Source organism: Oncorhynchus keta, chromosome 37 (genome assembly GCF_023373465.1).
Source record: "Oncorhynchus keta strain PuntledgeMale-10-30-2019 chromosome 37, Oket_V2, whole genome shotgun sequence".
Classification (NCBI taxonomy): Eukaryota; Metazoa; Chordata; class Actinopteri; order Salmoniformes; family Salmonidae; genus Oncorhynchus; species Oncorhynchus keta.
Window position 1 is genome coordinate 799,779 of NC_068457.1, and position 144,179 is coordinate 943,957.

The 144,179-nt window shown below is 42.5% G+C and overlaps 3 protein-coding genes across 4 annotated transcripts; all 3 read left to right on the top strand.

The window, feature by feature from the left end:
- Positions 1–53,524: 53,524 nt before the first annotated feature.
- Positions 53,525–97,485, top strand: LOC118370038 (ubiquinol-cytochrome-c reductase complex assembly factor 1). Its single transcript, XM_035754794.2, has 9 exons — positions 53,525–53,732; positions 57,334–57,441; positions 62,098–62,208; positions 71,486–71,558; positions 72,027–72,084; positions 76,850–76,958; positions 85,770–85,847; positions 86,134–86,247; positions 96,770–97,485. Exons 1-9 carry the CDS (start codon positions 53,658–53,660, stop codon positions 96,902–96,904), a joined length of 861 nt encoding a protein of 286 aa, XP_035610687.1. The 5' UTR covers positions 53,525–53,657; the 3' UTR covers positions 96,905–97,485.
- A 9,300-nt stretch (positions 97,486–106,785) lies between these two features.
- fam83c (family with sequence similarity 83 member C) lies at positions 106,786–114,368 on the top strand. The gene is made up of 4 exons (XM_035754795.2): positions 106,786–107,840; positions 109,035–109,202; positions 109,531–109,655; positions 112,850–114,368. The coding sequence occupies exons 1-4, from the start codon at positions 107,331–107,333 to the stop codon at positions 113,832–113,834; spliced, it is 1,788 nt and encodes a 595-aa protein (XP_035610688.1). The 5' UTR covers positions 106,786–107,330; the 3' UTR covers positions 113,835–114,368.
- Positions 114,369–125,047: 10,679 nt separating this feature from the next.
- On the top strand, positions 125,048–135,111 carry LOC118370041 (eukaryotic translation initiation factor 6-like). Of its 2 annotated transcripts, none has more exons than XM_035754797.2 (7): positions 125,048–125,174; positions 125,596–125,728; positions 126,720–126,805; positions 127,058–127,233; positions 131,498–131,674; positions 131,947–132,128; positions 134,230–135,111. In XM_035754797.2, exons 2-7 carry the CDS (start codon positions 125,622–125,624, stop codon positions 134,237–134,239), a joined length of 738 nt encoding a protein of 245 aa, XP_035610690.1. In that variant the 5' UTR covers positions 125,048–125,174; positions 125,596–125,621; the 3' UTR covers positions 134,240–135,111. The 2 variants fall into 2 exon arrangements, with proteins under 2 accessions (XP_035610690.1, XP_035610689.1); XM_035754796.1 differs by having other exon boundaries at positions 125,163–125,228.
- The last annotated feature ends 9,068 nt before the right edge of the window (positions 135,112–144,179 follow it).

Consider the following 144,179-nt stretch of genomic DNA (forward strand, 5'->3'; position numbering starts at 1 on the left):
GAGGTTAATCAGAACAATAGTTTTCAGCTGTGCTAACAATTTCAAAAGGGTTTTCTAATGACCAATTAGCCTTTTAATGGTGTGTGTCTCAATGTGTCAGAGTAAATGTATAATTATTTCATTAATTACTGGAATTGATTTGGCCAAGTGCACTCACTGCTTAGCAGCGGTCTGCTCAGTTTGGCAGCTGTGTGAGTGTGAGAGGCAGATGCCATGTGCTACGCGGTTTACCTTATATTTTTTCTGCAGTTGTCTTGAAGACTACTCCGCGACACACATGATGCAGTGCTGTCGTTCAGCAGCAGATGATGCGCTGTCTACCACCGACTTGTCATTCCCACTCGCCATCACTCACCGCTGTCATCAAATGGATTCATGCTAGCCACAAGTTCTGACTGAGCTCAATTGTCATGAAATGCATATAGAGTGATGAGTTTCTCTTTCATAGAAACTTCAAACGAGGTGCGCCCACAATGTGTTTTGTGCGGGGAAGTGCTTAGTAATGAAACCGCACGTCCTGACCAAACATCCACAGCATGATGGTAAACCCTGGGAGTTCTTTCAGAACAGGGCAGCATACTTTCAGGAAAGTGCTTCGACAGTGGAAAAGTAAGTCATCTAGCAAGGAATTTACATTTTATAAACAGGTGATGATGATAGTTAGTACTCCCTTATTTCTACTTAACTCTCATAGTAGTAGATGTGAGTTTGTCTTTCAAACATTCTCCTGTCCTTGTACACAGCTAATAGCTATCATTCGCCAATGCAAGCTTGCTACTGATAGTGCAACCCTACTAACAGTACAAATTAAGATGAAAAATTCAGGCCTACTGCACATCTTACTGGAGAAATTGTTGAAAACTGGTCTAGGTTGGAACTGTTGCTGTTAAAATACAATATTAATTTTGATTCCAAACTGGAATAAACTGATTGAAGCAAGAAACCTTTTGAGGCAAACGGACACACAGTTCTGGGATGTTGATCTACAGCAGGAAGCGGTCTCCTGCCTGACTGAGAAAGCAGCAGATGTTCTGGTCCAGTTTGGCACCACATACCTATGCGAGTCAGGGTTCTCAACTCTGACATACTAAAAAACAAGTACAGAAACAGTTTCAAGGCTGTGCATCATATCAAATTGTATTTGTCACATACACATGGTTAGCAGATGTTAATGCAAGTGTAGCAAAAAGCATGTGCTTCTAATTCCGACAATGCAGTAATATACAACGAGTAATCTTACCTAACAACTACCTTAAACACACACAAGTGTAAAGGAATGAATAATATGTACATAAAAAAATATATGCATTAGTGATGGTATAGAATGGCATAGGCAAGACGCAGTAGATGATATAGAGTACAGTATATACATATGAGATGAGTAATGTAAGGTATCTAAACATTATATGAAGTGGCATTGTTTAAAGTGGCTAGTGATACATTTAATACATACATTTTTCCATTGTTGAAGTGGCTGGAGTCAGTATGTTGGCAGCAGCCACTCAATGTTAGTGATGGCTGTAACAGTCTGATGGCCTAGAGATACAAGTTGTTTTTCAGTCTCTCGATCCCAGCTTTGATGCACTTGTACTGACCTCGCCTTCTGGATGATAGTGGGGTGAACAGGCAGTGGCTCGGGTTGTTGTTGTCCTTGATGATCTTTTGTGCCTTCCTGTGACAACGGGTGGTGTAGGTGTCCTGGAGGGCAGGTAGTTTGCGCCGGTGATGCGTTGTGCAGACCTCACTACCCTCTGGAAAGCCATATGGTTAAGGGAGGAGCAGTTGCCGTACCAGGCGGCGATACAACCCAACAGGATGCTCTCGATTGTGCATCTGTAAAAGTTTGTGAGTCTTTTTGCTGACAAGCCAAGTTTCTTCAGCCTCATGAGGTTGAAGAGGCGCTGCTGCACCTTCTTCCCCACGATGTCTGTGTGGGTGGACCATTTCAGTTTGTCCGTGATGTGTACGACGAGGAACTTAAAACTTACTACCCTCTCCACTACTGTCCCGTCGATGTGGATAGGGGGGTGCTCCCTCTGCTGTTTCCTGAAGTCTACGATCATCTCCTTTGTTTTGTTGACATTGAGTGCGAGGTTATTTTCCTGACACCACACTCCGAGGGCCCTCACCTCCTCCCTGTAGGATGTCTTGTCATTGTTGGTAATCAAGCCTACCATTGTAGTGTTGTCTGCAAACTTGGTGATTGAGTTGGAGCTGTGCATGGCCACGTAGTCGTGGATGAACAGGGAGTACAGGAGAGGGCTGAGAACGCACCCACTGGGTGTTGAGGATCAGCGGGGTGGAGATGTTGTTACCTACCCTCACCACCTGGGGCGGCCCATCGGGAAGTCCCGCCCTCGAGCTTGATGATGATTTTGGAGGGTACTATGGTGTTAAATGCTGAACTGTAGTCGATGAACAGCATTCTTACATAGGTATTCCTCTTGTCCAGATGGGTTAGGGCAGTGTGATTGCGTCATCTGTGGACCTATTGGGGCGGTAAGCAAATTGGAGTGGGTCTAGGGTGTCAGATAGGATGAGGGTTGACACGCTTAAATGTTTTAGGTGTTTCGGCTGCAGTGAAGTAGGGCCCGCCTGCTTGGGGGGAAATATACACAACTGTGATTATGATCGAAGAGAATTCTCTTGGTAGATAATGTGGTCGGCATTTGATTGTAAGGAATTCTAAGTCAGGTGAACAGAAGGACTTGAGTTCCTGTATGTTGTTATGATCACACCATGTCTCGTTAATCATAAGGCATACACTCCCTCTCTCTGTTTGTGCATTTCTTCTTACCAGAAAGATGCTTGTTTCTTTTGGCGCGATTCTTGAAGAAACCAGCTGGCTGAACCGACTCCGATAGCATGTCTCGAGTGAGCCATGTTTCCGTGAAACAAAGAACGTTACAGTCGCTGATGTGTCTCTGGAATGCAACCCTTGCTCGGACTTCATCTACCTCGTTGTCAAGAGACTGGACATTGGCGAGTGGTATGCTTGGGAGCTGTGCCCGTCTACGGTGGGGTTTAAGAACCCCCGTTCTAGGCAGAATTGCAAAGAAAAAGCCGTATCTCAGACTGGCCAATAAAATAAAAGATTAAGATGACAAAAGAACACAGACACAGGACAAAGGAACTCTGCCTTGAATGGCCAGCATCCCGGAGTCGCTTCTTCACTGTTGACATTAAGACTGGTGTTTTGCGGGTACTATTTAATGAAGCTACCAGTTGAGGACTTGTCTGTTTCTCAAACTTGACAGTCTAATATACTTGTTCTCTTGCTCAGTTGTGCACCGGGGCCTCTCACTCCTCTTTCCATTCTGGGTAGTGCCAGTTTGTTCTGTTCTGTGAAGGGAGTATTACACAGCGTTGTACGAGATCAGCTTCTTGTCAATTTCTAACATGGAATTGCCTTCCTTTCTCAGAACAAGAATAGATTGACGAGTTGAGTGTTTGCTATAGTCAAAATGATCCATACATTATGCTTTTTTAAATTCAAAAACGAGTTGTATGAGCTCAGGTCAGTGAGGCCTATAGACCAAAAATGGCAAATAGAAGTTCAAAAGTTCTTGTGAACATTACAAGTTAAGTGGATAAGAAAATCTAACACAACATTCGGTAACAATAGATGTATTATAATGGATTTATACTCAGCTAAGTGGGGCAGTCATTTTGGACCACGAACACAGAATTAATTCACATGAAACTAAGTGATCTTGAACAAAGGCAAAAACAAGTGCAGGTGTCTGGGGGAAATACATTTCATAGGGTGGGAATTTATTTCACAATAAATGGAATGTCCTTATAATAATGGCCTTTAATACAGAATTTGTCCTTTCAGCCAGACCCTTCCTTAGCATCATAAATAAGCTTCTCTGGATAATTATCATTTCTGAAGCGGGAGGGAAAGGGTGTTTATTACATTTTTTTATCCACAGCCAATCAGCCGGCAGCCACTGACAAGCAATGCTTCACTTATATGTTATTTTCCAATAGGAATTTCCCAGGCTGTTGAGAAAAATGTGAGTGAAGCCTGGAGCAGAGGCTACCCCTCCCAAAACCAAAGTCTTGTCCTCTTGGTCTAATGGCTATCCGCGACAAGTCTCAGGCAGGGTATAATTTCAAATGACTTCCACTATAATAGTGCTATGATAACAGTGCCACGATCATGGAGATAGTTTCATGAAGATACCTTTTGCTTGGAGGGTATCATTACGAATATCCATAGCCATGGAAGTCAAAGCGGCCTCTTGTCCACCACTTTAGAATAGAGTCTGATTTTACCCAAACAAAATAGCCAGTTTTCAATCAGAGCCCAAGCAGCACATTTTATAATAGTCAGAGGAGAACACTGACAGGTCTTAAGAGTCAAAAGCTATGGGTTTAACCTGACTATTGAAAAGATATTTGGGAGTTCCACCAAAGTGGGGATCCAACATTGAACCTTTGGGGGTGGGGGGCACCCTAAAGAATCATCCAAAAATTGAAGAATTTAAGTACGCTTTCTGCTTGGCTAGCGAACCCATTAGCCCAGGAATTAAAACTGGAGATGTATTTTCCTCCTTTTAGCTGATCACTTAATACAGTTCCAGCTGGAGTGTGGCCATTGCCTAATCAGGTTAACGTAATTATGAGCGTTGATCAGTTCTTATAAACAAACATTGTGTTCGAATCATTCACTTTAAAGTCCTTCCTGGGCTTAAAGAGTTGAGCGAGGGGCTGCGACAGGCTCTCGTCCAGAACCGGGGTGTAACACTGTACTGTTTTAAACCCACGGATCCTTTTCATTTGAACATTTTTCTGTTTATGCATTTCTTCCATCGAATGATTATGAAGAACTGGCCGTTCTCGGTGAGTTCCATTTTCCTACAACGTACGGCTGCAGCACGATGTCCCATGCAGTTGTTAAACACTAAAATAAACACTTGTGTCATTGGGTTTGCCAATTTTATTGCTCAGGATGCATGCAGCACAGTCATCTAATTTTATTCACTGGTGCAGATGTTGGTGTACAATCTTTCTTTCTCAGATTTAAAAAGGGCTGTTTTCTTAAGTGTAAGTAAAGATGACACATACTGCAAAACATTGTGCAGCAGGCAGATATGTGATTCAGACAGGGCTTGACTTGAATGAAACATGCAGGTTCTAATCTCATTCCCTTGTCAAACACAATTTAGAGTAAGACAGACAATGAAGTAAACAATCCAACATTATTGCTCTGGATCTAGTAATTAATTCAAGACTGTGCTCCCCTGTATGACAAACAACCTGTCAAGATAGGCTTTGACACAGATGTATGCTTGGTCAGGATGAACTAAAATAATGTATCCTCTGTTTCTCAAGAAGCACTATTCCTTATCACTTCACATAACTTTCTCATCTTTGCATATCTTCCCCTCTTCTAAAAAAAACCTCACCTGTTTAGAGGCATTTTAGAATACTATTCATCAATGATGGGACAATGGGCGTAAGTAAGAAACTAAGTTGTATTAATGGTCCAGAGTTACCCTCCAACTTTGACTTTCTGAATGTTGCTAAACTGTTAGAGTTGTTGTGAAAGGCACCTTCATTGGATTATACTTAGCCATTGGTTAAAGCCTTTGTGATTACCTATGTACTCTTGGCTTCTGGTTATATTCAATTTTCACAGAACCGCTTGTTGCAATTTTCGATGAGACCCTGGTTCAGATATTGGTAGGTGGACTGGAGGCAGGGCATGAAAGGGCTAATGAATTCAGTTGTTTATGCCATCTATTTCGGGAAGGTACCTGTGTAATTGCGCACCCAGCTCACTCAGGTGATTCGCTATATCACATTTGACATTGTCCGTAAGCGTGAGTTCATTTGCATACAAAAGGTCATGCAGTGATGGAAAGATCTGTGCGTTGTTCTTGTTAATGCAAACAGAGAAGAGCTCCAACTTAATCATAACCTCAATATTGTCCCACACATTGAATATAGTTAGAGAGTCCCTGTAATCCTAGATTCAGATCATTCAGGCGAGAAAATACATAGGCCAGTCGTGTGAGAAACTCATCATGCAAGTGGTCAGACTAGTGAAAATTATGGTCAGTAAAGAGAACTTTAAGCTAGTCTCTCAATTTAAAAAAACGTCAGTACTTTTTCCCTTGATAACCAGCGCACTTCTGTATGTTGTAAAAGCGTTACATGGTCACTGCGCAAATCATTGCATAATGCAGAAAATACACGAGTTCAGGGGCCTTGCTTTAACAAAGTTGACCATAACTCATGTACTGGTTCCCAGTGGCTTGCAGAATAGGATGCCTTCCTTAATTGACCCCCCATAAAGGTAACGAACATACAGTTGAAGTCAGAAGTTTACATAAACTTGTTTTAATGTAGCCAACCTAAGTGTTTCAACCACTCAATACATTTGTTAACAAACTATAGTTTTGGCAAGTCGGTTAGGACATTAATTTGTACATGACACAAGTCATTTTTCCAAAAATTGTTTACAGACGTGTAAAAGTGTACATACACTAAGTTCACAGTGCCTTTAAGAACATGTGTACCAACTTTGGTTACACTAAAAATATCTGTGTCTGATATACATGCATTTATGTGCCAGACCACGCCCACATGAGCTTTATTGGTCAGTTTGACATACTAGTCTTGAAAATATTGCGTTGAAAGACCTTGGTCCATAGATGCCATAAATGAAGTTTCAAAAACAAGTTTAAAATGTTTTTCAAAGCTAAAAAAAAAAATGGTGGAAAATCCATCACGGCAGGCCTCACGGCATGCAAATTTGTTCCTTGTGAGAAGAGGGATCTATGCACAGAATTTCAGAACTCTAGGTCAGGGATGGGCAACTGGCGGCCTACGAGCAGCAAAGGCCTCGGATCAATTTCCCTCGGAAAATAACTATTTTCTGTGATTTATTGTCAGACTATGTCATAATAGTATTCTAATTCCTAATTCTATTGTCAGGCCACTGTCTGTCTCTCACACCTTGTGTCCTCTGCCCAGTATTCATTGATACAACTCTCAGATGATAAACATATGGCCTGTGCTATTCAGAATCCTTTGGACGTCCTTACCCCATTGAAGTTGACATTTAAAATGGTTAGGTAAAGGGATTTGATTATGTGTAAGGATAAGGGTTAAGATTAAGGTTTAGGGTAGGGATGTTAGGGACGTCCCAAGGATTCCAGATAGCACTGACCCTAAACATATAGGAGCTATGGATGCAAGGACTCTGAGTACACATCACGGACAAACTGAAATCGTCCACCCAAACAGACAGCGTGGTGAAGAAGGCGCAACAGCGCCTCTTCAACCTCAGGAGGCTGAAGAATTTTGGCTTTTCACCTAAAACGCTCACAAACATTTACTGATGCACAATTGAGAGCATCCTATCGGGCTGCACCGCCCACAACCGCAATGCTTTCCAGAGGGTGCTGCCGGCTGCACAAGACATAACCGGGGACAAACTACCTGCCAAATAGGACACCCACACCACCCGATGTCACAGGAAGGCCAAAAAGATTATTAAGGATAACAACCACCCGAGCCACTACCTGTTCACCCCGCTACCATGCAGAAGGCGAGGTCAGTACAGGTCTATCTCAAGGACATCAGATTGTTAAACATCCTCTAACACAGAGAGGCTGATGCCTACATACAGACTCAAAATCATTGGCCACTTTAATAAATGGATCACTAGTCAATTTAATAATGCCACTTTAGTGTTTACATATCTTACATTAGTCATCTCATACATCTATGTACTGTATTTTATACCAACTATGCCAAGAGTGTGCAAAGCTGTAGTTTGATGGTTTTGATGTCTTCACTATTATTCTACAATGTATAAAATAGTAAAATTAAAGAAAAACCCTTGAATGAGTTGTTCTAAAACTTTTGACCGGTAGTGTATGTCAAATCAAATTAATTTGTCACATACACATGGTTAGCAGATTTTAATGTGAGTGTAGCGAAATGCTTGTGCTTCTAGTTCCGACAATGAAGTAATAACCAACGAGTAATCTAACCTAACAATTCCACAACTACTTCCTTATACACACAAGTGTAAAGGGATAAAGAATATGTACATACAGATATGAATGAGTGATGGTACAAAACTGCATAGGCAAGATGCAGTAGATGGTATCGAGTACAGTATATACATATGAGATGTGTAATGTAGGGTATGTAAACATAAAAGTGGCATAGTTTAAAGTGGCTAGTGATACATGTATTAAATAATGATTGTAAGATGCAGTAGATGATAGAGTACAGTATATACATAAACATATGAGATGAGTAATGTAGGGTATGTGAACATTATATTAAGTGGCATTGTTTAAAGTGCCTAGTGATACATTTTTTCCATCAATTTCCATTATTAAAGTGAGCTGGTGTTGAGTCAGTATGTTGGCAGCAGCCACTAAATGTTAGTGGTGGCTGTTTAACAGTCTGATGGCCTTGAGATATAAGCTGTTTTTCAGTCTCTCGGTCCCCGCTTTGATGCACCTGTACTGACCTCGCCTTCTGGATGATAGCGGGGTGAACAGGCAGTGGCTCGGGTGGTTGTTGTCCTTGATGATCTTTATGGCCTTCCTGTGACATCGGGTGGTGTAGGTGTCCTGGAGGGCAGGTAGTTTGCCCCCCAGTGATGCGTTGTGCAGACCTCACTACCCTCTGGAGAGCCTTACGGTTGTGGGCGGAGCAGGTGCCGTACCAGGCGGTGATACAGACCGACAGGATGCTCTCGATTGTGCATCTGTAGAAGTTTGTGCTTTTGGTGACAAGCTGAATTTCTTCAGCCTCCTGAGGTTGAAGAGGCGCTGCTGCGCCTTCTTCACAACACTGTCTGTGTGGGTGGACCAATTCAGTTTGTCTGTGATGTGTACGCCGAGGAACTTAAAACTTACTACCCTCTCCACTACTGTCCTGTCGATGTGGATAGGGGGTTGCTCCCTCTGCTGTTTCCTGAAGTCCACAATAATCTCCTTTGTTTTGTTGACGTTGAGTGTGAGGTTATTTTCCTGACACCACACTCCGAGGGCCCTCACCTCCTCCCTGTAGGCCGTCTCGTTGTTGTTGGTAATCAAGCCTACCACTGTAGTGTCGTCTGCAAACTTGGTGATTGAGTATCTACTTCCGGCGCCGACAGAGATGGCCACCTCACTTCGCGTTCCTAGGAAACTATGCAGTATTTTGTTTTTTTTACGTGTTATGTCTTAAATTTGTACCCCAGGTAATCTTAGGTTTCATTACATATATTCAGTAGTTCCTCCCGAATGTAAGGGCAATGTCAACTCACCATCATTACGACCAGGAATATGACTTTCCCGAAGCGGATCCTGTGTTTTGCCTTCCACCCAGGAGAATGGATCGGATCCCAGCCGGCGAACCTAAACAACGTCTTATTCCATCCCTTTAGGTATGTGCATATCAGGTAGTTGTGGAATTGTTAGATTACATGTTAGATATATTACTGCACTGTCAGAACTACAAGCACAAGCATTTCGCTACACTTGCACATCTGCTAACCATGTGTATGTGATCTATAACATTTGATTTGGTTTGACTGGCCATCCATTATATACAATTAAAGTTTTAAACACGTTTTGAGGCTATACAGCGTTTGTTTTCAGTTAAACAGGCCTATGTTTGGTTAGCGTCCCTTGAACAGTTTTCACATTCGAGATGAACTCCTTTACTCTCCAGCCACACCAGCTCAGGCTCAGGGTGCCAGCCTTGAGATTCACATTTTGAGTATTTGGCACACAGTTGTGGAAGGGGGAGACGATCCATCAGAGAGGTTGAGGGTGGAGAGACCATCTGCTGGTAGGGAGACAAACAAAAATGCATGTATTGTAGAGGACATCACTTTACATGGGGTTTAAGTGAGGAATGGGGTCAGCTGGAAACACTCATCATTCAACTTATAGAATGTTGTTTTTCATTATACTTATTATTAGTGTGCCTTTTCAATTTATTGTAAACCAGAATGGATGGACTGCAATTGTTGTTCAACAAAAATATGTTATTGATCCCTTCTCCATCAAAAATCATAATAGGCTGCATTTTAGCATGCAAACAACCTAGCAAACTCAAGGTGAAGTTATTACATACATTTGTTTTTTTATTCTTCCATCACCTGCCGAATAAAAACCTCATATGGCCCTACTTTTGAAAAAATGTAATCAGGACAGATATGCTGAAGTGGACCCGGCCGAGTACCATTAGCCAGAACCCAAAGTAATATGATTCTGCCGGACTCGGGAAGAGCTCTGCCCAAAGAGACAATGGTAGCACAGGTCTTCAGAGCAAAAGTAGTTTTGTCAGTGCTACCACACAGGGATACATTTCCTATTCCAACAGGGGTGGATGAGCCCTGCCCCAAGGACCCCAAGATGTTGCGGTTTGGAGCCTCTCCCATTCTAGAGGAGTGGAGAGCCAGGCTCAGTGAAAAGTTACCCAACCGACCTGCAGTCTCCTCCACCAATGAGAGGGATGTCGGACTGGCTAAGGAAGTTACCCACAGTATCCGACTCAGAATCCGACTCCGACCATTCAGAGAATGCACACGACGGCTCACTCCAGCAGTTATTGAAGATATACGTCAGCATCTGCAACAGCTGTTGAAGGAGCCCATAGGCCTCCCCATTATGTTTGCCAGGTAGAGGAATGGATCCATCAGAATATGTTTGGATTATCGTACTCTAAACAGAGAACTATCCTTGATCAGTACACCATTCCTCACAATTACGATGCCCTGGACAGCCTGACTGGGAGCAAGTGATTCTCTGTGCTAGATCTGCGTAGTGGATACTACCATATTGACATTAGCCCTGATGATAAGGAGAAGACAGCATTCATCTGCCCTCTGGGGTTTTACCAGTTCGAATGAATGCCTCAGGGGATCACCAGACCACCAGCATCATTACAGAACTTGGAGAGGGCAGTAGGCGACATGAATCTTCTGGAGGTTCTTGTCTACCTGGACAACCAGATTATGTTTGGACGGACCCTAGAAAAGCACAAAGAACTTTTGTTGAATGTTCTGGGCTAGCTGGAGGTGTGAGGATTGAAGCTGTCATTTGACAAATGACAGTTCTGTCAGCATCAGATCAAAAATGTGGGCCACATTGTGTCAGAGCAAGGCATTCCTACCGATCCCGTCAAAGTGGAAACAGTGGCCACATGAGAGAGCCCACAGCTCTTGAAGTCGTTGATTGTTCCTGGGATTCTGTGGCTGTAACTGCCACTTTATTCACAACTACTTAGCCATTGTGAAACCCCTGATAAACCTAGCAAAAGGCTACCCCACAAGCCATCAAGGGAAGGAGGAGAATATGGCCCCCAAAATCAAGTACTACAAAATTAGGGAGCCATTTGGAGAGCAGTGAAACCCCCACTGTGACAAGGCATTCAAATATATCATCCATGCTCTTACCCACACCCCAGTGTTGGGTTTTGTGAACAGCTCAAAGCTATAAGGGAAACGGAAAGGGGATACCTAGTCAGTTGCACAACAGAATGCACTGAACCGATATCTGTTTTCTGCATTTAACCCAACCCCTCTGAATCAGGTGACCCTCAACCAATGAGGTTCAACCAAAAAGAAAGACTCTTGGAGTCAGCTCGTCAAGTCCTTGGTGCATGCCTACAATTTCACATGAAATGTTGCAAAAAGATTCACTCCATACCTGCTGATGTTCCAGAGAGAGGGAAAGCTGCCCATCAACCTCTGCTTCGGTGTGACTCCCAACAAGAGAGAAACCCAACCCCTCCAACAGTCCATCGCCAAACTGAAGCAAAGGATTAAGAAGGCATACCAGCTGACTTCCAACAAAACCGACGAGCTACAACTTCTGATAAGGACAAATAATTACTTCTCTCTCACCTCCGCGTTCTGTTTTACGTATACATGATTACTGTATAAATCTATTTCCAACGCTGCTTTGGATCTAGCCTGCATCCAGCTGAACCGAGCTGATCATGTGGTGCAATACATCCATAGGAGGTGATGTGTGTTTCTATATCAACAAAAACTAGTGCAGTGATGTAACTAGTCTGTCTAAATCGCCTCTCCAGATCTATTTATCTATTTTCATCAACTGCAAAAAAAAAATATTCACGTCATATTGGCAGACCTGCAGGCAATAAACTATTTAGCTAGCTTTGAGCCTAGTGTTTGATTGCAATGCAATCTCCTCTACTGTAATGAACAATGTCCTGACGAGACAGCAACTTTTCTATGCCAGAAAGAAATTGTGCGTCAGTTCATTGTTATGATGTATCCAAATAAATGTAACTAGAAAACAGCTTATACATATGCAAATGCCGCTACTTTTCTGTTATTCTGTCTGTACTGTTTGACGTGACTGTGCTAGCCATAGTTGGCCAGCCAGCAAGCAAGGGCTAAGAACATTACTAGCCTGCATAGCAATTGAACAAAAAGAATGAAGGACTGGTGTGCGTTTCTAGTAATCTAACCAATAGAATCAACAACTGGGTTTGGTGGGAGGATGGAAAAGTATGGATTTCTACTGGTAAATGTATACTTTAGTATTGATGTCTTTGGCAACCGTGTTAGAAGCGGGATAAATGCTGATGCTCTGTACATTATCTTGGAACTAATGAACTCTGAGGGGCTGGCGCTCGTCGTGCCTGTACTTTCACTCTTCCCTCGGTGTTGTTTTCCAAACAAGTGATGCAATTTGCCGCGACAGCGTCAGCCTCTCTGCACACCAGGATTCCACCATTATCCCACAAAATGATAAACTATCTTGTCCACACCAATGTGTCCCAAAGAGTGCATCTGTGTCACCAAGTAGGGTAAGGGTGCATTTGGTGCTAAACATCTCAGGTTGTATTTCCACACACATTGATTGAGTTTGCACCCTGCAGCCATCCATTCCCACACTTCATATTTTGGTGTACTGCTTTGCACGTCTCTAATGTGTTGCAATGTATCCAAAGTGTATTTACTAATCAGTTTAGGTGACAGCGGTGTTCTCTTGGCAGCCGCCTTGGCAGCTCTGTCAACCTTTACTCTCGTCTGTGTAAAGATTTTTCCATGTGCATTTTCAAAATTGCAACATGTCAAGGTAACTGCAGAGCTTTCAGTCAAAGCCGTCACCTCTGGTTCATTCTTCACAGGTGCTCCCAGTGATGTCCTGAATATTCAGTTTTTCCATATTTTTCCAAAATCATGGGTTACACTGAAAGCATACCTTGAGTCTGTGTAGATATTAGCCTGCCTTCCTCACACCCCCCTCCACAATGCTTGCACAGTCTGGGAATAAGATAAAAAATCAGTGTTTTCCAACCGATTACTTTTAGTAAATCCATCAAGAGAGCTGATCCTAAACAGTCTTGTTCAAGTAATGGGGTATCTGGAGGAAGCATCGGAGTAGCTGGATAACATGGTGTGTCACATTGTATGATGATGTTCGGAGCCTCTAACACAGTCGACCACTTGTTCCAATGAGCAGCTGTGACCTGTGCAGCTCGATTCATTGTCAAAAGAGAATGAACAGCATGTGGACACTTGATGGTAAGATCTTGGTCAACAGCAAGCGATACCACCATCGACACGCATGCCGAACGCCACATCATCCCGTTTCTTTCGAATAGTAGCCTACAGGTTTCTCTTCTGCTGAACAAATAATGTTGTTGGTTTCACTCGGAACCTGCACAACTCTGTTAACAGACGGTTTATTGTGTTGATTGATGTCTCTCTAGATGTAACAGCCTGTAGATGATGTTGCCGTAGTTTTGTTTCTCCCAATCAGTAGTTGTGGAAACAAAAGTTTTTCGCCAATCATTGTGTATGGATTGCACCATCTGATGTGTGATTGCCCATTTTTGGAGGAATTGAGTGCATCTTCATCTTCCATGTCAGGTAACCCTCTGTGTCTAACCACCTCTGCTTTGAACCTTTCTTCAAATTCAGCAAATGGTTGTTTCGATTTTTGATTTTTTTTTTTTTTAAGTTTGTAATATCCAATAAATGTCGTTCCACTTCATGATTGTGTCCCACTTGTTGATTCTTCACAAAAAATACAGTTTTCTATCTTTATGTTTGAAGCCTGAAATGTGGCAAAAGGTCGCAAAGTTCAAGGGGGCCGAATACTTTCGCAAGGCACTGTAACTACATTGAAAGACCTGCACCGTAGCGTTGTTTGTAGCTGCTTCTATGCGTGCAGAACAAAATCTCTACTTCCTGTTTGCGTAGTCTAAGTACCAGAAACATCCACTAGGGGGCAAATAACACCATTGAACACAATGAAAATCCAATTTAACCATTGTAATAAAATAATCTGTTACCTTTTGTCTCTAGAATGCTTCAGAAAGAAGAACAACAATCTCTGAGATTGGTCTCAGAAACACCTTAGCAGCTCCTTGCTTGACAATTTTAGTTCTACTTTCCTAACCTTTTTGTCAGTACTGGGAAAGGTTTTTACCACAAGCCCGACTGGCCAGTCATTTCTGTGTGCCTGACTGTCTTTCAATAAGACAACATCTCCCACTTTTACATTTGGCTTTTCTGCGGTCCATTTTCTACGTCTCTGCAGCGTTGTCAGGTACTCCTGTCTACACCTTTTCCAAAAGGTGTCAGCGAGACATTGAACTTGCTTCCACTTTTTCCATTTCTCTTCTTTTTGTGGGAAGAGGGGCATCCCATTCACTCTGATCAGAAGAGAGTTCTCTGATTAAGGTTTTACCTTGTTAATGGAGCCACGAACCCAAGGGGGTCATAAAGACTATTCACTGTGGACAGGATGCCTCTCCGCGTAAAAGGCTTCTCATTGTGGGACACCTGGAATGAGAAGCTGTCTGTTTCCAGGTTCCAAGAAAGTCCCAGACTCCGTTGAAGGGGAGAGGATCCACTCCTAGGTCCAGATCTTTTAAGTCTTTCGCAATCTTGTGTAGTTTCATGTTGGACTCCGCCAACATTGCTTGTTTTTCTTAGAATGTTGATAACTTCTTCTGTATTAGCTACTGATGTCAGCCCATCATCAACGTAGAAGTTCCTCACTACATATTGCTTGGGTTCTGACCCGTGTTCCTTCTCACCCTGTAGCGCTGCTCGTCTCATGCAGTAGATGGCTACGGCTGGTGAAGGGCTGTTCCCAAACACATGGACTTTCATCCTGTACTCAGTTATGTTTCTATCTGGGTTGTTCTCTTCATACCAGAGAAACCTTAAGTAATCTCTGTGATCCCCACGTACACCAAAACAGTAAAACATTTGTTGCACGCATTAGGAAACGCATTAGGACACCCAAGAGTGTGTTGTTTAAGTCTGGACCACTGAGCAGAATATTGTTAAGTGACACGCCTTGACACTTAGCACTGGAGTCAAATACTACTCGTATTTGTTCAGGCTTTTGTGGATGATTAACACCAAATATGGACAGATACCAACGTTCTTTGTCTCCCTCTAGTGGCTGTGAAGGTCCGGCTTGGTCGTTATCCAGCATCTTTTGCATGAAGTCAATAAAATGACGCTTCATGTCAGGCTTTTTGTCTAAAGTCCTGCGAAGTGATGCGAGACGGTTCATGGCCTGCTCCCTGTTATTAGGAAGGTGACGTCTAGTGGGGCGAAAGGGTAATGGAGCCACCCAGTTGTTTCCATCATCCTGGAAAACCTGCTTGTCCATAATGTCCAAGAAGGCTTTGTCCTCCACTGATGGTGCTGGTTTATCATAGTCTTGTGTTTTGTCGAACACGGAACATCCCAGGCTGTCTGTGTTCACAGTTGTGCTTGGATCTCTCGAGTGCACTGTAGAGGGAGAGATGCGTTTCTGAGCTACGCTGTTGTAGTTCTCTTTCACCTGGATGATGTCAGGGCAAGGGCTCAGATAGGATCCAGCGATCATACACTGTTTGCCCGGGGCAGGGCTACCGACGTTAAGGCTAATCTGAAGATGGTGCTGGCTAAAGCTAAAACTGGCGAGTGTAGAGAGTATAGAGATATTGTTATCCACGTCGGCACCAACGATGTTAGGATGAAACAGTCAGAGATCACCAAGCGCAACATAGCTTCTGCGTGCATATCAGCTAGAAAGATGTGTCGGCATCGAGTAATTGTCTCTGGCCCCTCCCAGTTAGGGGAGTGATGAGCTCTACAGCAGAGTCTCACAACTCAATCGCTGGTTGAAAACTGTTTTCTGCCCCTCCCAAAATATAGAATTTGTAGATAATTGGCCCTCTTTCTGGGACTCACCCACAAACAGGACCAAGCCTGCCCTGCTGAGGAGTGACGGACTCCATCCTAGCTGGAGAGGTGCTCTCATCTTATCTGCCAACATAGACAGGGCTCTAACTCCTCTAGCTCCACAATGAAATAGGGTGCAGGCCAGGCAGCAGGCTATTAGCCAGCCTGCCAGCTTAGTGGAGTCTGCCACTAGCAGACCGTGTCTGTGCCTCGACCTAGGTTGGGCAAAACTAAACATGGCGGTGTTCGCCTTAGCAATCTCACTAGGATAAAGACCACCTCCATTCCTGTCATTACTGAAAGAGATCATGATACCTCACATCTCAAAATAGGGCTACTTAATGTTAGATCCCTTACTTCAAAGGCAATTATAGTCAATGAACTAATCACTGATCATAATCTTGATGTGATTGGCCTGACTGAAACATGGCTTAAGCCTGATGAATTTACTGTGTTAAATGAGGCCTCACCTCCTGGCTACACTAGTGACCATATCCCCGTGCATCCCGCAAAGGCGGAGGTGTTGCTAACATTTACGATAGCAAATTTCAATTTACAAAAAAAATGACGTTTTCGTCTTTTGAGCTTCTAGTCATGAAATCTATGCAGCCTACTCAATCACTTTTTATAGCTACTGTTTACAGGCCTCCTGGGCCATATACAGCGTTTCTCACTGAGTTCCCTGAATTCCTATCAGACCTTGTAGTAATTGCAGATAATATTCTAATCTTTGGTGACTTTAATATTCACATGGAAAAGTCCACAGACCCACTCCAAAAGGCTTTTGGAGCCATCATCGACTCAGTGGGTTTTGTCCAACATGTCTCTGGACCCACTCACTGTCACAGTCATACGCTGGACCTAGTTTTGTCCCATGGAATAAATGTTGTGGATCTTAATGTTTTTCCTCATAATCCTGGACTATCGGACCACCATTTTATTACGTTTGCAATTGCAACAAATAATCTGCTCAGACCCCAACCAAGGAACATCAAAAGTCGTGCTATAAATTCACAGACAACACAAAGATTCCTTGATGCCCTTCCAGACTCCCTCTGCCTACCCAAGGACGCCAGAGGACAAAAATCCGTTAACCACCTAACTGAGGATCTCAATTTAACCTTGCGCAATACCCTAGATGCAGTTGCACCCCTAAAAACTAAAAAAATGTCTCATAAGAAACTAGATCCCTGGTACACAGAAAATACCCGAGCTCTGAAGCAAGCTTCCAGAAAATTGGAACGGAAATGGCGCCACACCAAACTGGAAGTCTTCCGACTAGCTTGGAAGGACGGTACCGTGCAGTACCGAAGAGCCCTTACTGCTGCTCGATCGTCCTATTTTTCTAACTTAATTGAGGAAAATAAGAACAATCCGAAATTCCTTTTTGATACTGTGGCAAAGCTAACTAAAAAGCAGCATTCCCCAAGAGAGGATGACTTTCACTTTAGCAGTGATAAATTCATTAACTTCTTTGAGGAAAAGATTATGATTATTAGAAAGCAAATAACGGACTCCTCTTTAAACCTGCGTATTCCTCCAAACCTCAGTTGTCCTGAGTCTGCACAACTCTGCCAGGACATAGGATCAAGAGAGACGCTCAAGTGTTTTAGTACTATATCTCTTGACACAATGATGAAAATAATCATGGCCTCTAAACCTTCAAGCTGTATACTGGACCCTATTCCAACTAAACTACTGAAAGAGCTGCTTCCTGTGCTTGGCCCTCCTATGTTGAACATAATAAACGGCTCTCTATCCACTGGATGTGTACCAAACTCACTAAAAGTGGCAGTAATAAAGCCTCTCTTGAAAAAGCCAAACCTTGACCCAGAAAATATAAAAACTATCGGCCTATATCGAATCTTCCATTCCTCTCAAAGATTTTAGAGAAGGCTGTTGCGCAGCAACTCACTGCCTTCCTGAAGACAAACAATGTATACGAAATGCTTCAGTCTGGTTTTAGACCCCATCATAGCACTGAGACGGCACTTGTGAAGGTGGTAAATGACATTTTAATGGCATCGGACCGAGGCTCTGCATCTGTCCTCGTGCTCCTAGACCTTAGTGCTGCTTTTGATACCATCGATCACCACATTCTTTTGGAGAGATTGGAAACCCAAATTGGTCTACACGGACATGTTCTGGCCTGGTTTAGGTCTTATCTGTCGGAAAGATATCAGTTTGTCTCTGTGAATGGTTTGTCCTCTGACAAATCAACTGTAAATTTCGGTGTTCCTCAAGGTTCTGTTTTAGGACCACTATTGTTTTCACTATATATTTTACCTCTTGGGGATGTTATTCGAAAACATAATGTAAACTTTCACTGCTATGCGGATGACACACAGCTGTACATTTCAATGAAACATGGTGAAGCCCCAAAATTGCCCTCGCTAGAAGCATGTGTTTCAGACATAAGGAAGTGGATGGCTGCAAACTTTCTACTATTAAACTCGGACAAAACAGAGATGCTTGTTCTAGGTCCCAAGAAACAAAGAGATCTTCTGTTGAATCTGACAATTAATCTTAATGGTTGTACAGTCGTCTCAAATAAAACTGTGAAGGACCTCGGCGTTACTCTGGACCCTGATCTCTCTTTTGAAGAACATATCAAGACCATTTCGAGGACAGCTTTTTCCATCTACGTAACATTGCAACAATCAGTAACTTTCTGTCCAAAAATGATGCAGAAAAATTAATCCATGCTTTTGTCACTTCTAGGTTAGACTACTGCAATGCTCTATTTTCCGGCTACCCGGATAAAGCACTAAATAAACTTCAGTTAGTGCTAAATACGGCTGCTAGAATCCTGACTAGAACCAAAAAATTTGATCATATTACTCCAGTGCTAGCCTCTCTACACTGGCTTCCTGTCAAAGCAAGGGCTGATTTCAAGGTTTTACTGCTAACCTACAAAGCATTACATGGGCTTGCTCCTACCTATCTCTCTGATTTGGTCCTGCCGTACATACCTACACGTACGCTACGGTCACAAGACGCAAGCCTCCTAATTGTCCCTAGAATTTCTAAGCAAACAGCTGGAGGCAGGGCTTTCTCCTATAGAGCTCCATTTTTATGGAACGGTCTGCCTACCCATGTCAGAGACGCAAACTCGGTCTCAACCTTTAAGTCTTTACTGAAGACTCATCTCTTCAGTGGGTCATATGATTGAGTGTAGTCTGGCCCAGGAGTGGGAAGGTGAACGGAAAGGCTCTGGAGCAACGAACCGCCCTTGCTGTCTCTGCCTGGCCGGTTCCCCTCTTTCCACTGGGATTCTCTGCCTCTAACCCTGTTACGGGGCTGAGTCACTGGCTTGCTGGGGCTCTCTCGTGCCGTCCCTGGGGGGTGCGTCACCTGGGTGGGTAGATTCACTGTTGTGGTCGGCCCGTCTGGGTTGGCACCCCCCTTGGGTTGTCCCGTGGCGGAGATCTTTGTGGGCTATACTCGGCCTTGTCTCAGGATGGTAAGTTGGTGGTTGAAGATATCCCTCTAGTGGTGTGGGGGTTGTGCTTTGGCAAAGTGGGTGGGGTTATATCCTTCCTGTTTGGCCCTGTCCGGGGTGTCCTCGGATGGGGCCACAGTGTCTCCTGACCCCTCCTGTCTCAGCCTCCAGTATTTATGCTGCAGTAGTTTATGTGTCGGGGGCTAGGGTCAGTTTGTCATATCTGGAGTACTTCTCCTGTCCTATTCGGTGTCCTGTGTGAATCTAAGTGTGCGTTCTCTAATTCTCTCCTTCTCTCTTTCTTTCTCTCTCTCGGAGGACCTGAGCCCTAGGACCATGCCCCAGGACTACCTGACATGATGACTCCTTGCTGTCCCCAGTCCACCTGGCCATGCTGCTGCTCCAGTTTCAACTGGCCTGGGCCCTAGGACCATGTCCCAGGACTACCTGACATGATGACTCCTTGCTGTCCCCAGTCCACCTGGCCATGCTGCTGCTCCAGTTTCAACTGTTCTGCCTTACTATTATTCAACCATGCTGGTCATTTATGAACATTTGAACATCTTGGCCACGTTCTGTTATAATCTCCACCCGGCACAGCCAGAAGAGGACTGGCCACCCCACATATGCTCTCTCTAATTCTCTCTTTCTTTCTCTCTCTCGGAGGACCTGAGCCCTAGGACCGTGCCCCAGGACTACCTGACATGATGGCTCCTTGCTGTCCCCAGTCCACCTGACTGTGCTGCTGCTCCAGTTTCAACTGTTCTGCCTTATTACTATTCGACCATGCTGGTCATTTATGAACATTTGAACATCTTGGTCATGTTCTGTTATAATCTCTACCCGGCACAGCCAGAAGAGGCCTAGCCACCCCACATAGCCCGGTTCCTCTCTAGGTTTCTTCCTAGGTTTTGGCCTTTCTAGGGAGTTTTTCCTAGCCACCGTGCTTTTACACCTGCATTGTTTGCTGTTTGGGGTTTTAGGCTGGGTTTCTGTACAGCACTTTGAGATATCAGCTGATGTACGAAGGGCTATATAAATAAATTTGATTTGATTTGATTTGATTTGCGACCATTTTGAAGTATGTTTGTCCTGAATACGTTAACATTGGCTGGTCGGTGAGCCGTTCCCAGACAGACCTCACCCACGATGACCCACCCGAGGTCGAGTCGCTGTGCATAAGGAGTGTCGTGGAGCCCATTGATTTGCTCTCATACCTTGTGTACCCTTAAGATGTCTCGTCCTAAGAGCAGGAAGATGGGAGAGTCTGGGTCCACAGCTGGAATTTTGTCCATAACTGGTTGCAGATGGGGATGATGATACGCAATGTCGGGGAGGGAATCTCCATCCTATCGTCTGGCATCGTATCAAATCAAATTTTATTTGTCACATACACATGGTTAGCAGATGTTAATGCGAGTGTAGTGAAATGCTTGTGCTTCTAGTTCCGACAATGCAGTAATAACCAACAAGTAATCTAGCTAACAATTCCAAAACTACTACCTAATAGACACAAGTGTAAGGGGATAAAGAATATGTACATAAAGATATATGAATGAGTGATGGTACAGAGCGGCATACGCAAGATACAGTAGATGGTATTGAGTGCAGTATATACATATGAGATGAGTATGTAAACAATGTGGCATAGTTAAAGTGGCAAGTGAAACATGTATCACATAAGGATTCTGTTATAATCTCCACCCGGCACAGCCAGAAGAGGACTGGCCACCCCACATATGCTCTCTCTAATTCTCTCTTTCTTTCTCTCTCTCGGAGGACCTGAGCCCTAGGACCGTGCCCCAGGACTACCTGACATGATGGCTCCTTGCTGTCCCCAGTCCACCTGACTGTGCTGCTGCTCCAGTTTCAACTGTTCTGCCTTATTACTATTCGACCATGCTGGTCATTTATGAACATTTGAACATCTTGGTCATGTTCTGTTATAATCTCTACCCGGCACAGCCAGAAGAGGCCTAGCCACCCCACATAGCCCGGTTCCTCTCTAGGTTTCTTCCTAGGTTTTGGCCTTTCTAGGAGTTTTTCCTAGCCACCGTGCTTTTACACCTGCATTGTTTGCTGTTTGGGGTTTTAGGCTGGGTTTCTGTACAGCACTTTGAGATATCAGCTGATGTACGAAGGGCTATATAAATAAATTTGATTTGATTTGATTTGATTTGCGACCATTTTGAAGTATGTTTGTCCTGAATACGTTAACATTGGCTGGTCGGTGAGCCGTTCCCAGACAGACCTCACCCACGATGACCCACCCGAGGTCGAGTCGCTGTGCATAAGGAGTGTCGTGGAGCCCATTGATTTGCTCTCATACCTTGTGTACCCTTAAGATGTCTCGTCCTAAGAGCAGGAAGATGGGAGAGTCTGGGTCCACAGCTGGAATTTTGTCCATAACTGGTTGCAGATGGGGATGATGATACGCAATGTCGGGGGAGGGAATCTCCATCCTATCGTCTGGCATCGTATCAAATCAAATTTTATTTGTCACATACACATGGTTAGCAGATGTTAATGCGAGTGTAGTGAAATGCTTGTGCTTCTAGTTCCGACAATGCAGTAATAACCAACAAGTAATCTAGCTAACAATTCCAAAACTACTACCTAATAGACACAAGTGTAAGGGGATAAAGAATATGTACATAAAGATATATGAATGAGTGATGGTACAGAGCGGCATACGCAAGATACAGTAGATGGTATTGAGTGCAGTATATACATATGAGATGAGTATGTAAACAATGTGGCATAGTTAAAGTGGCAAGTGAAACATGTATCACATAAGGACGCAGTAGATGATATAGAGTACAATATATACGTATACATATGAGATGAATAATGTAGGGTAAGTAACATTATATTAAGTAGCATTGTTTAAATTGGCTAGTGACATATTTTACATCAATTCCCATTATTAAAGTGGCTGGAGTTGTGTCAGTGTGTTGGCAGCAGCCACTCAATGTTAGTGGTGGCTGTTTAACAGTCTGATGGCCTTGAGATAGAAGCTGTTTTTCAGTCTCTCGGTCCCAGCTTTGATGCACCTGTACTGACCTCGCCTTCTGGATGATAGCGGGGTGAACAGGCAGTGGCTCGGTGATAGCGGGGTGAACAGGCAGTGGCTCGGGTGGTTGCGGTCCTTGATGATCTTTATGGCCTTCCTGTGACATCGGGTGGTGTAGGTGTCCTGGAGGGCAGGTAGTTTGCCCCCGGTGATGCGTTGTGCAGACCTCACTACCCTCTGGAGAGCCTTAAGGTTGTGGGCGGAGCAGTTGCCGTACCAGGCGGTGATACAGCCCGACAGGATGCTCTCGATTGTGCATCTGTAGAAGTTTGTGAGTGCTTTTGGTGACAAGCCGAATTTCTTCAGCCTCCTGAGATTGAAGAGGCGCTGCTGCGCCTTCTTCACGATGCTGTCTGTGTGGGTGGACCAATTCAGTTTGTCTGTGATGTGTACGCAGAGGAACTTAAAACATACTGCCAGTCGTGGGTGAACAGTCGTGGGTGAACAGGGAGTACAGGAGAGGGCTCAGAACGCACCCTTGTGGGGCCCCAGTGTTGAGGATCAGCGGGGTGGAGATGTTGCCTACCCTCACCACCTGGGGCGTCCCGTCAGGAAGTCCAGTACCCCGTTGCACAGGGCAGGGTCGAGACCCAGGGGTGATGACGAGCTTGGAGGGCACTATGGTGTTAAATGCCGAGCTGTAGTCGATGAACAGCATTCTCACATAGGTATTCCTCTTGTCCAGATGGGTTAGGGCAGTGTGGTTGAGATTGCATCGTCTGTGGACCTATTTGGGCGGTAAGCAAATTGGAGTGGGTCTAGGGTGTCAGGTAGGGTGGAGGTGATATGGTCCTTGACTAGACTCTCAAAGCACTTCATGATGACGGAGGTGAGTACCACGGGCGGAAGTCGTTTAGCTCAGTTACCTTAGCTTTCTTGGGAACAGGAACTGTGGTGGCCCTCTTGAAGCATGTGGGAACAACAGACTGGGATAGGGATTGATTGAATATGTCCGTAAACACACCAGCCAGCTGGTCTGCGCATGCTCTGAGGGCGCGGCTGGGGATGCCGTCTGGGCCTGCAGCCTTGCGAGGGTTGACACGTTTAAATGTTTTCCTCACGTCGGCTGCAGTGAAGGAGAGTCCGCATGTTTTAGTTGCGGGCAGTGTCAGTGGCACTGTATTGTCCTCAAAGCGGGCAAAAAGTTATTTAGTCTGCCTGGGAGCAAGGCATCCTGGTTCGTGACTGGGCTGGTTTTCTTTTGTAATCCGTGATTGACTGTAGACCCTGCCACATACCTCTTGTGTCTGAGCCGTTGAATTGAGATTCTACTTTGTCTCTATACTGACGCTTAGCTTGTTTGATTGCCTTGCGGAGGAATAGTTACACTTTTTGTATTCGGTCATGTTTCCGGTCACCTTGCCCTGATGGAAAGCAGTGGTTTGCGCTTTCAGTTTCACGCGAATGCTGCCATCAATCCACGGTTTCTGGTTTGGGAATGTTTTAAATCGTTGCTATGGGAACGACATCTTCAACGCACGTTCTAATGAACTCGCACTCCGAATCAGCGTATTCGTCAATGTTGTCGTCTGACGCAATACGGAACATATCCCAGTCCACGTGATGGAAGCAGTCTTGAAGTGTGGAATCAGATTGGTCGGACCAGCGTTGAACAGACCTCAGCGCGGGAGCTTGTTGTTTTAGTGTCGGTCTGTAAGGCAGGGATCAACAAAATGGAGTCGTGGTCAGCTTTTCCGAAAGGAGGGCGGGGCAGGGCCTTATATGCATCGCGGAAGTTGGAATAGCAATGATCCAAGGTTTTTCCAGCCCTGGTTGCGCAATCGATATGCTGATATAATTTAGGGAGTCTTGTTTTCAGATTAGCCTTGTTAAAATCCCCAGCTACAATGAATGCAGCCTCCGGATATATGGATTCCAGTTTGCAAAGAGTCAAATAAAGTTCGTTCAGAGCCATCGATGTGTCTACTTGGGGGAATATATACGGCTGTGATTATAATCGAAGAGAATTCCCTTGGTAGATAATGCGGTCTACATTTGATTGTGAGGAATTCTAAATCAGGTGAACAGAAGGACTTGAGTTCCTGTATGTTGTTTTGGCCACACCACGTCACGTTAACCATAAAGCATACGCCCCGCCCCTCTTCTTACCAGAAAGATGTTTGTTTCTGTCGGCGTGATGCGTGGAGAAACCAGCTGGCTGCACCGTCTCCGATAGAGTCTCTCCAGTGAGCCATGTTTCCGTGAAGCAAAGAACGTTACAGTCGCTGATGTGTCTCTGGAATGCTACCCTTGCTCGGATTTCATCAACCTTGTTGTAAAAAGACTGGACATTGGCGAGGAGAATGCTAGGGATTGGTGCACGATGTGCCCGTCTCCGGAGTCTGACCAGAAGACCGCTTCGTTTTCCCCTTTTTCGAAGTCGTTTTTGGGGTCGCGGCTGGGATCCATTCCGTTGTCCTGGATGAAAGGCAGAACACAGGATCCGCTTCGCGAAAGTCATATTCTTGGTCGTACTGATGGTGAGTTGATGCTGCTCTTATGTTCAGTAGTTCTTCTCGACTGTATGTAATGAATCCTAAGATTACCTGGGGTATCAATGTAAGAAATAACACGTAAAAATAAAAAAACTGCATAGTTTCCTAGGAACGCGAAGCGAGGCGGCCATCTCTGTCGGCGCCGGATGTTGTTAGCATATCACACTCTATCAGAGTAGGGAGAGTGAGCTGCATGTGTCCATCTATAGACTCCACCATGAAGTTGACGGCTCTCCTGCCTGAAGTCTCTGTTACCCCAGAACAGGTCTTCATGGTGTATGGAGCAGAGTTGTCATTGATGTTGAAGAGATTGAAAAACTCTGTCTTGGCCAGAGATTTGTTACTCTGTTCATCAAGCACTACATACATTTTGACAGCTTTCTCTCTTTTCCCAGCCGGATAAGCTTTGACTAGGCATATTTTTGAACATGATCTTGGATTGACTGCCTCACCACAGATCTCTGTAAACTTTGAGGTGACAGATAGAAGAGCATCGTCACCTTGCTCCCCGCCATGCACTGTCTCTGCTGTAGCGGTGTCTGTATTTGAAGGGGCTGGGCCTGGATGCAGAGCAGCAAGATGTCTGTCACTGTCGCACTCAGAGCACTTGATTGAAACCTTACAGTCTTTAGCTCTGTGCTGAGTTGACCCACAACATCAGAAACAAATGCCATCTAAACCCACAACACTTTTTAAGAGGATGAGGCTTGTTATGTATTGGGCAGTGATGGTCAGGGTTTTCAACCTTTGTCTTACTGGGTTTGGTTTGGTGATCTGAGGCCTCAGATGACACATCTGTTTTGTATACAGTCACAGGTGTCTTGCTGCTGTACCTGGCAGGTTTCTCACTTTTCATAGACACCTGGTTAGTTGAGGTGTAGAGGGTGAAGCTGGGGTCATTTCTAATTTTCGCCTGGTTCCTGATGAATCTCGAGAAGAACGAGAATGGTGGGAATGCTACCCGATAGTCCTCCTTATATTTGGATCCCTGTGCTATCCATTTTTCTTGTAAACTGAATGGAAGTTTCTCTACAATAGGGTTTACCCCGAGATGTGTACAGATAAGCGAGGCCTGGAAGGTACCCTTCTACTTTAGCACACTCCAGTTCGAGAAGAATGTCACCTAGTTCTCTTAGTTTGTGATTGTCTTTATTAGCCAGTTTTGGAAAATCATAAATTTTCTTCAACAGTGCATTCTCGATCACTTCGGGTGTGCCATAGCACTCTTCTAGTCGTTGCCAGACCATGTTAAGTCCTGCTGTTACGTTGAAAATATGGACAGATCTAATTCTGTTTGCTTGCTCAGACGACTCTGCCCCTAGCCACTTGGTAATTAGATCTAACTCTTCCCTGGCTGATAAATTCAAGTCTCTGGTCGCATTGAGAAAGGATGCTTTCCATGACCAATCATTTTCAGGGCGATCATCAAACTTCAGGAGTCCGGAACTCACCTTCTCACGGCGTAGGAGGTACTTGATGAGGTCTGGTGCCACTTGTGACTCAGGGAAGTTGTGTGTGTGACTGGAAGTGGGCTTGCTTTCCATTTCCACCATGCTGCTGTTCATTTCTTTTGAACGGAGAGTCTCTGCTCATGTTCTGTTGTTTGCTACTTTCTTGATTATGGCATGTAGCTGGGTCAACACTAACCTCTTGTTTCTCCACTTCAAATGGAAGTTCAGCAAAGTAGGGCCTAGCATGTTGTTGCACATACATGTACGTTGGACTGGACTTAAGGGCTGTGTCCCTGTGTCTAGTTCTTTGCGAAGCTCTCTGCGTTCTGATTCTATAGCTTCTTCAAAGGCTGCAGCTTCAGCCAGCGCAGCAGCTGCTCTCTCAACTTGGAGAACATATAAAGTTGCCTCGAGGTCAGCTTTTGCTTCATCACAGAAGCTTCCTTCTCAGCCTAGGGGACTTGTGCACGCGCTGTGTCTGCCTTGGCGTGTGCTTTGACGGCTGCAGAACTCGCCGTTGAGGATCTGCTTGACTGTTTTGATGACCTTGATCTTGTAGATTGAGACTTGGTCCCAATGTGCTGAAGAGGCTCTTTCATCTCTCTCTGTTGAACAACTGGCTCTGGTTGTTGCATCGTAGACTGCTGGTCTTCCCTAGGATAAGAGGCTTTGTTGGCTGATGAACATAGAAACATAACAGTGCAGTTATTCTTGTGCTTGAGCCCACTGTGATGATGTTTTTCACTATTCTGCCCTTGAGTTGCGTTCCCATGCAAAACTAGACAGATAGCTAACAACTAAGTCTTCAATAAAACTCCCAAGGCGTGACTTTTCTTGAATGAATATATTGAAAACGTTTATGTTGTGAAACTGCAAAATACAGAAAATAATATACTTTAGTATTAAATTCACACCGACATACTGTAGCTGTACATTATACATTTGAAGTTTCATAAATACAAAGCACGTGCTAAGGTACCATGCATCTGGCATGAAGCCAAAACATATAGCTAGTTGTTACTCATATGGTAATTGGCTTCTTACTCTAATTACTCTAATAATGTACAACCATTTATGTAGAATAACAAAGCATATTACACTAGAAACAGTAACAAAACTACAGTATTGTATATTTTACAATTTGTTTGCATGACGCACGAGCAAAGTAATACAGCTAATGACATACATGAAATGCATTGCAATTTGTGAGTAAATGCAACCAACCAACATTGATATGTACAACTCTATCAATGACAAGATTATCATCATTAGCTAAATGCTTGAATCGAACTTACAAACAAATATTTTCCAAGGCTGAAGCGTGACAAGAAATAACTACATTGAAAGACCTGCACCGGAGCGTTGTTTGTAGCTGCTTCTATGCGTGCACATCAAAATCTCTACTTCCTGTTTGCGTAGTCTTTCTAAGTACCAGAAACATCCACTAGGGGGGAAATAACACCATTGAACACAATGAAAATCCAATTTAACCATTATTTTATTACAATCTGTTACCTTCTAACAGGATGACAGCACAGCCTGTGTTCATTCTGGTTTGCCTAATACATCGTTCTGTCAATCTGTTGACTAAAAGCCAGGCAGTGCTGACCAGATATTTGAAACCCGATCATCATTGCGTAACTCAGCCTGAGGGTAGATTGAGGGAACACAGGGGGTGGCCAAGTCTGCCTTTGCCTGTAATTGTTGAATTTCGTCTTTTAAGGTTGTCTGTTCACCAAGAGCCCTCAAACTCTATTTCTCTCCCATGTCCCATCAAGATTATCAAAATGGAATTTCTCATCCCGTTTTCTTACTTCAGCTAATACAGTTCAAGACTATTGTGTCTTTGTCAATGAGGTAGACATTCTCTGTATTTTCCCCCAAACTTTGTATGTCAGACAAATTATATACCATCTTCGTCAACAATGATATCATATTTATTTATTATCTCTTGCCTACACTTCTCTACTTTTAAGTTCTTCATATCACTAGACAGTGAATTCAAAATATTTTTTATGTTCACATCCGGAGCAGCCGTTCCGCCTCTTCTCCAGTGTGGTTCGCACTTAAAAATGACATCACATTAACTTCAAAATGTGTATCTTATATATATTAATTATTTTTATATATTTATTTAACCCCAAAATATACTGTCACAGTTGTTGTCTGGAGATCGAGAAGATGCGGCATCGTAAGTGTTCGTCATTTTAATGGGAAAACTGAACACTACAAAACAACAACGTGACAACCATGAAGCTCATGAACAATAGTGCTGACAAACACTACACAGACAATCACCAACAACCCACAATGACAAAACAGGCTACCTAAATATGGTTCCCAATCAGAGACAATGACTAACACCTGCCTCTGGCCTGATATGGTTCTCAATCAAACACAGAAACAGACAAACTAGACATACAACATAGAATGCCCACTCAGATCACACCCTGACCTAACAAAACATATAAACATGCAAAGCAAACTATGGTCAGGGCGTGACATATACATACAATATCGTTCAACAGTTTGGGGTTACTTAGAAATGTCCAGTTGAGGACTTGTGAGGTGTCTTTCTCAAACTAGACACTAACGTCCTCTTGCTCAGTTGTGCAATGTCCTCTTTCTATTCTGGTCAAAGATAGTTTGTGCTGTTCAGTGAAGGGAGTAGTAGACAGCGTTGTACGAGATCTTCAGTTTCTTGGCAATTTCTCACATGGAATAGCCTTCATTTCTCAGAACAAGAATAGACTGATGAATTTCAGAAGAAAGTGCTTTGTTTCTGGCCATTTTGAGCCTGTAATCAAACCCACAAATGCTGATTCTCCAGATACCCAACTAGTCTAAAGAAGGACAGTTTTATTGCTTCTTTAATCAGGACAACAGCAAAAGATTCAAACCTTGTACATAAGAGACACATATCACTCATTGCATGCACTTATTATATAACCTGATTTGGTTATTTTAAATGATATCGGTCTAGACTCACCCAGCAATATGTTAGCAGTCAATCAGAAGATTATGAGTTGACTCCCAAAGTGGATTGCACCCAGCCCTCTCTCTTTGCCCTGGACCAACACACAGTTGATTTGTTTTTTCTTGTTGTTGGTCACGACCAATTAATCCGGGTCATGGCACCAAGTTTTAGCAGTTGATGTTATTCTTCAATAACACAGAACCCAAAGCAAATCAGGGGAGAAAATGTGGTTTATTCAAAGATAACCAATCCTAGTTGTTATGCTGTGAAGTCGATGGTAGCTGATCATTCTTCTCTGTCCTCAATGATTCTCCACCTAACAAAGTGACAGGACTTAATTTATAACCCCCACCTGTGGGTGACCAATTAGAGTGGAAAATAAAATTCGGCCAATGGCCACATGTCAAGTATCCCATTTCAGGCTCAATGTATAGACAATTTGAACCAATTAGAAATTGCCACGTATAGCTAAGAGTCCCGGACTGAAATTCCTCCCATGTCTCTGATCCATTCATCATTAATTCCCTATTACAGAAAAACAACTATTTTCAGTGATCGTTAATTCCCTCTTGACCTTCAGTCCTTCACTCCTCCTTCCAATATTCTTACAGAGGGATGAGAAGGGACTCCGCTCTGCGTCGTCCCAAGTACGTCTTCCATTATTTTCAAGATAATGTACAGAGCATGGTCGTTATCCTTACATGTGTTAAAGTAATGATGGACTGTCATTTCTCTTTGCTTATTTGAGCTGTTATTGCCATAATATGGACTTGGTATTTTACCGAATAGGGCTATCTTTTTTCTACCACCCCTACCTTGTCACAACACAACTGATTGGCTCAAACGCATTAAGAAGGAAATACATTCCACAAATGAACTTTTAACAAGGCACACCTTTTAACTGAAATGCATTGCAGGTGATTACCTCATGAAGCTGGTTGAATAAAGCCAGAGTGTGCAAAGCTGTCAGCAAGGCAAAGGGTGGCTACCAAAAGGTGTCGCCACAAGATTGGCGCCGATGGAGATGGCAGCATCGTGACTAGCTCAAAGGAGACTTTGCAGTTTTTTGCGATATTACTTGTTAGATATTACTGCACTGTCGGAGATAGAAGCACAAGCATTTCGCTACACCCACAATAACATCTGCTAATCACGTGTATGTGACCAATAAAAGTTTATTTGATTTGATTATCCTACAATGTAGAAAATAGTACAATTTAAGAAAAACCTTTGAATGAGTAGGTGTGCCCAAACTTTTGACTGGTACTGTATGTGGTACAGAGATGGGGTTGTCATTCAAAAATCATGTTAAACACTATAATTGCACACAGGGTGAGTCCATGCAATTTATTATTATGTGACTTGTTAATTTAAACCAGCCTTTCAAACCACTTCATGGCTACAGACGTGAGTAGTCATTTATGCAGGTTACCTTAGTGTTCTTGGGCACAGTACTGTGCTTTACTGTTTGAAATATGTTGGTATTGCAGACTCAGACAGGGAGAGGTTGAAAATGTCAGTGAAGACACTTGCCAGTTGGTCACATACTGGTTATCCGTCTGGCCATGCGGCCTTGTGAATGTTTTCCATGTTTAATTAAACCACCTGTGGACAATTTCCAGTGAAATTGGAGGGAGCGCAATTCAAATAAATAATCGTGAAAATTATGGATATTAACCATCTAGGTACATACAAGTCTCGGTTAAAATGTCCGATTTACATAGGCTTTACAGCGAAAGCATGCCATGCGATTGTTTGAGGACAGCGCCCCACATCAAAATATTTTTTCACCAGCACAGGCTTCATAAAATCAAATAGCGATGAAATAATCACTTACTTTTTGAAGGTCTTCCTCTGACTTGCAATCCAAAGGGTCCCAGGTACAACATGAAGCGTTGTTTTTGTTAGATAAAATCCTTCTTTATATCCCAAAAGGTCTGTTTAGTTGGCCCTGTCGATTTGAGTAATCCACTCGTTCAACATGCAAACAAAGGAATCCAAAAATCTAGCGCTAAACTTTGTTAAAACAAGTCAAACTACATTTCTATTTAATCCTCAGGTACCCTAAAATGTAATTAAACTATAATATTTCATACAGAAAGAAGTATGTTTCACAGAAAAGCTAAATAAGCAGGTATGCGTCCTCTTCGTAGCGCGTGCACAGACTGATTTCCAACTCTGACTCCCAGTCCAAAAACTCTACATTCTTCCTCGTTTGGGATGAAACAAGCCAGAAACCTTGAACAAAGACTGTTGACATCTAGTGGAAGCCATAGTAATTGCAATCTGGGAGCTTGAATCACATATGACCCATAGCTTCCCTTGCAAGAGCATGAAATCTCAAACAATAAAACATTCTGGTTGGTCTTTTTCGATTTTCTCCTACCATGTCAATTGTGTTATAGTCTCATACATTATTTTAACATTTCTACAAACCTCAAAATGTTTTCTATCCAATGGTACCAATTATATGCATTTCCTGGCTTCTGGGCCTGAGTAACAGGCAGCTTACTTTGGGAGCGTCAGTCAGGTGGAAATTCTGAAAAAAGGACCCTGCCCTATGAAGTTTTTAAAGGTCTTACTCACATCGACTGCGGAGAGCCTGATCACACAGTCGTCCGGAACAGCTGATGCTCTCATGCATGTTTCATTACTTTAATATTTATTTACACTGCAGATTGGATCAGCCTCACCACAGAGGCCTACCTAGACAAAATATCCCACAGACCTCTCATGAACTTTCACTGCCAATTCCCTGGGTAGTGTTAGGTTCCTATTTATCAGAGGAAATAACTCACGGACACTAGAGAAGCTTAACCAAGTTTAATTCTTCCCAAAGGGTCGTTATAGCTGTAATTCAGACAACCAGACATTTCTCACCATCACAGGTATAAATATCCCACTTAAGACACTCCTCCTTCTCTCCAATCCTAACATCTTATGGTTTAAAACAAGGTAGTAAACCCTTATTACTCCCTTCAGGGGATCTGACCTGTCCTCAACCCCTCCTTCGTCTAATCCAAAATGTTCATCTGCTTCCCCTATAGCAATCCTTTGATCTCCTCCCATCCACCCAGCACATTCCACAGCCACTCTGTCTTACAGATCTCACTCCTCTATATGTGTCTGATCTATCATTTCTTTAATATCTCAATTTTCAACATTTCGAATCCAACAGTCCCTCTTGAACAATAGCATCCTAATGTTCAATTTATATAAACACGGAAATGACTAATTAATGGACAAACGATCATAAAACATGAATTTAAAAACGAACAAATGGAACTAACAATGATAACAAACATTCACCGTGAGGATAACAAACATTCACCGTGAGGTTTACAAACTCAGAGACTTATGGCATCTGTTCTATAATCACATCATACGCAATTTTATTTCCATCTCTCATCACACAATAAAATGTAATTCCAGCTGAATCTGCTGTCTTGTTCCATATCAGCTGGAGCACTTTTTTGTTTCTCCACTCTCTCCTTATGGTTCCTAAGAGAGTTATAGCTTAAGACTTGGAAAGCAACAAAAAGACACACAAAACATAACAGTATGAACAATGTGATAAGCTATGCATAATTATATATCTGCAAATGTATTACTGGAGAATATGGTTGACTTCATAGCTTTGTCCCATAACACACATCACCAAAGTTATTCACACTTGTCTTCCTATTCCCACATTGTCACGCCCTGGCCATAGAGAGGCTTTTATTCTCTATTTTGGTGAGGCCAGGGTGTGACTAGGGTGGGCATTCTATGTTCATGTTCTATGTTTTGGATTTCTGTGTTGTTTGGCCGGGTGTGGTTCTCAGAGGCAGCTGTCTATCGCTGTCTCTGATTGAGAACCATACTTAGGTAGCCTTTTCCCACCTGTGTGGTGTAGATAGTTGCTTTTGTTTTTTTTGTGTCTGCACCAGACAGAACTGTTTCGGTTGTTTCTTTGTTGTTTTGGTTATTCAGTGTTCAGTTAAATAAACAAGATGAACACTTACCACGCTGCACCTTGGTCCTCACCGTCTTCAACCAATGGCAGTTACACACATAATCTGCCATGATTCACCACCCCAACAGGGCACAAAACTAACCTCCCATTCACACATACACTTTTAAGGCCACTACAACTAGGCTATAACCCCGTTATAGGTTATGCAGGGCACCAACCCCGCCGGGATTTACCCCCTAGGACTTACCTTTTGCAGATTCTAAACTGCTCAGGTTTACTTTTGGGGCCTCACCCTTTTTTATAGTAATCACAGGCATTAACCCACTGGGATTTACTATTGACTTTATAGTACTAGCAGGAACCAACCTACCGTAATTTCCAAACTATAAGCCGTTACTTTATTCCCACACTTTGAACCTCGCGGTTTATATAATGACGTGGCTAATTTATGGATTTTTCCCGCTTTCGCAAGATTCATGCCGCCGCCAAAAAACTGAGCACCGTCACATAATGTGACGTAAATCGAGCGCGCTCAAACTTCCCATCATTCTGATTACGGTAGTAATTTTGTCACCCTCATCATGGCAAAGACACGGACAAATGCATATGATGCAGCTTTCAAGTTGAAGGCGATCGATATGGCTGTTGGAAAAGGAAATATAGCTGCTGCATGGGAGCTTGGCCTTTAATGAGTCGATTATAAGACTTTGTAAACTGCAGCGTGAGGAACTGACTCAGTGCAAAAAGACAACAAACCTTTTAGAGGGAAGAAAAGCAGATGGCCCAAAGTATTTGCAGCCACTCGACATCAGTAAATCGTGCATTAAAGGTGGTGCTCCGTGTTCAGTGGGAGGCTTGGATGACAAGTGGGGAGAAATCCTTCACTAAAACGGGCCGCATGCGAAGAGCAACTTATGGTCAAGTCTGCCAGTGGGTCCTGACAGCGTGGAGCATTGTCAAAAAATCCACTATCATCAACGGGTTTCGAAAGGCTGGACTGCTGCGTGTTGAAGGGGCACTCAGCGGGGTATTTGCCTCCGGATGAAAGTGACGAGAGCGACAATGGAAACGATCCAACATCGGATGAAGCAATTCTGAGGCTGTTCAACTCAGACACCGACGAAGATGACTTCAGTGGTTTCAGTGCACAGGAGGAGGAAGATAGTGACCAATGACTTTCTTGGTAGGCTACTGTTTAAATTTTTGTTACAAGCCGCGTTTCGTTAAAACCTATTTATTTTTGTTACAAGCCGTGTTTCGTTTAAAGGCTGTGTAAAGTTCATTTGTTTCAATGTACCGGTAGGCACCTGCGGCTTATAGACATGTACGGCTTATTTATGTACAAAATACATATTTTTTAATAATTCAGTGGGTGTGGTTTATATTCAGGTGCGCTTAATAGTCCAGCAATTACGGTACTAGGGATTTACCACCTAAGACATTCCCTACAGGTACCGGCCTGTATGAGTTTACCTTCCAGGCCTTACCATTTACCATAAAGCTATGACTGGTCGTTACACAATGGGCCTACAGAATTAAACTTAGGCTCTCCAGGTCCGTATCCCATAATTCGTTCAGCCAACGATTCTCACCTCGCCAAGAAGTCAAAATTAGTGGAAACAGATATAGGAACAAGACTACCATGTTTGTTGCCAGTTCTGCTCCACTGATTGGTTTGACTACAAATTGTGGTGAATCCTGCCGACAACACCATCTTTAGGTTCTTATTTATCCGAGTAGGTAACACATGGACACTAGAGAAGCTTAATTCTTCCCAAAGGGTCGTTCAGCTGAAATTCAGACAACCACACATTTCTCACCATCACAGGTATACAGTAGAACAAGTATTTGATACACTGCCGATTTTGCAGGTTTTCCTACTTACAAAGCATGTATAGATCTATAATTTTTATCATAGGTACACTTCAACTGTGAGAGACGGAAACTAAAACAAAAATCCAGAAAATCACATTGTATGATTTTTAAGTAATTATTTAGCATTTTAATGCATGACAAGTATTTGATACATCAGAAAAGCAGAACTTAATATTTGGTACAGAAACCTTTGTTTGCAATTAAAGAGATCATATGTTTCCTCTTGACCAGGTTTGCACACACTGCAGCAGGGATTTTGGCCCACTCCTCCATACAGACCTTCTCCAGATCCTTCAGGTTTCGGGGCTGTCGCTGGGCAATACGGACTTTCAGCTCCCTCCAAAGATGTTCGATTGGGTTCAGGTCTGGAGACTGGCTAGGCCACTCCAGGACCTTGAGATGCTTCTCACGGAGCCACCCCCCCCCAGCCTGGCTGTGTGTTTCGGGTCATTATTATGCTGGCAGACCCAGCCACGACCCATCTTCAATGCTCTTACTGAGGGAAGGAGGTTGTTGGCCAAGATCTCGCGATACATGGCCCCATCCATCCTCCCCTCAATACGGTGCAGTCGTCCTGTCCCCTTTGCAGAAAAGCATCCCCAAAGAATGATGTTTCCACCTCCATGCTTCACGGTTGGGATGGTGTTCTTGGGATTGTACTCATCCTTCTACTTCCTCCAAACACGGCGAGTGGAGTTTAGACCAAAAAGCTCTATTTTTGTCTCATCAGACCACATGACCTTCTCCCATTCCTCCTCTGGATCATCCAGATGGTCATTGGCAAACTTCAGACAGGCCTGGACATGCGCTGGCTTGAGCAGGGGGACCTTGCGTGTGCTGCAGGATTTTAATCCATCACGGCATAGTGTGTAACTAATGGTTGTCTTTGAGACTGTGGTCCCAGCTCTCTTCAGGTCATTGACCAGGTCCTGCCGTGTGGTTCTGGGCTGATCCCTCACCTTCCTCATGATCATTGATGCCCCATGAGGTGAGATCTTGCATGAAGCCCCAGACTGAGGGTGGTTGACCATCATCTTGAACTTCTTCCATTTTTTAATAATTGTGCCAACAGTTCTTGCCTTCTCACCAAGCTGCTTGCCTATTGTCCTGTAGCCCATCCCAGCCTTGTGCAGGTCTATAATTTTAGCCAGCGCACAGCTCTCTGGTCTTGGCCATTGTGGAGAGGTTGGAGTCTGTTTGATTGAGTGTGTGGACAGGTGTCTTTTATACAGGTAACGAGTTCCAACAGGTGCAGTTAATACAGGTAATGAGTGGAGAACAGGAGGGCTTCTTAAAGAAAAACTAACAGGTCTGTGATAGCCGGAATTCTTACTGGTTGGTAGGTGATCAAATACTTATGTCATGCAATAAAATGCTAATTAATTACTTAAAAATCATACAATGTGATTTTCTGGATTTTTGTTTTAGATTCCGTCTCTCATAGTTGAAGTGTACCTATGATAAAAAAATTACAGACCTCTACATGCTTTGTAAGTAGGAAAACCTGCAAAATCGGCAGTGTATTAAATACTTGTTCTCCCCACTGTATATATCCCACTTTAGACTCTCCTCCTCTCCAACCCGTATTACTCCCTTCAGGGGATCTGACCTGACCTCCTGACCTCAAACCTTCCTATAGCAATCCTTTGATCTCCTCCCGTCCAACCAGCACATTCCATAGCCACTCTGTCTTTCTACAGATTTCAGTCCTTTATATACTATGCGTCTGATCTATCATGTCTTTAATATCACAGTGTTTATAATGTAGAATCCAACAGTAGTAATCTGCCTTTCTTCAACATTGTGTCATCATTCCAATGCCTGATGCAGGATAACTGCATATTCCCTTAATGCATCTTCATAATATAGGATCACTGTGTTCCTTCTCCAGCTGTGTTACAGATGAAGAATCTTAATTTGAGCCAGTTTGCTACATTGAGAAAATACTCCTGCAGCAACAGGGAATGTGAATTATTATGTGGATTATAATTAATGGACATTTTTGTAGAGGTTGATCCATTTTTCGAAGTGGAAATTACAAACTTCAGAAGCCTTTTTAACCTCAAAGACACCATATGTTTAACATTTCCTGTATTGGAGGAAAGTTCTCCTGCAAATGAAGATCGTACATCTGTAGCTATCGCTGACAGTGAGCAAGACTTGAACAATGCTAGCCTTGTTGCCAGCTCATGCCCTCAAAGCCTAATTTGATAACTAACATCTCTAGATGATCCCCCCCCTTGTGACTAATGGAGGACCAACAAAGTTGTCTGGCAAGAGCCTTGTGGTTCAGGAATATTTTTTTGTAGTTCTGTCTCCCAGAAGTGATGGTGCAATTAACCACACAACCAAACACATTCCCCATAATTCTCACTTCCCTAGAACTGGTAAGTAGGGATGAACACTATTTTGGACAATGTGCTGTGAGGGCTCATAGTATGGTCATTCTGTAATGCCTGGTTTCTTAAAAGCATAAACAAGTGGCAGTCCAAGCAGACAAATATTTCAGCTGTAATAATGGTGACATGCTCCTTACTGTCTCTGACCACGAAAGAGCCGGGACATTAAGGGAAACTACAGTGTGGAGGAAAATTCTCACCTACCATAAACAGGTCTTGGAGAGTGACGCAGACAACTAAAACATTACCTCATCCAGTCCCTACTGTGAAAACATCACTTCAAGCCCTGAAGTGTTTTTGTTCCTTCTACGTGGGTGTAGTGTGGGGTTTATGTATTATTTTTCTCAATCTTTCATGCAGAAGGTACATTACATATTTTGTGATTTTTGGAATGGGTCAGGCAGGAAGCCTTCCAATGCTCGGATGCCTTTGAACAATTTGCAGACGCAATGATGCATGGCATTGCTTACTTTATGGCTTGGGAGCTGTGAAATCAAGTACTTAACCAACATTCATCTTCTCTTCTGACCCAGCCAGATGCTTGTCAGTTTGGGATATGTTATATTTGTCATTTGCATATACATTTTGGCCAAGGCCAACCAGCTTTAACTCTGTTCTGCATCATGCAGATTCTTTGCTAATAGTGTTTCTTGGCTGTTACTTATTTGCACATTTCCAAAAGATTCTTAACACACGTCAAGCATTACACACTTGTTCAGGTTTCACAGTTCTAGTATAGAAGCTGAAAATGTCAAATGTCTGGCAACCATGTACTATGTGTTTCACTTGCACAGGCTCTACAGACATAACGTAACTCCATCTCTAACTTCTTAGGGCTGAGATCGCGCTAGCGGGATCGATATGACAACAGCCAATGAAAGTGCAGGGTGCCAAATTCAAAACAAATTCAAAACAACAGAAATCCCATAATTAACATTCCTCAAACAGAAGTATTTCACACCATTTTAAAGACACACTTGTTAATCCCACAACAGTTTCCGATTTCAAATAGGCTTAACGGCGAAAGCACCACAAACGATTATGTTAGGTCAGAGCCAAGTCACAGAAAACCACAGCCATTTTCCCAGCCAAAGAGAGGAGTCACAAAAATCAGAAATAGAGATAATGAATCACTAACCTTTGATGATCTATATCAGATGACACTCATAGGACTTCATGTTACACAATGCATGTATGTTTTGTTTGATAAAGTTCATATTTATATCAAAAAATCTCAGTATACATTGGGCGCGTTATGTTCAGTAGTTCCAAAAACATCCAGTGATTTTGCAGAGAGCCACATCAATTTACAGAAATACTCATTATAAATGTTGATGAAAATACAAGTGTTATGCATGGAACTTTAGATACACTTCTCCTTATTGGAACCGCTGTGTCACATTTCAAAAAAGCTTTACGGAAAAAGCAAACCATGCTATAATCTGAGTACGGTGCTCAGAGACCAAACAAGCCAAAAAGATATCCGCCATATTGTGCAGTCAACATTAGTCAGAAATAGCATTATAAATATTCCCTTACCTTTGATGATCTTCATCAGAATGCACTCCCAGGAATCCCAGTTCCACAATAAATGTTTTTTTTTTTCGCTAATGTCCATCATTTATGTCCAAATAGCTACTTTTGTTAGCGCGTTTTGTAAACAAATCCAAAGTCACGGAGCGCGTTCACTAGGAGCAGACAAAATGTCAAAAAGTTCTGTGACAGTCCGTAGAAACATGTCAAACGATGTATAGAATCAATCTTTAGGATATTTTAACATAAATCTTCAATAATGTTCCAACCGGAGAATTCCTTTGTCTGTAGAATTGCGATGGAACAGAGCTCGCTCTCACGTTAACGAGTGTCACGAGCTCAAAGCATTCTGCCAGACCTCTGACTCATTCCTCTCTCATTCACCCCCACTTTACAGTAGAAGCATCAAACTAGGTTCTAAAGACTGTTGACATCTAGTGGAAGCATTGTGAAGTGCGACATGACCAATATCCCACTGTATCTTCAATAGGGAATGAGTTGAAAATCGACCAACCTCAGATTTCCCAAATCCTGGTTGGATTTTTTTCTCAGGTTTTTGCCTGCCATATGAGTTCTGTTATATTCACAGACATCATTCAAACAGTTTTAGAAACGTTGTTTTCTATCCAAATATAGTAATAGTATGCATATATTACCAACTGGGACTGAGTTGCAGGCAGTTTACTCTGGGCACCTCTGGGCACCTTATTCAGCCAAGCTACTCAATACTGCCCCCAGCCATAAGAAGTTCATTCTAGAATTTTTATGGGTTTTATCTTGCAACGGGAAATTTGTGAATAAGGGATGTTCTGGAGCAGTTCTGGTGCCGTTTGGGCAATTTCAAGTATTGATTGGGGATTATTTTTGAATGAATTGTAACTGTTTTTCTGGGTGATTTGTGATGTTTACCATGACTGTGTTTTTGTATTCTAATGTGTGTATACAGTGCCGTGAAAAAGTATTTTCCTCTTTTCTAATTTTCTATACTTTTGCATATTTTTTATACTGAATCTTATCAGATATCTCTCAGATATTTAATCAAAACCTAATATTATATAAAGGGAACCTGAGTCAACAAATAACACGAAAATGACATTTATTTCATTAAAACCCCTCTGGGATAAGGTATAGTTTCCGGAATTTCTGCCTGACTGACATGCCCAAAGTAAACTGACTGTTACTCAGGTCCAGAAGCCAGGATATGCATATAATTGGTAGCATTGGATAGAAAACAAAGTTTTCTAAACTGTTAAAATAATGTCTGAAACTATAACAGAATCGATATGGCAGGTGAAAATCCGAAGAAAATCCAACTAGAATTGTTTTTAGCTCCCTGGCTCTTATAATGGGAAGCTATTGTTTCTATGTAAATCCATCTCCCAGATTGCAATTCCTATGGCTTCCACTAGATGGCAACAGTCTTTAAGGTTTCAGGCTTGTTTTTTGAAAAATGAACAATTGTTTAGAGTTTTGGTGAGAAGAGCAACAGAACCATATCAATCTTTCGGCGCATGAGGGAGAGGCCGCGCGCTTACTAATTAATTGATTGTGTGATCATTGTCTTGCTGATGGATGGCCTGACATTCTCCTGTAGAATTCTCTGATACAGAGCATACTTTATGGTTCCTTCTATTAAGGCAAGTCATCCAGGTCCTGAGGCGAAAAAGCAACCCCAAACCATCACACTACCACCACCACCACGATTGACTGTTGGTATGAGGTTCTGCAGTGTTTGGTTTTTGCCATAAGGGGACCAATCATCCAAAAAGTGATACTTTTGAATCTTATTTCCATTGAACATTCTTCCAAGAGTCTTGATGATCAACCAAGGTGCTTCCAGGTGTGTTTTGGAAAACTTTAGTCAACTTTTTGGATGACATGGGTCCCATTATGCCTGATGTGATAACATTCAGTCGAAAACCATTGCAAAAATAGAGAACAACAAAAAGGGGGCAAATACTCTTTCATAGCACTCCTAAAGTATTCAGACCCCTTGACTTTTTCCACATTTTGTTGCATTAGTCTTAATAATGACAAAGCAAAAACAGGATTTCATAAATGTTCGCAAAAACATTTAAAAAAAAATATATACAGTTGAAGTTGGAACTTTACATACACCTTAGTCAAATACATTTAAACTCAACATTCCTGACATTTAATCCGAGTAAAAAATCCCTGTCTAAGGTCAGTTAGGATCACCACTTTAATTTAAGAATGTGAATTGTCAGAATAATTATAATAACATATCCACATAATTTTCCTCCCTCATGATGCCATCTATTTTGTGAAGTGCACAAGTCCCTCCTGCAGCAAGTACCCCGACAACATGATGCTGCCACCCCCGTGCTTCACGGTTGGGATGGTGTTCTTCAGCTTGCAAGGCTCCCCATTTTTCCTCCAAACATAACAATTGTCATTATGGCCAAAAAGTTATATTTTTGTTTCATCCGACCAGAGAACATGTCTCTACAAAGTACAATCTTTGTCCCCATGTGCAGTTGCAAACCGTAGTCTGGCTTTTTTATGGCGATTTTGGAGCAGTGGCTTCTTCCTTGCTGAGCGGCCTTTCAGGTTATGACGATATAGGACTCGTTTTACTGTGGATGTAGATACTTTCGTACCTTTTTCCTCCAGCATCTTCACAAGGTCCTTTGCTGTTGTTCTGGGATTGATTTGCACTTTTCGCACCAAAGTACGTTCATCTCTAGGAGACAGAACGTATCTCCTTCTTGAGCGGTATGACGGTTGCGTGGTCCCGTGGTGTTTATACTTGCGTACCATTGTTTGTACAGATGAGCGTGATACCTTCAGGCATTTGGAAATTGCTCCCAAGGATGAACCAGACTTGTGGAGAGGTCTACAATTTTTTTCTGAGATCTTGGTTGATTTATTTTGATTTTCTCATGATGTCAAGCAAAGAGGCACTGAGTTTGATGGAATGCCTTCAAAATATATCCACAGGTATGCCTCCAATTGACTCAAATTATGTCAATTAGCCTATCAGAAGCTTCTAAAGCCATGACATAATTTTCTGGAATTTTCCAAGATTTTTAAAGGTGAACCACTGAAATTGTGATACAGTGAATTATAACTGAAATAATCTGTCTGTCAACAAATGTTGGAAAAATGTCATGCATAAAGTACATGTCCTAACAGACTTGCCAAAACTATAGTTTGTCAACAAGAAATTTGTGGAGTGGTTCCTTTTTTTTTTTTTACTTGAGTTTATTTTGTAAATATTTTCTTAAATCTATTTATTGAACTGCATTGTTGGTTAAGGGCTTGAATGTCAGCATTTCGGCGCATGTGACAAAATACAAATACAAAGTATATTTACTCTGTTCCATCTCACTGCACAATCCACTGTCTCATCAGTATAGCCAGGGAATTTCTAAACTTGAAATTCGATCTCCAGCTGTCCCATAGTAATGAACGTGTTGGGAGACAGAACGAGACACATGCAGGTAGCATTTCTCAGCCAGTTGAAATTATGAATCAGCTGGCATCATTTTTGTGGATATATACAAAGAAATGTCCACAGAAAACAGTTCAAATGACTCGAAATGTGGCTAGTTTGCGGTCTTTCCAGCTTCAGTTTGAAATGATTGTGTTAGCTGTGTTGTTGGCTAGCTCTTCTGAACAACAGTGTCCTGACGAGAAAGCCAGGTGAAATCACGGAGCATTAGCTTATTGTTATGAATGTATCCAAATAAATGTCACTAGAAAACAGCATAAACATTTGCAAATGCAGCTACTTTGCTGTTATTCTGGATGCACTGTTTGACGTGACTGTAAGTTAGTCATAGTTGGATAGCTAGCAAGCCAGTATGGCAATGGAACATGTAGAATGAACGACTGGGTCGTGTCCATAGCTGCAGAACAAAAAGACTGACTAGCTGGGTCATGTCTCTGGCAACCGAACATCCCGCCAGCTTGGGTAGCAACTCAAGATTTCTGTCAAGACTATATCTTGTGGAAGGATGAAAAAGTTTGGTTGAGGGCCCCCCCACCTAAAATATTTTTGTGGCCTGTCACTTGACGTCGGAGACAAAAAAAGTTAAGTTAATTACCTGCGATTCTACACATTTTGTAATGGGGTGAAGAGAAAATAGAGACATTTTATAATGCATTTTATGCAATTCTACAAATTTTACCATGGGGCAGAGAGAACAAAATGTGTCATTTTACAACTAATTTCCTGTAATTCTACCCATTTTGCCATGGGTGAAGATACATGTTTTGCAGTTTTAAACTAAGAGAGGAAATTCACTTTTTTTGCCAGTTTAATGACGACGCCCATAATATATTTGGGCTAGGGCTGTTAATGGTTATGCTTATCGGTCAATAGGTTAATTTGCATAATTTAGTGAAATTAATTTGGCACATGTCTTTTCATTAGTTGTCATTAGAGCCTGACTGATTTATTGTTTGACTGATATTATCACCGATATTAGCCTTTTATGGATGTATTTGCATCGGTGTTTAATAGATATATAGAATTACTTTTTTGCATTTCATTATTTGTCCTGAAGAAACTTATTCTCGGGCCTACACCCGTGCCAATAAATACTCCAAACACTGGATTCTCGGGCATTATCACTTAAGAGTGCCTTGAATTACAAATATTCTGCACACCCTAAAACATACACACATATGCGCCCCTGCATCCTTCATTACGCTTGTTCAAGTATACGTGCCCATCTCCAAAGAGCGCCACTCATCTGGATACCAAAGACATGCTCCTCCAAACGTATTCAATTATTCAGTCCTATAATGCTGTATCAACGGTAGGACTAGGCTATATTTTGCTTAATGAGACCATTCCTCAAACATACAATTTACAGGCTCCTAGTTTTTTTTATTTTAGGAGCAGTGCCAGAATTTATTAAAATACTGATGGAGAGAATTGTTTCTCACTTTTAAAATTAAAATGTAGGCTGTAGGAATCAAGAGCCTGATGAACGCTTTTCACACTCTAGTGGACAAAAGTGGTGATGACAGCTAAATATCTTTCAAATTTCAAATTATGTCTTCTTCTCCTCGGCACAAATGGTGAATAGTTCATATTTTCCTTGTGGTGTGGTGAACTCAATATGATTCACTTCGTTTATTTTACTAGACATTATTATGAAAGGTTCTGCACAGAGCACAGAACAACTGCCCCAGAGTATCCTGTTGCAGGCTTGAATAAAGGTACTAGCAAGGACGTAGGAGCCGGGGAGACTGAGGCCTCTTTATTTTGAAAAGGCCTCTGCGGCTGGAATATGAGTCACTTCCCCCGCCTTCACTGACTGCTTCCTTCTCACTCTCGGTTGTTACAAGCAGTGGGACAGTGTGTGAGTGAGAGAAAAAGCACTGTGCAGCACAAGCATCATTTCTCACCGCACAAGGTGATGTCAGTTGGCTAGCTAGCTTGAAGCTACTAACTGAACACAGTCACTAATGTCATCAACAACATGAGTGAGGCTAGCTAGCCACAATAAGGATTAGACACAATAGTGGAATTTGTGGTTCAAAATAAAAGTTGGAATTTCCTATTTTTGTTGGCAACAACATAGTATGTTTAAGTAAAAATGTATGAATGTGAATAAAGGTTGATATGTTAGAACGAACGTGAGCAACTATAAACTTTCTCCTGGCTAGTAGCTAGTTAGCTTTACATTTACAGTTTAGTCATTTTTAACTGTGTCAGGTTTTATCTAACTAGCTAATGCTGGGTAGTTCTGGATGGGTGAAAAACTGATAGTGAATGTTTTGAAGCCAATAATACTTGCTAGCTACAGAATTACTTGCACAATCACTGTCTTAGTCGTCATCATATAGCAAGTTAGCAACGGCTGTGCCACCAGAGAGAAAAAAAAAGCACCTAAGAGTTTTATTTCAAAGGATTGCAAAGGAGATTCTTGGCCACTGACCCCACACCACCCCTGGTAAACTAGCTGAGATTAACTAGCTGAGATTAACGCGTTTAGGAATGGGCTCCCGAATGGTGCAGCTGTCTAAAGCACTGCATCCTAGTGCTAGAGGCATCACTACAGACCCTGGTTTGATTCCAATCTGTATCACAACCGGCCGTGATTGAGAGTCCCATAGGCCGGCGCACAATTGGCCCAGCGTCGTCTGGGTTAGGGTTTGGCCGGTGTAGGCCATCAAATCAAATCAATCAAATCAAATTGTATTTGTCACATACACATGGTTAGCAGATGTTAATGTGAGTGTAGCAAAATGCTTGTGCTTCTAGTTCCGACAATGCAGTGATAACCAACAAGTAATCTAACTAACAATTCCAAAACCACTGTCTTATACACAGTGTAAGGGGATAAAGAATATGTACATAAGGATATATGAATGGGTGATGGTACAGAGCAGCATACAGTAGATGGTATCGAGTACAGTATATACATATGAGATGAGTATGTAGACAAAGTAAACAAAGTGGCATAGTTAAAGTGGCTAGTGATACATGTATTACATAAGGATGCAGTCGATGATGTAGAGTACAGTATATACGTATGCATATGAGATGAATAATGTAGGGTAAGTAGCATTATATAAGGTAGCATTGTTTAAAGTGGCTAGTGATATATTTACATAATTTCCCATCAATTCCCATTATTAAAGTGGCTGGAGTTGGGTCAGTGTCAATGACAGTGTATTGGCAGCAGCCACTCAATGTTAGTGGTGGCTGTTTAACAGTCTGATGGCCTTGAGATAGAAGCTGTTTTTCAGTCTCTCGGTCCCAGCTTTGATGCACCTGTACTGACCTCGCCTTCTGGATGATAGCGGGGTGAACAGGCAGTGGTTCGGGTGGTTGATGTCCTTGATGATCTTTATGGCCTTCCTGTAACATCGGGTGGTGTAGGTGTCCTGGAGGACAGGTAGTTTGCCCCCGGTGATGCGTTGTGCAGACCTCACTACCCTCTGGAGAGCCTTACGGTTGAGGGCGGAGCAGTTGCCGTACCAGGCGGTGATATAGCCTGCCAGGATGCTCTCGATTGTGCATCTGTAGAAGTTTGTGAGTGCTTTTGGTGACAAGCCGAATTTCTTCAGCCTCCTGAGGTTGAAGAGGCGCTACTGCGCCTTCTTCACGACGCTGTCAGTGTGAGTGGACCAATTCAGTTTGTCTGTGATGTGTATGCCGAGGAACTTAAAACTTGCTACCCTCTCCACTACTGTTCCATCGATGTGGATAGGGGGGTGTTCCCTCTGCTGTTTCCTGAAGTCCACAATCATCTCCTTAGTTTTGTTGACGTTGAGTGTGAGGTTATTTTCCTGACACCACACTCCGAGGGCCCTCACCTCCTCCCTGTAGGTAATCAAGCCTACCACTGTTGTGTCATCCGCAAACTTGATGATTGAGTTGGAGGCGTGCGTGGCCACGCAGTCGTGGGTGAACAGGGAGTACAGGAGAGGGCTCAGAACGCACCCTTGTGGGGCCCCCGTGTTGAGGATCAGCGGGGAGGAGATGTTGTTGCCTACCCTCACCACCTGGGGGCGGCCCGTCAGGAAGTCCAGTACCCAGTTGCACAGGGCGGGGTCGAGACCCAGGGTCTCGAGCTTGATGATGAGCTTGGAGGGTACTATGGTGTTGAATGCCGAGCTGTAGTCGATGAACAGCATTCTCACATAGGTATTCCTCTTGTCCAGGTGGGTTAGGGCAGTGTGCTGTGTGGTTGAGATTGCATCGTCTGTGGACCTATTTGGGCGGTAAGCAAATTGGAGTGGGTCTAGGGTGTCAGGTAGGGTGGAGGTGATATGGTTCTTGACTAGTCTCTCAAAGCACTTCATGATGACGGAAGTGAGTGCTACGGGGCGGTAGTCGTTTAGCTCAGTTACCTTAGCTTTCTTGGGAACAGGAACAATGGTGGCCCTCTTGAAGCATGTGGGAACAGCAGACTGGTATAGGGATTGATTGAATATGTCCGTAAACACACCGGCCAGCTGGTCTGCGCATGCTCTGAGGGCGCAGCTGGGGATGCCGTCTGGGCCTGCAGCCTTGCGAGGGTTAACACGTTTAAATGTCTTACCCACCTCGGCTGCAGTGAAGGAGAGACCGCATGTTTTCGTTGCAGGCCGTGTCAGTGGCACTGTATTGTCCTCAAAGCGGGCAAAAAGTTATTTAGTCTGCCTGGGAGCAAGACATCCTGGTCCGTGACTGGGCTGGGTTTCTTCTTGTAGTCCGTGATTGACTGTAGACCCTGCCACATGCCTCTTGTGTCTGAGCCATTGAATTGAGATTCCACTTTGTCTCTGTACTGACGCTTAGCTTGTTTAATAGCCTTGCGGAGGGAATAGCTGCATTGTTTATATTCGGACATATTACCAGACACCTTGCCCTGATTAAAAGCAGTGGTTCGCGCTTTCAGTTTCACGCGAATGCTGCCATCAATCCACGGTTTCTGGTTAGGGAATGTTTTCATTGTTGCTATGGGAACGACATCTTCGACGCACGTTCTAATGAACTCGCACACCGAATCAGCGTATTCGTCAATATTTTTATCTGACGCAATACGAAACATGTCCCAGTCCACGTGATGGAAGCAGTCTTGGAGTGTGGAGTCAGCTTGGTCTGACCAGCGTTGGACCTCAGCGTGGGAGCCTCTTGTTTTAGTTTCTGCCTGTAGGCAGGGATCAGCAAAATGGAGTCGTGGTCAGCTTTTCCGAAAGGGGGGCGGGGCAGGGCCTTATATGCGTCGCGGAAGTTAGAATAACAATGATCATCATTGTAAATAAGAATGTTCTTAACTGATTTGCCTAGTTAAATAAAGGTTCAATTATGGTTTTGCCTACACCTAGCAACCTGTTTAAATTATATGAGCAACAAAATGTTATTTGGAATGGCAAGCCAATCAAAATTATTGGATTATTCACTCATTAATGGCTTTGGATCAAAATAAATAAACACCAACATTATTTATGATAGTCTTTAATAAATACACGTTTTGACTGTTTTGACCAGGTTCATCTGCTCATGTTGTGTGTGTTCAATTATTTGTGACGTGGCATTTAATGCATAATGAAGATAGACTCCACCATATTTGACGCTTATATACTCTAAACTTTTACACAATATCTGTTCATCAAGATCTTTATGCTTTGTTAATAAAATAAAGACAAAAAATACTTTAAAAATGCAGATGTTTATTTCAACTACTGTACAGTACATTTCAGCTACATTTTAGTTGCACTTCCCCCGAGCTCCACGACCACGGGTAAAACCTTGCTGAGATGTTTTCAAATACTTATTTTTCACAAGGGCTATTAGCAGGAGAATAGACATGATGTGGTTCTAAAAACATTGAATGTCTCGCAAACTTTGATCCATGCCAGGGCCTGCAGCATGCTAATCATTTGGTCAAAACTACAGAACAGTACAAAATAAGAGAACACACATGGTTAATGTTCTTGGAAAAAATATGTATAATTAAACACTACCGTTCAAAAGTTTGTAGTCACTTAGAAATATCCTTGTTTTCCATGAAAACATACATGCAAAATAAATAGGAATTATAGTCAAGTCAAGGCAATCAAATTAAATCGTTTACCTTTGATGAGCTTCGGATGTTTTCATTCACGAGACTCCCAGTTAGATAGCAAATGTTCCTTTTTTCCCAAAATATAATTTTTGTAGCCGACATAACTCTGTTAGTTCTTCACGTTTGGCTGAGAATTCGACCGGAAATTGCGGTCACGACAATGCCGAAAAATATTCCAAATTAGCTTCATAATATTGACAGAAACATGGCAAACGCTGTTTATAATCAATCCTCAAGGTGTTTTTCAAATATCTATTCGATAATATATCCACTGGGACAGCTGTATTTTCAGTATGTCCGGGAGGAAATAGCTACCTCTGTCTATTACGCAAGAATTACTCTGAGAGCCCTCAGCCGGACACTTAAGCAATGTAGTTGCTTACGCTCATTCTTCAACATAAAGGCGTGAAACTACGTCAAAATGCTGTAGACACCTTGGGGACTACGTAGAAAAAGGAATACCTCCGTTTCTTGTCCACGTTTTGTTTATAAATCCACCGGAAATTGCGGTCACGACAACGCTGAAAAAAACGCAAAATTAGATCCATAATATCAACAGAAACATTTACATTACATTTAAGTCATTTAGCAGACGCTCTTATCCAGAGCGACTTACAAATTGGTGCATTCACCTTATGACATCCAGTGGAACAGCCACTTTACAATAGTGCATCTAAATCTTTTAAGGGGGGGGGGGTGAGAAGGATTACTTTATCCTATCCTAGGTATTCCTTAAAGAGGTGGGGTTTCAGGTGTCTCCGGAAGGTGGTGATTGACTCCGCTGTCCTGGCGTCGTGAGGGAGTTTGTTCCACCATTGGGGAGCCAGAGCAGCGAACAGTTTTGACTGGGCTGAGCGGGAACTGTACTTCCTCAGTGGTAGGGAGGCGAGCAGGCCAGAGGTGGATGAACGCAGTGCCCTTGTTTGGGTGTAGGGCCTGATCAGAGCCTGGAGGTACTGAGGTGCCGTTCCCCTCACAGCTCCGTAGGCAAGCACCATGGTCTTGTAGCGGATGCGAGCTTCAACTGGAAGCCAGTGGAGAGAGCGGAGGAGCGGGGTGACGTGAGAGAACTTGGGAAGGTTGAACACCAGACGGGCTGCGGCGTTCTGGATGAGTTGTAGGGGTTTAATGGCACAGGCAGGGAGCCCAGCCAACAGCGAGTTGCAGTAATCCAGACGGGAGATGACAAGTGCCTGGATTAGGACCTGCGCCGCTTCCTGTGTGAGGCGGATGTTGTAGAGCAGGAACCTACAGGAACGGGCCACCGCCTTGATGTTAGTTGAGAACGACAGGGTGTTGTCCAGGATCACGCCAAGGTTCTTAGCGCTCTGGGAGGAGGACACAATGGAGTTGTCAACCGTGATGGCGAGATCATGGAACGGGCAGTCCTTCCCCGGGAGGAAGAGCAGCTCCGTCTTGCCGAGGTTCAGCTTGAGGTGGTGATCCGTCATCCACACTGATATGTCTGCCAGACATGCAGAGATGCGATTCGCCACCTGGTCATCAGAAGGGGGAAAGGAGAAGATTAATTGCGTGTCGTCTGCATAGCAATGATAGGAGAGACCATGTGAGGTTATGACAGAGCCAATTGACTTGGTGTATAGCGAGAATAGGAGAGTGCCTAGAACAGAGCCCTGGGGGACACCAGTGGTGAGAGCGCGTGGTGAGGAGACAGATTCTCGCCACGCCACCTGGTAGGAGCGACCTGTCAGGTAGGACGCAATCCAAGCGTGGGCCGCGCCGGAGATGCCCAACTCGGAGAGGGTGGAGAGGAGGATCTGATGGTTCACAGTATCGAAGGCAGCCGATAGGTCTAGAAGGATGAGAGCAGAGGAGAGAGAGTTAGCTTTAGCGGTGCGGAGCACCTCCGTGATACAGAGAAGAGCAGTCTCAGTTGAATGACTAGTCTTGAAACCTGACTGATTTGGATCAAGAAGGTCATTCTGAGAGAAATAGCGGGAGAGCTGGCCAAGGACGGCACGTTCAAGAGTTTTGGAGAGAAAAGAAAGAAGGGATACTGGTCTGTAGTTGTTGACATCGGAGGGATCGAGTGTAGGTTTTTTCAGAAGGGGTGCAACTCTCGCTCTCTTGAAGACGGAAGGGACGTAGCCAGCGGTCAGGGATGAGTTGATGAGCGAGGTGAGGTAAGGGAGAAGGTCTCCGGAAATGGTCTGGAGAAGAGAGGAGGGGATAGGGTCGAGCGGGCAGGTTGTTAGGTGGCAGGCCGTCACAAGACGCGAGATTTCATCTGGAGAGAGAGGGGAGAAAGAGGTCAGAGCACAGGGTAGGGCAGTGTGAGCAGAACCAGCGGTGTCGCTTGACTTAGCAAACGAGGATCGGATGTCGTCAACCTTCTTTTCAAAATGGTTGACGAAGTCATCTGCAGAGAGGGAGGAGGGGGGGGAGGGGGAGGAGGATTCAGGAGGGAGGAGAAGGTGGCAAAGAGCTTCCTAGGGTTAGAGGCAGATGCTTGGAATTTAGAGTGGTAGAAAGTGGCTTTAGCAGCAGAGACGGAGGAGGAAAATGTAGAGAGGAGGGAGTGAAAGGATGCCAGGTCCGCAGGGAGGCGAGTTTTCCTCCATTTCCGCTCGGCTGCCCGGAGCCCTGTTCTGTGAGCTCGCAATGAGTCGTCGAGCCACGGAGCGGGAGTGGAGGACCGAGCCGGCCTGGAGGATAGGGGACATAGAGAGTCAAAGGATGCAGAAAGGGAGGAGAGGAGGGTTGAGGAGGCAGAATCAGGAGATAGGTTGGAGAAGGTTTGAGCAGAGGGAAGAGATGATAGGATGGAAGAGGAGAGAGTAGCGGGGGAGAGAGAGCGAAGGTTGGGACGGCGCGATACCATCCGAGTAATGATGAAGGGAACTCCGAAGAACTTGAGAAGTATTTTATTGTATCAAAATTCCATCATTGCTGAAAAGTAAAAACAAATGTGCAGTGCCAAGGACAAACAAGTGGCTTCAAAATTGTTCAGAGGCAACATCCTGAGAAAGTATGGCCTGGGCAAAGCCGCAAACAGAGAATTTGGGTTTTCAGCAAAAGCAATTAGGGCAAATCAATACAGGCCAACAAGTCTTCAATACTCCAGGAAAAAGCAGTGTAACATAATTTTAGCATAGCCACAGAAGAGAATATCACTAGATGATATGAACGTGATGACAGCAATAGAGCAACAAAAGGGGAAAAGGATACACTAATGAGGAACGAGAAAAAAAGCAGAAGCGCATCTTGAATGGCACAATTCAGAACCTTTTATCAGAGGTTTAGGATTCAGAGATTGAAATGTCCACTATGAATTCTGCAAAACACAGACTTTTTTCTTTTGTCAAGCCAGCAGTCCACGATAGGGACACATGCTTACCTAATACGTAGGTTATTATTATTATTATATATTACATGCTTTTGCAAATCCCACGCCAACCTTCAGATCATAGAGGACAAACTAAAATACCACAAACCTTATTGAGTCTTTGTGCTGTGAGAAAAACCAGAAGAGAGAGAGAGAAGAAAGACAGAGGGAAACATGGTGAAGTTCACTGTACAGTAAAATAAAATGTGTGTGTGTGTGTGGCACACTGCATGTTCTACTGGAGGACTTCTCCAAAGGATTGAAAGAGAAGTTGGGTCAACACATGTACACCATTCGACACAAATACTCCAAACTGAGAGAATTAAAAGAGAATCTGAGGAAAGAGATCATCATGCATATTGCTTTGCAGAGAACTACCTGTGTAAATTAACCAGAGATATCCTGGCAGTTCACTTTGGTGATTCTCATAAGCAGGTGACCCTCCACACCTGGGTTGGATATACCACAAAGGATACAGTTTCACGTTGCTCACTGAGCTCTTCTATGCAGAAAAAACACTGGCCTACTTCCTTGAGCTCTGCCCATCAGCTACTTTTGGAATCTTACTTTGTGTTATGTTAATTACATGTTTTAAAATGGTTGTTGTTCAAAATATTTGCAATAAAATATTTTTGTTCATATTTTTTTACCATAGATGTAATTTCCACCACACCTGGTCATTTCCACCACACCAATATTTTTTAGGTAAATTCGTATATAATTTACATTGATTGATTTGTTTTAGATAAGGAAATTATATGGTTGTTATTATAATCTCACAAAAAGTTGTGTGGAAATATCTTATTTTTCATGATAAATGTTTTCAGTCGTCACGAAGGCAAGTTTATACATTCAGGCGTCGTGTTGAGTTATTAATATTAGGAAAACCTTAAAAATCACTTAAAATAATATCCAATACAAGTTCATGTACACGTATAAGAAATGTGTTATAAATTAATTGTACGATGATGTTTAATGCCTTGACAGAAATGACATTTGTCTATGGCTGTCTGAGAAAAAAAATAATATATATATATATATACATGCCTGAATAGTATGATCGCAGCCATGATCAGCTTCATTACAAATCAAAGACAATTATAATACTTGTATAATTGTGTTTCAATAAGTTTAATTTATGAAAGCCTGCCGAAGTGCCCGAAGTTGCAGTTACCCAGGTAGACCGTGAATGGCCTCACACGCCAGTACAGTAGGTGGCAGTGTATATACCTAAAAGTTGGATGCGATCAACCAACCAAATCAAAAAGAAGAAGGAGTGCCAGTGTTACAAAACGTGAAGATTTAATTGAAAAATATTCTGTTACCCGCTTCTTGGTTTCAATACGTAGGTTAAATATTGTAACTTTTGTCGGAGTCATGTATCGGCGACTATTGCAGTCCGCTGTGAGGAACATAATAAATACGTCAGCATCCAGAGTCACCTTCGGCAAGGTAATGTAAAGGCTTGCTCACATGAAGGCTATAGCTAGCCAGCTAGCTTAGCTAACAGTCAAGTCGCAACATTTTCTGTATTGGTTGCCAAATAAAATAACTTCAGTGCCATCTCTCACTTGTTGGATTGGAACATGAATCATAGATCGTAGCCTTACTCTATTGAATGTTCCAAAAACAAGAAAAACATGAGCTAACGTTAGCCAATGTCAGCTAGCATTACCTCCAACCCAGGAGAACTAGGGTGTCACTAACTGATTTCAATATTCTTCCAAAATTGCACTCTCCTTGCCTTTGTGTAAAACATCGAGAGATGTACTCGATTACACACTATGACGTGGTAGGCTGCTTCATCTTTTAGCTGCAGTTGAGAATAGTCCGCAGTGACTAACTCTCTCTTATACACTTCACTAAACCAGATGCCATGTCAGGGTTCTAAGATCACAACGACAGCAATACAACATGTTATTGGTATGCAGGTAGCTTAGCTCTCGAGAATCAAATGTGTTGGAGTCAGAAAGGCAATCAGTTAGCCAGGGACGTCACTAGAGATTTCATGGATAGGGGGCTAAGCCTCTTTTAGGAGGGTGTGGGCATACTCCCCCAGCATTTGTTTTAAAGCCCCCAAAACGTTTTCATCAATCAAATCAAATGCATTTATATAGCCCTTCGTACATCAGCTGATATCTCAAAGTGCTGTACAGAAACCCAGCCTAAAACCCCAAACAGCAAGCAATGTATTTTTAGAGTAACAACAGGTGTAAAATCAATCAAAATAAGGTTATTTTTGGTTAACGTTGGCTAAAAGTATACCTGTCTCATAGTTTGTGTTAGACACTGATATATAATTACTTTATTTGGATTGAATTTAAAGTCTACTCTGTCCCATCCATCCAACACCAACAAAAGGTCCAAAAATGCCTGTACTATCTAGCCAAAATACTTTTGGGATGTTATTTTGAGAGAGAGAGAGAGCGAGAGAGAGGGAGAAATGTGAAGACATGCAGGTCATATTATACCATTAGAAAAAATCTTTATTTAAATTTGTTGCTCAAAATTAACCCAGTAATTCAGACACATGGAACATCTTAAACAGTATCATCCACAATGGGGCAAAACTAAATTAAAATAATGAGCTAAATATGATTTTAAAAACTGAAAAATAATTAGGAATAAAATCTGATAAAGTAAGATCCCAAAGAAATATTTACAACCTATATTACAGAACTTCTCCTGCTCCCCTCTGATGCTTATTTTGTGGATGGATGCATCAAAGTGTTCCTCCTATTTTTAATGGTGGCGGTCAACAACACTATTGTGGCTTAGTGGCCAAAAGCACTTCACCCTCAATGGACATGGCTGCAAGACTTGCAAGCCTTTTCTGGCCCATTGTCTTACGCAACCAGGAGTGCATCCGGCGCAGTGCACTAAAGGACCTTTCACAGGAGCGGCTGCTCACAGGAATTGTGAGGGCAACCTGAATGATTTCCTTCAGAGAAGGAAACATATCATCATACAGGAGGTTATGCACAGCAAGCATGTCTTTGGGAGGACATCCAGCCTTTCTTTTCCGGGCAAGGACGTTTCTGGCCACCAACATCTCTTCTGTTTTAACAGAAGTGCTTGGCAAACTCAGTTAAGCATGATGTACCAAGGGTGTTTTTTGAGCTGGGCAGCATGCCTGTATGCCTTTTGAGTAGACCTGCATGTACAGTCGAAAATTACTGGTCAAGCTCACAAAATATCCTGTCCAAGCAGGGGAGCAACAACTCTGTTTTCATTGTTTGGGAACATGAAAATTCTGTGCCTAAACCCAAGGAGGTCTCCACCACACAATCTCCCATTTTCCTTTGTTTGCGCTTTCTTGCTGCATCTGCCTCTCTAATGTTGTGAATTTCACAGAGTGCTTTGGTTCTATCATGAAGTTCTTTGGCGAATGTATCTGTGCGTTTGCCTATCAGTGTGTCACATACAAGCTTGTTTGCTGAAACAAGCTTCTGCCAGGTCTACCGTCTCTTTCTGGAGGAACTTGTGTCGTCCCTCAGTTACAGAAAGAAGGGACTGAAACATCAATAGCAAATACACGGTGGAGAAATTATGAAGCTTTGCTCTCAGACCAACAGCCATGGGGGATCCAATAGTAGATAGACAATGAAAAATGTCATGCCCAGCAAGTGTTTGAGAGCCGTACAAGTTCAGCTGATGCTATTCCAAGTTTGAACTGAGCTTCTTTGAACATGTGGTGGTTAACTAGGGATGTACTGAAAAATGAATACACATTCTCCCAAGAAACTGAAACTCAGCAGCCTCCGAAATCGCCCTGCAAGTATGACACAACACCAAATGATGCTCATGAGCATAGCAATGTACATAAATTGCCTCTGGAGGCAGCACTTTGAAATGTGCTTGCACACCTCCTTTGGACCCACTCATGACAGCTGCACCATCATAGATCTGTGCAACGCACTTTAGGCCTGCTACCCCTCATTTGTTGTAGCTGTCGCAACTCATTTGCTATCGATTGGGCATCAACTGACTTGATTTCTGCTAGTGCTAGTAAACGCTCCTTAACTGTCCCCTCTGTTACATACCTAACACACAGAGCCAACTGTTCAGTCTGCCCATCCCTGGCCTCATCTGCCATAATGGCATACATTCTAGATTTTGACATCTGAGACCATGGTGTCATAATCTCTTGAGCACAGGATTCGATCATGTCATTCTGAGATTCTGGAGAGAGACGTTGCATTTGATGGAGTATTGTACCTTTGCAGGAAAGGGTCAAACTCCTTCATAAGCTCCATACATTCAAGAAATTTCCCTCTTTGTGCTTTCACTAGATTCGTCATTGGCACGGAAAGAGAGTCCCTGTCTTCCTAACATTGAGGTGATTGCCACACTTCTCCTCAGATACTCCCTTCTCTCTGCAATATCACTAGAATGGGCAGATATTAAAATCTGAGTAATGTTCTCATGACTGCTAGTTGCCTGGTAGCTTTGCCATGCCACAACACTGTCTCTGTGCCATTTCATGTTTACCGAATATAAACAAAGCTTTTAAAAAAATCATTTGTAGCCATTACTGACAAAATAATCAAATGTAATGTTTTTGCCAAAAACTCTACATGGAAAGCAGAAAGCTGTGTTTTTGTGGACAGAGTACTCTACCCAATTTGTATTCCTCAAACCAGCAGTGCTGAAATGCCCTTTTCTCTGTACCAAAACATTAGTGTGGGTAGCTTTTCAGCTTCACTTGTCTGGGCCCAGTGTCTTTGGCACCTCTCTGACCTAACAGTCACTAGCGCATGCAGCAGCCTCCCCTGAAGCACCCCTAAAATAGGCCTAGTGATGTCTCTGCAGGTAGCTATGATAGTTCAGCAAAACTTAAAAGCTTTATGAGAACATTTAGCCTACCATGGACACATGCACATATTTTTTTCTCTTTATAAAATGTATATAATCAGACTTTACTAAGTGCTACTACTAATTGTCTAATTGCGTGGTACATCCACTCCCAAATATGTTGGTAAGTTGTCCTAACTGCATCTGACAGTACTTTTATTGGATTTTACCTAATGCCATATTTTTGTCATTCTTTTAGGCATTAGAGCAAGAGGCCTGTCTTGGAAGAGCTTTAATTGCTTGCCGGTTGTTAGCCTCAACCTCTCCGTCCCAGACACAATGCCGGACCCTTCACAGCACTTCACAGGTATGTGCTAACCACCATGACTCGCATCAAGGCTGGAACAACAGCAAATGTGCCTTCGCTGATGGTATTTTCAGTCTAGCCAAAGCCTAATTTAGCCCAATATTGAACTAAAGGAGCCTAATATTAATGTAAGGTCCTTGGACTAAGGAGTAACATGTTCTGTTTAAAAGACTAATTGGCTCCGGGAGGCAAAACGGCCAAATACTCCATAAAAACGTGAATCGATTCTGAATTGCGTTACTGTTCTAGAAACATAAATCCCTCCACTTGCACTGGGCGGCAGTTAAATAAAGGTAAAATTAAAATAAAATATCACAATCAATTATTTTGCAAAGTCCACACTACCTGTACACTGTTTTAACCAGGGATTGGAACTGGTTCAGGGAACCGAACTAATAAATACATTTTTTGAAAGAACAGAAACGGAACTAAGAACAAAAGTGATCCATACTAAAACAATGTTATTTTAAAAGCATGGGATCCGTTAATGTTATTTTTACGTTCCATGCGTTTTTTTTTTTTTAACTAGGCAAGTCAGTTAACTTCTTGCGTCGAGAAATCCCGTATCCGGGAGCGTAATCATAGTCTCAAGTTCATTAGCATAACGCAACGTTAACTATTCATGAAAATCGCAAATGAAATAAATATATTGGCTCACAAGCTTAGCCTTTTGTTAACAACACTGTCATCTCAGATTTTCAAAATATGCTTTTCAACCATAGCTACACAAGCATTTGTGTAAGAGTATTGATAGCTAGCATAGCATTAAGCCTAGCGTTCAGCAGGCAACATTTTCACAAAAACAAGAAAAGCATTCAAATAAAATCATTTACCTTTGAAGAACTTCGGATGTTTTCAATGAGGAGACTCTCAATTAGATAGCAAATGTTCAGTTTTTCCAAAAAGATGATTTGTGTAGGAGAAATCGCTCCGTTTTGTTTATCACGTTTGCCTAAGAAAAAAAAAGAAAATTCAGTCATGACAACGCCAAACTTTTTTCCAAATTAACTCCATAATATCTACAGAAACATGGCGAACGTTGTTTAGAATCAATCCTCAAGGTGTTTTTCACATCTATTCGATGATAAGTCATTCGTGGCAGTTGGGTTTCTCCTCTGAAGCAAATGGAAACGCTGCTGGAGATTACGCAATAATTGCAACGGAGGACACCAAGCGAGCACCTGGTAAATGTAGTCTCTTATGGTCAATCTTCCAATGATATGCCTACAAATACGTCACAATGCTGCAGACACCTTGGGGAAACGACAGAAAGTTTCCTGTTTGAAATTTCATCTTGGTTTCGCCTGTAACATCAGTTCTGTGGCACTCACAGATAATATCTTTGCCGTTTTGGAAACATCAGTGTTTTCTTTCCAAAGCTGTCAATTATATGCATGGTCGAGCATCTTTTCGTGACAAAATATCTTGTTTAAAACGGGAATGTTTTTTTATCCAAAAATTAAGAGCGCCCCCTATATCGAAGTTAAGAACAAATTCTTATTATCAATGACGGCCTAACTGCCTGTTCAGGGGCAGGACGACAGATTTGTACCTTGTCATCTCTAACCACTAGGCTACTCTGCCGCCCCATCAATAAAGCGCCTATGCAAAGCCCTCTCTGCCACTCAGACTTCTTCTAGTGTCTGGCTGTAAGCTGAAATCTTTGCCATAGTGTGTATGTGTTTAGTCTTCCTGCCCCTCCTCACTCTGAAGCATAGGCTACTGTACTGACATTACAAGTTTGATTCAGAAGATATATAAAAAAATATTAGCTAGAGAAGAATGTATGAACTTTTTCAATGCTAAACTCAGCAAAAAATGAAACGTCCCTTTTTCAGGAACCTGTCTTTCAAAGATAATTAGTAAAAATCTAAATATCTTAATTGTAAAGGGTTTAACTTCTTATGGTATAGAGGACGCTTGCGTCCCACTTGGCCAAAAACCAGGGAAAATGCAGCGCGGCAACTTGAATTACATCACACATGTAAGATACTCAATTAAAGTTACACTCGTTGTGAATCGAGCCAATAATGTCAGATTTTAAAAAGGCTTTTCGACGAAAGCATAAGAAGCTATTACAGTGCCTTGCGAAAGTATTCGGCCCCCTTGAACTTTGCGACCTTTTGCCACATTTCAGGCTTCAAACATAAAGATATAAAACTGTATTTTTTTGTGAAGAATCAACAACAAGTGGGACACAATCATGAAGTGGAACGACATTATTTAACTTTTTTAACAAATCAAAAACTGAAAAATTGGGCGTGCAAAATTATTCAGCCCCTTTACTTTCAGTGCAGCAAACTCTCCAGAAGTTCAGTGAGGATCTCTGAATGATCCAATGTTGACCTAAATGACTAATGATGATGATAAATACTGATATACAATCCCCACAGATGATAAATACAATCCACCTGTGGGGCGGCAGCGTAGCCTAGTGGTTAGAGCGTTGGACTAGTAACCGGAAGGTTAGGTTCAAATCCCCGAGCTGACAAGGTACAAATCTGTCGTTCTGCCCCTGAACTGGCAGTTAACCCACTGTTCCCAGGCCGTCATTGAAAATAAGAATGTGTTCTTAACTGACTTGCCTGGTCATAAATAAAGGTAAAAAAAGAAAATTAAAATAAAAATCTTTTGACAAGCTTCTTTTCTTGGCACTCCAATATGTCCCATAAACATCACAATTGGTCCTTTTGTTCGATTAATTCTGTCCATATATATCCAAAATGTCAATTTATTTGGCATGTTTGATCCAGTAAAAACAGCTTCCAAAATGCGCAACAAAATATTTCAAAAGTTGCCTATAAACTTTGCCAAAATATTTCAAACTACTCTTGTAAATACAACTTTAGATATTTTTTAAACGTTAATAATTGATCAAATTGAAGACCGGTGTTCAATACGGGAAGACAACAAACTTTTCAAGTCTTGCTCAACTCTCAACAGTGTTACGCAGTTCCTAGTTGGCCCTACTTCTTCATTGCACAAATTAATAATTTCAAAGACTGGTGACATCCAGTGGAAGCGGTAGGAACTGAAAACAAGTTCTTAAGAAATATTGTTTTCCAATGAGAAATCAGTGAACAGACAGAGACCTAAAAGAAAAAGAATTCTGAACGGTTAGTCCTCAGAGTTTTTACCTGCTTTTTGCCTGCTACATACTCCCAGACATGATTCAAACCGTTTTAGAAACTTCAGTGTATTCTATCCAAATCTACTAATAATATGTATATCTTATATTCTTGGCATGAGTAGCAGGAAGTTGAAATTGGGCACGCTATTTATCCAAAAGTGAAAATGCTGCCCCCTATACCTTAAGAAGTTAAACACTTTCCCATGCTTGTTCAATGAACCATAAACAATGAATGAACATGCGCCTGTGGAACGGTTGTGAAGACACTAACAGCTTGCAGACGGTAGGCAATTAAGGTCACAGTTATGAAAACTTAGGACACTAAAGAGTCCTTTCTACTGAAAAACACCAAAAGAAAGATGCCCAGGGTCCCAGCTCATCTGCCTGAATGTACCTTAGGTATGCTGCAAGGAGGCGTGAGGACTGCCGATGTGGCCAGGGTAATAAATTGCAATGTCTATACTGTGAGATGCTTAAGATGGCACTACAAGGAGACAGGACGACAGCTGATCGTCCTCGCAGTGGCATACCATGTATAACAACACCTGCACGGGATCGGTACATCCTAACATCACGCCTGCGGGACAAATGCAGGATTCCAACAACTGCCCGAGTTACACCAGGAAAGCACAATCCCTCCATCGGTGCTCAGACTGTCCGCAGTAGGCTGACACAGGCTGGCTTGTAGGCCTGTTGTAAAGGCAGGTCCTCACCAGACATCACTGGCAACAACTTTGCCAATGGGCACAAACCCACCGTTGCTGGACAAGACAGGACTGGCAAACGAGTCGCGGTTTTGTCTCACCAGGGGTGATGGTCGGATTTGAGTTTATCGTCGAAGGAATGCGCGTTACACCGGGGCCTGTACTCTGGAGCGGGATCGATTTTGGAGGTGGAGGGTCCGTCATGGTCTGGGGTGGTGTCACATCATCGGACTGATCTTGTTGTCATTGCAGGCAATCTCAATGCTGTGCGTTACAGGGAAGACATCCTCCTCCCTCATGTGGTACCCTTCCTGCAGGCTCATCCTGACATGACCCTCCAGCATGACAATGCCACCAGCCATACTGCTCATTCTGTGTGTGATTTCCTGCACGACAGGAATGTAAGTGTTCTGCCATGACCAGCAACGAGCCTGGATCTCAATCCCATGACAGTGAGGACTTTCTTTTTTTGCTGAGTTCATTAGCAGGTTGGAAAAAGTAGCCTAGCACTGGTTAGCTGTTAATGCTTAGCCTACATGCTAAAATAACAAGCCATTATTGTTGCATGTTTTGAATTTTTAAATGTGTTTCTGAGAAATATTTAATCAGATGCGTTTTGAATTTACAGGTTGCGGGTCTCTTACTGTATCACATCAAGACGGGCATTTGCTGGATCAGTTCTTTTCAAATTGTGGACAGTTGTGGTTTTGAAAACCGCTGATCCGCACATCACTAGTCAGTGTCTGTAGTTGGCTTACTGGGCTACCTTTTCAAGCTGATATCATGTGTCAAGGCTCTTCCCTCTTGTCCCTCCATTCCCAGCTCTTTAATGTGAAAGAAACCCCACAGACGGCCATGGAAGAGGAGGTGGGGGCCTTCACCAAGCTCATCGAGGCCATGGGCTTCACAGGGCCTCTCAAATACAACAAATGGGTAAGTGCCTCTAGTGTTCACCAAACCATTCAAATGTCCATCCACTGCAGTTCTTCATACAGCATTACTGTAGGTCTCTCATAAGTAACCTCTGATTTATCACCTCACACTTTAATCTATATGTAGGATGTCATGTTCAATAATGTATTGAGGTTCAGTTGTGAATCACAGATTAGAGGTCGACCGATTATGTTTTTTATTTTATGCCGATACCGATTTATTGGATGACCAAAAAGGCAGATACCGATTTAATCGGGCTACATACATACATACATACATACATACATACATACATACATACATACATACATACATACATACATACATATAATATGTGTGTGTGTAATAATGACAATTACAACAATACTGAATGAACACTTGTTTTAACTTAATATAATACATCAATAAAATCAATTTAGACTCAAGTAAATAATGTTCAATTTGGTTTAAATAATGCAAAAACAAAGTGTTGGAGAAGAAAGTAAAAGTGCAATATGTGCTATGTAAGAAAGCTAACATTTCAGTTCCTGGCTCAGAACATGAGAACATATGAAAGCTGGTGGTTCCTTTTATCACGAGTCTTCAATATTCCCAGGTAAGTAGTTTTAGGTTGTAGTTATTATAGGACTATTTCCCTGTATACCATTTGTATTTAATTAACCTTTGACCATTGGATGTTCTTATAGGCACTTCACTATTGCCAGTGTAACAATATAGCTTCTGTCCCTCTAGTTAGAGTGCGCTAACTAGCTAGCCATTTCACTTCGGTTTCACCAGCCTCATCTCGGGAGTTGATAGGCTTGAAGTCATAAACAGCGCAATGCTTGACGCACAACGAAGCGCTGCTGGTGCTTGAATGAATGTTTACGCGCCTGCTTCTGCCTACCACCGCTCAGTCAGATACTTGTATGCTCAGTCAGTTTATATGCAACGCAGGACACGCTAGATAATATCTAGTAATATCATCAACCATGTGTAGTTAACTAGTGATTATGATTTATTTTTTATAAGAAGTTTAATGCTAGCTAGGAACTTACTTTGGCTTACTGCATTCGCGTAACAGGCAGTCAGTCTCCTTATGGAGTGCAACGAGAGAGAGGCAGGTCGTTATTGCGTTGGACTAGTTAACTGTAAGGTTGCAAGATTGAATCCCCCGAGCTGACAAGGTGAAAATCTGTTGTTCTGCCCCTGAACAAGGCACTAGGCCGTCATTGAAAATAAGAATGTGTTCTTAACTGACTTGCCTAGTTAAATAAAGGTATAAAAAAATATTTAAATCGGCGCCCAAAAATACAGATTTCCGATTGTTATGAAATCTTGAAATCGGCCCTAATTAATCGGTCATTCTGATTAATCGGCCGAACCTCTAGGACAGATGCATCCAAAAGTATGTGTCCTGAAATGGGAGTTGTTGCAACTCTCTTGTTTTAGACCTATCGTTAATTTAGTTCTGATTTAAAAACAGTGATGTTTCACAAATGCCTTGTGTCACATTGAATGCACACATTCCCATCTCTAAAGACAGGACTGGCACTTAAAAAATGTCCATCCTGGTTACAGGTGGATATGAGGCTTATGAACCCCAGCAGGGGAGCATTAACCCGGTGGTGAACCAGGAATCTTCCCTGTGGATGAGCCAAGTACCTCCATGGGTTAGGGGTGACAATGTATTCTAAAAGCACCCTCTCATGGGTTGGGCCCAGACCTGGGTTCAAATAGCCTACCATTTGAAATCATTATAAATACTTTAGCGAGGGGATCACGTGACCCTTGAACGAGATGGCCGCATGAACTAAGAGCTCCGCACAAGTAGTTTCCAATTCCTAATCTTACCTCCACTCCAAGTTCAAACTCATTTAACTTTAGTAAGAAAAAGTAATGGCGGCTACAAAAGGCGACACTACAGGTGACATTTTTACCCTGACTCGAGTATTAGCGACGGAAAAAGCCTCCAAGAAGAAGCTAGCTTCAGAAAAAACTAGCGCCATTAGCCAGGAGCAAGAGAACCCGCTCCCCCACGAGGCACAACAAATGCCAACCTCGCACTCTGTCGAAGACATCCTTTCTGAGTTGAGATCCCAACGTACAGAACTAAACACTAAATTAGATGCCATTAACTCTCAGCTCAGTGTGATAGGGGGCAAGGTGACAATCCTGGAAAACACTTTGCCTGACATCAACAACAAGAACCAGGGGCGGGGCCCCTGGATGAGGCAGAGGGGCGAATCCTATCCATGGAAAACTTATTGACAGAAGCCATGGAAACAATAGCATATGCTAAAAAGAAAATCGAGCATCTGGAAGAGAACATAGGACCTGGAAAACAGGGGGCGAAGGAATAATTGTGTTCTATTCAATCTGGGCAAAAAAGAAGAGGGAAACATGCCACTGATCCGCTACCTGCAAGACAAACTTCCCGAGTGGCTCCACATGTCCAGCGACAGGCCCATAGAACTCGAGAGAGCTCACCGAGCACTGAGGCCCCCACCAGCAGCCAGACAACCACTGCGCCCAATCACCATACGTTTCCTGAGATTCACCGACAAGGAACGAGTCCTACAGGCGGCGAAAAACAACACCATCACAGTGGGAAACGCCAAACTCGCTTTACACCAGGACCTTGTCAGCTGGAATACGCCGAAAGCGGCGAGAATTTGACGAAGTGAAGAAATACTCCATTGACCGAGGCATCTCCAGGGGATTCAAATACCCAAACGAGCTCAGGATTCTTCACCAAGGAGCCTTGCGACACTTCAAAACTCCCGAAGAGGCAAAACGTTTTTTGAAAGACAATCCTGGCCAATGAGAAACAGACCAATGACTAAACGCGATTAATGCCATTACTAAAGGAGGTAAGACGACATATAGCCGATATCCAGAGACCCACCCCCTAAATGTCATTATAGCCATCCAATTTATATTTATTTTCCTTTAACTGAGAGGGATGGGCTGTATAGCCTAACCTAGGCCTACTAATGTTTCAGCCTACTTTTATTTCCCTGTTTTTTTTTTGTTGTTGCTATTATTACTTGGGGTTCCCTATGTCCCTTGGGGGAGGTATAAGTAGGCTGGGCTATTGATTTTATTTTTCTCCCCTCTTTTACTGTGGTCTGGACGAGGGCAACTGTGTTATTTACTCAATGCGGGGTGGAGAGGATGAGGCATTTCTTTGGTGGGGAGAGGGAGACTTTGTGCGTTGCTAACTGTTCCCGGTGTTTGTTTTATTCGGAACACAGAATTGAGACTGAGCGGGGGGGTAATAGATCCAATGGGATGTGTCGAGTTGTTTGGGAACTCGGCTGGGGTGTTCAGAGATTATTATTTTATGTACACCATTTATTTTCCTTTTATGTGAACGCAGCTGTAATTACTATCCACTTTTACCCAGCGATGACTTGCACTAAAGTTTGATTACTGCTCAATGACGATGACTAGTACCTTAAATCTATTGACATGGAACTGCCATGGTCTAGGGCATGCAATAAAACGAAAAAAGATAATATGTGCTCTAAAGAAGGAAAAAGCAGACATCGCGCTATTACAAGAGACACACCTCTGATGCTGAACATGCCAAACTCCGCAGAGCTTGGGTGGGACAGGTGTATTTCTCATCTTTCAAATCAAACAGTAGAGGCACAGCCATACTTATCCATAAAAATGTTCCATTCATAATTGACAAAAACATATCTGATCCGGAGGGGAGATTTATTTTGATAACTGGGTCACTATATGGTCAACAAATTACTATATTAAACATTTTCTCCCCTAACACAGATACTCATGTCTTCATGTCAAAAATTATAACCCTGTTCAATGAGCATTGTCTCCTTTGGTGTGGTGGCCGGAGATTTTAATTGTACCCTTAACCCAACCCTAGACAAATCATCTCAAGTCCCCACCACAAATCCTAGATCTGCAAAGATGTTGAACTCTCTTACTAAAGAGATTGGACTGATAGATATCTGGAGAGAGACTAATAGCTCATCTATGGACTATACATACTACTCTAATGTCCATAACACCTACCCGTATAGATTACATTTTTATCCCAAAGAGTTTCATAAATTCAGCCACTTGTACAATCGGACCCATAGCACTTTCAGACCACGCCTTTGTCCACCTCCGCTTTGACCTCTGCAAAAACATTCCGAGGTCAAAGAGCTGGAAATTCAACACCTCCATGCTATCAAATGACGTGTTCCATACATTGGTAACTACATGGATAGACAACTACACACAAGACAATAAAGATTCTCCTGTTTCTCCGGCCACAATGTGGGACGCTGCTAAAGCCACACTAAGAGGTCATCTAATTGCATATGCTTCCTCTAAGAAAAAAGCAATGGAAGTACACAGGCTAGACCTTGAGAGGGACCTGGAATGCTGTGAAAAAATACATAAACAATCCCTAGACAGCACCTCCTGGAGTCATCTTAAAGCAGCCAAAGCCAAACTGAATTTGGACTACACTACACTTTTTTTCTTTACTAAACAGAAATACCATGAGTATAGCAATAGGCCCATTAGATTGCTTGCTTACCAATTAAAAAAGGAGCAGTCAGAGCGTACAATCATGGCTATCCGAACAGCAGAGGACGAGGTCACATATGACCCAAAAAATATCAATTGAACTTTTCATGATTTTTACTGCAAACTATATACCTCTGAGAGAAAACACACGGAGGCAGAACTTGCTACCTATCAGAGACCGACCAAGAAGATCTCAACTCCCCCTTCACTCCTGAGGAGATCCTGGAGGCAATTACCTCAATGCCACCTAATAAGTCCCCAGGCCCAGATGGATTCCCCAGAGTTCTACAAAGCTTTTTGGCCCCAGCTCAGCCCCATCTTCATGCCAATGCTGGAGGATTTTTTCAAGTTCTCCCAGACTCAATGCACACAGCTCGCATTACAGTGTTGCTAAAAAAGGACAAGGACCCCCTATCCTGCTTGTCCTTCCGGCCCATAAGCTTGTTGGATTTCGACTATAAAATAATTACCAAATTGCTCGCCAAAAGACTAAACACTCTTCTTCCCAAAATAATAAATGCGGACCAAACTGGATTTATTAGAGACAGATACTCTTCTGATAACATTCGCCGTCTTTTTGATATTATTGATCAAGTAAACGCACAGAAGTCCCCTGTCCTGCTGGCTTCACTGGATGCTGAGAAGGCTTTTGACAGGATGGAGTGGAGCTTTCTGTTTTCAGTCTTAGAAAAGTTCAATATGGGCCCAAATTGTATTAAATGGATCAAATCACTATACTCTCATCCAAATGCCATGGTGACTACTAATGGACTGAACTCTGACAGATTCCCTCTGGAACGGGGCACAAGACAAGGGTGCCTGCTGTCCCCGCTGCTCTACTTGTTGGGGGCGGAGCCTCTGGCAGAGCTGATAAGGAGCAATCCAAGTATTATGGGTGTTTCTGCAGGCGGCCTGCAGCACAAGATTTCGCTTTACGCGGATGATGTCTTGCTCTACATACCCAACCCTGAGAAATCCCTCCCTCTCATTTTAGACACAATTGCTCAGTATGGCAAGTTCAGGTTATAAGATCAATTTGAACAAATCCACTGTCTGCCCTCTCAATATTACACTCACCGGCTCTATGAAGACACTTTGTCCTTTCCAATGGAAAACACAGGGGTTTCAATACCTCGGGATCTTCATAACACCAGATCTGAATAGCCTTTTTAAGGAAAACTATCTTCCACTCCTGGATCGAATCAAGAACGATCTCCAAACCTGGATCTCCCTCCCAATTAGCTTAGTAGGGAGAATCAATGTAATCTGTATGAACGTCCTCCCTCGACTGAACTACTTATTTCAGATGCTCCCATGCTATCTCCCAGTTTCCTTCTTCAAAACAACTAACCAAAGCATCACCAAATTTATATGGGGCAATAAAAAACCTAGGATCAAGTTTTCCACTCTATCGAAACCTGAATCTAAGGGTGGTCTTGCCCTTCCCTCCCTTCAATTGTACTACTGGTCTGCCCAAATCCGCAACATGCTAACATGGATCACAAACAGACAAGAGTCAACGTGGATTCAGATAGAAGCCCAATCCTGTGGTTCATTGCCCTTAAGCTCAATTATATTCATTAATAACTTTAGTGAAGTGGGCAACAGCCAAAACCTTTGTGATTTACAGCAACCTACTAGCGTGGAGGGACTGTAAGAAATACCTGGGCATTTCCTCCCAAATATGTTCTCACTCGCCTATAGTAGGCAACCCAGACTTGCCAAAAGCCCTGAGGGATGCCATCTTTAATCTTTGGCATACTCTAGGAACCAGGACCTTTTCAGACCTATTTCATCAGAAAACCACCACTGAAATCCTTTCAAGAGCTCTGCAGTGAATTTGATGTGCCAAGATCCAATTTAAAAAATATATATATCTTCAAATTAGACATGTAATTTCCTCATTTACCTCCAAGAGGAGGTTTAGAACTCAGTTGAATGAAGTTGAAACCCTTCTTGTCACAGCACAATCCATTAAAGGCAAAATATCTTACATCTATAGACTCCTTTCTGAGAAAGGAAGCTCCTCCTTTACTCTGAAAATAATCTGGGAAAAGGACCTTGGTGTGACTATCAGTGATGAGTTATGGGCGGAGGTTTGCGACAGGGTATACTGCTCCTCTACCAGTGTAAAAATGAAAATCTAATTACACATTTTTGTACAAATTTTATTATACTCCTTTTAGACTCCATAGAATGAAAACATATGTCTCCTAAATGTAAAAGATGTACCTCTGAAAGTGGAACCTATATGCATGTATTTTGGAGCTGTAGAGAGATTGCCAGATTCTGGCATACTGTACATACTGCTGCACAGAAAATACTATAGGTACAGTTTGATATGACCCCGTGTATCTATCTTCTTAATGCCCAGCAGGACTTTGTTCTTGATCCTGATAGAGAAAATTTGCTTACGACTATTACATACTTTGCGAAGATATATATTCTTCTATTGTGGGCCTCTAATACCCCTCCTACATTTAAAATGTGGATTGACCAGATTGTTGACTTTCTTCCTCTTGAAAAGCTCACTTATGACCTCCACAAGAGACAGCCCAAGTTTGATAGACTCTGGTCTCCACTATTCAACTATATTTCAAACTGGACAGAGTGAACGGGGTGAATAGGGAAATGCGCAGATACATGTTGTGTACTGTAAAAGGTACTGTAAAACCTAAAAACAAATTATTGGCCCGTCGTCTCAGCGAATGCTTGAAATAGCTGATAAGAACCTTGATAGTGCTGCTGCAAGTGTTATATGTTTTTTGTGTTTTTATTTTAATTTAGTTTTTGTATGTATGTATGTATGTATGTACACCAAGGAAAATGAATAGATTAAGAAAAATAAATGCTTTTGTTTGACTATCATTCATTTTAATTGTATTTTAATTTTTTCAAATGTATTATTTTATGACCTTTTTTTTAAGCCTGTCACATCTGTGAATGTGGAATGTGTTTCGTTGGTTGATTGAAAAACAAGAGAACTTAATAAAACGTTAAATTGAGAAAAGAAAATACTTTAGCTATGCTTGATTGAGCTTCCCTGTTGCTGCAATGGAACCGATAGAAAACGGGTAACCCCGCCCATCTGGGACTAAAGCAAAAACTCAAAGTATGTGAAAGGTTTCAAATTAAGCTAGGTCTGGTTCCTAATGTTGGTAACTCTGGGCTGGGCCTAGACAGAAAAGTGTATCTGACAAGGTATAGCCTTAGCAATATGGTAATAGCCCCACCTCTGAAGTTTTGTCATAATACACCTATCCAATCCACTCAGATTTCTGAAAGTGCTTAGGGAGTATCGGAGGATGGTGTTTTAAAGTGATAATCAACAGTTGAAACAAGAACAAAAGGGCACTCCCCTACCCTGTTCGGGGTGAAACTGGGCTGGAGAAATTTAAATTCATACAACTATGGATACAGACTGAACTGCCATGATATGAACCCTTTTTATATTTTGAACCATGGGCTGGAACACAAGTTTATTTTTTTTCAATTGTTTCGTTCTGAACAGAAACTTATTTTTTTTGTGTTCCACTGTTCCGACCAGCAAAATAAAGTTCTGAACCCTAGGAGGAGCTTCTTCTATGGAGGAACTTTGACTGTCCTTTGAGCTAGCTAGCTAATGAGCTTATTTGTTCAGAGCGGCACCAGAATTAAAAACCGCATCTTACCTTTTTTGTAGTTAATAAATCCAACGTGAAATGTGATAACTAGGCCTATAGTATCGTTAACTAGTGTTGAAAAAGTTCAACCATTCCTCTCTCGCTAATAACAAATCTCTCCCCATCTTCTGAATTATGGTTGTAACGTCAGTATAGTAGCCTAGGCTTAGGAGGGGTTAGGGACAGGTAGCCTACACTCTGGCAAAGATTTTCAGCTTGCAGGCAGACACTGAAATACATTTCTCATTGACAGTTATGCCTTTGCATAGACACATGGTTGCGTTTTTTTGTGTGGGTCTAGATCATTTAAAAAAAATACCTTGAACGTAAAAGCTTTTGAAATAATGGTTCAAAACCATGTTTTGAGGCTATATAGTGTTTGTTTACAAACATTGGAGTAAAACAAGCTTATACGTTGGGTTCTGAAGGGCTATGACAGTTGAACTAAGCTCATGAGGCATTTCTAACTTTTCTAACAAGAATCAATGGGTATATATCATTAATTTATGGATGTAGCAACTGCAGATTGACCCTTTTTAAGTCGGCTGTCATTTACCTCTTTTTGTTCTGCGCTGCTGCTCAATTTGCACATGTCACATGCACATGTCACCACTGCTATAGGGTCTTAGAACAGCAGAAGGTAGCTTAATTTAGATCAGCTTGAAAAGCCTTCCTCTGAACCGTGTCTTACAGTTTAAATTGGTTTGGTGTCAAAAGCCTTTGGGAATGCAAAGGCATACCAACTCCAAACCATAGCCACTGCTGTGCTGTGAGTGGGTAGCAGCAGAGTTCCTATATGAATGTTGACTCGCGTGCACAGCAGCTGAGGCTGCGCTCAAAGAGGGCCTCCCAATGCCACCGCCAAGCTTACCCAGAATCCCCGGACGGAGAGCGATTTACCCATGATTCACAATCCACTCTTCTTATTCCACCACCCACCCACCCTGGGCCTAAGCCCTCTGCTTTTATTATGTGTGAATTTTGGTTTACATTTTGGAGAAGTTAAAAGGAAAGTGTTACTGTGTGGGATACTCTTTAGGTCTTTTGTTATCTTATTAACTTATTGCTACGGTCTGTTTTTGCAGAAAATCAAGATTGCTGCCTTGCGCATGTACACATGCTGTGTGGAGAGAATCAACTATGATGAATTTTTTGAAAGTAAGTATTTACATGTATAGATTCAGATTCCTTCTATGTAGTTAATTCCTTCTATAGAGTTCATCACCTGAGGTAACCTATTATTCCACCCAGATGCCAACAGGTCTTTGTTGATAATTAATTGAACATAGGCAATTGATTTAATAAGTCATTGACAGGTTAGTCTATGACTGAGATGTAGTTGTGCTAGTCTGAGTACATTTCCATAGCTTTGAGAACAATGGCCGTGTGGACCTTACCAGTCCAATGGATGGAGGGAAGGTCTGCTTGGGCTTATCGACCCAAACTCCCAGAGTAACTTCACATCAACAAGACTGCCCAAGTGCCTAAATGGACCCTTTCATCTGCATCCTGAAAGATTTAATGTGACACTTTACAGGGTGGTTAGGCTGTTTTCTTTAGCGGGTGGGGGGATGGAATGTAAGCCGGTCTTGGCTGACACGCCCCCTCTGATCTCTCCGTCCACAGAATGCTCCCTCCCCGACACGCTCAACTCCTGGTTCCTGGTGGCACAGCTCCATGTCTGGCGAGTACCTCTGTTACACCCCCTCTACAGGCCCTCCTCAGGCCAGGTTTACTTAGCATTTGCAACCCTCTGTTAATTTTGAAACCCTGTGCCTTATTTTCTACTTTGACCTCAATTCTGTGTTAGTTTGGCTGTTTTGTCTCCCATCCGCTATTCCTTTGAAGTCAAATCTAGACTTTGAATTGGTATTAAGATTTTGTATTTTCTGGTAAAAGGATCTGACAGAGACATTCTAGGCATGAGCGCCAATGATGGCTAAATAAAATTGTATTTGTCACATACACATAATTAGCAGATGTTATTGCAGGTGTAGCGAAATGCTTGTGTTCCTAGCTCCAACAGTGGAGTAGTATCTAACAATACACACATCTAAAAGTAAAAGAATGGAATTAAGAACTATATAAATATTAGGATGAAAAATGTCGCAGTGGCTTTGACTAAAATACAGTAGAATACATTAGTGATACATATGAAATGAGTAAAGCAGTATGTAAACATTATTAAAGTGACTAGTGTTCCATTATTTAAGTGGCCAGTGATTCTATGTATATAGAGCAGTAGCCTCTAAGGTGCAGGTTGAGTGACTGGGTGGTAGCTGGCTAATGATGACTATTTAACAGTCTGGTGGCCTTGAGATAGAAGCGGTCTCTCGGTCCCAGCTTTGAAGCACCTGTACTGACCTCGCCTTCTGGATGGTAGCAGAGTGAACAGGCCGTGGCCTAGGTGGTTGATCTTTTTGCCTTCCTGTGACCATGGGTGCTGTAGGTGTCCTGCAGGGCAGGCAGTGTACCCCCTGTGATGCGTTGGGCAGACTGCACCACCTCTGGAGAGCCCTGTGGTTGCGGGTGGTGCAGTTGCCGTACCAGGCGGTGATACAGCACAACAGGGTGCTCTCAATTGTGCATCTGTAGAAGTTTGAGAGTGTTTTTGGTGAAAAGCCCCCCAAAAATTCAGCCTTCTGAGGTTGAAGAGGCGCTGTTACGCCTTCACCACACTGTCAGTGTGGACGATTTCGGATTGTCAGTGATGTGTACACTGAAGAACTTGAAGCTTTCTACCTACTCCACTGCTGTCCCGTCAATGTGGATAGGGGTGTGCTCCCTCTGCTGTTTCCTGAAGTCCACGATCAGCGCCTTGGTTTTATTGACGTTGAGGGAGAGGTTATTTTTCCGGTACCACTCCGCCAGGGCCCTGAACACCTCCCTGTCTATGTATAGAGTGCAGTGGTAAGGGCTTAATTATTTAGGTATGTTTCTATTTGGATAAGAATTGTTTAGAGGTAAATCTTGCCATCTTGATTTTCCAAGAGAAAAATCTAACCTCACTGCCCTTTTTGCATCTGTACTCTCAAGCCCCAGGTAGTTCAGGTTTCATGCCTTGAGTTAACACATGCCTTGGTATTTGATCCAGACCTGGGAAAGAAATGTATGCATGCATGAGCTCATCAGTGTTGGGTGATAAATTGCGCTGCCACGAACCTCTTTATCAAACATGCCCACCACTCCTCTGACTTCCTGTCAAAGCTACTTTCCTGCCACTAATTCTGTTGACTTTGGCATGCGGGATGACATAAGCTCCAAAAGCCAGGCCTGGACTCCATCAAAACTGCTGTGCGTATGAGGCTAAACAATCTTCACGCTATGAAAAGGGTGTCATGCCGTGGGAATAATGCACACGAATGCGGATTCATACGCACACTGGTTTAGGTTATTTGCATTTGGATCTAAGAACCAGTGAGTGAAAATGTAGAACAACCACAGATTCAGTTTTATTGACTTAATCAGCTACCCATTTCAGAAATTGCACAGTACTATTCAGAATAAAGCCCATTAAGAAAGGGTTGAAAAAACATGTGAACCCAACACAGCAGAATCAACATGAACCACTTAAAAGTAGCATTGTTACAATGACAAATTATAACTTGATACAAGCATCTGTGACTTGAACATAAATAAATCATGCATTGATGTCAGAGGATTTCCTAGGTATGGCCATGTACACTACATGACCAAATGTATGTGGACACCTGCTCATTCAAAAATCATGGGCATTAATATGGAGTTTGTTCCTCCTCTGCTGCTATAACAGCCTCCACTCTTCTTGGAAGGCTTTCCACTAGCTGCGGGGACTTGCTTCCATTCAGCCACAAGCATCAGTGTGGTTGGGCGACTAGGCCTGACTCGCAGTCTGCGTTCCATTTCATCCAAAAGATGTTTGATTGAGGCCAGGGCTCTGTGCAGGCCAGTCAAGTTCTTCCATGCCGATCTTGACAAACCATTTCTGTATGGACCTCACTTTGTGCACGGAGGCATTGTCATGCTGAAACAGGAAAGGGCCTTCCCCAAACTGTTGCCACAAAGTTGGAAGCACAGAATCTTCTAGAATGTTATTATATGCTGTAGTGTTAAGATTTCCCTTCACTGGAATGAAGGGGCCTGGCCCGAACCATGAAAAACAGCCCCTGACCATTATTTCTCCTCCACCAAACTTTACAGTTGACACTATGCATTGGGGGGCAGGTAGCTTTCTCCTGGCATCTGCCAAACTCGTTTGTCTGTCCGACTGCCAGTTCGGGAAGTATGATTCACCACTATAGTAAACACATTCCAGTGTCCAGTGGTGGCAAGCTTTACACCACCAGCCAACGCTTGGCGTTGCGTATGGTGATCTTAGGCATGTGAGCGGCTGCTCGGCCATGGAAACCCAGCACATGAAGCTCCCGACTAATAGTTCTTATGCTGACTTTGCTTCTAGAGGCTGTTTGGTAGTGAGTGTTTTAACTGAGGACAGATGAGTTGTATGCGCTATGCACTTCGGCACGTGTCGGTCCCGTTCTGTGAGCTTGTGTGGCGGCGTACCACTTCACGGCTGAGTTGACCGGGGCATCTCTAGAAGGGGAGAAATTAATAGGGGAGCCTATTCATTTGAGGAAGTGAGGTGGCATCCTATGATGGTGCAATGTTGAAAATCACTGAGCTCTTCTGTAAGGCCATTCTACTGCCAATGTTTGTCTATGGCGATTGCATGGATGTGTGCTCGATCTTTATACCCCTGTCAGCGATGGATGTGGCTGAAATATCCAAATCCACTAATTTGAAGGGGGTTCCACATACTTTTGTGTATTTACAGTGCACTCGGAAAGTATAAAGACCACTTGACTTTTTTTGTTACGTTACAGCCTTTTTCTAAAATGGATGAAATATTTTTTTTCCTCATCAATCTTCACATAATACCCCGTAGTGACAATGCAATAACAGGTTTTTAGACATTTTTGCAAATGTTTAAAACATTTAACTGAAATATCTCATACATGTGTATTCAGTCCCTTTACTCATTACCTTGTTGAAGCACCTTTGGCAGTGATTACAGCCTTGGGTATGATGCTTCAAGCTTGGTACTCCTGTATTTGGGGACTTTCTCCCGTTCTTCTTTGCAGATCCACACAAGCTCTGTCAGGTTGGATGGGGAACGTTGATGCACAGCGATTTTCAGGTCTCTCCAGAGATGTTCGATCTGGTTCAAGTCCGGGCTCTGGCTGGGCCACTCAAGGACATTCAGAGACTTGTCCCGAAGCCACTCCTGCGTCGTCTTGGCTGTGTGCTTAGGGTTGTTGTCCTGTTGGAAGGTGAACCTTCACCCCAATCTGAGCTCCTGAGAGCTCTGGAACAGGTTTTCATCAAGGATCTCTCTACTTTGCTCCGTTTATGTTTCCCTCAATCTTGACTAGTCTCCCAGTCCCTGCTGCTGAAAAAAATCTCCACAGCATGTTGATGCCACCACCATGCTTCACCATAGGGATGGCGCCAGGTTTCCTCCAGACGTGACACTTGGCAATCAGGCCAAAGAGTTCAATCTTGGTTTCATCAAACCAGAGAATCTTGTTTCTCATGGTCTGAGTCCTTCAGGTGCCTTTTGACAGGCTGTCATGTGCCTTCCATCTGGCCACTCTACCATAAAGGCCTGATTGGTGGAGTGCTGCAGACATGGCTGTCCTTCTAGAAGGGTCTCCCATCTCCACAGAGGAACTCTGGAGCTCTGTCAGAGTGACCATCAGGTTCTTGGTCACCTCCCTGACCCTTCTCTCCCGATTGCTTAGTTTGACTGGGCGGCCAGCTCTAGGAAGAGGCTTTGTGGTTCCAAACTTCTTCCATTTAAGAATGATGGAGGTCACTGTGTTTTTGGGGACCTTCAATTCTGCAGAAATGTTTTGGTACCCTTCCCCAGATGTGTGCCTCAACACAATCCTGTCTCTGATCTCTACGGACAATTCCTTAGATCTCGAGGGTTGGTTTTTGGTCTGACATGCACTGTCAACTGTGGGACCTTTATATAGACAGGTGTGCATTTTCAAATCATGTCCAATCAATTTAATATACCACAGGTGGACTCTGATCAAGTTGTCAAAACATCTCAAGGATGGTTAATGGGAAACTGGATGCACCTGAGCGCAATTTCGAGTCTCATAGCAAAGTGTCTGAATACTTATGTAAATAAGGTATTAATGTATTTGTATTTATTTTTTGGCTAGTGTTTCCAAAAAACTGTCTTCGCTTTGTCATTATGTGGTATTGTTTGTAGATTGAGGGGAAATAAAATTGATTTAATCAATTTTAGAATGTGGCTGTAATGTAACAAAATGTGGGGAAGGGGTCTGAATACTTTCCAAATGTACTGTATAGTGTATCTCAAGTTCGGTATTGGCCCTTTAGGGTAAGAGGCTGTCCATCCCTGTCAGATAAGGTGTTGACTCTGTTCTCCCCTGTAGGATTTGTCTGGTGAGGATTAGGCAAGAAGGCCGTGAGGGGAAGTACATGTGCCGCTACATCGTCCACTCAATGTGGGAGGACGTGGAGCAGAGGAGCAAGATCATGGGGGTAAGTCCTTCAAACTTCATGTCTTATCCAGTCTAAAACCTGGGACAACATCTATCAAGCATCTGAAAGTAGTAGTGCTGGTCTAGGATTAGGTTCCCTCTGTCCATGTAATCTTTTTTTTAATGACTTAAAAGGCTAAACTGATCCTATGATCAGACGGCTAATAATGGCTCAACTTAACCTTCTGATAGGATGGATGGAGTTTCTACCATTTTGCTTTCTCAATACCCATCCAGTAATGTCAGGTCAAGGTGACATTATGTTTTTCGTAGCAGAGAAAAAAATTGTATTCAGACCCCTTGACTTTTTCCACATTTTGTTACTTTACAGCCTTATTCTAAAATTCATTTTTTTTTTCTCATCAATTTAATCAATCTAGACACTACCCCATAATGACAAAGTAAAAACAGGTTTTTAGACATTTTTGCAGAGTTAATACAAGTAGAAACCTGAGATCACATTTACATAAGTATTCAGATCCTTTACTCAGTACTTAGTTGAAGCACCTTTGGCAGCGATTATAGCCTCGATTCCTCTTGGGTATGATGCTACAAGCTTGGCACACCTGTATTTGGGGGAGTTTCTCCCATTCTTCTCTGCAGTTCCTCTAGCGCTGTCGCGTTGGATAGGGAGCGTAGCTACACAGCTATTTTCAGGTCTCAAGGTGTATGATCGAGTTCAAGTCCTGGCTTTGATTCGGCCACTGAAGGACATTGAGACTTGTCCCGAAGCCACTCCTGCATTGTCTTGGCTGTGGGCTTAGGGCGTTGTCCTGTTGGAAGGTGAACCTTCACCCCAGTCTGAGCTCCTGAGTGCTCTGGTGCAGGTTTTCATCAAGGATCTCTCTGTACTTGCTCCATTCAGCTTTCCCTCAATCCTGACTAGTCTCCCTGTCGCTGAAAAACATCCCACAGCATGATGCGGCCACTACCATGCTTCAACGTAGTTATGGTGCCAGGTTTCCTCTGGATGTGATGCTTGGCATTCAGGCAAAATAGTTCAATCTTGGTTTCATCAGACCAGAGACTCTTGTTTCTCATAGTCAGTGTCCTTTAGGTGCCTTTTGGCAAAATCCAAGTGGGCTGTCATGTGCCTTTTACTGAGGAGCGACTTCCGTCTGGCCACTCTACCATGAAGGCCTGATTTGGTGGAGTGCTGCAGAGATGGTAGTCCTTCTGGAGATTCTCCCATCTCCACAGAGGAATTCTGGAGCTCTGTCAGAGTGACCATCGGGTTCTTGGTCACCTCCCTGATCAAGGCCCTTCTCCCCCGATTGCTCAGTTTGGCAGGCGGCCAGGCGGGCAGCTCTGGGACGAGTCTTGGTGGTTCCTAGCTTCTTCATTTAAGAATGATGGAGGCCACTGTGTTTTGGGGGACTTTCAATGCTGCAGAAATGTTTTGGTACCCTTCCCCAGATCTGTGCCTTGACACAATCCTGTCTCGGAGCTCTACGGGATAATTCCTTCATCCTCAAGGCTTGGTTTTTGCACTGTGGGACCTTACACAGACAGGTGTGTGCCTTTTCTAAATCATGTCGAATCAATTGAATTTCACCACAGGTTCACTCCAAGGTGTAGAAACATCTCAAGGATGATCAAGGATGTACCTGAGCTCAATTTCGAGTCTCATAGCAAAGGGTCTGAATACTTATGTAAATAAGGTATTTCTGTTTTTTTTTTTTTTTACTGTTTTTGCTTTTTCGTCCAATTGGTGAGATATTGTGTAGATTGATTAAATATTTTTCCTTCTCAATCTTAGAACAAGGCTGTAACACAACAAAATGTGGAAAAAGTAAGTGTCTGAATACTTTCCAAATGCACTGTATGCCTAGGTGCATCAACTGTTCTGGCTCTATACCTTTTCTTCCTCTATCTGCTGGTACAGCCACTTTCTTTCACTCAAAATGTCAAGCTTCTGCCTATAACCCTAGGAAAAATCAGACCCACTGCTGAGTGGCTTAGCAGTCTAAGGCACTGCATTGCAGTGCTTGAGGCGTCACTACAGACCTGGGTTCAATCCCTGCCGTGACCAGGAGACCCATGAAGCTGCACACAATTTGCCCAGTGTTGCCTGGGTTAGGGGAGGATTTGGTTGGATGAAATGTCCTTGTCCCATCGCACTCTAGCGACTCATTGTGACGGGCCGGGCACCTGCAAGCTGACTCCGGTCGCCAGTTGGACGGTGTTTCCTCCGACACATTGGTGCGGCTGGCTACTGGGTTAAGTGAGCAGTGTATCAAGAAGCAGTGCAGCTTGGCAGGATCGTGTTTCTGAGGACACATGGCTCTCACCATTCGCCTTTCCGAGTCCGAAGGGGAGTTGCAGCGATTAGACAAGACTAACTACCAATTGGATATCACGAAATTTGGGAGAAAAATGGTAAAAGTACTGCAAAAAAAACGACATACCCTTTTTTTCTTTCCAAAATACTAAAGTGTGCTGACTTTTACCAACTCTCTCTCAGCGTGATCTTCAACCTAACCGGTCAGGCTACAAGACCGGTCACTCAACCGAGACTGCTGTCATCTGTGTCACGGAGGCTCTCCGCATTGCCAAAGCTAACTCTCTGTTCTCATCCTCCTAGATGTATCCGCTGCCAATTAGATCCTTTTCTCCACCCTTTCGGGGCTGGGCGTCTCAAGCTTTGTACACTCTTGGATTGCATCCTACCTTGCAGGCTGCTCCTACCAGATGTCGTGGAGAGGATCTGTGTCTGAAGCATGTACCCTCACTACTGGTGTCCCTCCAGGCTCAGTTCTTGGCCCTATTCTCTCTTCACACCAAGGCACTTGGCTCTGTCATGTCCTCACATAGTCTGTCCTATCATTGCTTTGCGGATGACACTCATGACACTCAACGGATGACCCCCCCCCCACACACACACGCATCTCTCCTTGCCTGCAGATATCTCGGCCCGCCACCTCAAGCTCAACCTCGACAAGATTGAGCTGCTCTTCCTCCCGGATAACCTCTCTTCCTCTCCATGACCTCTCTATCATGGTGACTACTCCAGTGTCCACTTCCCAGAGTGCAAAGAACATTGGCGTGACCCTGGACAACATCCTGCCATTCTCTACAAACATCAAAGCAGTGACTTGCTCCTGAAGGTTCATGCTCTACAACAGCTCCTTTCGCACATAGGAAGCGATGCAGGTCCTAATCCAGGCATTTGTCATCTCCTGTCCGGACTACTACAACTTGCTGTTGGCTGGGCTCCCCGCTTGTGTCATCAAACCCCTGCAACTTACCCAAAACGCCACAGCCCGACTGGTGTTCAACCTTTCCAAGTTCTCCCATGTCACCACGCTCCTCCTCATACTCAACTGGCTTCCAGTTGAACCTTGCATCCACTACAATACCATGGTACTTGCCTAAGGAGCAGCGAGAGGAACTTCCCCTCCCTACCTTCAGGCTATGTTCAAACCCTACACTCCAACCCGAGTACTCTTTTCTGTAATTTCTGGTTTCTCTTTCCCCATACAGGAGGGTAGCTCCTACTCAGCCCAGTCAAAGCCCCAATGGTGGAACCAGCCCCCTGAAGCTAGGGCGGCAGAGTCCGTGCAAATCTTCTGAAAACATCTAAACCCCCGCCACCCTGCATCCCACTGCTGGCTTGCTTCTCAAGCTTAGCAGGGTTGGTCCGGGTCAGTCCCTGGATGGGAGACCAGATGCTGCTGGAAGTGGTGTCGGTCTAAAAACATATCCCAATGCCCCTGGGCAGTGATTGGGGACATTGCCCTGTGTTGGGTGCTGTCTTTCGGGTTTGGGACGGTAAACGGGTATCCTGACTCTCTGGTCACTAAAGATCTCATGGCACTTATCGTAAGAGTAGGGGTGTTTATCCCGGTGTCCTGGCTAAATTCCCAATCTGGCCTTCATACCATCTTGGCCACCTAATCATCCCCAGTTTACAATTGGTGTTTTCATCCCCCCTCCTCTCCCCTGTAACTATTCCCCAGGATGTTGCTGTAAATGTGTTCAGTCAACTTACCTGGTAAAATAAGGCTCAAATCAAATAATTTGAGGAAAAATTGACTTACTATTTTAAGATGAATGCACTGTAAATTGCCCTGGGTAAGATTGTCTGCTAAATTACTAAAATTGAATGTGGTGGCCCAATGCCATATTTAAGCACTTTGTTTCCTTTATTTTTGCAGTTACCTGTATATGTCCAAGTCATGCTATTGGGTCCTGATGTTGCAGCCCCCGGTAGTGTCGCTATTATTAACATTACCAAAGCAGTGGCTTGAATAGTGTTTGAAGAGCTTTTTAATGTTTTCGCTGTCATGATAAACTGTGAAAACAGTCGGTGCCTTACTCTGCCCCCCCACCCCAAACTTTAAACGTGACTGTCATTCCTCATCTCTGAACCCTTTGTGTCTCAAGACCCAGAAAAACACAGAAGAATTCTTATTTCATACCTGATTTACATTTATCTATCTGTGAACTTGTTTAAAATACAATACATTATCTTATGGGATAGATTACTTCTGTATAGCCTACTTTCATAGTGTTATTGCATAACCCCTGAACCAGTTCTCTTGAACCAGACCAGCTTTGGCTGTCAGTCATGTCAACATGTACAGAGTTGGATGTTGGCCAACAGTTTCACCAGCTATATGCACAGTAGGAAAGTCAAATGTCCTGTCCCCCACAGTCTATTCATTGCAAGGAATGATTTGCCTGGTTATCAAGTCAAGATTCCCCCTTGGAGCTTTAAGTAATACTTTTCTATAACTTTCATGTTGAAGTCTTCAAATAGAGAAAGATGTCTGACAAATGAATACCTTCCTTGTAAAACAAATGTCAATGTCTCGATTTTCAAAGACCATGCCCTCGTATATGTTTTACTGCGCTCGCACTAACGTCTGAGGCCGCCGCTATATTCGCCCATTTTCATGATTTCCTTCCGAGCAGACTGTAAATCAAGAAGGAAAGGTTTCAGCATTGGATTTTATAAGAATATCCTCACATTTTCAGGTGTCGAGGGAAAATGTATTCGGCCATTATCAGTATTATTTAGCCCAACTGAGGCGGGCGAGCTGCTGCCAGCTATTTAGAGTAATCCTCTGTGAGTGGGCTAACTTTTACAGGGCCCTGAATAATCACCACGACATACTGTAACCGCCCCTATTAAATAGTTGGAATCAGCTGATGGAGCCATCCCGAAACATGAAGCATCTTTGTGTGTCCTGTGTATAGGAGTACAATATTGTACATTGTAGTTCCATACCACGCCAGGAACACCTGAAGTCAAAGGTCGCTGCTCTCCATGCTCCGGTCACCCAAACATGCCTCGTTAAAGCCGGTTTTCCATGGAGAATTTGGGCATCCGTTGGCGTGACCTCATTCTCGACAGTGGCGGGGGAATGAGAACCCAAGCTGTAAAGATTGATAATGACTACAGTAGCGGGGCCCTCGCTGTAAGCTCAGTCGTATACCTTCTCCCGAAGTTTAACCACTCCTGTGCCCTGGCAGCTCAAGCCCCACTTGGCACTGCTTCAACCTGGCCTCATTTTCCTGCTCCTCCACCCAACTGGCCTGAGGGCACCACCGGGGCAAGCCCATGTAACTTCAGAGGAGAGGGTTACTAAAATGAAGGGATCCCTTGTTCCCCACAGCATTAACGTGGCACTGAGCAGATGGCTCTGCGAGTGCATATTCTGTCTTTACCTGGACAATGGAGCTACAGACCAGTACAAGGCTGACATACACAGGCTGTTTCATTAAATAGTACCCGCAAACCACCAGTCTCAACGTCAACAGTGAAGAGGTGACTCCAGGATGCTGGCCGAGGAGAGTTCCTCTGTCCAGTGTCCTTTTGCCCATCTTAATCTTTTATTTTTATTGGCCAATCTAAGAGATGGCTTTTTCTTTGCAACTCTACCTAGAAGGCCAGCATCCCGGAGTCGTCTCTTCACTGTTGACATTGAGACTGGTGTTTTGCGGGTACTATTTAATGAAGCTGCCAGTTGAGGACTTGTGAGGTGTCTGGTTCTCAAACTAGACATTCTAATGTATTGTCCTCTTTCTCAGTTGTGTGCCGTGGCCTCCCACTCTTTCTATTCTGGCTAGTGCCAGTTTGCACTGTTCTGTGAAAGGAGTAGTACACAGCGCTGTACGAGATCTTCAGTTTCTTGGCAATTTCTCGCATGGAATAGCCTTCATTTCTCAGAACAAGAATAGACTGACAAATTTCAGAAGAAAGTTCTTTGTTTCTGCCCATTTTGAGCCGGTAATCGAACCCACAAATGCTGATGCTCCCGATACTCAAGTAGCCTAAAGAAGGCCAGTTTTATTGCTTCTTTCATCAGCACAACATTTTTCAGCTGTGCTAACATAATTGCAAAAGAGTTTTCTACTGATCAATTGGCCTTTTAAAATTATAAACTTGGATTAGCAAACACAACGTGCCATTGAAACACGAGTGATGGTTGCTGATAATGGGCCTGATAATGGGCCTATGTAACTATTTCATAAATCAGCTGTTTCCAGCTATAATAGTCATTTACAACATTAACAAAGTCTACACTGTATTTCTGATCAATTTGATGTTATTTTAACAGATAAAAAATTTCATTTTCTTTCAAAAACATGGACATTTCTAAGTGACCCCAAACTTTTGAACTGGTGTGTGCCTTTTGGTAGGCCGTCATTGTAAATAAGAATTTGTTCTTAACTGACGAGTTAAATAAAAAAAATCTGCAAATATAGTAGCTTAAGTTTCAGATGAGGCATAAGGAAGGTCATTGGCAAAAAAAAGAAACGTCCCTTTTTCAGGACCCTGTCTTTCAACGATAATTCGTAAAATTCCAAATAACTTCACAGATCTTCATTCTAAAGGGTTTAAACACTGTTTCCCATGCTTGCTCAATGAACCATAAACAATTAATGAACATGCACCTGTGGAACAGTCGTTAAGACACTAACAGCTTACAGACGGTAGGCAATTAAGGTCAGTTATGAAAACTTAGGACACTAAAGAGGCCTTTCCACTGACTCCAAAAGAAGATGCCCAGGGTCCCTGCTCATTTGTGTGAACGTGCCTTAGGCATGCTGCAAGTAGGCATGAGGACTGCAGATGTGGCCAGGGCGATAAATTACAATGTCCGTCCTGTGAGACGCCTAAGACAGCGCTACAGGGAGACAGGAAGGACAGCTGATGGTCCTCACAGTGGCAGACCACGTCTAACAACACTGGCACAGGATTGGTACATCTGAACATCACACCTGCGGGACAGGTACAGGATGGCAACAACAGCCTGCGTTATACCAGGAACACACAATCCCTCTATCAGTGATCAGACTGTCTGCGAGAGGCTGGACTGAGGGCTTGTAAGGCCTGTTGTAAAGGCAGGTCCTCACCAGACATTACCGGCAACAATGTCGCCTATGGGCACAAACCCACTGTTGCTCGTCCTTCACTGACGAGCTGCTGTTTTGTCTCATTAGGGGGGTGGTCGGATTCAAGTTTATCGTCGAAGGAATGAGCGTTGAACCGAGGCCTGTACTCTGGAGCGGGATCGATTTGGAGGTGGAGGGTCTGTCATGGTCTGGGGCTGTGTCACAGCATCATCGGACTGAGCTTGTTATCATTCCAGGCTATCTCAATGCTGTGCGTTACAGGGAAGACTTCCCTCATGTGCTACCCTTCCTGCAGGATCATCCTGACATGACCCTCTAGCATGACAATGCCACCACGCACAAAACAAACAGTATGGCTGATTTCCTGAAAGACAGGAATGTCAATGTACTGCCATGGCCAGCAATGAGCCCGGATCTCAATCCCATTGAGCACGTCTTGGATTGGAGGGTGAGGGCTAGGGCCATTCCCCCCAGAAATGTCCGGGAACTTGCAGGTGCCTTGGTGGAAGAGTGGGGTAACATCTCACAGCAAGAGCTGGCAAATATGGTGCAGTCCACGAAGAGGAGATGCACTGCAGTACTTAATGCAGCTGGTGGCCACAGCAGATACTGACTGTTACTTTTCGTTTTGACCCCCCCCTTTGTTCAGGGACACATTATTCCATTTCTATTAGTCACATGTCTGGAACTTGTTCAGTTTATGTATCAGTTGTATCAATGTTCATACAAATATTTATGTATAAGTTTAGGCCTTGTTGTAATTGTTCTAAGTGGGAGTTCTACTCCGGTCTTATCACGCCTGCTTCAAATTGACCTATTTTCAATGCGTGTCTCATCACACCTGAAATGTGAAGTTGGGCGTGTTGAACCAGTAAAACTAGGTCCTCGTCTATTGAGTTCTCAAAACGCTTCCAGGTTACCGTTTTTCAAGCTGCTGAGTTTGTATGGAAGAATCCTTGAGGCGACCTCTGATTTCATTCTTGTCATAGCCTATTGAATTCTGTGTTTTACTCCCCTAGTCTATTACAATGCATTCATTATCTAAACTCCCTGAGTGTTATTAGTGTCCTTAGTGTACCTAATACAGTACTGTATGTAAGCATGTGTGCTGTACCTGTGTATTTATGTAAGGATAGTTTACTCCACCTGCTGGACACACTCAGTGAGTGGCCACAAAGATCCCCTACTCTCAACCTAGTCCAGCACTATAAACTGGCTCCAACAGCTCAAGGAAAAGGTTATTTATATTTCAGGAGGGGAAAGTGTGTGTGCGTGCGTGCATGCGCTTGATGTGGAAAATGTGACCAAATTTGAGGAACTCAAGCAAAGCAGTAGTATTGGGACTGTTTACCCAAAATAGTGTTATTAACAACTTAGGTCCTTGCTTTCCAGCTGGCTAACCCACATCCCTCCATCCTCCTTCCCTTCTCTCTTTCGACCCGTCTAGATTGATGCCATTCACCGGAAGGAAAGCATGAGGGCTATGACAGAGACTTTCTATGCTGCTATTTTTGGATATGATGAGGTAAGACCCAGCTTTGACCATTAGGGTTATCTCTGCCTCAGCTGTGGCAGATAGTATAAAACACACACTGGAAATGATGACTGGGAATGGAAGGGCCCCAGAGACCAAGCCTGCTTGGGAACAGGTCCACAGCTAGCATTTCGTGGTGCTGTTCTAGGCCTGACTGGCGGAACGGTCCTGCAGGAGCCACTGTGTTAGGTCTGGTCCAGTCCTCAGTGCTATTTGACAACGCAGTGATGGAAGGTGACAACCATGATTCACCTCCTCTGTGTTGTTGCATTTGAAGGGAATCCTTTCGGACGATGGGGTGCTGGCGGCCGCCCTGTGGAGGAACATGTTCAACCGCCAGTGCGAGGACCCCAGGCAGCTGGAGCTCATGGTGGAGTACGTCCGTAAACAGGTGAGAAAGGAAGACGACCCTCTATATCACCACAGATGGGATACTTGGACCCTAGTCCTCAGTGGTTCCCCAAATAAAGAGAACCAATGTTTCTGGCCTCAGTTTTCTGCCTGCACCCAAAAAGAATCTGCCCTGGCTTCAGGTTTGGAAAGACGTGGGGACCACCAGATGTTTCACAATGTTGTTGTAGCCCTGAACTAGCTCACCTAATTCACCTATTCAAGGGTTTGATGATTAGTTGACAAGTTAAATCAGGTGTGCTCGTTCTGAAATAGTTCAAAAACATGGAATGGCTGGGATTCCTGAGGAAATATTTGAAAAGGGCACTCTGGGGAGCCTAGTGTATATTAATTTTAGTTATTTAAACTGAATGTTTAAATAACGAAAAATTATGAAAACTAGGCTCTCCAGAGTGGAGTTTTTAGACAATTATTCACAAAAAAATATTAACATTTCGTCATGTTAAAACTGACACCGGCATGTTCCACACTATATGCCAGGTTCGGCAATTTACCTGTCTAACATCAGCTCGCTTGTGCTGAGGTGGGAGGGATGTAAGTATAGGTGTGTCCTTAACATGTGCCAATATGCACAACTAAGGATATTTAAGACTGACCAAAAGCAGGTTTATGGGGAACGAGATTGGTTATAGCATTGATTTTGACAGCAGAGAGGCACACAGTACTGTAGCCTTATGTATGCTTACATCACCAATGTTTTATTAAAATAAAAACTTTCTAAATGTAATCCGTGAGTGACAGTTGCCATGGAAAAATATTGCGATACTGATATCTTCCCAGCCCTAGTTACTATACAGAAATATAAAAGCAACATGTTGTCTTGGTCCTTAGTGTTGGTCCCATGTTTCATCAACTGAAATAAGACTCAAATGCTCATTTCTGTCAGATTTTGTGCAGAAATTTGTTTACATCCCTGTTTGTGAGCATTTTTCCTTTGCCAAGACAATCCATCCACCTGACAGGTGTGACATAGAGGAAGCTGATGAAACAGTGTGATCATTACACAGGTGCACCTTGTGTTGGGGACAATAAAAGGCCACTCTAAAATAAGCAGTTTTGTCACACAACATCATTCCACAGATGTCTCTAGTTTTGAGGGAGCATGCAATTGGAATGCTGACTGCAGGAATGTCCACCAGAGCTGTTGTCAGATCATTTTATGTTCATTTCTCTACCACAAGTCACCTCCAACCTCATTTTAGAGAATTTGGAAGTACGTCCAACTGGCCTCAACTGCAGATCATGTGTAACCACGCCAGCCCAGGACCTCCACACCGGCTTCTTCACCTGAGGGATGGTCTGAGATGAGCCACTTGGACAGCTGATAACTGTGGGTTTACACAACCAAATAATTACTGCTCAAACTGTCAGAAACCATCTCAGGGAACCTCATCTGCATGCTCGTCGTCCTCACCAGGGTCTTGACCCGACTGCAGCTTGGCGTCGTAACCAACTTCAGTGGGGAAATTCTCACCTTGGATGGCCACTGGCATGCTGGAGAAGTGTGCTCTTCATGGATGAATCCTGGTTTCAACTGTACCGGCAGACGCAGACAGCCATGGCGTCGTGTGGGCGAGCAGTTTGGCGTGCCCCATGGTGGTGGGGTTATGGTATGGGCAGGCATAAGCGACAGACAACGAACACAATTGCAATTTAATCAATGGCAAATTGAATGCACAGATACAGTGTTGAGATCCTGAGGCTCATTGTTGTGCCATTCATCCACCACCATCACCTCCTGTTTCAGCATGATAATGCACGGCCCAAGGATCTGTACACAATTCCTGGAAGCTGAAAATGTCCAAGTTCTTTCATGATTGATTCTGCATTGATTATGTTTGGGGTGCTCTGAATCGTCGTGTACGACAGCATGTTCCAGTTCCCGCCAGTACCCAGAAACTTTGCACAGCCATTTGTGAGACAATATTCCACAGGCCACAATCAACCGCCTGATCAACTCTATGAGAAGGAGATGTATCGAGCTGCATGAGGCAAATGGTGGTCACACCCGACACTGATTTAAAAAAAAAAATTTTTTTAAAGGTGTCTGTGACCAACTGTTATTCCCAGGCATGTGAAATCCATAGATTAGGGCCAAAGTCATTTATTTAAATTGACTGATCTTCCTTAACTGTAACTCAATAAAATCTTTGACATTGTTGCATTTGTTTTTATTCAGTGTCATTTATTTAACTATTATTATAAGTATTGTCATTATCATTAGTAGGCTTAGTGTACAGCGGTTCCTCCTTTAAAAGTTGTGAGTTTACGCCGTGGGATTTAGAGGTCATTTGTGGTTTAGTACGATACCCTGTATCACCACTTCATTGCTCCAGACCAGCGCAAGGGGGAGTTAGAGCACCGATTTATGCTTTTGGGTCCTACTAACAGAGTGGGTGGCATAAACCTAAATAGAAACTGATAATTGTGCACAACTTCAGTAATACTTACTAAAACTGTTGTTACACTCAGGGTTTTATTTTGTTAGTATTCTTATTTTCCTCATGCTGAAGGCCACTCCTGACCGGTCACGTTGTACAGCGCCTGGGTGGCGCAAAGGTCTAAGACACTGTATAGCAGTGCAAGCTGTGTTGCTAAAGATGCTGGTTCAATACCCATGCCGGCCTCGACTGGGAGACCCATGAGATGACATGGGTTTTTTTCCCTCTAAAAACAAATTAATATCGATGTCTCACCCCATGTTCAAGAATGGCCTTTTTCTCGCTCATTTTACATTATTTCAAAACAAAATCATCTCAAATATTTAAGGGGCATTGCACTAATAATGGCGCTGACTAGGGAAATGTTCCCACTGTTCTATTCTTAGTGTCAGTCTGCAGGTTCAAACTAAAACAATGTAACTAATAATGGCATCTTTATGCTTTCATTTAATAAAATAATTATAAAAGTACTCTTTCAAAATGCAAATGTTGATTTAGTTATGGATCCATAACGAATTACTATGGGAATAAATATCACTGAATTACAGAAATATCCTCCAATCCTCTAATTATTGGTGGAGAGTCACGTCATATTTTTCGATATACAGTAGGCCTACCGTAGGCGACATGAGTCTCACTAGTGTTGAGTAATGTGCTGTTACAAGTGGTGTAAGTCTTATTTAATTGAAGAGCATATTGAAGTTAGAAGCAATAGGATTTGAAGCAAAACCTACAACTCTCTTTTAGCACAGTTTCGCACTGCTCTGAGACAAGCATGGGGGTTGGTCTTGATAAATCAATGAGATTTTTATTTTCACTTAATCTCTATTTGGGTATTGGTTAGACTAGAATTTAAAAAAATTAGGGTGCAGAAATGTGTAATATTTTATTTAACTAGGCAAGTCTGTTAAATTAGAATTTGTTTTTACAAGGACAGCCTACTACTTCCTCCCCGTCGGGGAATCGAACACCGGTCTCCCGCGTGCCCTGCTCGCAATTGGATTGAGATCTGGGCCCTTCGTTGGCCATGGCAGAACATGGACATTCCGTTCGTTCAGGAAATCACGCACAGAATGAGCGGTATGGCTGGTGACATTGTCATGCTAGAGGGTCATGCCAGGATGAGCCTACAGGAAGGGGACCACATGAGGGAGGAGGATGTTTTCCCTGTAATGCGCAGTGTTGAGATTGCCTGCACTGACAACAAGCTCAGTCCGATGATGCTGTGACACACTGCCCCAGACCATGACGGACCCTCCACCTCTAAATCGCTCTCGCTCCAGAGTACAGGCCAAGTCTATATTATGGCAAGAACAGCTCAAATAAGCAAATAGAAACAGTCTATCTGGAAAAATGTCAAATGCAGTTGCAAAAACTATGATGAAACTGGCTCTCATGATGACTGCCACAGGAAAGGAAGACCCAGAGTTACATCTGCTGCAAGAGGATAAGTTCAGTTACCAGCCTCAGAAATTTCAGCCCAAATAAATGCTTCACTGAGTTCAAGTAACAGACACATCTCAACATCAACTGTTAAGAGGAGAGTGCGTGAATCAGGCCTTCATGGACGAAATGCTGCAAAGAAACCACTAAAAGGACACCGATATGAAGAAGAGACTTTCTTGCACCAAGAAACATAAGCAGTGGACATTTGTCTGGTGAAAATCTGTCCTTTGGTCTGATGAGTCCAAATTTGAGATTTTTGGTTCCAACCGCCGTTTCTTTGTGAGACACAGAGTAGGTGAACGGATGATCTCCGCGTGTGTGGTTCCCAACGTGAAGCATGGAGGACATGGTGCGGGGGGGGTGTTGCTGGTGACACTGTCTGATTTTATTTTTAATTCAAGGCACACTTAACCAGCATGGCTACCACCGCATTCTGCAGCGATATGCCATCCCATCTGGTTTGCGCTTAGTCCCACTATAATTTGTTTCTCAACAGGACAATGACCCAAAAAACACCTCCATGCTGTGTAAGGGCTATTTGACCAAGAAGGAAAGTGATGGGAGTGCTGCATCAGACGACCTGGCCTCCAAAATCACCAGACCTCAGCACAATTGATATGGTTTGGGATGAGTTGGACTGCAAAGTGAAGGAAAATCAGCCAACAACAACAACTGTTGGGAAAGCATTCCAGGTGAAGCTGGTTGAGAGAAAGCCAAAAGTGTGCAAGGCAAAGGGTGGCTACTTTGAAGAATCTCTCATTTCTAGTTATTTCATAGTTTTGATGTATTCAATACTTTGAAGAATCTCTAATTTCTAGTTATTTCATAGTTTTGATGTATTCAATATTTTTCTACAATGCAGAAAATAGTAAAAAAGAAAAAGAAAAACCCTGGACTATAGCTTATTTGGTTAAAACATATAGCATGTCTATATATGGGGGAGAAAAAAACATTTAACATTTTCAATCCATCGATTGGTCGCGAGAACAGAAGTCTCTGTCGACCAATACATTGTTTTTTTTAGTCGGGGGCTTCCCTAGTGGAAACTTGGAGACATCATGTTAGACCTCTCACTCAAACCTTTTTTCCAATCGTGCACCTACTCCAAAATGTCCAGTGTGTTTTCAGATTTCGTTGTTGACAAATGCTGTGGAAACTACAGTAAATGTAAAATACAGTAGTTTAACATAAGTAAAATAATACTTTGAAGTACTACTTAAATTGTGTTTTGGGGTGTCTACAGTACTATTTATATTTTTGACCACTTTTACCCCACTATGTTCCTAAAGAAAATGTACATTTTCCCTGGCACATTTCGAATGCTTTAGCAGGACAAGGAAATGTCCAATTCACGCACTTATCAAAAGAATGCAGTCATCACTACTGCCTTTGGTGTTGCTTGAGATAAGGAATTTGTCATTATTTCTAGCGTTTACTTTTGACGCTTAAGTATATTTAAAACCCAATACTTTTACTCAAAGTAGTATTTCACTGGGTGACTTTTACTTGTCATTTTCTTTTAAGTTATCTTTATTTTACTTGGGTACTTTTTCCACCACTGGTAAAATGCACAAAATCAAGTCTTATCAGGTGAGCTTTTGTCCTCACCTTTTGGTTTAACAATCTCCTAAATGTTTTCTTTCAATTGCTACCATGGTCATACATAATGCTGTTTATAGTTATTCTGTTAGAAACATTTAAATTTGGCCATATACATATAGGCCTATTTCTACGAGTTTAAAGGATTAGCGTTTGACCGTTTCCTCGACCCAAGCCGGCATGGCGACAGTGAAACTCATGTTAGTACAAAAACATATGAAAGTGGCGTTGGGAACATGTGACGGCCACTCCACTGGCACCCCCCTTGGTCCTGTAGTCCTGAGTTATTGGTGTGTACGTTGTCCAGGGCCTGACCCACTCCTGCCTGCTTGCATTAAAGGTGTCCTCGCATCACTGCACACAGAGACAGGGCCCTGCCCTAGGGCCATGACACAGGTTGTAGTTAGCGAGCCTACATTACAGGCACTGCCAGGAATTTATGAGACGAGGGGGGACTTTTCAAGAGGGGAAAAACAAAAGATACTGTTTTTCTGACCTCGCAGGGATTTCAAGAGTGTAGTCGAGCTCTTGAAAGGTAGAGGAAATGAGAGACTGAGAAAAGGCAGTGCAAAGAAAACAGGTTTGTTAATCAAGTGGGCCAGAGCTGTTAAATCACAGGTGCAGCACATAAAACCTGGCCATGCCTGATGACACACTACAGGAGAGGTAATCGCAGGCCCTAGGCCCCCCTCCCCAGCGACGAAGTCACGTACAGTGGTGGCTCGCTACACTGGCATTGCCACTGCATCGTTACACACACTAGTTAATTTCATCAAATGCTCCTTCCATGAGCTCAAGCCACTTAATTAAAGATTCAATATGTAACTTTTTGGGTGTCCCAGCAAATTCACATTGAAATTTGAGTTATACAGTGCATTTGGAAAGTATTCAGACCCCTTGACTTTTTCCAGGTTTTGTTATGTTACAGCATTATTCTAAAATTGATTAAATTGTTTATTTTCCCTCAGTTTACACACACTACCCTATAATGACAAAGCAAAAACACAACTTTTATTTTTAAGGTCTCTCCAGAGATGTTTGATCAGGTTTAAGTCTGGGCTCTGGCTAGGCCACTCAAGGAATTGAGGCTTGTCCCGAAGCCACTCCTGCGTGGTCTTGGCTGTGTGCTTAGGGTCGTTCTGTTGGAAGGTGAACCTTCACCCCAGTCTGAGGTCCTGAGCAAACTGGAGCAGGTTTTCATCAAGGATCTCTCTACTTTGCTCTGTTCATCTTTCCCTCGATCCTGACTAGTTTCCCAGTCCCTGTCGCTGAAAAACATCCCCACAGCATGATGCTGCCACCATCATGCTTCATCATAGGGATGGTGCCAGGTTTCCTCCAGACATGACGCTTGGCATTCAGGCAAAATAGTTTAATCTTGATTTCATCAGACCAAAGAATCTTGTTTCTCATGGTCTGAGAGTCCTTTAGGCGCCTTTTGGCAGGCTGTCATGTGCCTTTTACTGAGGAGTGGCCTTTGTCTGGCGGCCACTTAACCATAAAGGCCTGATTTGGTGGAGTGCTGCAGAGTTGGTTGTTCTTTTGGAAGGGTCTCCCATCTCCACAGAGGAACTCTGGAGCTCTGTAAGAGTGACCATCACCTCCCTGACCAAGGCCCTTCTCCCCCGATTGCTCAGTTTGGTCGGGCGGCCAGCCCTAGAAAGATTATAGGTGGTTCCAAACTTCTTCCGTTTAACAATGATGGAGGCCGCTGTGCTCTTGGGGACCTTCAATACTGCAGAACATTTTTGGTACCCTCCCCAGATTTGTGCCTCGACGCAATCTTGTATCTGAGCTTTACAGACAATTCCTTCAACCTCATAGCTTGGTTTTTGCGCTAAAAGTAATTTAATTTGTTTTAAAATACGTCTAACGTAACAAAATGTGGAAAAAGGAAGGGGTCTCAATACTTTCCGAATGAACTGTCGATCTGTCATTCTCATTAAAGGCAAGTCTAAGAAGCGGTAGATAAGTTCTGTGTGTGCGATTTCTATACTTCCCATTTAAGTTTTGGTTTTGTGTCTTTTACTTAGTTTGATTACCAGCTGAAAATGAAAATATTTCTGGTAATTGAAAAGGTATATCATAGCGGTGTAGATGGGGGGGAAATGAGGTAAAATCATGACGTCAATGATCTTCAGGTCGGAGCTCTAGAAAGAGGCCAGTGATTCCGAGTTGGATGACACTACAAATGTACTTTCCCCAGTCAGAGCTCGCTAATTACAGAAAATAGCTTACGGTTGTGAGTGTGACAATAAAAGCAGGGCAATGAAATGGTTACTTGCATAGTGGAGTAATTTCTTTAGACATGTGGCAAGTTAGCTAAACAATTAGCCATAATACCAACTCATAACATTAGTACCATGCATGAATCTGTATGTAGCTAAATCTAACCAACTAGGTTCAATTTTAGCTAGCAATGCAAATTTATTTCTGAGATACAAATAATATGACTACACAGATCATACACAACATTAGCTAGCTAGCTAACAGTATGCTTTAACTGGCATTGAAAACAACTTTCTGACAAAATTCAAAACAAATCTGAAAATGTAGCTTGCTAAAACTCTTACCCGTATACATGGATGAACGCTTCTCACTCTGTCATGGATGGCCTGGTTGCCATTAGTTTGAAGATGTAATCCGGAGACGGGTGTTTTAGACAACAGCCTTCTGACTCTTTTCAACTCCCTCTGTTGACAACTTCTTCCGTGACAACATGCCGTTTTTTCCCCATCACTGTCATCAGAAGACTACAATGTCTGGTTCAGTTACAATATCAGGGATTTCCTCATCTGATACATTTGCAGTGTCCGAGAGAGTCAGCATGGCACGATTGTCCTACAGAAAGTAATCATCACAACCTTTTTCCCTCTGGGCAGCAACATTGAGAGCAGTAGCAACACTTTTGCAGTTCTTCATATCTTTCTAAAGCTGTGGTAGAAAGGATTATCGACAATACTGAGCAGCTCATGCTATAGACTGACGCGTGGTACACCAATCTGAACTCATCTCTCTTGGCATGTCCAGCCCATACATTATCTCTGCCAATCATGGCTAGTGGGAAGATTCTTGCCATTTTTCGTGGCTAAACCAACTAGGCTTAATGTAACAATTGTATTTACAGATGGCATACTAGTTTGTTATTAAGGCACATGAAAGTTCACATGTTCCAGAAGACATTTCTGCACAAAAAAAAACGCATTTTGATTTAACTAATAAAATGCCTCTCCTGTGAAGTAGTGACGTGTGACATACGCCTAGCTTCTTGAAACAGGTCACAATTTACAGCACTTGTTGAGTTTTTGTCCAACCCAAAATACTATGTTGAGAAAAAATACTTGTAGGTTGCTTTGGTTTGGTTCACTATGTCAATATTCCACAAACTATACACTGCTCAAAAAAATAAAGGGAACACTAAAATAACACATCCTAGATCTAAATGATTGAAATATTCTTATTAAATACTTTTTTCTTCACATAGTTGAATGTGCTGACAACAAAATCACACAAAAATGATCAATGGAAATCAAATGTATCAACCCATGGAGGTCTGGATTTGGAGTCACACAAAATTAAAGTGGAAAACCACACTACAGGCTGATCCAACTTTGATGTAATGTCCTTAAAACGAGTCAAAATGAGGCTCAGTAGTGTGTGTGGCCTTCACGTGCCTGTATGACCTCCCTACAACGCCTGGGCATGCTCCTGATGAGGTGGTGGATCTCCTCCCAGACCTGGACTAAAGCATCCGCCAACTCCTGGACAGTCTGTGGTGCAACGTGGCGTTGGTGGATGGAGCGAGACATGATGTCCCAGATGTGCTCAATTGGATTCAGGTCTGGGGAACGGTCAGGCCAGTCCATAGCATCAATGCCTTCCTCTTGCAGGAACTGCTGACACACTCCAGCCACATGAGGTCTAGCATTGTCTTGCATTAGGAGGAACCCAGGGCCAACCGAACCAGCATATGGCCTCACAAGGGGTCTGAGGATCTCATCTCGGTACCTAATGGCAGTCAGGCTACCTCTAGCGAGCACATGGAGGGCTGTGCGGCCCCCCAAAGAAATGCCACCCCACACCATGACTGACCCACCGCCAAACCGGTCATGCTGGAGGATGTTGCAGGCAGCAGAATGTTCTCCACGGCGTCTCCAGACTCTCACGTCTGTCACGTGCTCAGTGTGAACCTGCTTTCATCTGTGAAGAGCACAGGGCGCCAGTGGCGCATTTGCCAATCTTGGTGATCTCTACCAAACGTCCTGCATGGTGTTGGGCTGTAAGCACAACCCCCACCTGTGGACGTCGGGCCCTCATACCACCCTCATGGAGTCTGTTTCTGACCGTTTGAGCAGACACCACACATTTGTGGCCTGCTGGAGGTCATTTTGCAGGGCTCTGGCAGTGCTCCTCCTGCTCCTCCTTGCACAAAGGCGGAGGTAGCGTTCCTGCTGCTGGGTTGTTGCCCTCCTACGGCCTTCTCCACGTCTCCTGATGTACTGGCCTGTCTCCTGGTAGCGCCTCCATGCTCTGGACACTACGCTGACAGACACAGCAAACCTTCTTGCCACAGCTCCTGGATGAGCTGCACTTCCTGAGCCACTTGTGTGGGTTGTAGACTCCGTCTCATGCTACCACTAGAGTGAAAGCACCGCCAGCATTCAAAAGTGACCAAAACATCAGCCAGGAAGCACAGGAACTGAGAAGTGGTCTGTGGTTACCACCTGCAGAACCACTCCTTTATTGGGGGTGTCTTGCTAATTGCCTATAATTTCCACCTGTTGGCTATTCCATTTGCACAGCAGCATGTGAGATTTATTGTCAATCAGTGTTGCTTCCTAAGTGGACAGTTTGATTTCACAGAAGTGTGATTGACTTGGAGTTACATTGTGTTGTTTAAGTGTTCCCTTTATTTTTTTGAGCAGTGTATGAAGCATACGTTTGCCTCTGTAATGATGTCCTTGTGCCAGACTTAATGCTGCTTTCTTTGTCTTTATCTGTACTTGTTCCACACAGATGCAGTTTATTGATGCTCTGGACGGGGAGGACCTCCTGCTGACTGGGGAGGTCAATTGGCGCCCCCTTCTGGAGGATAATGCACAGAGCATCCTGAAGGTCCCCACACCCACCTACAACGACGCTGGCCTCTAAGACGCCCACCCCCATCACCCTGCTCCACCTCCTTCTCTACCCATACTCCTATGTGGCCAGAAACACTGTACTCTAGGCAGGATTGCCATGCAGGGACTCTCACACCTGATCTACACAACATACACACACTCTCTCTCCCTTCACACCCCTTCCCCACCCACCCTCCAAAACAACCCCCTAACCAGTGTCCCATCAACCAACTGACTGGCAGGGAATACCATCCACTGCCATTTCCTATAAGTTTTGAGAGTAAGAAGATGCCTGCTTGGAATGTTGCACTTCATTTAAAAAATTATACAGAAATCCTTTCGAGTTATCTATTTTTTTCTGATGCCATAACATTTATAAGCGTTCCTCATAGCCTTTGCGGTTACATGCCCCGCTGTCTAAGTTTTTCTGGTGCAGCGGTTCCGTCTTCCAATGCTCTCCGAATGTTATGGGAAACATATACATGTTGCCTGGCGAATCATCAATGTATAAAATGGGACTTTTGCCCTAACTGAAATAAGTCTCAAAGGAATATCTTGTTTTTCTTTTTGTTTGTATGAATCCTCCTTCAAAATAAATCTGTAAACCAGTAATGAAGTGCCTGATGAGTGTAGCCCAGTTTTGCATAACAGGTGTGCTAGTTGATACATGTTTGTCATTTGCTCTCAGCCAATTGCTTTAGGTCTTTGACAGTGAATGGAGGCTTCTCCATGGAAACGGTGGTGTTGTGTTTCCCTCTGACTGACAGATCACTGTCTCGTTGGTCCACAAGGGGCTCTGGGAGAGGGAAAGTGTCTACTGGGTCCTGTGTGTGAGAACCGGTCTAAAGGGTGTTTAAGAAAGGGAAGTTTTATGCTCTGGTCTGGAGAAGAGACATAGATACAGACTCCTCTCAGGAATAACAGTTGTCCAATTGCAAATGATTATTTTTTGTTAAATTCATCTGAAATCATTTATAATGGTACATATTTTCTGGAGCTGTATGTTTCCTTTTTTTACACCTTTGGTTTGGAATTGGGTATGTGTGTGTCTGGCCATCCGTGTGGCTGTTCAGCTGACTGTGACTGTGAGGGAGGGAGTGGGCCCTTTTAGGTCCCACCTCCTGCATTTGTTTTAGGGCTTTTTTTCCACAGCAGGAGTTCTCTCATTCAGTGAAATCACCCCATCCATGCAGTCTTTCACCTATGCTTCGAACACTCATATGGGGGATGTATTTCACATTTCCCATGAAAGTTTAGAAAACGCATCTTATGAAAGACAACAATCCAAAACTAGCGATGGGGTCATAAACATGCTATTGGTCATTTTATGATGCTGGGAAGTGATATAAACAAACATGGAGTCATCAGCAAGTCACCATTGTTCACTTAAGCCACAGGTCTATATAAAAAGGACTTTATATACAGTTGCTTGTGGTTAGTACTACATGGTCATATGATCTTGTTTGGTGTAACTTTCTAGGCCATGTCTATTTGCTCTGTGGGCAGCCAGGCACTGACCTATACTGCTAACACAGAGATCATGTGCAGGTTTACAGCATGGTGGTTTTAGAGCAGTCAACAGGACAGCAGTAAAACTAACAGTCTTCCTGTGTTATATTATCCGTCAGGTGTGTCACCTGGTGTTTACTTACCACACCATGATCCAAACAGCCTGCTCACATGACCAGGCAGGATTCAGTGTGCCACTTCTGTTGTGTTGTTACGTCTTCCAGTACTGTGACCCTTTTGGGTTCAGATCAGTCACCCCATTTCCTCTACTTGTTTGTGTTCAGATCGTTGCGCCACCTTTTCTACAAAGATTATTTTGTGATCTGAATAGTGCTGCGGTAATCTTCTCAAAGATGACCTTTGAGTTTTCTTGACCTTGTGATTCGACCAGGAAAAGCTTAGGGCTCTAACCAACACCGCTATATTTCCAGTTTGGGTAAAAGTTGAGGGAAGCCTTAGTGAATATTCCCAGTGAATTGTGGGATGAGGCAGTTATTCTCCTCTTGTGAAACAAATGTGGTATTGCCCATAGTTGAAGTACAGTAGTCTCATCTAGGTCTCAGAGATATACAGTGTAACACCCAACCTTCCCACAAACTACATTTAACAACCTACCCAAAATATTACATCTCAAACAGACTTTAAACAGGAAATGGCAAGCTCAAGTCGGCTTAGTCAGTGTTCCCATGGTAGTAAACTGTAAATGTCCCGAGGCCCAGACCAGAGAGTGACAAACAGCGCCTTGGAAAAGGTTGACGTTAAGCTGTTGAGAGCAATGTTGTCAGGCTGCAATTTATTACCATGAGCTGGATGGAGGCCCTGGCACCGCACCAGGGAGTCAACTGGTTCAAACACGGCCCTGTTCTTTCCTATTTGTTTTCTTCATGAGTGTCCTGGAGGAGCACTCACCCTGCTGCTGTGTTAAGGGAGTGTTTAGTGCATGCCTATGGGTGGAGGAGGTTTGACTTCACAAACCCAGTGGTATCACGGCTAAGCTCGCTTCAGGTGATATGTATAATCTCTAGGTGTAAGCAGTACTGTCAGTAACTTAAATGCAAAAAATTGTTTCCTCCCTAAGGAGATCATGTTGATTTCGCTTAGCTCGGAAAACATTACGAGGGTTCTGGCCCACGTTGATTTCAGAGAAATTGTTTTAATTGGGATGTCATATAATTATTAATGAAATTAGGTCATTTTAAGCATTTGTACTCTTAAATCTCTACCCGGTACAGCCAGAAGAGGACTGGCCACCCCTCGGAGCCTGGTTCCTTTAGGTTTTTTCCTAGGTTCCTGCCTTCTCGGATGTTTATCCCTACAGCAACCTTTCGGTTACTGGCCCAATGCTCTAACCACTAGGCTACATGTCGCCTCTCTTTGTGACAACTGCTGATGAAAAAAGGCTTTATAAAATGCGTTGGATTGATATGCCATAAATATATCATCTAGATATGTTAAGTTTGTAGACAGCCTCACATGTACAAAGTTATTTATTGACAGAGGCAATCATGAAAAGGACTACAGAGTAAGCCAAGCACTTAATTGTTGTGCTATATCCTTTAATTTAAGAACCCCGTTCCTCTATCTGCTACTGTCAATCTAACTACACTTTATTCAGCCAGTCTTTACAGGCAATTCCCAGGACGTTAAACATGATCTAGGAGAAGCTGGATTAGCAGGGTGAGACCAGCCAGCTAAGAAGGTTATCTGATGAAACGTTGCATGTTAAGAGTAAAATTTTTTTTAGATCCAATGCTTAGTCAAGACTACAGTAGGATTGTAGCATAACCTAGACCTGTCTTGTGAGCCCTACTTAACGCACGCACGTGGATGCAGTTTGGTAAATAGACAGGGAAATAAGTGCTAAATTGTTTTGTTTTTTCTGACTGAATCAAGTCGGAATGTTTTCCCTAGCTGAGAAGACAAAATGCTTAGGACTGACACATCTTACCGAATATGTATAGTATGCAAACCCTACAGAATGTTTGGTTTTGTTAGCAAAAGTATTTCTCCACAAAGAATGAATTCATTAGGAGAGTGTTGGCCTTATGTCATATGGGGCATCCTTGACTTGTATCAACTTTTACTGAGCGGTTGCTGGGACAAGTTCGAGTCAGGTCACATCTTTTTAATCAAATCGAATTTTGCAAATTTGTACTTGCCCTCCCTGCAGGGCTGTGGCTGTCATTTCCATTTTAGAATGTAACTCCTGTTATTTAAGCATTACTTCAGCACCTCTTAGCACCACCCTTCACAAACAATCAGATCAAAAACATTATTTGAGTTCTCCATCCTGAAACGTCTGAAAAGCTGAGGAAGAAGGTGCCAAAGATGCTAGATGTCTGGGTAGTTCAACAATTCTATGGCAGTGCTCCGTCTTCCATTTTTTGTTTTTACTGGAATAATGGGTGGTGGCATATTACTATTGGTGGGATATTTATGTAAAAATTAATAAGGCTGGCACGTAGCTCGTAGTCAATGTATTATTACGATTGCCATTTTACCAATTTGAAAGGTCCAATTTGTATTTCTGAGAATACAGTGGGGCAAAAAAGTATTTAGTCAGCCACCAATTGTGCAAGTTCTCCCACTTAAGATGAGAGGCCTGTAATTTTCATCATAGGTACACTTCAACTATGACAGACAAAATGAGGGAAAACATTTCAGAAAATCACATTGTAGGCTTTTTAATGAATTTATTTGCAAATTATGGTGGAAAATAAGTATTTGGTCACCTACAAACAAGCAAGATTTCTGGCTCTCATAGACCTGTAACTTCTTCTTTAATAAGAGGCTCCTCTGTCCTCCACTCGTTACCTGTATTAATGGCACCTGTTTGAACTTGGTATCAGTATGAAAGACACCTGTCCACAACCTCAAACAGTCACACTCCAAACTCCACTATGGCCAAGACCAAAGAGCTGTCAAAGGACACCAGAAACAAAATTGTAGACCTGCACCAGGCTGGGAAGACTGAATCTGCAATAGGTAAGCAGCTTGGTTTGAAGAAATCAACTGTGGGAGCAATTATTAGGAAATGGAACACATACAAGACCACTGAATCTCCCTCAATCTGGGGCTCCACGCAAGATCTCACCCCGTGGGGTCAAAATGATCACAAGAGCGGTGAGCAAAAATCCCAGAACCACACGGGGGGATCTAGTGAATGACCTGCAGAGAGCTGGGACCAAAGTAACAAAGCCTACCATCAGTAACACACTACGCCGCCAGGGACTCAAATCTTGCAGTGCTCGATGTGTCCCCCTGCTTAAGCCTGTACATGTCCAGGCCCGTCTGAAGTTTGCTAGAGAGCATTTGGATGATCCAGAAGAAGATTGGGAGAATGTCATATGGTCAGATGAAACCAAAATATAATTTTTTGGTAAAAACTCAACTTGTCGTGTTTGGAGGACGAAGAATGCTGAGTTGCATCCAAAGAACACCATACCTACTGTGAAGCATGGGGGTGGAAACATCATGCTTTGGGGCTGTTTTTCTGCAAAGGGACTGATCCGTGTAAAGGAAAGAATGAATGGGGCCATGTATCGTGAGATTTTGAGTGAAAACCTCCTTCCATCAGCAAGGGCATTGAAGATGAAACGTGGCTGGGTCTTTCAGCATGACAGTGATCCCAAACACACCACCCGGGCAACGAAGGAGTGGCTTCGTAAGAAGCATTTCAAGGTCCTGGAGTGGCCTAGCCAGTCTCCAGATCTCAACCCCCATAGAAAAAGGGAGTTGAAAGTCCGTGTTTCCCAGCATCAGCCCCAAAACATCACTGCTCTAGAGGATATCTGCATGGAGGAATGGGCCAAAATACCAGCAACAGTGTGTGAAGACTTACAGAAAACTTTTGACCTTCTGTCATTGCCAACAAAGGGTATATAACAAAGTATTGAGAAACTTTTGTTATTGACCAAATACTTATTTTCCACCATAATTTGCAAATACATTCATTAAAAATCCTACAATGTGATTTTCTGAAGATAAAAAATCTCATTTTGTCTGTCGTAGTTGGTGTACCTATGATGAAAATTACAGGCCTCTCTCATATTTTTAAGTGGGAGAACTTGCACAATTGGTGGCTGACTAAATACTTTTTTGCCCCACTGTATATGTCCACTCAAACTCAGCAAGATATTCCTGCTGTGTATTTATTATTGATTGTGATTTCAAAATTGATCCGTTGAAAAGAAGTTGAGAACCCATATCGAAAGAGGGAACATCTGTTTACTATTTTGCTGGTCCCAAAAGTAATGGGAGCAGCAAAGCAGTGAGCGAACATAATATTTTTCTGTTTGTTGGACCTTACTTTTGTCCAGCTCCTGTTATTATTGTGGATGTGCGTAAAAAAAAAAGAAACTCCATTCATTATTCCTATATGTTAAAATAATGTGCTATTCACAATACAAGTGTTTGCTGTTGTATCACGATGAGCTGTGTCACCATTACCTCTATGGGCACCTCAGTTGAAAGAATCTGGTTAAACCTGATTTTGTTAGTTTTGTAAGGAACACACTGTAATAGCAGTGGTGATCGTAGTGCAAACTGATGACAATTCCGGTCTCATGATTATGGGTGGTTAGAGAAAGAACACATCTGAGCTGTTTTGACAGCTCCAAGTGGAGAACACGTCTGTCAATGGTTCTTAGACACCATCATCATTCCTATCCTTAAGATATGAATGTGATCAACAAGAATAACCTACTTGTACTGTTAACACTTCAGTGACAGACGATTAGTTGATTCGGAGATAAGTTATTGTAGATAAGGGCTTGATGTCAGGCATTGTATGTATGATATCAACCAGGTATAATATTGCTTAACATGAAATAGTACAAGCATGGGTATTGATTACCTCTACATCCTGCCGCATCACTTCACAATGGAGTACCCCATCCTGTGCCTTCAATTACTAGTTTAGAGTTTTTGTGGGAATAAATATTCCACCATGGGTGGGCCTACATCTGTCTTACCCCAGTAAGGATCTCTTCAGTGAATGTGTATTAACCGCTGGTCAGTTTAATTTTTAAATATCCTTCTTTTGAAATAGAACCTCCACATTGTGGAAAATTCCATCATTATTTTGTATCAATCAATTTGACCTGAAAGATAAAGGAAATACAAAACAAAAGACAAATTAAATATCTGCACCTCAGATGCTGAGATGTAGGCTACTGATTTCCTTCCTGTTGAGGACTTTTAATTCGAGTGTGGATGCTTTTTTTTAAATATAATTTGCCTTGTGGCCTTTTATGTGCAAGATGACATGTAAATGTAGAATTTAAATATCATGCACTCTTCCCTAGTTCCTATATTTACTATTCAGTCAGTGGCAGTGCAGCCATAGCCAAACTGGTATGATATAACTGCCTGATCAAGCAAGCCTCTTAGATCTAAATGCTTACATTGCTAGAAGGCAAAATACTAGATGTAACAAAGGTAAATCCGAGACACTCAAATTAGTATGGTATGGTTATATAAGTCAAAAGCAAAAGTAGGGTCAACTTTAGCATTTTAGCTAATTAGTACATTTTCAACTACTTAATATTTTTTACCTACTTTGCAACTACTTAGTATGTTGCCTAATCTTTCTCCTAACCCTAACGTTACCCTTAGCTAAAACATCCCCTAACCATAACCCTTTAACCTGACACCTAACCCCTAACCTAGCTAATGTTAGCCAGCTATCTAACGTTAGCCACCTAACTAGAATTCATAATGTATCATACGTTTTGCAAATTCGTAACATATAATACGAATTGTAAATAATAACATATCATACGAAATGAGTGATGGCATCCACAAATTAATACATCCAGAATAATATGAAATGCTCTGAGACCAGGTTGAAAATGGAGGTAAATTACTACCAGATAGTCTTGTCTTGTGGACCCGTTTGTCAAATTTAGGTGGACACACAACTCAGAAGCCATATCTTTGACACTGCTTGAGACCCATTGGTCTATTACATACAAAATTGGGTAGGCCTATAAACAATGTATAATAGGCCTACATTGCCTAATTATAACCGATGTAATAAAATAGAAAGGTGACATCAGGTATAGGTTTGTAACAGCGTATTAGGAGAAGTTGCAGCCATGCAGACTAAAACAAAAAACAAACAATGGAGTGCTAATCCTATATTGTCACTTAATAACTTTATCCCACTCACGGGGAAGGGTGGAATTGAGAGAGCTCTCAGTCGAATTGAGGTGGAACATTAGATTGTGTAGAGCCCTTAATCTAACGTAGCAGGCATAAAGGCCTCCCTGAAACGCAATACAACCAATGTTACATATATATATATATACACACTATTGTTCAAATGTTTGGGGACACTTAGAAATGTCATTGTTTTTGAAAGAAAAGCACTTTTTTGTCCATGTACAATAACGTTTAAATTGATCAGAAATACAGTGTAAACATTGTTAATGTTGTAAATGACTATTGTAGCTAGAAACAGCAGATTTAAAAAAATAATAATAAATTCATGGAATATCTACATAGGCGTACAGAGGCCCATTATCGGCAACCATCATTCCTGTGTTCCAAGGGCACGTTGTGATAGCTAATCCAAGTTTATAATTTTAAAAGGCTAATTGATCATTAGAATACCCTTTTCCTAAAAATAGGACCCGCAAAACAACAGTCTCAATTTTAACAGTGAAGAGGCGACTAGAATGCTGGCCATCTAGGCAGAGCTGCAAAGAAAAAGCCATATCTCAGACTGGCCAATAAAAAGAAAAGATTAAGATGGCCAAAAGAACACAGACACTGGACAGAGGAATTCTGCCTAGAAGGCCAGCATCCTGGAGTTGCCTCTTCACTGTTGACATTGAGACTGGTTGAGGACTTGTGAGGTGTCTGTTTCTCAAACTAGACACACTGATGTACTTGTCCTCTTGCTCAGCTGTGCATCGGGTCCTCCCACTCCCCTTTCTATTCTGGTTAGAGCCAGCTGTGTTAACCTAATTGCAAAAGGGTTTTCTAATGATTATTTGCCTTTTTTTAAATGATAAACTTGGATTAGCTAACACAACGTGCCATTGAAACAAAGGAGTGATGGTTGCTGATAATGGGCCTCTGAACGCCTATGTAGATATTCCATAAAACATCTGCCGTTTCCAGCTACAATAGTCACTTACAACATTAACAATGTCTACACTGTATTGTGATCAATTTGATCACAAAATTACTACACTGTATTTCTGATCAATTTGCTGGTATTCTAATGGACAAAAATATGTGCTTTTCAAGGACATTTCTAAGGGAGCACAAACGTTTGAATGACAGACACAAAGTGCCTCAGAAATTATTCAGACTCTTGGACTTTTTTCACATTTTGTTACATTACAGCCTTATTCTAAGATGATGTATTACATCAATCTACACACAATACCCCATAATGACACAGAAAAACACAGGTTTTCAGAAATTGGGGAAAAAATATTAAAAATAAACTTAAATCACATTTACATATGTGTTCAGACCCTGTACGCAGTACTTTCTTGAAGCACTGTTGGCAGCGATTACAGCCTCAAGTCTTCTTGGGTATGACCCTACAAGCTTGGCACACCTGTATTTGGGGAGTGTCTCACATGCTCCTCTGCAGATCCTCTCAAGCTCTGTGAGGTTGCTGCACAGCTCAGGTCTCTCCAGAGATGTTAGATCGGGTTCAAGTTCGTGCTTGTCCCGAAGCCACTCCTGTGTTGACTTTGCTGTGTGCTTAGGGTCGTTGTCCTTTTGGAAGGTGAACCTTCGCCCCCAGTCTGAGGTCCTGACTGCCCTGGAGAAGGTTTTCATCAAGGATCTCTCTGTACTTGCTCCATTCATCTTTGCCTCGATCCTGACTAGTCTCCCAGGCCCTGCCACTGAAAAACATCCCACAGCATGATGCTGCCACCACCATACTTCACTGTAGGGATGGTGCCAGGTTTCCTCCAGATGTGACGCTTGGCATTCAGGCAAAATAGTTCAATCTTGGTTTCATCAGACCAGATAGTCTTGTTTCTCATGGTCTGAGAGTCTTTAGGTGCCTTTTGTCAAACTCCAAGTGGGCTGTCATGTGCCTTTTTACTGAGGAGTGGCTTCCGTCTGGTCACTCTACATAAAGGCCTGATTGGTGGAGGGCTGCAGAAATGTTTTGATACCCTTCCCCAGATCTGTACCTCGACACAATCCTGTCTCTGAGCTCTACGGACAATTCCTAAAACCTCATGGCTTGGTTTTTGCACTGACATGCACTGTCAACTATGGGACCTTAGGATACACCTGAGCTCAATGTTGAGTCTCATAGGGTCTGAATAGTTATGTAAATAAGGTATTTTTTAAAATAATTTTGCAAAAATGTCTGTAGCTAAGGAATTATTAATTATTTATCCGTTTTAGAATGAGGATGTAACGTAACAAAATGTGGAAAAGGTTCAGGGGTCTGAATACTTTCCAAATGCACTGTATGATGGCTACCATAAAGAGACGCTGGGGATAGGTTTTCAATTTCATATCAGGTGAGCGAGAGGTGGAGCCAGATGACGTTAGCTACCGCGACCGCTATAAACAGGGGTGTATTCATTACACCGATTCTGTTGCAAAACTTTTCGTAAACGGAAGAAAACGGAACGAGGGCGAGACCTACCTGAATGTGTCCAATAGAAACTCTTGTTTTTGTTGCAAAACGCAACTTCTTGGACTAATGGTTACACCCTGGTGAGGAAGAGGCGGTGTGCTTCTGAACAGACTATTAGACCAACAATACGAAAGCCCCCGCGGGAATAGCCTACAGTCGCTGTCATGATCGGCAACTAGAGAAGTCCAGTCCATTTCAGCGCAGGCCGTTTTTATAAAGAGACTACTAGTTTTTAGAGATTTACATTTGCTATATGCCTGTAAGAGTACTGTAGTGCAGGAGAGTACACCGCCATCTGTTACCTTAGTGCTGCGTAGGCACAATGATGAGCTCCGACGCGCTCCGGCCGACACAGAACTCCGGGCGCAAAGCGCTTGGTAAACTCGCCAGCAGGTTAGAAGAAGTGAAGAACCCATGGCGACAAGGCTCGACGCTCGAACTCAGCCACAACGAGGCGGCCAGGTTGGCAACCGACGCTCTGTTGGAGTCTGGGGAGAAGGAATACAGACGAGTTCTGACAGAGGAAAGGGAATTAAATTTTCTCTCGCCGCTTGAGATTCATTATATTACGGAGAATGCAGCCAAGAACTGTAGCTCCGAAAACAGCTCAAATGGCACCGAGGGTGACATTGGGGAGGGGGATACGGTGTCGGAGCTTACCTCGGGGACCTATTTCCCAATGATGTCCGACGAAGAGCCACCTATTCTGGAACTAGGGTGGCCAGAAAACCCCCAACGATACGGACCCTCAGAAACACAGATCTATTTCCAAAGGGACAAGACTCACAATGTGAAAGACCTCATTCGGTCGTTAATTAATAAAGCAAAAAGGGTAAGTCATTGAATTATATATATATACACACACACACAGAGAGAGAGAGTAACGGCCAATGGCTATGTTCCCCCAAAAAGCACTTGGGTTATTTTCCTACCTCTGTCCACTCCTGTGGTATGGCTATGGGCTTATTTTTGCTTTAATACAAACAATTGAACTATTTGACATGTCTAAACATGCCCATGTACTGTATGTTTTGCAATCTTATCTGGAAAAGCTGTGTGTTGCCGCTAATACACATACATTTACCTCCATGTATTTTAAAGGAAATTGGGAGACATTTACAAGCCTTTAAAGGTTTCGTTTTGGAGCAAGAGGCCTCCCCATACAGTAATCCATAGGCCCAGGCTATAATTTTCTTAGGGTCATCAATGTTTCATACATTCATTTCAGCCTGTAATATGTAATGTGTGTGTCATATTCATTTGAAGAAAAGGTAGCCTAGTGCAATAGCAATACTTTTTACTACAGCATGTACAGAGGCATACAGGCCTTCAGCTCATGCCTAGTTATCCTTGGCAAAAAGCCATGTAGACTTGTGTTGGATAAAAATGTTAACATTTCCTATGAATACCCTCTGCAATGTAATGCACACCATAGGTGTATTAATCATATATTCCTACATTCATATAGCATTATGACCAATACTATATAATGCCTTAAAAAGCTAAGTGTTTTAATGCCCTATATGTAAACCTCATTAAGAGAACATTATATTGTGCTCATCAAAGGGTATATTCCTCTTTTTTTCAATAGGCTAAAAAGGGTATATTCCCATTCTCCTGCACACCCTCTGATACAGTGTTTCTAAATAAATAAAAACTCTCCTCTGGGACCCTCAGACGTTTCACAATTTTGTTGTAACCCTGAACGAGCTCACCTGATTGACTTAGTCAAAGGCTTGATGATCAGTTGGCAAGTTGAATCCGGTGTGCTAGCTCTGGAATATGTCAAATACATAGAACGGCTGGGGGTCCCTGACGAGAGGTTTGAAAACCACTGCTTTAATACACCTAGCTGTCTTGCACACCAAACATGTACTTGGTGATTCTGATTCTAAAATAGTATGATTTAACGTTTTAATTATCAGTCATACTTGGCTGGTACAAATAGAAAATAGCAGCATTGTATCCTGTTGTCCATCCATCAAATGAAATGTTTGTATTTATCAACTTTTCCCTGTATGTGCAGGTCATAGCGTTGGTCATGGACCTCTTCACAGACGTTGATCTGCTGTGTGACTTGATGGAGGCCTCGAACAAACGCAAGGTCCCTGTGTACATTCTCCTGGATGAGAAGAATCTCAACTACTTTGTTGACATGTGTGCAGCACTGGTCATCCAGAACTCTCACCTGGGTGTAAGTATGGGATGTGGTGGTTGCATGGGTTGATGGATTGCTGAATAGAATGTACTATTTCTACTCTGTATTTCGCTCCCTCCTTTCTCCCCCCTCTCTCGCTGTGTTTCTGCTTCTCCTTCTCTCTTATTCTGTGTGTGTGTGTGCACGCATGTGCATGCATTCATTATACAATAGGATTCAACTTGCCACACTTTTTCAGTGTGAAAATGGAAGATGGGTTGATACCATTTATTGCCTGCAAACATACATCATGATTCGTTAGATATTGTTAATCTCATTGGTGTTATTATTTCCACAAAATTTGACATTTTCATTATCTTTCCAGAACATGAGAATCCGCAGTGTGTGTGGAGATACATACTGCACTAAAAGTGGGAAAAAATTCACCGGGCAGGTCCAGGAAAAGTTTATGATTATAGACTGTGAGGAAGTCATTGCTGGGTCATACAGGTAAGGATTGTACTCATGTCTCCTGGGAAAATACATATCAGTTATTTATCTATTCATTTGCAGTAAATCTAAAGCATAATAAGTGTGAACTGAGAATTCCTATATTCAAGCTAATTGCTAACCTTGCTCTGGACATTGTCTACCAACATTGGGTGGCACTCTGAATTATCTAGTAAGGTGACTCAGGCAAACATAGCTGTAATTTGAGTCATTAGGTAAACATCCCATTCCTAAGTGCTTTGTGCTCTCCCTCAGTTGAACCTTGGTACCTTGTACCGGCATCCAGAAGCCAATTGGTCAAACTCTTTGGAGAGTGGATGGGATAGGTCCTCTAGGAGGAAGGTCACCTTGTGCAGCAAGTGTTTTGTCGTGTCAGCCAAGGCTGGGTAGCTGTGATCCCATTAGATGGAGAGCAGACTTTGATGGTTGTCTGTAAGCAGTTTTTACAGATTAAATGGTTTAATAACAAAAACGTAAAAATGTTCTGCTATTTAATAGTTATAACAGCTAAATAACCACTGTGTTAAACTATCTTTGATGCCGATTTAAATGTCTCCTAAAGCTAGTGGCCTACGGTGCTTTTATTTACATTTTTGTATTTTTGGGGGGAGGGGTAGATAAGCCTTAATATTGCAGATAGATTGAAGCTTCTATCAATGTAATTGTCTGCATCATTTCCAATCATATACTCATTCAAGGGGTTTTCTTTTTTTTTCTTTCTATTTTCTACATTGTAGAATAATAGTGAAGACATCAAAAGTATGAAATAACACATGGAATTATGTTGTAACCAAAAAAAGTGTTAAACAAATCAAGATATATTTTATTTGAGATTCTTCAAAGTAGCCACCCTTTGTCTTGATAACAGCGTTGCACACTCTTGGCATTCTCTCAAATACAATTTGGTTACTACATGATTCCATATGGGTTATTTCATACTTTTGATGTCTTCACTATTATTCTACAATGTAGAAAATAGAAGAAAAAATGAAAAAAAAAACTGGAATGAGTAGGTGTGTCCAAACGTTTGACTGGTACTGTATATATTTAAAAATATATATATATTTTCCTTTTTTTTACGGGAACCATACCACCCCTCCCCTAATTGGAGTAAAGTGCTTTTCTTGTACGATTGATAGAAGTGGAAGCATTTGAAACAAGCAAATAATACTTGACCATGATAGAAGTGGTTATGAAATTAGTCCCAGTAAGTGTGTTTTAACAATTGAAGAAGTGCATACATGCACTTATTATCTACACTGCATTGCTCATTGCTCTTGTCACTTAATCTCATGCAAAACATTCGTACACCCTCCATTTTGAAAAGCAATGTGTTGGCAGTTTTGTCAACTGCCAACAAAACTAGTATCAGTTGAACAAACTTGTTCTTGAGAGCCCTCGGGCGTTTTATGGGCTTGATGATGCCTAGAGGAAGGTGTGTAGAGGAACTTGAGATGAATGTGTATATTTCTTCCTTGGCCTTACACTTTTTCTATGTCTCACTTCACTTTATGGGGAATATGTAGCTTGTATGTTTAGATTTTGCCTTCATGTTCAGACAGGAAGATAGAAGTGTCAGCAGTTTTCTCAGCTGATGATGAGTCATTACTGGGTTTAACTCGGGGGGTGAGTGTGCAAACAATGAGGTTTGTACGCATGTGCCAAGCCCTCAGTCAATGCAAAAGCATTTACCTGTAGAGTTTACTGGAAATACATTTGTAGTTCCATTTTATGTTCATCTTGAAATTCAAACAAAACACTTTTATATTTGTAAGTGGTAGCTATTTTGACTATCAAGCACATCCCGTATGACAGGCTTTACAAAAATGAAAGGGAAATCAGTAGTACTTCAAACAAAAACAATTGCTCACATACAGAGGAACACTGAGATGCTATGTACCCAAGTTGTTCTTCTGGTTCAGTATTCAAATTGAATTCAAAGTTAGCCTGTCCATATTTGTTTGGTCGTTTTGAAAACATGCTTCCCCTAAGAAACTGTTGATAACACGGGTATTATTATACAGGCATAACGTATTATGTGGTCATAGTGCATTCTAAGTAGGGACCTCACAATATATTATCACAATACTTAAGTGCCAATACGATATGTATTGCAATTCTCATGGTTCTCAAGATTCTATATTTATTGCAATTCATTACTGAGATGTTATTGTGATTTGTCCCAAACATATTGCTCACTATATGTCTGCTGCGGAGAGACAATATCATTTTATGATCAGTCATGGAAATAAAACTTTAACTTTAAGCATCAGCTGTCAGAGCAGCTTACAGATCATTGCACCTGTATAGAGCCCATCTATAAATAGCCCACCCAACTACCTCATCCCCATATTGTTATTTATTTTTGCTCCTTTGCACCCCGGTATCTTTACTTGCACATTCATCTTCTGCACATCTATCACTCCAGTGTTTATTTGCTAAATTTAAATTATTTTGCCACTATGGCCTATTTATTTTCTTACTTCATTTAAAACACTGTATATAGACTTGTCTATTGTGTTATTGACTATGTTTGTTTATTCCATGTGTAACTCTGTGTTGTTTGTGTTGTACTGCTTTGCTTTATCGTGGCCAGGTCGCAGTTGTGAGAACATGTTCTCAAAAGGCCTACCTGGTTAAAAAAAGGTGAAATAAAAAGAAAAAAGTGTGAAAAACATGTTAGCTCACTATTTAAAAAGAAGATGGAGAACAAGCTATATGATGAAAAACACCAGAGTTGTGGCGCAAGCTAACCCTACCTAGCAAATAAATAAATACATATATTTTTTAAATATATTTTTCAAATCGATACTTGGAGTCAAAGTATCAATATAATTTCATCCAAAATAATATTGCGATATGTAACCATCTATTTTTCCCCGATCACTAATTATGTCGTCTAAAGCTGTTCAAAAGATATGTTGGTTTCTCACCAGAATTAGTTACCAGTTGCACAGGATGTACTTATATCTTTTTCTGAAGGTTTATAAATAGTGTGCAAACCATTTGTGAGTTGAAAAAGTTTTTATGCACTACAGGTCATTTGTTTTTAAGTAGAACATTACTGGGTAGGGATGTATTTGCTGTATGGCATATTTAGCCCATTATGTACTGAGTACATTTGTGTGTACATACTGTACAACTACTTGTTGTTGAAGATGTCATTGTTTTCGATCATGTTCCCTTTCCTGTAGTTTCAGCTGGCTCTCAGCGCAGGTCCACAGCAACATGGTGATGCACTTCTCTGGGCAGATCACTGAGAGCTTCGACCGAGAATTCCGCTGCCTGTACGCTGACTCTCAGATCATTGACTGTTTCCATAACCCAGATGAGGAGGATGTCTCTTACTACCCCAACCCTGTTACTGCGCCCAACATGGGGCTAGACTTCTTCCCCGAGAGGTCACGGGATAGGGAGAGGGTTCTGAGTTCAGAGAACTCCAGCAGCCAATCCAGTTGCAGCATGTCCAGCATCAAGGCAGCACCTGGCATGACCAATACGGTTTACAAGGTCACTCAAGGTCATGACAAGAAAGAGACCAGCAACTCTCACCTGAGCCCTGAGAGGAGAGGAGGGGCACTAACTCCCTCCCTTCATAATCAGACTGCCCAAGGCACAAGAGGCTCCCACAATGGGACCAATCACAGCCCAGTTACAGAGCACGCTTCCTCTGGGATCGGCCAATCGGTTGGGATAGAGTGGTCCAAGTCCATCCCCACAGAGTTCCGCCAACCAAACGTTGGCGGAACAACGTCCAAGTTTCAGACTCTTGGTTTATACGACCAAAAGTCAAGCCTCTTCAACAATAGCCCCAAGACACAGTCTCCAATGCCGGACAGCAAACTCCCTGCCAAGCAGAGGACTACCTCCAACCCCGTCCTCAACAAGCTCACCGACCTCTTCCTCCCCCCAACCAAGAAGGACTTCCTCCCCCCAACTGAGAAGGACACCTACATCTTCAGGAGGTCTCCTCCTCACAGCACAGCCTTTGGGGGGCCAGACCTCTCCCAGACAGAGCCGGAGAGCGAGCAGACTCCCCCGCCACCGCCCCCCATGATAAACCGGAAGGACCAGAAACGCATGACCTTAGGCCACAGCAAACTTGACCTGGTCAACCACTACAACAAGATGAAGTCCAAACAGGTGTACAGCAGGTTTGAGTTAAAGAATAACAACTGAGGCTCTGCTGAGAAAGTACTTTACCTCCCCTACCCCCATCGCACTGGACCTCCAGGAAGCAGAGCACACCTTTTTGCCTTTTGTAGAGAACATAGCGGAGTGGCATTTTGTACCTTAATCCCCCTATAGGAGTTTAGAGGAGGGTAGAGTACAGCCTGAATTAACCTGTTTACACTGAGTTGTAGTGATAGCTTTTTAGCATTTGCATGTAGACATTGAAGCTGTGGCGGTCCTGCCAATAAGTGACATGACACATTTTACTTAGGGTCCCCAAAATGCTAGGGCCGGCCCTTCATTCAATGACTGTGTATTGTGTTCTTATTTCTGTGTCTTTCACTAGCCGGTAAGGCTTTAATGATATAATACTGTATGAAATGAGTTGTAAATGGAGTTTTACTGGGGGTTTTTAAGATGTGTTTTTACTTTTGATCACACCTACTCATTCCAGGGTTGTTCTTTATTTTTACTATTTTCTAATGTACTATTTTTACTAATGTAGAAAATGGTACAAATAAAGAAAAAAACTTGAATGAGTAGGTTTGTCCAAACTTTTGACTGGTACTGTATATCTATAAGTTTAAGTTAGTCTTTTTATATATATATATATATATATATACTTTAGGATGATTTGGTGCGAAAATTAAGAGAGGGACTTCATCAAAGTGAGGATATTAATAGTGAGATGTGCAATGACGTTTTGTTTCAATATTTTATTTATTTCATAAAAATAATATACTTGATTGAGAAAATGAATACCGTACTGTTTTAGACAGGGTAGCTGTGGTTCTGATGTAGTTGTTGAGCACAATGTGAACTTTCGTTTTAACCATCGATCACGTGTAAAAAGTAGAATAGCATTTTTTGTGTTGTACCGGGCATACACTACACAAATCAAATCAAATCAAATGTATTTATATAGCCCTTCGTACATCAGCTGATATCTCAAAGTGCTGTACAGAAACCCAGCCTAAAACCCCAAACAGCAAAAATGCAGGTGTAAAAGCACGGTGGCTAGGAAAAACTCCCTAGAAAGGCCAAAACCTAGGAAGAAACCTAGAGAGGAACCGGGCTATGTGGGGTGGCCAGTCCTCTTCTGGCTGTGCCGGGTAGAGATTATAACAGAACATGACCAAGATGTTCAAATGTTCATAAATGACCAGCATGGTCGAATAATAATAAGGCAGAACAGTTGAAACTGGAGCAGCAGCACAGTCAGGTGGACTGGGGACTGCAAGGAGCCGTCATGTCAGGTAGTCCTGGGGCACGGTCCTAGGGCTCAGGTCCTCCGAGAGAGAGAAAGAAAGAGAGAATTAGAGAGAGCATATGTGGGGTGGCCAGTCCTCTTCTGGCTGTGCCGGGTGGAGATTATAACAGAACGTGGCCAAGATGTTTAAATGTTCATAAATGACCAGCATGGTTGAATAATAGTAAGGCAGAACAGTTGAAACTGGAGCAGGAGCATGGCCAGGTGGACTGGGGACAGCAAGGAGTCCTCATGTCAGGTAGTCCTGGGACATGGTCCTAGGGCCCAGGCCAGTTGAAACTGGAGCAGCAGCATGGCCAGGTGGACTGGGGACAGCAAGGAGTCCTCATGTCAGGTAGTCCTGGGGCATGGTCCTAGGGCTCAGGTCCTCCGAGAGAGAGAAAGAAAGAGAGAAGGAGAGAATTAGAGAACGCACACTTAGATTCACACAGGACACCGAATAGGACAGGAGAAGTACTCCAGATATAACAAACTGACCCTGACACATAAACTACTGCAGCATAAATACTGGAGGCTGAGACAGGAGGGGTCAGGAGACACTGTGGCCCCATCCGAGGACACCCCGGACAGGGCCAAACAGGAAGGATATAACCCCACCCACTTTGCCAAAGCACAGCCCCCACACCACTAGAGGGATATCTTCAACCACCAACTTACCATCCTGAGACAAGGCCGAGTATAGCCCACAAAGATCTCCGCCACGGTACAACCCGGTACACGACTTTCCAACATTGCTGAGCCGCACACATTAAACAACCGTCCTTCCTCTAGTGTTTTGTCTTTCCAACGTAATGTTACGCACACTAAACTATGTGGGACAGACAGACGGTGGTAGGGGTCAAACACTACAATATTCTTCACTTGCCACGCTGTCTCGTGAAAACGATGTGGTTTAGATTGTTAACGTAACTAGAACGAGCTGTGGTTCAAAGCAGCCTAAACACATCTTCAGTCAGATATTCACGCTTGCCATACAAGTTGAAATATCTAGCCAATACATTTTAAATTGATTTACATTGTCTGTGAACTTCAGAGCTATAATGATTTGACACTAACTTTGGTTAAAAGTAAGTATAAACGCATACTAGTAGTAGTCATCACTAACGCGACACGTCTTCATCTCACTGGCATCTTCTTTGGCAAGCTCTCATTGGCTATTGCTGATTACTGTTCTCAAAACTTGTCGTTGCACATCTCACACCACAAGAGCATTGCAGATTTTGTGCGAATAAAATTAAACGTTTGAAAATATCGGGATGGCTCAAAGACTGGATCAGTATCAGTCGCTCTCAGATTTCGGTAGCCCTCAGACGGCCGCGCTCCCCGAATCGGCAACGACAGGAGACAAAATCCCAATATCTGAAGAACTTGTCTTGGACAGCTAAATCGCACCAAAATCATGTAGTGTACGCCCAGCTTTAAAGGTGCAATATGCAAAAATCTCTCTTGCAATGTCCTGATTGTTAAACTGAAATTAGGCAAACTAATAGAATTGTATGTGACAAAACAAGCAATGCATAATGTATAGAATCATTGTACCATCTAAACCACTGTGAAATATATTTTCCAGAACCAAATATATTGTATTTTCAGCACTTTGAAGCTGGTGAACGGGAAGCGTAGAAATAGCTCATATAGAGCAGATATACCGCTTCTTAGACTTGCTTTCAATGAGAGTGACAGATCTATAACACACCTTTCTATGTGAATTTGGTCCGGTCGCCTAAAAAGCTTAAAGATATGAGTTTGCAAATTAAATATGTTAGACGAGAGTTAGAACTATTACAAGGGCTAAGATTAACTGATTACAGTGTTACTGAAAATAACAATTTGCAATAAAGCTCTTTTTGATTGGGGTTCTAATCTAATTCTGTGTATGCCACCAAATATAAATACTGATGATGTAGGGTGGCCCCAACCCACAACGTGACCCTTATCAACTATGCAAGGATTCCTCTGTGTTGTCTTAGAAATGCTGCATTATCTCACCCCCATTATGTCACACCTCTGGGTAGCAGAGGTTCTATTGTGATATCATCCTGTAGATCTGAAGTGTGAGTGGAAGTTAACTCAACAGTCATGCAATTGGTCAACCACTCAGATTTTGAATCCGACTAACTCAGATGCTTATAAAAGTCTTAGATTCATTGTCTCTCTCCTTTGCTCCTGACCTGCACTAGTGAGATACTCTCTCACTCCCATGAGCTATGGTCCATGGCACCTTTTCTCTCCCTATCTGATCATCCCTAGAATAATGCCTTGCAGTGCTTGTTAATGCTTTCCAACTTAAGCATAATGTAATCCTTCATTTCACAATGTAATTACATCTATTTGCCTTTGACAGACAATTCTTATTCCTGTACATTTTTACATTTTAGTCACTTAGCAGACACTCTTATCCAGAGTGACTTACAGTAGTGAGTGAATATATTTTTGTTATTTTTCATACTGATCCCACATGGGAATCAAACCCACAACTCTAGCATTGCAAGCGCCATGCTCTACCAACTGTGCCACATGGGAGGATCTGTAACAAGACTAGCTGGCATATTGCTGAATCATCTTTATGGAGTCAGATAAAAAATGTAACAGGCTTTGTTAATATAGAAATTGCATAGTCTTATCACAGGTCACATGTGAGGTGTGTATATATAATATATACTTAGGCTATATGATAAATATTACCCCACTACTATGATGATGATGGTAATTACGATGAACAGATACTCTCAGTAAAACATGTATTGCTCACATATAGATTGCGCCCCACTTCTCTGCCCTTTTCTTAAAGTGTGCACTTGTACATTTCCCATCATGCATTTAACAATGTGCCACATAAAGATCCAGAATGGCCCTGGAGTTGGATAGGGTACCCTCTGATGCACGATTGACATGAGCCAGAAATCAAATTTGACCAAGCCGTGTGCCCTGACATATAATTACAGTATGTCCTTGTTACCCATGAATTTGCTGGCTTGCATCCCTTTTGGATAATTTTCAAAGGCCACTACCAATTGGCAAGCGGTCCAGGAGTTACGCCGTCACAAGTTTTGGGGGGAGATGTGAACTCTTTGACCTGGTTCAGTGGTCCTTTGTAGGGCAGAATGGGTAACTATCTCTACTGGTCGTGTTTCAGACCTGACTGTCGTTCTTTAAGGTTTCACAACGTCAATTAAATAAGTGTACCGGTGTGAATGTACACCAACAGGTGTACATTTAGACCCCAAGGAGTAAAAATACATTATTTATTTTTTAATATACAGTTGAAGTCAGAAGTTTACATACACTTAGGTTGGAGTCATTAAAACTTGTTTTTCAACCACTCAACAAATTTCTTGTTAACAAAACTTTAGTTTTGGCAAGTCGGTTAGGACATCTACTTTGTGCATGACACAATACATTTTTCCAGTAAGGATCACCACTTTATTTTATGAATGTGAAATGTCAGAATAATAGTACAGATGATTTATAAAAAATTATTTCAGCTTTTATTTCTGTCATCACATTCCCAGTAGGTCAAAAGTTTACATACACTCAATTAGTCATTGGTAGCATTGCCTTTACATTGTTTAACTTGGGTCAAACGTTTCGGGTAGCCTTCCACAAGTGTCCCACAATAAGTTGGGTGAATTTGGCCCATTCCTCCTGACAGATCTGGTGTAACTGAGTCAGGTTTGTAGGCTTCCTTGCTCGCACATGCTTTTTCAGTTCACATGCTTTGGAAATTTGGCATTTGGAAATTGCTCCCAAGGATGAACCAGACTTATGGAGGTCCACCATTTTTTTCTGAGGTCTTGGCTGATTTCTTTTGATTTTCCCATGATGTCAAGCAAAGAGGCACTGAGTTTGAAGGTAGGCCTTGAAATACATCCACAGGTACACCTCCAATTGACTCAAATTATGTCAATTAGCTTCTAAAGCCATGACATCATTTTCTGGAATTTTCGAAGCTGTTTAAAGGCACAGTCAACATAGTGTATGTAAACTTCTGACCTTCTGGAATTGTGATACAGTAAATTATAAGTGAAATAATCTGGCTGTTCACAATTGTTGGAAAAATTACTTGTGTCATGCACAAAGTAGATCTCCTAACTGACTTGCCAAAACTACAGTTTGTTAACAAGAAATTTGTGGAGTTGTTGAAAACTAGTTTTATTGACTCCAACCTAAGTGTATGTAAACTTCAGACTTCAACTGTATAAATATATCCTTCTGAAGTTGTAGGACTTTGTCAGGCAACTGGTTACCAACAAAACAACAACATTTAGCATGATTTGTGTTAATATGGAGAAATAAATCTCTCTTGAAAAAAAGGTAAATAAAATAAAAAGTTCTACTGTTTGACAAAGTGTATCTTTGCCATTTCCAATTTTTGGGAAATGTGTTGCCTCTTTTAGGGTTAAGGATGCAGGCAGGGGACTTCCTGGATAGTTACTGTTATATTTTCTCCTCTATGCACTGAACTCTGTTGAATTTTACTTCCCAGAACAGCCTTGGCCATCCTAATCTGGATTTGGGTGTCTTTGTCTCAGCTGTGTAGGCTTGGGCTAACCATGGCTTTTGCTTGTTCAATACACAGGGTTAAGTAGGCTAATCTGTTGTAGTTATTCACCAAGTTTCTGTTGACAATCAGAGAGGAAGATACTGTCGCGTTCGTTATACGAATGAGACAAAGGCGCAGCGTGGTAAGCGTACATTCTTTTATTATAAGAACGAACACTGAACAAATGAACAAAATAACAAAACGAACCGTGAAGCTTATATGAGTAGTGCAGACAGGCAACTACACATAGACAAGAACCCACCAACACAAAAGGTAAATAGCTACCTAAATATGATCCCCAATCAGAGACAACAATAAACAGCTGCCTCTGATTGGGAACCATATCAGCCATAGACATACATACGACCTAGACCTACAAAACCCCTAGACATACAAAACCCTAGACAATACAAAAACTAGCATACCCACCCTCGTCACACCCTAACCCAACCAAAATATAAAGAAAACAAAGATAACTAAGGTCAGGCTGTGACAGAACCCCCCCCCCCCAAGGTGCGGACTCCCGACCGCAAACCTGAACTTATAGGGGAGGGTCCTGGTGGGCATCTACCCTCGGTGGCGGCTCCGGTTCTGGACGCAGTCCCCCCTCTTTACACTGATCCCTCCGCCTTTGTAGAACCGGACCGTGGATCATTGCCGGAGGCTCTGGACTGCGGATCTTCACCGGAGGCCCCGGACCGGGGACCGTCGCTGGAGGTCTGTGGAGGTGCACTGGAGGTCTGGTGCGTAGAGCTGACACAATGCGACTTGGCTGGATGCTCACTTGAGCCCGGCAAGTGCGGGGTGCTAGCACAGGACGCACTGGGCTGTGCAGACGCACCGGAGACACAGTATGCAGAGCCGGCGCAGGATATCCTGGTCCAAGGAAGTGTACTGGAGACCAGGAGCGCTGAGCCGGCACCCTCCGTCCTGGCTGGATGCCCATTCTAGCCCGGCAAATGTGAGGAGCTGGAATAGATCGCAACGGGCTATGAATGCGAACTGGAGACACCGTGTGCATCTCTGCATAACACGGTGCCTGACCAGTCACACGCTCCCCATGGTAAGCACGAGGAGTTGGCTTAGGTCTCCAACCTGACTCAGCCAATCTCCTCGTGTGCCACCCCCAATTTTTTTTTATTGGGGCTGCCTCTCAGGCTTGTCTCCTCGGTACGACTCCTCGTAATATCGCCGTTCCGCTTTCGCTGCCTCTATCTCCTCCTTAGGAAGGCGATACTCCCCCGCCTGCGTCCAGGGTCCTGCTCCGTCCAGTATCTCCTCCCAGGTCCATTTCTCCATAAAACGCTGCTCCTCCTTACCACGCTGCTTGGTCCTTTTGTAGTGGGTTCTTCTGTCACGTTCATTATACGAATGATATACTTGGTAAGCATACATTCTTCTTTATTATAAGAACGAACACAGAACAAACTAATAAAATAACAAAGAGGAGTAGTATAAAGGATCGGAAGACCAAAACGCAGCGTGGTAAGTGTTCATGTTTTTTAAGGAATAACGAACACTGAACAAAAGAATACATTTCTTCTCTTAATCTCATCCATTTCAAAATCTTATACATTGCTGAGTGATGTCATTCACAACATACGCACAGGAGGGTTATTATTTTTTTTAGCCCAGTGGATCTAAAGTCTTACACCTCTATGGTGTATTAAGCCTAAATGTTTCTGACTTTATATAGTCACCCATCTATAATTCAAATGTCAAAGATACTGTGAGTCAAGAGTAAAACCATTAGGGGTTAGATGCATCTTCTTTAGACCACCAACTGACTGTAAACAAAACAGTATTGTATAGCTTCTAATGTAGAGCTGTAAAATCAAGCTAAATCCGATATTTTAGAAGACTTAGTGAGCATGGGGAATACAAGTGTAGTTGAACGCTTTCATATCAGCAAATGGCAGATGCATCATTGATTTGGCACATTTACACAAGAGAATGACCACACAATGCCCCATACACACTCTTCAAGTGGATGGTTTTAAGAGGAACTGAGGCACGTGATTTATATCGCTTTGTCAATATTGATCTGTGTCAGAGATAATAGAGCATGAATCATCCAAGTATTTTCAGTTCCTAATCTTTAACTCTGCTCATCAGAGAAGAGACACAGGGGAATGAGTCATACTGTTGGTAACCTACTGCTGCCACTGCTACCGAATCCATAGGCAAAGTTCATACTACCAACGTCCTTACTGGGAGATGACAGACGGTCTATGTTCTTTGGTTGTTTAGGGGTAATGAGTAAACTAGATAGGTGGTAATAGAGTAGGGGCCTGAGGGCACACACTTAATATGTTGTGAAATTTGTTGTAAATGTATTGTAAATGTTTTTCAAAATGTATAACTGCCTTAATTTTGCTGGACACCAGGAAGAGTAAGTGCTGCCTTGGCAGCAGCTAATCGGGACCCATATTAAATACAAATACATAATAGAACATAAAAAAAAGATATAATTAACTACACAGGCTTTTGAATGGACACAAATTTACATTTGACATTATTTTATGTAATGTACACAAACAAGCTTTAAGCCTTAAGGTAATTGTATAACTAAGAGATGGTGTTGACATGTGAACCTCCCATATTTAATTGAATTGGTTTACTGATAATATGCAACTAAACCTGTTGAGCACTTGCACGCTGGGGTGGCTACCATTTAGGAGCTTTGATGTCTTCCTTCGCACATTGTGTTTCACCTGAAAGGCTAATAGGGGAGGACTCTTTCTGTGTCGAACTTGAGCTAATGACAAATACAACAAATATGAGTTGTAACACAACTGTTGTGTGATATGCATTGTTTATACAGCCTGAGTGTCTTGGTTGTAGACAGTTGGTACAGTTTTACTTGATTGATCAGTTCTTCTAAGTATTCTTATTATTTACAATATTGTTCTTTGACAATGTGCATGTCTGACAAATGTTCCTTCTATATACTAAGGTACTTTTTCATTCATATCGATAGAATCCCAGTGCTCAGGATAATTTCTGTACTGCAAATCTTATCCAGAGGATAGTGGTAGAGAGTGAAAGAGGTATGAGGCATTATCATCAAGATATGAGCCAACAGGCCTTTTTAAATGCAAATATTGGAATGCCATTTAATCATGTCCTCCTCGGCTCTCTTTTAGTTGTCTCTTTTGTTCAGCAGTGGATATGTGGATCCTAAGGCGAATGTCAGCATTCACATTTGATGAGCTGAGAATAACAACTTATTTTATTTAACCTTTATTTAAGTAGGCAAGTCATTTCAGAACAAATTCTTATTTTACAATGACGGCCTACCCCGGCCAAACCCTCCCCTAACCCGGACGACGCTGAGCCAATTGTGCGCCACCCTGGGACTCCTGATCACCTCAGGTTGTGATACAGACGGGATGGAACCAAGGTCTGTAGTGACGCTTCTAGCACTAACATGCAGTGCCTTCGACCACTGCGCCACTCGGGAGCCCTTAACTTTGGCTCACACTTTACTTGAAGCACCTTTTAATTAAGTGCTATATTGCCATACAAACATATTCGTATAGAGCATTATTAATCTGTGATATATTCACAATACAACAAAGCCTCTTACGCCTTTATTGCTTTAGTACAGTGTTACAGTGGTCTATTACTGCGCATTATAAGATGTAGGCGATATAACACTAGGTAAAAGGCAGTGGCATGTATTCATGAATACCAAGGAAAGCCAGGCTTCCCACAAAAATTGACCAAGGAAAAAACATATAAAATAATGTGTCTTTCCCCTCTCTGTATTCAAATTAGTGGATTTGGCTATCTCAGCCACACCTGTTGCTGACCAGTGTATAAAATCGACACCATTCGCAAGAGATAATATATAATTCACAAGTGATAGGCTAATATGGTCACCCATCAGACTATTCTTGATTTAATCTCGTCTTTCAATATACTAAATAATAAATATGTGAAATTTGTTTTGATTTAGAGTGGACCATTATCATACACCTGTCTCGAAACAGTGGAAGGGGGAAAAAATTATCTGTGCACTTAAAAAGCGAATGGAGGATGCTTTTCCCGTGGTTCATTTTTATGCCGACCAGGTAAGCTATGCTCCTACTGTAAAGAGAAGCAATGTACTTAATATTAGGAAAGTTGAGAAATAAATATAGTAGGCCTAGCCTATAGAAAGCTGATGGGATCCTCCTCTTTTTAATAGAGGCCATCACTCTGTTTTCTCACGCAATTGCATAGCCTATAGAAATGTTACGCAACATGAGCTCATGGGTTCTCATGAAGTGCTTGATTAGATTTTCGAATACATTTGCATTGATATCTGAGTGATTAGAGGGACAATAGAGTGCTGAGTACCAGGCTGTTAGCAAGTTTAGTAGGATACTAATGACCATCAGCAGCATCAGAGCTTGGGAGAAGCCTAATTACCGTGACTAATTGGTCACGTGGAATTTGACTGCCTTCATGACTCGTGACCCTAAGCATGCTCCCTCGGCTGTCTCCGGAAGTATACAATCAGCTCCTTCGTTTTGTTGATGTTGAGGGAGAGGTTATTTTCCTGGCACCACTCCGCCAGGGCCCTCAACTTCTCCCTGTAGGCTCTCTTCATGGTTGGTAATCAGGCTACTGTTGTGTTGTCTGCAAACTTGATAATTGAGTTGGAGGCGTGCATGGCCACACAGTCATTGCTGAACAGGGAGTACAGGAGGGGGCTGAGCATGCACCCTTGTGGGGCCCCTGTGTTGAGGATCAACATAGAGGAGGTGTTGTTTCCTACCTTCACCATCTGGGGGCAGCCCGTCAGGAAGTCCATGACCCAGTTACACAGGGCGGGGTTCAGACACAGGGCTCCGAGCTTAATCATGAGCTTGGAGGGTACTAGGGTGTTGAAGGCTGAGCTATAGCCAATTAACAGCATTCTTACATAGGTATTCCTCTTATCCAGATGGGATAGGGCAGTGGGATTGCATCGTCTGTGGGATCTATTGGGGAGGTATGCAAATTGAAGTGGGTCTAGGGTGTCAAGTAAGGTGCAGGTGATATGATCCTTATCTTGCCTCTCAAAGCACTGCATGATGACAGACGTGAGTACTACAGAGCGATAGTCATTCAGTTCAGTTACCTTTGCTTTCTTGGGTACAGGAACAATGGTGGACATCTTGAAGCAAGTGGGGACACCAGACTTGGATATGGAGAGATTGAATATGTCCGTAAACACTCCAGATAGCTATGCTCTGAGGACGTGGCTAGGGATGTCATGTGGGCCGGCAGCCTTGCGAGGGTTAACATGCTTAAACGTCTTACTCATGTCTTCCACAGAGAACGAGAGCACGGGACTGTGTCGAAACTCGTTTTTTTTCGAGTTTCCAGTTGTCTTGAATTTACTGAAGTCGGGAGAGTTCCGAGTTTCCAGTAGTTTTCAACACAGCATTGAAAGGGGCAAACACATGGCTTGCGTCGGGGTTTACGTCATGACGTTGACGAGGAAGTAAACACGTGTGAGGAAAAATAAGAAGTCCACGTTTGCTGAGGTCACAAACCTTGAGTAGGTGAAGTTATTGTTATTTGCATAGCTAATCCGATATGTCAAACAGATCTGGTAAACATTCAAACTTAGCTCAATAACTATAGTGTGTATGGGAACCAGCCCGTGGTCTTGGATTTTCTTGAAAATGAGTCCAGTAAACGTTAAATTTGAGGCGATTTCCACTCGCTAGATTGCTAACGTTAGCCATATGCATTGCGTCTTCATTTGTTTCAATTATGGGGTGGTAGTTGTCATGTATTTGTAGCTGTTGTATAGTCTTTGGATACTCTACAGTACATATTATAATCAGCAAATTGGGCTAACTGAGATGAGAGTTAACTGAGTAGCTAGGCTTGGCTAGAAGTAACTAATTGATAGTCAGCTAACGGTAACAAGGTAGGAATGATGTAATATTAACGGGTATTTTATTTTGTTTCAGGAAAGTTCTCAACTGTGAACTTCAACATGGCTGTCAGGGCATCTTTCGAGAAGAACAACGAAATAGGCTGCTTCGCCAAATTAACAAACACATATTGCCTAGTTGCAATTGGTGGGTCAGAGAATTTCTATAGGTAAGATATTGTAGCATCTTTTCCAGACGTTGCTTGCGAGCTAACGTTAGCTGATCAGATCGAACTTCCAGCGGCATAGCAAACTAGCTTGAGATGGTACATTTATTTTCAACCAACCTTGACGATTCTAACCTAATTTTCGAATAGAAAGGCACCAGTGTTTGTCTTTGTTAGGGGTCCTCATTAGCTACTTTTCCTGGCGTCCAACCATATTAAAGCACTTACATTTAAAAGTATATATGTAATGTTACCTTTATTTAACTAGGCAAGTCAGTTAAGAACAATCTTATTTACAAAGAATGTTTACTGGGGAACAGTGGGTTAACTGCCTTGTTCAGGGGCAGAAGGACAGATTTTATATCGCTCATCCATATATTTATATGTATATATTCTTATTCCATCTCTTTACTTAGTTTTGTGTGTTAAATATTACTGCACTGTCGCAACTTGAGTTGGGTGTCATTCAAAGCACACTTGATTTCTGAATCACGCTCATGAATCAGCACTGCGGTGGACACTCACCTGTCTTGATCAAGAGGACAGAGCATAAGAGTAAATTCCATAACAAATGGACATGTAAAATTGTATTGAAAGCTTACATACAGTATTGTCAGCTTTCTCCAGGGAATGTTGTTATAAATGAGCATAGAGTACCACAGTATGAGTCACAATACCCTAGCAGTCAATCAGGGAAATGGTTCCAATTGTCAAGACAAAGGTAAGAATTTCTGTATGAAATATCTAATGTTAGTTAAAGGTAAAAGTGACCTTGTCCGAGAGAGATTTACATGGTTATAAAAATGTGACGCCAGGGTAAGCCTATACAAAACACAGCCCTTATTTTAATTTTCTAAAATCCCGTATGGGGAAAAAAATGAATGGTGAAAAATGATTTTAACCATTTCCCTGTTTGACCACTAGGTTTTGAGTATTAACACCTCCACTGTGGGGCTCTATTGCTGTCATGGTAACATGAAATCTATGTTTTCAGTGTCTTTGAAGGCGAGTTGTCAGAAACCATCCCAGTTGTACATGCCTCAATAGCAGGATGTCGGATAATTGGAAGAATGTGTGTGGGTGAGTATAGCTCTGTAGGTCAAACAGCTAGGCTTTGTGCAAGTGCACAAAGAAACACAAAGCAATGTCATCAGTTCAACAGGAGAGTGGAATACTCAATTATGCTTTATGTAAGACCAATACTGCGCTTTCTATTTTATGAAAATGATTTGGATACTTGACTGTCACAACGAATGTGCTAAATTTTAAACAATTTTGCACTTATTCCAGCTAACCCTGCTCAACTACTTCCACAATAAATTTGATATTCAGGGAATCGTCATGGACTCCTGGTGCCCAACAACACTACTGACCAGGAGCTGCAACACATTAGAAATTGTCTTCCAGACACGGTGAAGATCCAGAGGGTTGAGGAGCGGCTCTCAGCACTGGGGAATGTCATAGCCTGTAATGACTATGTGGCCCTGGTGCATCCTGATCTGGACAGGGTGAGAAAAAACAACACCTCATACCTCTGTTTGTCATGTATGATTGCAGTGCTGCCAACTCTCACGCATTAAGCGTGAGTCACGCATTTGACCCTCTTCCCAAGCCATACTTATTTCTCACGGTTTGAAAAAAGTACTGCTTTTATTTTCTAATTCAGTTTGTCAACTTTCAACTGTGCCTCCAAATCACTTTGAAATGGAAGCATATTGTGCCTGCAATTCTACATCATAAGCGTGGTAACCTCGGAAGCTTCACCCGGGAGATCCACCATTTTCTGCCACCGCACTGTGAACCGCGGCAGATTGAACCTTTTGTTAAGGTTCCTGGGACCAAAGCGATTGGATGCGCGTTCGTAAAGAAAGGTCCCTCATGATTAGCGTGGCGAAGGCAGCCACGGCAGACTGGATAGGCACGTTTGTTCTCAGCTGAACAAAGTTCATGAACTCAATTGTCAAAAGAGCAGCACAGGAAACTTGTAGCACTGTTTGCTGTCACTACTGTCCCTGTCACAGAATGCTTCCTTTTGACAGCATGTGATAATATAGCCTGGTACTAGTTATTCAATCCTCCACTTGCATGAGCCTAAATCCATAGGCTACATTCACCATTGGCAATTTAGCACTAGGTTCATTAGGCTGTAACATCTAAGGCAGCATTCAGCAGGACATTTGGTAGGGTGACCTGATTTGTCGAACTGTATTATGAACATTATTTTGCCCAATCAGATTGTGAACCCAAATGTCTTAACTGATTCTAGTGGGGGGACAATACATTGAAAGATCATTTAGGTTGGGTGTAGGGGCAGATTTTGTCTGTCATCGTGTCTTAAGGAGATTTGTCTTGTTTTTTCTCTCCACAATAGCTAATATAAGTCGTAACAATTCCCATCCCTTACAATGGGCCAAAATATAGACTAATTAGTGTTCTAATCTCAGCAAGAACACTACTGTTATTACTCATACTTATTATTGAACTTCTTACCATTTTTGCCTGTGTATTTAGGCTATTTGAAATCTGATATGCCAATTTGTCTTTAATTTTAGATTTGTATTAAATGAGAGTATTTTTAATAAGCTTTATGGACACTGAGTATAGGCTAAGTCAGTGGTTCTCAAACTGGGGCGCACTACTAATAATTACAGTATAAATTGCGTTTAAAAAGGAAACCCTGATACATTTTAAACTTTTTATGATAAGTGGTCATGAAATTACCTTTTTAAATGATGTATAATATAATCAACTGAAAACGGCTAGCTTCAACAATTGTTTAAAAATTGCCTATATAGAGAGAGATTGTAATGGCATCTTTTTGTAAGCACTAACTCCGCCATGGTTCACATGGTTCGTTGGACAAAGCCTATAGAGAGAAGTAGTGCTGTTTTTGGATAAACGCTGGAATTAAGGTCTGTGTTGAACAAAGGCTTAGGAGATTTATGTTTTGTTTGCCATTCATTTTTCCCATAGGGATGACTGAATGAACAAGAGGTAACTAATTTCCGGGTTTTATGACTACAAGCTGTCGAGCTCTCGTGCCATTGCCGTTAGAATGTTGGAAGCTTACCCATAGAATTAAATGTAATGGGGCAGTTATGTTTTTGGATTGTAACTGGTGATAGGAGGTACCAAATTGCATACACAGAGATGGAACAGGGTTTTATAAAGATTTGTAAATACAGGGCCATAGACACACACTATCCCCACAGAAACATTTTTCCAATCGGGTCGCCAAGCAACACAATGTGGTCTTATTGGACAATTTCGCATTCCCATACCTGTGTGAAATGTAATTGTAATATGCCCAGAAATATCTTAATGTTCATACTGATGTAGAATACTCAACCAAATGAGCCAGATGTATAAATATGTTAAATTATTCACAGAATGTTGGTCAGAATTTGCCCAAAAAGCTGTCGAATTGCTGATTTCTGAAGATCCTGTCAATTGCACAATAAGGGAGATTGGTTATATTATATATATGTTAGTTATATTATATGTGAGGAGGTAATTATATACAATTTGAATGGTAATTCCATGACCTTTCAGACCCATTTGTTCAACCAGGTTTATCATGTATCGGGGTTTCCCTTTAAATGCAATTTATACAGGTAATTCTGATATGTTTCCTGAAGTCAAAGTTCTGTTGACCTAAACATTACGAAAATGTGTATGATGGATCGAGGCTTTCCAATGATTTATGTTTAAAGGGTATAAGTGAGCAACAATTTGTTGTAAATTGACATTGTTTGTCATTGGGGAAATTAATGGGATGGAGGGATGAAATAAAGAGTGATTAAACACAGAACTACCATTGATGCACTTCTGTCAGACATTTTCCAACTCCAGGGACATAGACCCCTCCCCTCCCGGCTAATTGACTATAGGTCATCAAATGCGAATAGGCTATATTGAATTGCCCCTTGCCTCAAATGTCCTGCATTTTAGTATTGTGCACAAGCTGCTAGGAAATGGTAGGCATAAATGCAAAATATCTTGCCTATGTAGAGTAAGATGATGGTTTACTTACCTCAATTTCGACTTCGACTCATCTGCCCTGGGCTCTTTATATAATTACGACCCAATTTTCAGGCTACCCAAGACTAAACGCTGGCGTTAGAGGCAAGGGGGATTCTGGCAAGATTAAGTAGACGGGAAAACCAGCCACCTCTTCCTGATTAAAACGGCATGATCATTACACAGGTGTACCTTGTGCCGTGGACAATAAAAGGCCACTCACAAATGCGCTGCTTTGTCACAACACAATGCCACAGATGTCTCAAGTTTTGAGGGAGCGTGCAATTGGACTGCAGGAATGTCCATCAGAGCTCTTGATAGAGAATTGAATGTTCACTTCTCTACCATAAGCTGCCTCAACATCGTTTTAAAGAATTTGGCAGTACGTCCAACCAGCCTCAACCGCAGACCATGTGTAACCACGCCAGCCCAGGACCACCACCTTCACCTGCAGAATCGTCTGAGACCAGCCAACCGGACAGCTGATGAAACTAAGTGTTTGCACAACCAAACAATTTCTGAGCAAACTGTCAGAAGCTATCTTAGGGAAGCTCAGCTGTGTGCTCGCCGTTCCTCACCAGGGCCTTGACCTGACTGCAGTTCGGGGTCATAACCGACTTCAGTGGGCAAATGCTTACCTTCGATGGCCACTGGCATGCTGGAGAAGTGTACTCTTCATGGATGAACCCTGGTTTCAACTGTAGACAGCGTGTATGGTGTGTGGGCGAGCGGTTTGCTGACGTCATAGTTGTGAACCATGTGCCTCGTGGTGGTGCGGTTATTGTATGGGCAGGCATAAGCCACGGACAATGAACACAATTGGCATTTATCGATGGATATTTGAATGCGCAGAGATACCGTGACGATCCTGAGACTCATTGTCGTGCCATTCATCTGCTGCCATCGCCTAATGTTTCAGCGTGACGCAAGGATCTGTACACAAATTGTGGAAGCTGAAAATCTCCCAGTTCTTCCATGGGCCTGCATACACACCAGACATATCACCCATTGAGCATTTTTGGGATGCTCTGGATCGACGTGTACAACAGCGTGTTCCAGTTCCAGCCAAAAATCCAGCAACTTCGCACAGCCATTGAAGAGGAGTGGGACAACAGGCCACAATCAACAGCCTGATCAACCATGCAAAGATGTATCACACCAGATACTGACTGGTTTTCTGATCCACGCCCCTAGCTTTGTTGTTTTTGATTAGTTGTATTTTTAAAATCATTTTTACCCCCTTTTTGTTCCTCAATTTTGTGATTACGATCTTGTCATCGCTGCAACTCCCCAATGGGCTCGGTAGAGGTGAAGGTCAAGTCATGTGTCCTCGGAAACATGACCCGCCAAGCCACACTTCTTAACAAGCACTTGCTTAACCTGTAATCCAGCTGCCTCGTTCAACTGACGACAGTCATCAGCCTGCAAGCGCACTGGCCCGCGACAAGGAGTCGCTAGAGCGCAATGAGCCAAGTAAAGCCACCCTGGCCAAACCCTCCCCTAACACGGATGATGCTGGGCCCATTTTGCACCTCGCTGTCGGACTCCCGGGAACGACACAGCCTGGGATCGAACCCCAGGCTGTATAGATGCCACAACACTGCGATGCAGTACCTTTGACCGTGCCTTAGTCCATAAATAAGGGCGTAATGCATTTCAATTGACACATTTCCTTCACATTATTTTTTCATGCTCATCCCTAGTACGTTGTCTGATGTAGGGGATGTTAACACACTTCCCATGTTTGTTTAGGAGACTGAGGAGATCCTGGCGGACAGTCTGAAGGTTGAGGTGTTCCGTCAGACAGTAGCAGAGCAAGTTCTAGTGGGGAGCTACTGTGCCTTCAGCAATCAGGGGGGACTGGTACACCCCAAAACCTCCATAGAAGACCAGGATGAGCTCTCCTCCCTACTCCAAGTGCCTCTTGTGGTGAGCGGTAGTTGTCATAGTGGTGCTTATGCTCATTTCTACATTGTCCCTAGCCCCGACTGCAAGGCTCATGTGAATCTGAATCAATCTGATACATATAAGAAATGTGGTAATATATCTACCTTGCCCTCTGATAGGCAAAGTGGAAATTTCTCCATATTGTTTACATTTTTGTTTTTGATCTACTTAAGTGCCCAGGGGGGCACATTGCATCAAGTTGTTGCTGAGTTCTTGAGTTGTTGCCAAATCTCCCCCTCTCTGGCACTCCACAGGCTGGAACAGTGAACCGTGGTAGCGAGGTCATCGCTGCAGGGATGGTGGTAAATGACTGGTGTGCCTTCACTGGGCTGGACACCACCAGCACAGAGCTGTCTGTCATCGAGAGTGTGTTCAGACTGAGCGAGGCGCAGCCCAGTGCAATCGCTACCACGATGAGAGACTCTCTAATTGACAGGTGAGTGATCACTTCTGACACCATGAGAACTCACAAATTTTAGGCATCATCTAGAGGTTGCTTCATTTCCTTTTTTCACAAAAAAAAAATCTATGTATGACCTGAAAAGCAGGGTTAAGATTGAGCCCGAGAGACAGGCATAGCCACTCCATCCATTTATAATGCGAAGTCGTCTTATGTCACAGCGCGTGGCTTTTCGTTTTTGAAGCAGCATTTGGCCCTTGGGGCTGTATGTTTGAGGCCCCTGCTTTCATCCCTTTAGAGATCCGACTTTCATAAAACCATGAGCAATTTGCTCACGTTCAGCTGTGTTCAACACTAGACTGAATCTATTTTCTGACTAGGCTATTAAAGTTGCCGTACAGCCTCCTTTTCACCTCTTATTATGTGATTTACCTGACAATGGGGGCTTTCGACTTGTTAGGCGAACTCAGCCAACTAGACAAGTAAATTAGTGAAGTCGGGGGAGGTGCATCTGCGACAACTTAGTCGGCCACTGTTGTTTTTCAAACGGCAAGGCTCAGATCAACATGGCAGTGTCAAAGTAGTACCATTATATAATTAAACTTTTAGAAAACAAAAGCATATAGCTCTATCCTCCATAACACAGACTAACTGAAATCATATGTGTGTATCCTACAAAAAAAAAAATCCATATCCATTGTATACATGAATTGCAGCAAAGTTGGTTCCTGTTTCAGTCACATATTTGGTCATGTTTGTGGGTCAAACAAAAACAACCTAATGATTGGTTGACAGTAGAGCCTCCCACAATACAGGCAATGGCTGCACTTTGAAGTTGTTGAAGAACTGCGGAAACATCCAGTCAACTTCATGACCTTTGAGCACATTAACATTTTCTGATATCAAAATGGGGTTGTAGGCCAAACATTTCTGGGTTGAGGCTGATGACGTAACAAATCACCTTTGTTGGTTTTTGGGGAGGTATTTTTAAGAATGCACTGAAGTCTTCAGAAAAACGATTTATCTTTTTTTTACACTTAAAGAGGAACTGTCACTGTTTTTAGCACTATTAAATCATATTAAAATGATTCATATAACCAGACTCGCAGGCGGACCGTGGTACAGATCCGGACCCAGAACGGGGTCAATGCGGGTCCCAATTTATATATATTTATTTTTGGAAATGTCGGGCTTTCATCTTACTGCTGTTGACCGTTGTAATAGTAGAATGCACAAGGTGCAATTCTGAAATTTGGTAGTGCGTGGGAAGTTTTTAATTTAACCTTTATTTAACAAGGCAAGTCAGTTAAGAACAAATTCTTATTGACAATGACTGCCTAGGAACAGTGGGTTCTGCCTTGTTCGGGCAGAAAGACAGATTTTTACCTTGTCAGCTCGGGGATTCGATCAAATCAAAGTCAAATGTATTTATATAGCCCTTCGTACATCAGCTGATATGTCAAAGTGCTGTGCATTGTTTTAGATCGGTATAAACAATCGCGAACTGTAAAGTATATATTTTTTACCCCTCAAATCAAGGAAAGACCCACCCCACAAAACGTTGGCGCACCCTAGGTTGGGGACTCCTGAGCTATAGCCTTAGTCACGTACTGCATAGCAAGACTGACTGTTGATTCCCAATCACTGCTTTTTTCATCTGTTTTTGTCCAAGATATTGAGTAAGTGAAACTGAAATGGTGCATCGTCTGAATGGCTGGAAGCAGCAGAAAAAGTACAACCTGATAGCAATATTTTTTTGACTATTTATTAGTGAATTTTATGAATCATGCAGTGACTGAATCCATATTCTGCTAACAATAAACTTACTAGGTGCGTGATGGAACTTAGTTTTAAACCTCCAATTTGGTTTTGAAGCATAAATGGCAAATGTTATATTTTTGACAGATTATTAGACATTATCGGTTTGTTTCATTTCTGCACAGTAGGTCAAAGTGTCAGTTACTTTTAAGTGTGTATACAATACTGCATTTATACTTGGGATATCGTTTTTCAATGGGAAGTTATAAAATAACATTAAGATGCTGTTGGAGATTTTCAGACATTCAATTACCAGTGCAGATCAAATGCTATACTGCTGCAGCATCATTTCTAATATAAAATCATTTCTCTCTTTCAGCCTCGCATAAGATGCCATTCTGCCTTCAATGAAAGGTTTGAGTCATCCCTGAAAATCTGTTGCAGAACACTTGCTGTCATTTGATATGGTTAACACCTTCCACGTTTTAAGCATTGGAAATTTGTATGGTATGTCAATGCTCGACTTCCCAATTCCTTAAAGAGATGCTCCGGTGCTAGGAAATGTATTTTTTAAACCTCCCGCTTTGGGCTGGATATGTCAATGTGTAGATCATGCATAATATATGAGAAGAATACTTTCTTACCTCAATTAGCCATGTAATCCTTAGTTTGAAAGCGATTTTTCTTGAAGGTGTGCTGCACCATTTTCCTTACATGTTCCCCCATATGGGCCAGCACCCTAGCAATTGGAGTTCTAGATTGATTCCCCCCTCATCTGTAGATTGTTGAGGGGGGAATACTATTTAATCCATTTTAGATTAAGGCTATAAAGTTAACAATGTGGAAAAAGTCAAGGATCTGAACTTTCCGAATGCACTGTATGTGATGTAGTACGCAATTTTCGGGGACTACTTTTGTCTGCTTTCATAAGTACCGGAAAATCTCTAACTTTGTCCAATTACCATGTTTGGTTATTGAAATGTCGATTTCTTTCTGTAAAACAGCATCATAAAATGTAAACTTTGAATGCCAGGTTTTCGTTCATTGTTTATTAACCATTTTGAAACTGGTGTTAAGGTGGCTTCCTTGCTGTGGGAAACTAGAGAAATGTTAATGTTCCCAATGTGAAATGGAAAATGTACATTAAGTTTGTCTGCAAATCAATTACAGTTAAGCCTTGCATGGCAAACACGTGGTTGAGATGTGGAGATATTCCCTGCTGATTTTTTGCAATATACATAAAATGGATTACCATATAAGATCATGTTGTATTTGTCACACTATCTGTATCTTATTGACGATTGATCTTTGATTTTCTTACCTTGACCTTGAATGAGACTTTGGTTGTGGTCAAACCTTTGAGTGATGACATTATTTTAGGGCTGGATTGACTCGATTGCGCCGAAGATCAGCGTTATAGCATGATTGAAATGTAAAGGTAATCTTTCCATGTTCGTGGAGACTGCATAAGTTAGCGCTATTGGAAATTGCACTATAGTGCTGAACTTCAGTGATATGGTTTGATAAAGGTTGTTTTTTTTTACTCTCCCCTGTCCACCTACATGGGTATTTGGTGCCCTCTGCTGACAACACATGCCTTTCTTTAGACCCACTCCCAGTACAGTGACATCTCATTTAATTTGTACATTATATAATGCACTATATAGTATATAGCTTCTTTACTATATGCATGCAGCACATTCCTTAACACTAAGCTATTGGCAGTAATTTGTGAGTAAATGTCATGTACTAGGAATGCACCAATAAGCATGACTCTGGAAAAGCTCTTTTGACCCACTTCTAGTACTGCAACAGTTTGGAGTGTTCATGTTCATTTTTGCATTTAATTTTTTTATTTGGATGAAGTCAAAGTTGAGACAAAGGTATTTGTCATAAGCCCTGTATAACACAATACACATCAACACAAGAAGCTAAATGTAATCAATCATAAAACACATTCTTCAGCTGTCTGAAATGCCCTGAAGCCTGGATGGGCATCTGCGATCAATTTCCAAACAAACAAAAATGTTGGGGGGGTGGGGGTGGGGACTGTGTCGGGGTTCAAAACTGCAAATGTTTCTCTCCGCCCCATGGCAATGTGTAGAATTGCAGAAAACTCGCTTTAAAACTGCAACATTTTCTCTAAAATATGTACTACAGGAAATGTACTCTAAAACTTGTTTTGTCCTCTGTCAAGAGGGGGGTGGGCTGCTAAAATGTTTTGCGTGCCAGGTGCCCAACATTTTTTCGCTTAGGGCCCCTCATGATGAGTTACATTTTTTTTGTGGCACCCACTCACATCAAAGTGGCCTGTTCGGGCTGTAGAGGCACCAATACTATCGAGTAGATTTTGCATCTGTGATCCGGTCTGGTGACTCATGACTCTAATTTAACAATGAAGGAAGGCAGGAATAAATTACCTTATTTGTCGCTGAGGGCAGCAGGGTGCCCTCGACCCAATTTATATATACATTTAAAAAAATATTTTTGGGGAACTGTCCGAGTCCCCATTTACTCGGACATTTGCATACACCCCCAGGCTGTATGCAATTTCAAAATGTGGTTGTCCATCAGCTGTTTCTCTCTTGTCAGTCACTGACAGTCAATCAGCCATGTCAGCTAAACCAAATGGATTGGTCAATTTAGTCTAGCCAGCTATCTAAACTTGTAAACACAATACCCCATAATGACAAAGCAAAAACAGGTTTTATTACACCATGTTTCACCGCAGGGATAGTGTTGGCCAGGTGATGAGCGGTGCCTGGTTTCCTCTAGAGGTGACGCTTGGCATTCAGGCCAAAGAGTTCAATCTTGGTTTCATCAGACCAGAGAAACTTGTTTCTAATGGTCAGAGTCCTTTAGGTGCCTTTTTGGTGTAAAAAGGTGTATACCTTTTTAGAAAATAACTGTTTTCAAATCAAGTTCGTGACCCAGGATTTGTTTAAAATGGCCTGTGACATTATATTATATAACATGCGTGAATCCCAATAGAAAGAAAAAAAGGCATTTCCAGTAATATGGGTCTTTTTTATTTATTTGAACTGTTTAACCTTTTAACCTATTGTTTGCATAAACAACTTTTAAACATTCTTTAGATCGGTAGGGCTGAAAAAGTATCATATGTAGTATATGAAACGGTACTAATGTATTCTAAAATCTTGGTATCATAACTAACATGACATTTTGGTAGCGTGATATTACTGTGGTACAGGTATATCCGAAGTGGGGCAGCGATCTAAGGCACTGCATCTCCGTGCTAGAGGTGTCACTACAGACTCTGGTTCGATTCCAGGCTGTATCACATCTGGCCATGAGTGGGAGTCCCATAGGGCGGCGCAGAATTGGCCCAGCGTCGGCCGGGTTAATTTGTTCTTAGCTGTGCAACACTAATGTAGACAAAGAGGACTGAGAATATGACCCCTGATATATTTTGGGATGCCTTTTAAGGTGTACATTAAGGGAATTATAATGTTATGCTCAGCAAAAGTTCAATCTGATAAATAAGAAAAAAGCACTTAGAGAAATCACATAATTACCATCTTTTACTTTTGAAGAGAGCCAACAACTACAGGTTAAATTCAAATAAAGCATCTTCCAGATCTCACACAACGATTACATGCTAAACCAGTATTAATTTAGAAAAATAAAGATACAACCGTGGTAGTTAGAAACAATGAGATTTAATGACAATTTTAAAAACTTCTAAGAAAGTTGGACGGATCAGCACACAAAAAAGAATCACAAAAACAACGATCACCCAAGAAGAAATGTTCGATACTTACTGTTAAAACATTCGCATGGAGAAAGGCACCAGGAATGCATGGCTTTCACATAGAATTCTATTGAACATTTTGAGACAGTAGCACCCCTATTTACACAAATGACCCAATTCAGTACTTCCTAGTTCAATGTATCAAACAGTTATTTCAGTTTTACTAAAACCAGGAAAATCTGGAGTCCCTTGCTGATTGTAGACCCATAAGTTTAATAAATTGTGACAAAATAATAAAGTTTATAACCAATAGAATGACAAGTCTTACCAGACTTGATACATAGCACATGGTTTATAAAAAATAGACAGATTTATTGATAATGGCTGTTGATGCCGAAAAGGCTTCGACCGTCTTGAATGGCTTTTTTCTTTTATTCAAAACTTGAGGCTTTCAACTTTCCAGCTGAAATAATAAATAATATAAACAATATTGTATAAATGTCTTAAAGCAAAAAGGGCACAAGACAGGGATGTTCCACTGGCAATTGAACTGTTTGCAGAAGTAATTAGACAGGACCCAAACCTAACAGGTAAATTAAACTTATTTGCAGATGATCTCCTGATATACATGACATGACCAATATTGAAAACTCAATGCCCCTTTGCTAAAAAAATATTTCCGGATATAAAATTAGTGGATAAAAATGAAATAATGTTAATAGCAAAAAGATGAATAACTCACGATCTACTGCAATCCTTTTAGTGGACCACAAATAATAAAGTGACAAACAAATATATAAAGATAACTTTACTCCATAACTCAACAATATGAAAGCATATCTAATTAAATGGAATAATCTTCCCATAAATCTTACAACCTCTTTAGAATGGCATTTATTTTTGGTAATACCAATTTATGTTTTTAAGTATACTCTGCCATAAGACTTTATAAGGGCAAATAAAAGGAAAGTTTTACATCTTCAATCTGAAGGTGGTTTTAACCTTACAAACTTGGAATTGTATCAACTTGCTACTCAAGGTTTTTACTTGCGACATATAGTTAAATGCACTAAAGAGGAACAATTGGTATATATTGAAGATGCGCCTGCTCATCCCCAGAATATTTTTGTGTCTATTTAAGGGACAAAGCTAAGAACACTGTAACAATATGGGGGAAAAATTAAACGTGATCTACAAGAGTCAATATCACTCCTTACAAACAGAGCCTTATGAAACCATAAATGTACGGTGCATTTGGAAAGAATTCAGACCCCTTAACCTTTTCCACATTTACTTACGTTACAGCCATATTCTAAAATTGATTAAATAAAACATTTACCTCAATCTGCATAAAATGCCCCATAATGACAAAGGGAAAATGGGTTTTTAAAAATGTTTGCAAATGTATTAAAAATAAGCAACAGATTTACATAAGTATTCAGACCCCTTGCTATGAGACTTGAAATTGAGATCAGGTGCATCCTGTTTCCATTTATCATCCTTGATGTTTCTACAACTTGATTGGAGTCCACCTGTGGTAAAAGCAATTGATTGGACATGATTTGGAAAGGCACACACCTGTCTATATAAGGTCCCACAGTTGACAGTGCATGTCAGAGCAAAAACCAAGCCATGTGGTAGAAGGATTGTGTTGAGTCACATTTCTGCAGCATTGAAGGTCCCCAAGAACAGTGGCCTCTATTCTTAAATGGAAGATGTTTGGAACCACCAAGAGACTTCCAAACTGAGCAATCGGAGGAGTACGACCTTGATCTGGGAGGTGACCAAGAACCCGATGGTCACTCTGATAGAGCTCCAGCAAAACGGCAGAGTCATGCCTTAAGTGTAAAACTAATGACTCAATAATCCATGCTTTGGGAATGCTATTAAAGTCCAAAAGTTATGGGTGGAGCTATAAAGTTGTCTGTCAGAAGTATTACAATGTAAACTTACTTTTAATCCACCTGTCTGCACATTTCAAGACATGTAGTGAGATACCCAATGGGCTGGACAATTCTGTTTCAAAAAACATATACTAAAAACTTGTGTGAGTGAGAAATGTTTTATGCTGTATATAAAAATCCTGGTACAAAGTTTTTTTTTTTTTTTTTTAACTAGGCAAGTCAGTTAAAGAACAAATTCTTATTTACAATGACGGCCAAAGTTCTGCTTCAGCCAATTACAAATGTTGACATAGATGGATGTGAACAAACACTTTTCCGTCAGATCGTCCTTAACAAAGTCGAGCACTCACGGAGCGATGCACCGTGATTGGCTCAGTATTCTGTCACTCATGGGGACACTTCGTCACCACCAAGTCTAAGGGTAGAGCTCTAGAATTCTAGCCCCTTGGGTGCTGCCATGGAGTTACATTAGAAGTTCCCATCCAAGAAGGCTCAAGGTCTTTGGCCACAGATAAAATGACGACAAATTACGTTATATGTACAGTAGCTTTGATTGGACTGATCATGTCAACATCATACTTTCAAAATCTTAGCTAGCAGTCATCATCATGAATCAAGTTAACAATCTACTGACAAATCATTTTTAATCCTTGTCATATGACGAGAAATAATGAAGAGAAATTATAGATAAAATGTATCAGTGCTCATCGGCCAAAGGACATAAACATTCCACAACAAGTTGGAAATCACAAATTCAACAACGAGTGGTTTGGAAGGAATCATTGGCTAACTGCCAACACATTTTGAACTTTCATCCAACTCGCGCCACTTTGTAAAGCTACAGCATCACCATGATTCAACCTTTTTTTAAAGTTCCCAGTTGTTTTGAAAGCACCATAAATCCAAAGAATGCCAGACTGATGACAAAGTTTGACAACATTTGGACCACGGCACCACCTTCCTGTTCCAAGTGAGCACAGCACAACAAGGTGAATCCAAACATGTCATGTATGCTGCTGCTGGATAAATGATGTAATATGCCAGGGAGATATGTATACTGTAGCTAAGAAAGTAATACTATTTTCACCTCCTGTTCTGACTTGGTGGCTCAAATGTAGCCTATAACCTGTTAAGAAATTTAATAATTGAATATTGTAAGAGCTTTCATTTTCTGCTTATATGCCCCCTGTATTTACCCTACGGTTCTGATTTGCTGTACAGGGAGAACACTAAGAACTGCCAATGTTCTGAATTCTGTTGCTGTACATTTCAAATGTGCTGGCTGAACAAATAGTTCTATTCACACTTGCTCGCTCTTAACGTCTTAATCGAAATTAAGGATTGCCTCTTATTCGCTTGTCACCCCCTTATGCCATAGTTTGTACATCTCAATTGTCAGTAGAAACGACATTTGTTTAAGCAAGTCAGCCATATCAGCTATGTTGTTTTTAAAGGCAGTAAATGAAGCTGAATGAACTGTTTCACTGCCAGGCGTAGCAGTGTTATAGTGCAATTAATGTATTGTTTGTTTAGTGTTGTGGCTTATTTTTTGCCCCACCAAGATTGACATGCTAAAATCACCACTGCACCTGTCAAGCCACCAGGGTCTGACAATCTAGATGGAAAAATACTGAGGATAATAGCAGATGATATTGCCGCATCTTCAATTTAAGCCTACTAGCGTGTGCCCTTAGGCCTGGAGGGAAGCTACCTAAAAATAGTAAAGCCCCCTTCATTGGCTCAAATAGCCGACCAATCAGCCTGTTACCAACCCTTAGTAAACTTCTGGGGAAAAATTGTGTTTGACCAGATAGCAATTTGTTTACTGTAAAATAGCATTGTAACAGAATTTCAGCATGCTTATAGGGAAGGACATTCAACAAGCACATCACTTTTTATTTATTTATTTCACCTTTATTTAACCAGGTAGGCTAGTTGAGAACAATTTCTCATTTACAACTGCGACCTGGCCAAGATAAAGCATAGCAGTGTGAACAGACAACAACACAGTTACACATGGAGTAAACAATAAACAAGTCAATAACACAGTAGAAAAAAATAGTCTAATATACATTGTGTGCTAAAGGCATGTGGAGGTAGGCGAATAATTACAATTTTGCAGATTAACACTGGAGTGACAAATGATCAGATGGTCATGTGCAGGTAGAGATACTGGTGTGCAAAAGAGCAGAGAAGTAAATAAATAAAAGCAGTATGGTGATGAGGTAGGTAAATTGGGTGGGCTATTTACTGATGGACTATGTACAGCTGCAGCGATCGGTTAGCTGCTCAGATAGCAGATGTTTAAAGTTGGTGAGGGAGATAAGTCTCAAACTTCAGCGATTTTTGCAATTCGTTCCAATCACAGGCAGCAGAGAACTGGAAGGAAAGGCGGCCAAATGAGGTGTTGGCTTTAGGGATGATCAGTGAGATACACCTGCTGGAGCGCGTGCTACGGGTGGGTGTTGCCATCGTGACCAGTGAACTGAGATAAGGCGGAGCTTTACCTAGCATGGACTTGTAGATGACCTGGAGCCAGTGAGTCTGGCGATAAATATGTAACGAGGGCCAGCCGACTAGAGCATACAGATCACAGTGGTGGGTGGTATAAGGTGCTTTAGTAACAAAACGGATGGCACTGTGATAAACTGCATCCAGTTTGCTGAGTAGAATATTGGAAGCTATTTTGTAGATGACATCGCCGAAGTCGACGATCGGTAAGATAGTCAGTTTCACTAGGGTAAGTTTGGCGGCGTGAGTGAAGGAGGCTTTGTTGCGGAATAGAAAGCCGACTCTAGATTTGATTTTAGATTGGAGATGTTTGGAAGGAGAGTTTACAGTCTAACCAGAGACCGAGATACTCATAGATGTCCACATATTCTAGGTCGGAACCATCCAGGGTGGTGATGCTAGTCGGGCGTGCGGGTGCAGGCAGCGAACGGTTGAAAAGCATGCATTTGGTTTTACTAGCGTTTAAGAGCAGTTGGAGGCGACGGAAGGAGTGTTGTATGGCATTGAAGCTCGTTTGGAGGTTAGATAGCACAGTGTCCAAGGAAGGGCCAGAAGTATACAGAATGGTGTCGTCTGCGTAGAGGTGGATCAGGGAATCGCCCGCAGCAAGAGCAAAATCATTGATATATACAGAAAAAAAGAGTCGGCCCGAGAATTGAACCCTGTGGCACCCCCATAGAGACTGCCAGAGGACCGGACAACATGCCCTCCGATTTGATACACTAAACTCTGTCTGCAAAGTACTTTCAGTTTAATTCTCGGGCCGACTCTTTTTTTGGTGAACCAGGTAAGGCAGTCATTAGAAAAACCGAGGCTACTGAGTCTGCCGATAAGAATATGGTGATTGACAGAGTCGAAAGCCTTGGCCAGGTCGATGAAGATGGCTGCACAGCACTGTCTTTTATCGATGGTGGTTATGATATTGTTTAGTACCTTGAGCGTGGCTGAGGTGCACCCGTGACTGGCCCGGAAACCAGATTGCACAGCAGAGAAGGTACGGTGGGATTCGAGATGGTCAGTGATCTGTTTGTTGACTTGGCTTTCGAAGACCTTAGATAGGCAGGGCAGATATAGGTCTGCAACAGTTTGGGTCCAGGGTGCCTCCCCCTTTGAAGAGAGACGATATGAGAGGTTGAACAGGCTGGTAATAGGGGTTGCGATAATGGAGGCGGATAGTTTCAGAAATAGAGGGTCCAGATTGTCAAGCCCAGCTGATTTGTACGTGTCCAGGTTTTGCAGCTCTTTCAGAACATCTGCTATCTGGATTTGGGTAAAGGAGAAGCTGGGGAGGCTTGGGCGAGTAGCTGCGGGGGGCATGGCCAGCCGTTGAGAAATGCTTGTTGAAGTTTTCGATTATGGATTTATCGGTGGTGACCGTGATAACTAGCCTCAGTGCAGTGGGCAGCTGGGAGGAGGTGCTCTTGTTCTCCATGGACTTTACAGTGTCCCAGAACTTTTTGGAGTTCGAGCTACAGGATGCAAATTTCTACCTGAAAAAGCTGGCCTTTGCTTTCCTGACTGACTGCGTGTATTGGTTCCTGACTTCCCTGAACAGTTGCATATCGCGGGGACTATTCGATGCTATTCCAGTCCGCCACAGGATGTTTTTGTGCTGGTCGAGGGCAGTCAGATCTGGAGTGAACCAAGGTTCTTAGGTCTGCATTTTTTGAACGGAGCATGCTTATCTAAGATGGTGAGGAAGTTACTTTTAAAGAATGACCAGTCATCCGCAACTGACGGGATGAGGTCAATATCCTTCCAGGATACCCGGGCCAGGACGATTAGAAAGGCCTACTCGCAGAAGTGTTTTAAGGAGCGTTTGACAGTGATGAGGGGTGGTCGTTTGACTGCGGACCCATAGCGGATACAGGCAATGAGGCAGTGATCGCTGAGATCCTGGTTGAAGACAGCGGAATTGTATTTGGAGGGCCAGTTGGTCAGGATAACGTCTATGAGGGTGGCCTTGATTACAAATTTAAGGTTGTACCTGGTGGGTTCCTTGATGATTTGTGTGAGATTGAGGGCATCTAGCTTAGATTGTAGGACTGCCGGGGTGTTAAGCATATCCCAGTTTAGGTCACCGAACAGAACAAACTCTGAAGCTAGATGGGGGGCGATCAATTCACAAATGGTGTCCAGGGCACAGCTGGGAGCTGAGAGGTGTCGGTAGCAGGCGGCAACAGTGAGAGACTTATTTCTGGA

Bases quoted from the DNA above. Each gene is read 5' to 3' on its own strand.
- LOC118370041 (XM_035754796.1), top strand. The intron at 126,806-127,057 runs GTGAGTATAGCT...TTTGATATTCAG, and splicing joins AATTGGAAGAATGTGTGTGG to GGAATCGTCATGGACTCCTG. The intron at 131,675-131,946 runs GTGAGCGGTAGT...GGCACTCCACAG, and splicing joins TACTCCAAGTGCCTCTTGTG to GCTGGAACAGTGAACCGTGG.
- fam83c (XM_035754795.2), top strand. From the start codon at position 107,331: ATGATGAGCTCCGACGCGCTCCGGCCGACACAGAACTCCGGGCGCAAA. The intron at 109,203-109,530 runs GTAAGTATGGGA...TTATCTTTCCAG, and splicing joins TCCAGAACTCTCACCTGGGT to AACATGAGAATCCGCAGTGT. The intron at 109,656-112,849 runs GTAAGGATTGTA...CCTTTCCTGTAG, and splicing joins GTCATTGCTGGGTCATACAG to TTTCAGCTGGCTCTCAGCGC.
- LOC118370038 (XM_035754794.2), top strand. From the start codon at position 53,658: ATGTATCGGCGACTATTGCAGTCCGCTGTGAGGAACATAATAAATACG. The intron at 71,559-72,026 runs GTAAGTATTTAC...CTCCGTCCACAG, and splicing joins CTATGATGAATTTTTTGAAA to AATGCTCCCTCCCCGACACG. The intron at 86,248-96,769 runs GTGAGAAAGGAA...TGTTCCACACAG, and splicing joins TGGAGTACGTCCGTAAACAG to ATGCAGTTTATTGATGCTCT.